The following is a 144,179-nucleotide window of genomic DNA, read 5'->3' as shown; positions in this document are numbered from 1 at the left end:
CTGCAACCTTGAGCTACTTCACTACCTCTCAAATGCCAGTGCACCTTTAGGGTCTTTAACCTACCACTTTTTCAAGATAGTCTACCTAATGTGCTGCAGAATCGGAATTACATCCTCTTATAGGAAACTGATTGGATTACTTTTCACGCGTCAGATAGTCATTACCAGTAGATGATAACGGAGAAATAAAAACAAACCACAAGAAGTAGAAAGGAAGCAGCTTATATTATACCACGCTGTATGCACTGTACATAAAAATGTCTGTTTTTCACTTTCGTTCTTGCCCTGAAAACAGCAGTTGGGTTGCAATGTACAAAAAAGCCCCAAACTCTGAAATTCAGCACTTAGAGTGGTCATTACATTTAACCTGTGAAAATCTAAAATGGTTGTTACCTGCCCCATACTGTTCTCAGAAAATGGCATAATTGTTCTTAGATTGCATCTCACTCACATCAAGCTGTAAGGAACACTTGTCAAACAATGCAGTCAAATTAGTTCTCTGTGATTGAGCTTGTTGAAGATCTATCCAGTACATTACAGATCTAGGAAAAGAAACAGAAGTGCCATGAAAGAGTCTCAATTACTGTGATAAAGTAAAGGAGAGGCAAGAAAACCAGTCAATGGCTTCCAAAAGTGAAGGGTTAACCTCTTCACATCTGTACAGGGACCAACTCTTAAGTTATGATTGGAAAGAGTACCTGCTGTTACATGTGGCATGGAAATAACAATACCTGCAATATAAGACCCTCGTATCAGAAAAGTTCTCCGTAAGACACATCTGCATGTGTGTCGAGTTTTAAAAAAAATATCATTCAAGTTCGAGGAGAGAAGGAACTTGATGATTCAGGTACATGAATATCTTCATCAAAAGTGAGGAAAAAGAGCGAAGGCTAGTGCCCAACGGGTTTTAAAAAGCTAAAAGAGCAGCAGAAGCAAACGACATTTCATCATGTCTAACCTATGTTTTACCTCACAGAATAATTAAGAGGAATATCTTCATATAACATTGTGCCAGACAACGTCTCTGAAAGGGTGAAGAGTGCTGCTCCAGTCGGGTGCTGCCCAACTCACAAAGCACACGACGGAACGGCCTCGCAGAAGTAACGCTGGTCAGGCAGGAAGAGTGTTTTTGACACAGAACCTCCCCGAGGGAAGGCAAATCAGCAGAGGAAATAGCACGTAAGGAAAACAAACCATAATAAAAGGCATAAAAGCTCACAAACATTGGATTGATCAGACAATTACAACCCATCTGGCTTGTTAAACTCAATCTGCTACCAAACACAGGCTGGCAGTTTGGCTTCAGCACAGTTGGACTGTTCCCAAACATTGCTAAATGAAGTCTAAAGTACGTCTGGTGATATTCTATGTTTTTCTTATTGTGGAGAAAACCTCACAAAGACACCAAAGCCAACAGAGAGATGATCACATGGAAAACTAAAACCTGGATTTAAGGAACTGGTCACACTTTAATCAATGTAAAAAAATAAGTGGTGGCTCGTGTGAGCTGAAGACGCCAACGGATTAATGAGTCAAACAGTTCAAATGTCGGAGTTTTAAGTGTGTTTGTTTATTTTTGAACATTTAGCTCTAAACATGAGAACTCATCTTATAATAAACATAACAGCCACATCACAACACAACAAGCACACAACCGAGGGACCTTCTGATGTTCTGCGCTGATCTGTATTCCCCCGTTCGCTGTACAATATACCACAGCGCATGTTCCTCTTGTGATGACTCAAATAGATAACTGGACCAAAACACAGTCTGACTCTATAGGCAAGCACATATCAACAAGCACACAATAGTGCACTCAAAATGACACTTTCGCTAGCCCAACAAAGGGAGATGCTACTGGGTATGACAACTTCTTGTGAACGACAAAACGCTGGCTGACAAGCTTTCAAGGGATGGTTGAGCTCTGGCAGATTACAGAGATCTTTATCTTTTCATAAAACGGAGTGCAGCATTTAAGTGCCAATGACTGAGAATACAATCTGAATTGTAAAGTGTGTCACAGCCATTACATGGAGATGTAGGGCCAGTAATGGTGAGAGTAATTGTGTGATGACAGTTTCACTGCACAGTGACATTCTCCAGGGCATTGTCATCATCCCTGACAGGTAATATGGGTCCACGGGGAATTGGGTATGTCTTACAGTTGGAGTTTCTTCTTCATAAACACCCACCAACCCCCCAACCCCCTCCAACCCATCTTTACTTACAGCTTTGTCAAACCCCAGAACTTGCACTGCCTTTTCAATATAGCTGCGGGTCTGAGTGAGGTAATTAGATGTTAATGTGAAATAATGGAATCATGGCGGGTTGTTACATAGGGAGAAATGCAGACCTTGGCGTGATCTCAGAGTGAAAAGCACAATTGCTTAAAAATCAAAACATGCTGTCAGCGGCTCACCTAAGCAGCAGAAAATGCCCTGACTTTGGAATACATTACAATGGTAATTGCTCTGACAAAATTACCTTGTCTAAGATGAGCTCGACCAGACATCTGAGACATGCATGTCGATTGGCTCAATTTCATGATCATTGGGAGGCTGAAATCAAGGCCTTTATGTGAGAGAAAATCAACAAGGAAATTGACATAAACATCTCATCGGAGACATTATGCTGGATGTTAGAGAGAGCTTCGTTTTTCGCCACGGCATTGTTACGAATCTTATTAAAGTGAAGTTATACTTTAAACCATTCTTCAAGTATATTTAGTGCAAGATGTGCATATGTTGCAAGTGAAAGTGGAAAAAATATCTTTCAATTATTCATAAACACAAATTATCAGGGCCTCTAGTGGTTTATTTGCCTTCGGTAAAATGTGTTTGATATAAAAAAACTATCTTTGTACAAGTGAATTTCAAACATATGAGTAATTGTTCCAGCCCAAAATATTTCACTAGTGAGTTAGTTACCAATTCCAGAGAAACAAAGGTTGAACAACAGCCAAGACTGAGTGAAATAACTTAATAGGCAAAAGTATAACATCAAGCACGGACTCCACCCTTGATTGTTAGTTGTGGTTCTTTCTGTCTGGGCTTCTGCTCACACATATCAGGACAGGAAGAGTTAAAATGTCTCTCATGTCTGTGATCTGATGAGGATCACCTTCATCCATTTGAAAGGTGATTTCCAAGCAAAATTGTTTCTCCGAACACATGCTGCTTGAGCCGAGAGCACATTTTTCCAGCATGTTAACAAACATGTAATTTCCATAAACACGTCCAGTAATTGACAGCTTGATTTGGGCTCTGCCAGGAAGCTGACAGACAGTTCTTGGCTGCTTTAATGCAGGCAGCACAGGCTTAAGGCCTCACCAGGCTGTAATGAGCTTCTCAGGGCTTTGTCTGGATTAAACCACCAAACACAGACTAACTCTCACACAAATCCCATCCAAAAAAAAAAAAAAGTGTTATCTTGTAAGATTATACAATGTACTGTAATTCAGAACTGCAAAGAAATGTGAAACATTTAAATCTAATGTGATAAATAAATGTTGAGTCAGATGTTACACAGGGAGCCTGAAGACATCAGAGTTTTTAAAACTGAATATTAAGAAAACCAGTACTGATGTTGAGGCGTGTTTCGTCTGTTGTTCTCTGCAGGAGACTTCTACCTTAAACAAAAAGAGATAACAGAGCAACTGAGGACAAAAGCAGGTTTACGTCACTGTAAAGGTAAATATTTATTTTAAAACTGTTTATGTCTGTTATTCATAATTCATAATTTAGTATTTTTCAATACGTTTTAAAAACCTGCAGCTTTGTGCACGTAATAATAAATATAATTCACATGGTGCATTTGTGTTTGTTGGAACACAAATCACATTAAAGAACTCATTGTCACACAATTTTATATTTCTGTTAATAAAAACAAATAATACCAAATGAACAATGATGGATGTGGCCTTGTCTGCATGCTTCAGTGGCAGACTCTACATCAAACCCAGCAGTAACTACATGCCAAGACTTTCCTTCTCGAACACCCACAGCACATTCAGGTCTGTTCTCCTTCTGAAAAGCTGTGGTTCAAGAGCAGCAGAGAGATGATGGTGAGCACAAGAGCAAAAATGGAGTCTGATAAATCTGTATTGAACAGTGTGTGAAGGATGTTAATACATATTAATGGTGACAGGAATATTTGCAAGTGAATACACTGGCAAAGAGGATTAAACATAACTCTCCATAGAAGGGGAGGTATCATCACTCCCATTCTGGCGTGGGACTCGGCCGTATCAGATTCATCCCCATGCACATTGCCAGCAAACACTAAGCCCTTATCTCTCCACTGGGCCTCTCCCGAGAGTTTACAATTTCTCGCTTCGTTGGAGCCTGAGCTGAGCTTGTTACTGGCACAAAGGATGAGAGGTGGCCTGGTTGAGAGCACAAAGCCGCCCTCACCTCTGGACAGACACATTTCCCTCAGATAACGGACGACTTGTTGGACAGCGGCACTAGAGTGTCCCTATACATTAGTATGACAGCTACACATCCCCCCAAACGGTGGGACTCATAACAAAGTTAAAGTTTAAAAATAACACAGGCACACTGACATGGGCCCCAGTAAAAGATCCTTATTAATGAGTTGTGTTAGAGGAGGCGTGGTGATGAGGACGCTGTAAATATGGTCTGGTTCCTGAGAGTTCCTGAGATGTCAGAGGTTTAGGGTAAATGCTCTTTTTAACTACACCAAATATATGTTGTGTCATTTTCAGACACTTCAACTTATCACTGGGATCCAAATACAGTGCCTGTCTTCTGAATTGTAGCTATAACATGAAAACCACATGCACTGCTACAAGTATCTGTTAGATGTAAGTTTTAGAGAAAGAAACAACTGGAATGAGGTTGTTATTTCTTCTTGGCAGCTCTGACAATGCAAAAGAAAAATTGTTGTGAACAGTAAATCGATCAACAAACAAGTGTTGAATTAAAATATAAATGTAATTTTTTTTTTTAAATCATGCCATTTGATTCAGTTAAAACTAAAAAAACGGGGGATTCAAATGGGATTTCAGTATCTAGATATATTGTTTTATTATAACACCATTGAGAATCATCCTCTGAGAATAAACCTAGTTACTAATGTACAGGTTACCTAGAGGATATGTTGTCAACATAAAGGTACACCTTTAGTAATGAATAATTCTCACTGGAGTTTTAAAAGTCAAGAGATATTTTGCACACACTCTGTCTCCCACTGATTGTCTGAGAATTAACCTAAAGCTGCACTAACTAATGACATCCCAAGTTCAAATGTCGATACTATAATTTCAATCTTTGGAAGCTTCTTATTTTTTGTTCAAGCTAATTAAACTGTCTCCGACCACAGAAGTTAAATAACTTTTAACACTTAGTGACTGAAGACAGACGTGTTTACCTAGGACAGAACACACAGAGGCCCGTACAAACAGGTTGTGTCACATCACAACAGTTAGTGTGCTGATAAAGCTCCAAAATCTACAGCCTTGCTTTGCTGCGGGGAAGACAATGCCAACATGAAAAATGCAAGTTATTTCACTAAATTTTATAAAAAAAAAAGAAAATACCAATATGGTTTCAGTAGGTTTCAAGTTGACAAGTAATATTGGATTGCTGCTTGTCTTACAGTAGGTCTCCCAGTCACAGCAATTTCAGCAGACATGTTGCTGAGACAGCTCTGGCATTGTTTTCTGGGACAGAGTGAAATTCTATTTTCAGTTTTACTTAGTGCAGTAATTATCTGCATTGTTGGTGAGAATAAAGAAAATAAAGTGCATGAATATGTGCCGGTCAATTGGATTCTGTCAGTTCAAGCAGAATTGGGTACACAAGCGAGCAGCTTGCCAGCTTGTAATAACGATGGTGTTTGCGTGGAACAATTTCCCCTCTAAAACAGCTCATCAACAGCAGAGAGAGTCTGTCACCCAGGGTACGGAGTGACAAGTCTTCTGCATCTCCGTCTGTTATTAACATGTCTCTTACGACAAGCTCAATTATCTGACACTGCCCGTAATTTCCATTCCTTTTTCTGGCACAATGTAAAGTTCCTCTCCTTCATTTTCAAAGCTGGTCGTTTTGGATCTGGCAAATACTGATATAAGACGTGTGTGGGAGGAGGAAGTGAAAACTGAGGAAAAAACATCTGCAAGTCAGAGCAAAGTTGCTACAGGCTTTAATGCGCAGAGGCCTGATATTTATCAGTGAAAAAGCCTGAATGCTAAACATTTTCCCCCCAACAATGCAGTTTGTTGGTTTCTGTTTGAGTATGGATTTTATATATTGAGCGAGGGAGCCAAAATGAAACAGACACATTTTAAAATATCTATAATGTGTAAGAATTAATACTAGAAGTGACATAAGATGACAGGCCTTGTTGAGACGTGCATTGAAAATGCTCTATAAGTATCTGCTGAGGACAATCATGGTACCAAACTATGGTGGGGGATTATCTTGTCAACAAAAACGGAGCTGTTTCAGAAATCAGATATCTTTTCATTTGTTTGTCCGGGTTAATGCTGCTAAACCTCGTCCTCATTAGGTTTAATATTGTCGCTACTGTTAAAGCACAAAAGATCAGTTGTAAATGTTGATTAGGACAGATGTCAGATGGCTTCGTAATCAGTACGTTGTATGCGTGTGGTGTCTGTGACCTTCACAGCGTTGACTCCTGACATGTAGGTAGTGTAGCTCTCCTCGCTTTAATGTACAATAATTTTCTAAAGGATTTTACTGATGAAAAAGAAAGATGGGAAACACAAATTAAGCTAAAGGTTCATTCTAAAAGCACATCTTGATTAACTAACATGTGGAAGCTTGTGTTTTTTTTCATTCATTTTAATGAACCATTCAAACAGTAGTTTTACAGAACTGCCTAATGATTATTTTCAGGCTGCACAATCTTGCAATCATTGTGAATAACTCCAGTAAAATTGAGGATAAATACCATTCAAATGACTAACCTCACACTCCATGTTTTGACACAGAGAAAATATAGCTAGACACCTTTTACGACCCCATATCTTAAAGTTTTTTTCCCCTCTTTTTGGCATGCATGGCTCTCAATCTGAAAAGTTCAAGACAGAATCATAGCTGGTAACTGGAGGCTATTTTGGAAGCGTTATGTTTAAGTGCGGACCCCAAAGGCCCGTTAGATGTAACCTTACTGCTTTGATTCTTAAAGCTAGGCTGCCTCCACTCGTGTATGGAGGGATGCATGATAAAAAAGTGAAAATGTTCCACCCAAAGTGAAATATTGCTGTAAGTGGTAGTGTCTAGGTTGCTGTGGGGGGGGGGGACGACACGTTAGAGGAAGTGGTAATGATGACAGCTCTAACTCAGTGCAGGTGCAGTAAAGCATAGCAGGTTGGTCAATTGCCCAGAACCCATTTACTTCTCCCCCGAGACCAACCTTGTACTATGCTAGGAACCTTCTCTAAAAGACTGACCTATTGTCAACAGAGAAATCTCTCAGGTTTTACATAAAGACACAAGTGCACCTCACAAGGTTACACAGGCAGGTTAAGAGGGTCTTAAATGAGTGAGTGTGCTGTTTGCCAAATATGTAAAAAGAATTAGTAAAAGAAGTAAAAAGAAATGCTGGTTTTCTTCATTAGTGAAACAGTGAATTGAACATCATCCTAAACATATGTTCCGTCTGCTTTTCATGGTTGGCCTTGTTGGACAGGTTTAGTATTGGCCTGTTGAGCTGTAAGCACGAAGCCGGAGAATGTAAAATTCATGATATTGTTTCTCTCTTTGTGAGTGCCTTTACAGGAGCTCGTAGCATTTGCAACTGTGCTGGAGATGGGAATAGGATGACCTTGGGTGCCAGATGCATCTCTGTTCCTGTGTCATCTTCAGACAGCCACTGTTTGACCACTATCTACCAGATGCATTCTATCCGACACTTGTAACAATGGTGTAAATGGGACGAAAATTGAGCTCACCTTAAAGGCGGACTTCAGTCCTCTTGAAGGCTGAAAACCCTGGATGAGCCCAGTGCCCAGTGGCAGCTCAGAGTCCTTGTTTTGCTCCCTGAGACGTGTGTAATCAGAGAGAAAGTCCAGCACAGATTACAGTCTTCAATCAGTCAGCAAGGAAAATGATATGTACATCATTGTCTCTGCCGCACATCCCAGGCACTGTCAGCCTGCATGCATATTACCTGTGTCAAAGCTGCCAGGGACATGACGAGAGAAACTGAGAGCCATCACAGAGCCGCCGCTCAGGGGGGTGTCGAGTCTTTGAGCACAGCAGCCAGATTCAGACTCCACAGGGACTCTACTCTGACCTCTGGGATGTTGTTGACACCATTTAATGTACATTTTCAGTCTCCTTTCATATCAGAAATCGTTTTCAATGGGCTGAATAACACTGAAGGCCAGCTCTTGTCACCAAAAGAAAATACTGATCGCACACTTGCAGTTTTTCTTCGACTTGAGTCTGGGGAAGTTGAAGCTGTTGTCACATTTGACCTTGAGACAAAGAGTTGTTTCATACAGTGGGAAAACCATATGACTGCTGCGAGGAACAGACAAAATGGCCCATCCTAATCTTCTCATAGATAACATTATCATATGCAATTGTCTGCTCAATAAAACGACATGCATACTGTGTACGAGCACAAAGGAAACACGATGTGGAAAATTTACTGGAGGTGTCTCATTGTTGTCAATTCAATTTTCACAGCTGGATCGGGGGAAAAAAAACATACATACAGTAAATGCAAAACAGCAGGAGAGAAAGATTTTGCAATAAAGATAGCAAAAATTGATTTGATCCGAATCCAATCCTCTTGGAATATAACATAGTAAGACCATCATTTTCGAGACAAGTGTTTAATTTGAAGCTGTGAACAGAACTGCTGTATATAAAAGGATGATGGGAGATGATTTGCAGTTACACTAACACAAGTGGGCCATACTTTTCCACCCAGTGTACATCTTTAAATTTAAATATCCACCCTGAAACCATAAATAACGACCGGAAATAAATAATTCCACAGGTTTGCATAACAGCCCCTGTGTCCCACACCAGGTATCTGTTCACCTTGAGAAGTCCAGACCTAAACCAGTGTCAACACAGGCATTTTCTAGCTCGATGATTCTGTTTGTCTACTCTGGTCCTGCTGGGGCTCCGAAGGGAGGTCACCAAATTGTCTCTGGAATAAAAAAAGGCGCTGACCTTCTGCAAAATTGGCCACATTCAGTAGACAGGGAATATCAGGTTATTGAGTTGATCCATGCTGTGTTTCCTTGCCTGGGGAAAATGATCTGAGCTATTGTCTGCCTTCTGCAGTTGATCAAGGGCAAGAATGTGTCAGGAATGCAGGAACACGAGACATGTTTTATGTAGTTTTAAATGTCTAGTGGATTAAGAGAAAACAACCTTAGCGCTGTGAAGTAAACAAAATATTAAGAAGATGGTAAGTGGTTTTCACGTGTGAAGAGACTCGCAGTTTGTACCCAAAAAGAAAATGAAATAGCGGCATTATTCTCTAAATTCTGTGAGATGTTTCACAGAAAAGACATATTGTAAATGAATGCAGCTGCAGAACCCCAACAATTCATTGCACTGTACTTTTCAAGTTGTTGATTCCTTGAGAAAGGCAAATAATAGTCATTTTGCAAAATTGCAGGCCTTTCCTTCAACAACTGGGGAAAACAGTTAAAATTGAGCAGGATAGGAAAGAAGCAGCCCTCTCACTGAAGTATTTTGTATATTTGGGATGGTATAATGAAATAAATCATTTCTGCCAGCAGTTCACATTACCTCCCAATGGTTAAGAACCATAATGCCAATAGTATTTTGAATTCTATCACACATACAGTTGGAAATGCTATTACATGATTACAGTGTTCTTCTCCCTCTGCATAGTTATTGTATTTACGCATTTTGCACATGAATTAGAGGAGAAGTTGAGCACCACATACAATTACAACGCTATTGAAACTGGGCTAGAAGAACCAATGCTGTTTGGCACAATAAAAACGCACAACCACCTTGTAGCGTAAGCACAGTTTGAAACGATAACTATCTATGACAAAAACACAGCACTGGAGCAGCGTAATTGGAAAAAACTTTCCTTTCACCCTCCAAAATAAGGCACAAGTCGAAATGAGTTTCACTGTTCTTCTGCTAAATTTTCTCCAGAAAATGTTCAAATTGCATCAGCTAAGAAATGAGTGTGTGCCGGAAAGACACGTTTGCCACAACAAATCAAAGCCGCAAGAAGCTCTACTTGTCTCACATCAGTTTCTTTTAACGTAATAACTAAATACTGCTGCTACTTCTCCAAATTCATTAGCTGGGCTGCTAGAAAAAAAATGAGAAGAGTGACAACAGTTTGTTGACAAAGCTGGCCTCCAGTCCAGGTGGTCAGCTGAAATGACAGTGTGGTCAGTGTCATGCTCGGCAGCCACACAATCTTTCTCCCTCCTTTAACCTGCCACGGAGGATCGCCCACTGATGGCAGCTTTTATCTGCAATGGCCAGAAGATACTCTTCCTGTTATGAGGCAATGGCACTTTGTCAAGCAAGACAAAGTTATCCTGGCTCTGACACTAGACAATTGCCTTCTGTTTCTCTAAGCATTTCCAATTGTGGGTGTGATTAGCATCTTAAAGGTTTAAGAAAGGTCAAACAGAAACTCCGGCAAACAAAACAACAACAACAACAAAAAAAACAACCCCAAATAAAACAAAAAAAAAAAAAAACAGAATCACTGCTGAACCTTACATGTGTAAAGTATTTTGAGGCACTCGCATTTCTCAAATCTGTCACACAACTTGAAAAGCCAGGAGTCTCGAGGCAGACTGTCCCAGAGGTCTGTGTGTATCATAGATTTCACTCCTGCAGGGGAGCAAAGATTATTACAATATTCAGATTACCGAGCAGGGGAAATTAATTGGACTAATTAACATACAAGTAAATGATGATACCGTTAACACATTTCATTAACTCAAACTGTCATTCTATGTTCCTGGTGCACTTGGTAGTGCATTACAATGAATTGGATTCATTAAATTATGCAAATGAAAGGAACAGCAAAACGGACGAGTCCTTTTCAGCGTTATTCACCACATTTTCTGACTCATTCTCAGTCTAAGAGTCAAAAAGCATGTGCTTTTCGCTCTGATTTACAAGATAAATCTTTTCATAGACTACCATTTTAATTATGTTCACAAGCACTAAAACCACAGTGGCTATATGCATAATACATTTAATTGCTACATAAAAAAAAGAAGGGTACCTAATTGATAAAAAGGCCCATTTAATGAAAAAGGTAAAAAACAATAGCTGCTGCAGCGTGGAAATATAATGTTAATATGCCAAAATATGAAACTATTATTTCTATTTTTGGAAAATTATAGGGACATGTCAGGTGTTAAAATCAATAGGATACACAGGTGTGAGTCTGGGAGGCCTCAACCTATTTAAAGAAAGAAGAAGTGTGTGTGTCAAATACAGGAGATTTTTGAAGCTATTTCAAGGCTGTGTACAAATGGAGAACATTCAATCACTGTCATACTCCTCAGACGTGGCCAAAATACAAAGATCACAACAGGAACTATGCATTTAATAGTCTATAAGGTCACAGGGAAAACCAGACTAATATCTCGGAAACTAAAGGAAATCTCTTGCAGTGGCTAATTTCAATGTTCACGATGAGTCTACAATCAGAACATTTAACAACAGTTTGCACTGAACATCTGCAAGAGGAAAGCTACTATTTTCCAAAAAGCACAGCCCATGTGAATAAAGGCAGTTTTCTGTAAATGTTCTGTGAATGGATGAGACCCCAGTAAATTTGGTGATGGCCAAACACTGTATACATTAGTACCTTATCATATCTGTGAACCATGGGGACTGTATCATGATTTAGCTGCCTCTGGACCAGGACTTGCCATCATTAGTGGCTGTACAACAACTTATTCAGCAAAATATCAAGCTATACATCTGTGAAGTGATGCTCAAAATAAAGTGGATCATGCAACATGACAACAACCCTAAACACGAGTTGTTGATGAAAGAATAATTAAAGCAGAAGAAATGTGATGTTTCTGAATCCAAACAAAAAAGTCCAGGCCTTAATCCTACAGAAATGCTGTGGATGGAAGTGAAACAGGCAGTTCATGCAACATCACCATCCCTGAGTTGAGGCGTTTCTGCAAGGAGAAAACGACGAGTGCTGATAAACAGTTACCTGAAATATACGGGTGTAGTTCTTGCTGCAAGATGGGCTCACATAGCACTCAGGTATTTAAGACTATATGATTATCTACACTACATAAATGAGCATTTTTTTTGTCATTTGATTTATTTGGGTTCCCTTCATATAGTTTTAGATCAAATTTTAAATTATAATTATGTAGAAATAAAAAAAACATTCCAAGGGCTTATAAAGTTTCTTCACTGTATAAATAAATCCAGGTCAAAAAACCTCTCGTCTCTAGTTTGTCTCTGTGGGTTTGTTCATCAAGACATGACACATTACTTTGTTCTTCAACTGCTCAATTAAATTCCTGGCATTTTTTAATATTAACTTGTGGTTAATTAGGGTCCAAACCTCATGTTGGTACCAGTGACTTCTTCCTGCATCTTGGCTGTGGAACATGGGGAAGGTCAAAGGGTCAAACAGACCTCTCCCTTGCTTGCTTGGCTGCAGTGACATCTACTGGACTACAGCCCCAGAGTGTATCCATGTTGGGGGAGAACGAGTGCTGCTGGTTTGGCGACTGCATCTTCAAAGAAGAAATAAAAAGGTTCAAAGTACAAAGAAAAATTCAAACTTGACTTATGTTTAGTCAATTTAGTTCTGCGCTCAGAGAGCAGACAAGGTACAAACACAGCACATTAAAAAAAAGGATGAAGCAAAAATCAAAGAAGTTCAAAAGTAACAGAAAAGTTTATACTGATGTTATATTGACATATTTACAAAGAAGATCTGATTGAGAAAATACTCTCATTATTTAGGACAGTATATATGAAGAGGCTCAAGAATATTCTCCAGCAGAGGATCATCTGTCGACGGATGGAAAATTTATCACATCATTTTTATCATCATGTGTAATGAAAAGGGGCAGTCAAACATGCCACCAGTACATTCACTTTTCAGTGTGTATGTGTATTAAATGTGTAACAGTTATGGAGATGGGGAGTAAAAAAAAAGAAAAAAAAGAAAAACAACCAACCAAACAAAAAAAAACAAAAACAAAAAAAAAAAAAAACACAAAACTTAACATGGTTCAGTTCATAGAAAGAATGAAAACAAAGACAGAAACCTTTACTGACAATGGGTATAAAGCAGTTTCTTGGGAATTATACAAAACTTTTTTTTTTATACAAAAGGATTAACAGTAAGAACAGTGCCATTTAAAGAGTACCGTCTTCAGTCCATACACTGAATTTCCAACTGTGTGATAGGATTGATGGAGCGAGATACAGGAGCAAAGCTGTTTTCCATAACATGAACGGGGGGCTGTCCTTATCGGAACAAAAAGAGACACGAAAAGTTTCAACAAGCACAGGTAACATGGTGACAGCTTAAATCACCTCCGCTTTTGGTCCATCAAGTGACATTTCTTCACGACACCCCCACCACAGCCCTAGAAGCAACAGGGGTGATTTACTCTACTCATAATCACACAGTCACAAATCACCCTGAGTTTGTAGTCAAATTTGGCAATTACCTTCAAAAATGGCTTTTTTTTCTTCATAACATATCTTTCCTCCAAAGCACACACAGACAAACAAAAAAAAATTAAAAAAGAGTTTTACAAAACCATATTTAAACACATATATTGAAGCCATTTGAAATACTTAGGACTTTTTAATATCACAAATGCAATTCCTATGCGAAGGCCAATAGAAATAGCGGTTCAGTCAAGATATTTGATGAGCAAATAATGTGTATCAACAGTTTATGTTCAAGAAGAATTACAATACAAAATTTGATTGTTTTTCATTTTTGACTGCAAAATGTCAAGAGTGGGAGCTTTGTTTTTGTTTTTTTTTTCTTTCCAATAGAGGAAGGAGGACCTGCTAATTTTTAAGCAGACTGAGTGCAAGTAGGCCAGTGGAATAAAATAGCACAATAATAATAATAATAATAAAAAACACAGCATTAATGAATTTGTGTGGACGCAAGCTATATCATTACTTTAGCTGGATAAAATGATCTCTGTTGAGAGATTTAGTATTTGCTTAAAGGAACGTGGAGCAAGCCTTACTTACCGAAGACGTCATCAGAAGAAACCACAATCAACAAAAGGCGAGGAGAAAATTGCTCAACTTACCTTACTTATCATTTCTCGTGAAAAACACATTATTAACAAATAAGTAGATTCAAAACAAAATGGCATCCTACATTTCCAACTACACAATATTGTACAAAATAAGGCATTTCCATGTGTGTTTACTGCAATGTCTTTGTCCACCTTTTATCTTGTTTTAGTCTTCAATGCTAGTTTTTCCTCAGTAAAAACGGAGCAGGGACTCTGCCTGACTAGTTTGGTGTTTATATATATATATGTATATATATAAAAAAGTTTTGTTTTTCTTTGAAACTTGAATAGAAATGCAGGTAGGAGTATACAGTATGAGGGAGGGTGTAGAAGTTCATAAGTGGAGTGTAAATCACTCCATGACTTCACTGGCCGCTACTGTGGTGACGAGTTGGAGAGGGATCTCTGCGTTGGCCAGGATGTCCTGGGCGTTGCTGGAACCCTGCTGGATGTTGGTGAGGATGAGGGTGGTCCCGCCTGCCGTGGTAATGATACTGTCTGAGGACCCTGCCGATTCCATCGAGGCCACAACAGTGCTGCCAGAGTTCATGCCTTTTTTGTTCTGATGAGTTTTAATATGCTTCGCCAGGTGGTCGCTCCGCATGAAGCGCTTAGAACATTCTGGGCAGACAAACTTCTTCTCTCCTGCGAAAGGAAAAAAGAAAAAAAACATAGATAAAAAATGAATAAATTTGAAAAACCACAAACATGCCATCACTCTTGATGAAATATCATAGGTGAGGTGGTCATTTTTAAAAACTGGCGTGCATGTTCACTTGAATGAATGAAGCAGTAACCTAAAATAATAAAAGGCAGAATCAGAAGTCACTTCATTACTTGTTCAATGCTGACCTCACTCATAAATTTGACAAGTAAATTCATAACAAATTGATACGGCATGACTGATTTCAATTATCACCAATTAGAAACCTACAATTATTTAATATTCACACAGTTTATATCTTGCAGCTGACAGCGTAATGAAATGCCACTTTAACCCCCAGCGTCAGAGGTTTCACTGAGCCAATGGGATGGTAGAAATACACAACAACATCACAACAAGTAGTCATCTTTAAGAAGGCATTAATGGTCATCAGATTCTGTATATTATTATTATGTGGAATTGTAGGTACTGGACATCTGATTGGATTTCTCATAGGCTTCTACTTGAAAAAGACAGAACTAATGAGTGTGAGTCTAAGAAAGATGATAGAGGACTTTTTCCGGACTCGACATGGAGAACCATGAGATAAATATTAGAAACTTTATAAACCTACCTGCATTTGTTGTAATGTCTCTGTCTTAGACAACAAGCAAACAACAAATAAACCCTGCAAACTTGACTTAACAGCAGTTAAACCCTATTCTGAATTGGGAAATTACTAGCATGTTTAAGAAGTCTGGATTTTTTCACAATGTTCAGTCCCAGCCTGACATTTAACATGTAAATCCAGAGGTGGACAAACGCTGTTATTTCTTACATGACTCACACTTTGCAGAGCACAAATTAACACATTTTACTGATTTTACTGATGTTTTCCCGATGTGCAAAAACGGAGGGTGCAAAGAAAGGGCACCTGTGTGTGTTCTCCTGTGTCTCTGCAGCTCGTCACTGCGTGTGAACCTCTTTCCACAGAGCATCCAGCTGCAAACAAAAGGTCGCTCCCCTGAATGCCAGCGCAGGTGTGCTCGCAGGTGTGATGTCTTTCCATATACTTTCCCACAGCCCGCTATGTGGCAGATGTGCTGTTTCTTTTTCCCCATGCTGGATCCTCTGACAAACACATGTAAGACATGTTTTACGTGCCATGCAGAGGTAAGACTTAAGAGTTAAGAGTTACTGTATACATACGATGTACAAAGTGTGATGATTAAAACAGAAAAGTACCAGGCACGCTTACTTACCTCCCACCTGACTCTTTACAGTTGGGGCAAGTACACGCCACTCTGCGCAGCCTCTTGCCCTCCTGGCCCAACTGATCCTCCTCATCCACCAGCCTGACACGAAGGTGGGACAGATCGCTTGTGTTCAGGGTGGAGTCGGTACTCAGCTGCCAGTCTCCGGAGTCTGGCTCTTCCTTTATCTGAATGTCTGACATTAACACACAAGCTAACATGAGCCACAAGCTCTGGCAATAATGTGCCAAAAATCCTGAACAATGAGAGGTGTTTTGTAACTGTACATGTGTGTGACTGGCAGCATTTCAGAACATTTCACTCCATATTAAGCACGACAATTCAATCATTTGTTCAGTGACAGAAAATGTATCAGTGACAATTTTGATAGTTAATTAAACAAATATGTGGAGTAGTAAGAAGTCGTAAATAGATGGATGGAGTTTGATTGAATTAAAAGCCCTTATTACAATATTTTGATCAGTTTACTATAATAAGTTAAACACAAGTTGGTTTTAAACATGTTTACAATGTATTTTAATACACTGAATGTTTACAAAGAAAACTGTGAATGTTTGGACAGGTTCTAAACTAAAAATACCAAGTTTCTGCTCTTAACAGTTTCTAAAGGATGAGGAACCTTTATGTATTTTATATGCTTACAAATTCAAAAATTAGTTTCTTGATGACTACAGGCAACTGTTTTGAATTTGTCATTACTTTACAGCCTATAGACACTTTGTCATAGTAGGGAAACAAGAGTAATTAATACACCAGCAATAACGTCAGTAAGCCGGTGTGACATAGAACCAGCATGCCATCATCAGTTTTACTGTTTACACCTGTGCTTTTCCTGCAGCTGTGACATGACAAAATGTCATCTGTGAAAAATACCTATTCATTAATCTACTGAGAAAAAAAGTTAAATTAACCATCAATTACAGTGGCAAGAATAAGTATGTGTACTTTTTCCACTAGCACTATGAGGTTAGTTTAATTTTTTCATGTTATTTTTTTATTTATTTTTATCATTTTTGTTAATACTCTTGACTTAAATGAAGATCAGATCACATTTTTTTAACATTTTGTGCTACTTTACATCCCTACAATGGTGCAGAAGCAGTGGCGCTGTCTAATGATGTCACTGTAGACTGTGTCTGTTTTGAGCACCACACAAAGATTTTAATCCACCTTCATTGTGTTAGTGTAATAAATGCACACTGAGCACAGAATGGCATTTCAGAAGTAATTAGCTCAAGACAGAGCCTTTTGAAAGATATTAAAGTGATAGTATTTCCTAGGCGTTATTGTGGCTGATGAGGTTAAAGGTGGGAGACACTGTGCCATGAATTACACAAGATCACCAAAATCTTATGCACTAATAACAATGAAAAAGACTTAATTTGGCCCACTCTAAAAGGTGCAACCCAGCTAACAGGAGACTCAAGGACATACACCTACACAGCTACAAGAGGAGAATGGTCACCTGTGTGGGTTTACTTCTGCTGTTTCCTGTGTATACTCTCTTTCTGATAATAAAAACAGCTACTGTACCTCCAGGGACATCTGTGTCTCCTTCCTGTTGGGCAACTGAGTTGACGGTCACTGTCTGCAGGTTGGGGATTTGTCCTGTGCTGATGCTGACTGGACTGGAACCCAGTGACAGCGTCTGGACTGGAGTCAGCGTTATCTGCTGAGGTGGTGTGGTGGGCAGTTGGAGGTTCTGCAGGTTCTGCACTCCCTGAACCTGAAAAGTCTGCCATTGTATCTGACCCGATGGGGTGACTGTCTGGGCCTGGATAATGAAGGTTCCCGGGTTGATCAGTTGCACATTTTGCAGGCCTGGTCCACCTGTTGCCACTGACTGCACCACCTGACCATTGGTGGTCTGAACAGGCACCTGCTGCAGCTGGATGATGGGCTGGGCTGAGGACACCTGGATGCTGTGCTCCTGATTTTGTTGAATGAAGCCTTCTTGGAGACCAGAACTTGAGTCAGCTTGCTCTGCAGACATTGATGACAATGAAGCGTCTTGTGTCAGCAGACCTGATTCATTTGCTGGAACATGTAGCTGAGAGGAAGACGATGGCACAAATATTTCAGGATTTGCATTTGAGTCATTTACTGAAATTGTCTGTGAGAGGTGATCATCTGTCTTCACCTGACCCTCTGAGCCATCCACAGGCTGACTTGCCATAATTAGCTGGCCATCAGCAGTGACCCCTGTTGCTATAGTCTGAGCACCAGACAGGCCCAGGGAGTCCAAATCCACACTATTAATAGGAACAAAAGTAATGTTCCCAGGCAAACCCACAGGCACATTAGTGACAACCTGACCCTGGTTGCTAAAGGTGGAGCTGCCAATAGAAACACCCTGGATTTGCTGGATATTACCAGTCTGTGATATGAGGTTTTGGTTGTTATTAAGGATGTTTGATGCCACACTAAGACTCTGGCTACCATCAGGCAAAATCTGAATCTGTCCTGTGGCATCCTGAGTCAGAGTCGTTCTTTCCACACCGGACGTGGAGAAGCTCAGCTGTCCATCTGCTGTCTGAATATGAGGAATTACTTGGTACTGGATGTTAGGCACTGAATTGGTATTTGAGCTGTCGGCTCCCGATGTCACAAAGATTGGCTGAGTCTGTAAATTCTGCAGAGGAAGAACATACTGTCCATTTGACGTTAATATCCCTTGACTTTGGATCTGTATCAGTCCAGAATCATCCTTTGCTGCTGTTGTGGGGGTCAGCACCTCCCATTTATCAGTCCCGGGAAGGTGTGTAGAAGAATCTGATGTCTGAGAAAGAAAATGACATTAAAATTAAAACAATCAGGTACTTCTCAATAAATTTGATTAAACAACGCAAAGCACTTATGTGGATGTGCACTTATAATCTGCTTTTATTCACTTTCTGAAATGTTGAGTTAGTAGAATCAGAAATTAGAAATATGTGGACAAAGCAAAATAAGTGAAATTCCTTTAGAATCGGTAGAAGCCATTAAAGACAAGAATTGTAGTCTTATTTACTGTTCATAAAAAGTGGCAAGGAAAAGTCTATGAACCCTTTAGAATTTCATGGTTTTCTGCATTAATTTATCATAAAACGTGACTTGATCTTCATCTAATAACAAATATAATGTACCACAAAAATTATACTCTTTCATGTCTTTATTGAAAACAACCATAAACTCCTCATAGCGCTAGTGGAAAAAGTATATGAACCCCTGGAATTAATTATTGGTTGATCCTTTCTTGGCAGCAATAATTTCAACCAGGCACTTCCTGTAGCTGTGGATCAGACCTGCACATCGTTGAGGAGATATTTTAGTCCATTCTTCCTACAGAACTGCTTTAGCGCTTTCATATTCGTTGGAGGTCCCATGTGTGTGGCTCTCTTCAAGTCGTTCCATAGCATCTCTATTGAGGTCTGGGCTCTGACTTGGCCTCTCCAAAAGGCGGTTTTTGTTTTTCTGAAGCCAGTCCGTCGTGGACTTGATCCGTGTTTTCATTTATTGTCCTGTAGCATCACCCAACTTCTACAGGGTTTCAGCTGTCATACAGACATTCTCACATTATCCTGAAGATTTTTTGATACACTTTGAAATTCATCTTCCCCTCCAATCACTGCAAGCTGACCAGGCCCTGATGCAGCAAAGTAGGCCCAAATCATGATGTTTCCTCCACCATGCTTTACGATTGGGATGATGTTTTCATAACGATATGCTGTGCGCTTTTTACACCAGATGTAATGCTGTGGGTGTCAATGTGTTGTTTGGCAAACTTCAGGTGTGCAGCAATGTTCTTTTTAGTAAACACCAGCTTTCTTCAAGGGGTCCTGCCATAGACACCCTGCTTCTTCAATATTTTATGTACTGTAGACCCATGAACACAGATGTTAGCCAGTTCCAATGATGCCTCCAAATCTTTGGCTGTCACTCTGGGTTGTTTCTTTACCTCATTGATGAGTGTTCGTTGTGCTCTCTGATATCATTTTGACTGGCCACCCACTTCTTGGTAGAGTAGCCACAGTCCCAAAGTGTCTCCATTTGCTCACATAAGCTCATTCTCTTTGTGCAGAGAAAACTCAAAAGGTTATTGTTTTTTTTGTGAGTCAAAGTAGCTCTAGTCCACACTTCCAAATGAATTTCCTTAACTTACTGTAATTGACTTCAATTAGCACATACTTTTTCCACTTGCACTGTGAGGTTTTTATTTTTTTGTATTATTTTAGGCACATTATATTTGTTAATACTCTTGACTTAGATGAAGATAAGATCACATTTTATGACAAATCAATTTAGAAAACCATGAAATTCCAAAAGGTTCACATAGTTTTTCTTGCCACTGTATATGGCTGTGGTATTGGTGTCTTGGTACATAAACAAAGAAAAAAGGGGCATTTGTAGACTTCAGTCTTTTTGTAAAGTTAGGGTTGAGAGTGTTGTATAACAAATCCTAACAAATTAAAAGTTGCAACTCTGAATTAAAAACTAAGGGCCTAATTGGACAATGTGAGTGAGTTCATGCTACACCTGACAGCTTTTCACTGCATTTTTGACAGATCTCATTCTTAAATCATCCTCATCTGACCAAATTAACCAGGAGAACTTGGCAAACACAACAGAGTTTGTGTTGATTATATCAAGCAGGTGTTGTTTGAACTAAGCCAGATAGAAGCCTTAGCATTTTTGTTACTTTTCTTTGCCATGACACCAAATACAAATATGAATATTGAATATTAATGGAAGTATAATTTTTGTAATTTTGTAATTCTCAGTCATCCTTATAAAGTTATCTGGAAGTTGAGTCATGGCAACTGAACCTCTTTCTCCAGTTGTGATGACTCAACTTCTGGGTTATTTCTGAATAACATCCAAGCTCACACTACAATCTTACTCTTTCAGAATAAAATACAATGAATACTAGTCCTGTTTTATACACAGTTTTCATTATAATATTAACTAAAATATATAAATTCAACTATAACATACTAGCCAGACTATCTCATTTCAAAAAATACATGTATAAGCAATTTTATCATAATAATGGTTTGCACAACAGCTTGGGTACAAAAATGTTAAAGATAACATGATATTTTGAGTGCCAAGTAAAGCTTGCAATCACTGATACACAATCTTAATATTTAGTATGCAAAACCAAATCTAACATCAGAAATTGTCAAATGTCACAATGACCTACATCAACTTATCTATAGTTGTTAAGGAGGTTCACTTTACATCATACAATTATGGTTCATGGCTCTTTTATTGGAGTGCACACAAGATTAAGCTTAAAGATTTAGAAAGATTTGCCAGCTGCATGTAATACATAAGCGTAGTTGTATTACATTTTTATATATCTGCCATATATGGGCCACAGGGGTTAGCCCCAGTAAATCTATCTAGTCTATTATGGACCATCACATGGAAAAGGATGTGGGTGAGGGTGTTTCAGTAGTTCAGCTGTAGCAATGAGGTATTCCTGTTTAGACACCTAAATACAGTGACTTCAATGCAACGATAGCTGTACTGGATCTAGCAGAGGTGCTGGCTTACCTCATCAGCTACAGTACCTCTATCCACCTCTGATGTCAGTGACCTAACCTTTGAGCAGGTGGTTGCTGGTCGAGGGGTCATGGCTGAGTGTCCTACACGCAATGGGTGAGTTCAGAGCTACAGAGCAAAGCCTGACGTTTGGAGGTTAAAATACTTTCATGTCCTGTGTTGAGCCCTTCAGGCAGCGCTCAGGATAACACACAGGTAATGTTCAGATCTGACTGGAGTTTACAGTCTATCACTTCAATCCTAGTAAAGGAGGCGGGATTTGGAAGGGAAATCATGCCTGAGAGGTTCAAATCAGGGTACAATCCCCCTCTCCAAGTTGAAATGCATGAACTTCAGTAAGCACCACTCAGGTACTTAAAACGCAGACTCGACGTACATGAAACTCATAACCCCGAGAGGGAACTCTTACCTGATTGCCGTTACCCTCCTCTTGCTGCAGAAATCCGCTTTGACTGCTGTCCACGTTCAAGGCAGCCATCGCCTCTGATTTCATTGGCTGTTCTGGGGCTGTGTAACGTTAGTAAACGCATATAAGTTAGCTTATAGAGTTAGCAGCCTAGGCAAACGTTAGCTAACAAACCTGATATCACAAACAGGGCTAACATCTGTAACATTACTAGACTAGCTAAAAATAAAAAGGCACAACACTCCACAAAGAAAACATCGATTTAGACATCAGTAGTTCAAGAAGATTGTTGTTTCCTAAACTAGCTAACCCACTGTAGTTAGCTAAGCGTTAGCTGCTAATGCTAACGTAGCCGGCGATGATTAGCAGTATCCCTCTTAGCCTGGGAGCTAATTTAGCCAGAGGATGCCTGAGATAGCTTGTTAGCTTACGTGGGTGAAGAATAAGATATATGTTACATACCAGTCATTGCGTGACTTGTCGTTAAACGGACAGTCCTGATAGTCACAAGCCACCGGACATGATCAGCAGACTATATTGATTGTATACGCTAAGAAATAGGTGATAAGTGTCAGATTTTTTTGTATTTTGATTGACGGGCTGTAGGTAACACAAAGGGTGGGGCCTCCACTGTTGACTGGGACTGTGTGCGTCACGTACAGGAAATCCCGCCGACCTTCGTAAAGGTGATTGGACGCTCTTTTAGCACAACGCGTTACTATTCGTCAGTGCACCTGTCAATCATCCGTTGTTGGCTTCTTTTCCTGTTTATGATACATGTTCAGTTTTACAGTATTAGCTTTGAGGAACGTTGTTTACTTTCACTTACACTGTTGTTAATAGTACTACGAAAAGGTTGCTTTTATTTCTGTGTTGTGCAAATAGAGGCCATGTGCAAATAGTGTACACACAGAGGTGCAGTCACATTCATTATCAAATCTTTATTATTAGCATTTAACTTATTCTAAGTAAAGTTTAGAATCAGTGTAACAACAGCAGTTCCCAGTCACAATGACCATGGGGGTATTCAAGCAAGCAGGTTTAACAAACTCTGCACTTACAACTGAACTCTGAGTTGATTAACCCTGAGACTGAAGTTTAGAATTTCAACAAAAACTGTTCAATAATCTTTGGATTTGTTCACTCAGAGTTCAGCGTGTTCATGAACATAAAAAGCCCTTACTAATGGAGCTCTGTTACAAGGATTTGCCATAGTCAATAAGCAGCAGACCCTCCATTTTAATCCAAAGTTAGAATGAGAAGGAGCCACAGTCTGAGAAAAGAGTTAATAAATCAACACTGTTCTCATTTATTTCATTCAGTGCAGTAAATGCATTAATCATTTAGAAGATTTCCTCAATGGATGATAAAATGCTAGGATTCCTTGTCACAATACATGATTACGTTTAGGTGTTTAGGTTCCTGTGAGCACTGGTAGATAAAATCCAACATAAACCTAAGCTTATTTATAGCTATGTACACTCATGATTCTAGTAACTTGCAGTTGAAAAAAAAAAAAAAGATTAAACGTGAGCTTACACATTTGTTTTATATATTAAAAATCTTGCTCAGCATCATTTAATAACATTTGAATGCCTGGTAAACTTAAACAGAGCAACTGAAATCTTACTAAAGCTAGTTAAAGTTATATGTGGCTCATGTTTAATTCATTTTAAGATAAGTTTAAATTACACCCCTCTCCATCCACAAGGACCATGGGGATGACGCCAGCCTCAGTTGATCCTGTGCTTGCCTGTTCCTGTGCTGCCATGATTAACTGTGTGATCTGATCTTCACCAGTCACAAATAACAAACACAATATTTCTAAGCTGATATAACATAAAACGGTCATGATCTTTAAGGTCTTCGTTGGACACACTTTTAAACATACAGAGTGATGATAGAAATAGTTCAGCAACACTAAGCTTCTGACGTCAAAAAAAGGCCAACTGGAGTGTGCTATTTACAAGCAGCATGCGCTGATGTGGGCAATGTCTTGCTAAAAAGAAATCTCAGAAGACCACAATGAAGAGTTGTTGATTTGCATGCAGCTATTAATTGTTACTCTCTTTGAGTAATTTCAAAGAGTTTACATATTTACCAGCCCACAGTGAGACAAACTGTCTATAAGTGGAGATGATTTGGTACTGTGGCTACTGATATGATTCCCAGCCAAAATCAGTCCAAATGCACAAAGCAAAATGCTCTTTGGGGCGAAGAATCGTAGAATGCGAGCTACAGACTTGAAGGATTAATTGGAGCTGGTTAACATCTCATCTCATGTTAATGAGTCAACCATACGCAAAACATTGAACAGACATGGTATCCATGGAGCAGAACAACACAAAGGAACTTTGTAACTGGTCTCCAAGAAAACATTGTAGCATAACAATACTGGGAAAATGTCTTGTGCACAAATTAAGTGATGGTAGAATTGTTTGGATCACATGGCACTATGCAGGGCATAAAAATAAAATGGCGTACCAACATGGAAACACCATTCCAACAGTGACGTATGGAGGAGGGAGTGTTAAAGTAATAATGTGATATTTATGCAGTCCCGCTGGGACAGTCCCATATTTAAGTTAAACAGTAAACCTGCTACGCTGGTAATAAAGTTAGACCAGAGAGGAATAACAGTAGTACTGTTATAATGCTGGGGTAAATGAGTGTGAGGGACAGTTCAGGCAGCCTACATTTAGTCCAGTTTTTAAAACCTGAGCAGCACCACAGTCAGCCTTACTCAGAAATATTCATATCAAGTGATGTAATGATTCATAGCAGTTTAACTATGAAAGAAATGTTCCAACAATACAACCAATTACAATGATAAATGACTATTATCAAAGTCTTAAATATATAAGGTTTCACGCAGATTGAAGAGAAATCCACAATGTGTATTTGAATGTGAAGACAGAGATTACTGTCTCTGTACCAACAGTGGCTGTCAAAGCTTTAATGTTAGTAAAGATGGGTTTTGTGCAACAAACTACTGTCTCAATTGGATTTTTATCTTCTTCTCCTGACTAAAATTTCCAATAGTTAATGTGCTCCAATGCGAATGAGGTGTATGTACGAGGAAATGAAAGGCGTGCCAGACTGTTTCACACATTCGGCAGGAGGGGAGGAGACTGACAGAAAGTTGGGATTGAAGAAAGCTCGCCAGCAATCAGTTTGGGTTCATGGAGTAAGTTACTGCTGTAACTGACTCAGCGTTGACAGCAAAGTCCAGCCAGTAATGTGTGGTCAGATAATGGCTTTTACCAAGAAATACCACATTCTTACCTACCTATAGAATCATCAGCATGGGTTTAAAATGCTTTTGAGAAAAGTATTTTGCACAAATGTGATCTAGCAACTTGTAAAAATTGTTTGTAGTTGTGTAGTAGGCCTATATCATGTGAAGGTGAAAACAAAACACATGGTACTATAAATTCCAAGCTATTTAATACACCAATCCAACATTTTCTCTCCTCATACTGGTTCTACTAACTCCGTTTTTAAATGTACAAAACAGATTTATTCCATTCATGGCCCTAATACCTGAAAATCACACTCTTCAGTGCATCTGAATTCTGCCGTGATGTCATTCATCCATGCTCTCTCTGTGTTTTTGCAAACTAATAGTGGCATTGTGTTACCCCCAAAAACACACAATCGAGACACAATCTGAGTTTGCATTTGACTGGATTTCTTCCCCTCCATCTGATTGTGCGCATTACAACATTGTGAAAGTGCATTGAAATGAGAGCCTGCATGCTATTGTACCTGCTCTGCGCCCGTGATGCTATCAGGACCCCACTTCTGAGTATTATTTGTGGTGTGTCAGTTCCTCACAGTGCACGACCGCAGTGAGGCTATTTCTCTCAACCTTCAATTCAAACTTGGCCCATTACAGCCAGACTACAAAAGCACTTTCTGTGCACTCAGGAGCTCACGGCAGTGAATGGTGGATATTTCCAATCACTCTGCTGTCAATCCAAGTGTCAGGTAAACACAGGGCAATGGAAACAGCTTTAGAAAAACCTTGCAGCTATGTCTGTCTTACTACATGTGTCCTTGGAAATGTATCAACAATTTCTACAAAGACCTCCGAGTTAAAGGGAAAAGTCAAATATCCTAAAAGCAACACAAATGCAACACTATGGCGAATGCAGTGGCCTGTAAAGGGCGCGATATATAACAGCTGTGGTGTTTGTCTTCAGATCTGTGAATGTTGTCGCCAGCTTGAGCTGCATAACAAAGGAAATGAGATTGTATTGACAGACCTTGTATTCGCTTCATGAGAGGAATCTGTGAAGTCTGTGGAGCAATTACCCAGTGGGAGTTTCAGTAAGTATTCAGTGTAATAGATATAACTCTAAATATGACACTCACTGCATCTTAACAGACCTCTTAACTTTCCGTTTTCTTTTAGTATTATTTTGGGGAAATGCTATTGAAATATGGATGAGAAAGTGTAAGCAAAACCCTAATATTCAATGTGAGAGAATATCTCACAAGACTGGACACCGTTATTGTGGCGCAGTGCACAAATGTCAAGGAGAACAGGAATAACTGAGTGAGTCCACAATAGCTCTGAGTGTTTCACATTAACATACTGACAGTTGTTTTCATGAAGGCCAGTCCAAGAGAGAGTGACCTCATGAAGAGAAACTGCCCTGTTGGAGGCACCTTGTGGGCCACTGTAAATGGGAGCTGGGAGAGAAAATTGAAACTGGTGCATCACAGAGAAATGTGGATGGAATATCAAACATGTGTTGTGGACAAGCCTGAAGGACCTAGGATGGAAGAATGTAGGTTTTGTCCCGGATAATGTGAATTAACTAACCTTGTAAATACATTGGTAGATGCTGCATATGTATATTTTATTTATCATTGTGATATGTATCTGACCAACCTCACACCAGAAGTGCCCAACCACATTACAGATGCATTAAGGCCAATTATGTCATTTATGTAGTGCTTCACATTCAATTAAAGACATGAAACTAGCAAAGAAAAAAAGATAATGCTGTTATACTTATTCTGACAGATGTATTTATATACCCTACATTAACAAAAGCCAGTCAACAAACATGTCTACACAGTATATAGATTAATCTGCGGTTGTGGTCCTGATTGTATAGATAGTATACACATAGTTGCACATAATGTGTGTGTTATACTCTTTCTACCAGGTCATGTATAATAACACTAGAAAAGTCACTTTTGCAGGGTGCAACAACAAATAGTTGTTTTCTTTTTGTTCACGTGGTTTATTAACTGTTTATTGTTTATTATGATGGATGATGAAACATCTGTCATAATCACTACAATAATTAAATCACATCTTTTTGTATTTCTCTGCAAATTAAACTCAAACTTTTCCAAAAAATACTAATTGATCAAAAAAGTCAAGTTTTGGTTTAATAAAAAGCTGAGGCATATGAGACGTTTCTCAAGTTATGATTTAAACACTCCTTTAAGCTCTAAGCTGTTTATGGCATTTTTTCCTTCGACATTACACCGTCAGGATTTTATTGTTCTGAGAGACGGAGCGATAAATCAAAGCATGAAGTCGTGTCATGATAGAACAACACAAAAGAGAGGAAATTGTTGCGAATATGTGAGCATGAAGTGTTATTTTAGTCCAATCCAGATTTAATATTGATTTCATGTCTATTCTGTGTACAGTGTATAGCACAAGTGTCAGACAGAGAAGTCTCACAATGGCAATAATTACAGCATGGCGATACTTTCATTGTCGTCCAAAATAGAGATAATTTCCCCTCTGTAATAATAAGATACAATACATTTATAATAACTATTAAATTTCCCAACATAATCCCTTGTGCATAGTTACTGCTATGAAAAATGTCACAGTTATTTATATGTTTATTTGTTATAACTCATACATTCTTCTTTTCTTCAAAGGTCTTTGCTGTGCATGTGATTTACAACAGCAGGCCGTGGTCTGTTTTGTTGGGTGTGTGTTTTAAAGGGAGCTTTCCACTCTGTGCCCTTCTTGGTGTGATGCCACTGTGGTTTGCCTCGGGGCAGAGTGGCACCGCTTGATTGATGGTGCTGACAGAGCATTTGTACCAACAGAGAAGCCGCCACATTTCTGGACTTCTCCTACTTCGCAGAGATGTTATACAAGTTACAGTGCTTTTAAACATGACCTACGTCACGCTATAAAAATTTATGAATCCGTTTGTAGATATTTGTTTTCATTATTAACAGTTGGTACATGTTTACATGTATGCTTTCATGATTTTAAGGCAAGAAAGGACACCCAGTGAGTTTATAATTCATTCATTGTTGCCATGCATGTGACAGCAAAATTATTGGTGTCAAACCCTGAAACAGCCTGGACGCACTCGCGGAGCAAGAGACTTTGTTATAGTGTTTTGTTCCTATACAACATCTGCATGATTCTAAATAGCTTTATTACTTGTCCTGAAAAGATTTATTGGCACTTTATGAAAAACAAAATACTCCGCAACCACTGGGAACAACTCATCAGTCTACAAGCTACAGCAGATGAATGATCTTCTATGAGGGGTTTAGGTTGGCCAACACCAACACCACACCAAGAAGAATGCAAAAACACTCTTGTCTCAAGCCCCATTGTGCTCTCCAGAGGATTAGTATGGTTTTACTTAGAAAACAGACCGCTGAAAACAGCCTGTTGTTGTATAGAAGACAGTATATGGGTGTAAGTGCTTGTAGCAACAACTTCCTTGGTCTTGAGCGTAATGTTAATGCTAAAGCTAACTAAACACAATAAACTTAACGCCATTTGATACACATCATTCATTCATGTCATCTAACCACAATAAACACTATCCTATATTTTGCCACTGATCTCAAACCATAAAGACTATAATCCACCTTATTTCAGTGACAAACACTGTTCTTTGTAGTGCCAGCACAGGGTCGGCTCCATAAAACATCCTATCCAAAACTTGGATATGCAATACCATCTCTGTGAAATGACCATTTTTATTCAATCTTTTTGTTCCCATCAAAGGGCCATTTTGTTCTCTGCAGTCTTAATGGTTACAAGATATTCAGCAAAGCGCAGCTGATCTACAGCTCTTGGCTGGGACTCCCACGGAGAATACAATCTTACTTGGGTGCGCTGTGGCTGCAGCCATACAATTCCATCAGCATAAATGCTTCACAAACACTTGCACACAAAGTATAGGGGCAGAGAAAAACACTAGTTCAGACAACAGGAATTGTTTTCTGGTTGTGCTTGTGGATTGTGTCAACTTCTATACAGAATATCACAAAATGTGGACTTTTTCTTTTGCAACATTATGATTTGAATGAATATTTCTATTTTGGGTTTGCTCTTGTGTTCAGGGATGGGAGTAAGAAAACTGTAAACCTAACAAAGATGCTATTTATGTCAGTATTTGAGGACCAAAGCAGAGGACAAATACTGTATATTAATCAATCATAAATTAAACAAAAAAGTAAATTAAAGGTTAACTCAATCACTTTACAAATAATTGTTTAAACTGACCAAATCTTTGGCCAAAACACCTGCATCCTGCATGTGCCCTTCTGAAATCAGCATCACTTAACAGATTTAATTGTAATTGTCCCCTCTCTGCTACAGTCAATGTCAGCTGTGTCTTTTAATTCTCTAATCAGTGGTCGGCAGGACCGCTATCACCATCCCCATGCAGCTTCCCACTCAATACAGACATCCCAAAACACACACAGACTGGTTTTGTCAAATGTTTTATTGAGTGTAGACATCTGGGCTACTGTAAAACATGCATTATCTGCAGAAGGGGGAGAGGAGCAGGTGGCATTGTCCCCGCTGTCAGCTGTGTCAGTGCTGGCACCAGTGATGGAGATTAATGAAGTATCTGGAGAGTAATATGCTCCTTCAAATGCTGCTACAATTTGGAGTGGGGGCCGATCCTGATCTTAAATAGCAAAGCTGTCAGAGTTTACTGAACCTCTGCCTTGGCACATGGGTAAGGGTGGGGGGGTTCAATTCTACAGTATGGAAAGCAAAAACAAAAAAAAAGTGGCAGTGTGTATCAGCCAAGAAAAGGTAACAATACAGTCAGTTATGTAAACACTTTTTCACTTTTTCTTTGGTGCATTTGGTACATTAAATTTGAAAAAGATGATGTCTCCATCCTCAACAATGTAATTTCTTCCCTGTTGTCTGTATTTCCCAGCAGCCTGTAAAATAATATAAAAGATGAATTAAAATGAAAGGTTAGCAATAAAACAATACCCTAAATGCATAGGTTAAAGACTTTAGCTATTCATTGGTTGACCAGCAATCAAACAATCAAACACAGACCCCCACACACACACACACATTTTTGTATGCCAGTCAGTGTGAGGACACTAATTGACATAATTCATTCCCAACCCCCTACTGTCACATAGACCATGCCAATCTACTCTGTTTAACTTTACGCTAACCGAAACCTAGTACTAAACCTAACCCTAAAAAACTAGTCTGAACCCCGAAATTGCTCTTTAAACACCCTTCTCATAGTGAGGCCCAGCTAAAATGTCACTTTGTTAAAATGTCCTCAGTCCAACGGTTAAAAATTCAACGTTGGTCCTCACAATGACAGCCATAAACACACACACACGCACACGTGCGCGCACACGCACACACAGACACACACACACGCACACACACACTTCCATGTTTTGTTCAAGGGGTGCCTGAATTCCCACTGAGTGAATAATCCTCTCTTCTGCCCGTTTTAGTTTGATGTGCACAAGCAAAAAATGTTAATAAGTCTTTGATTACAGCACTATGAAACTTCTCAAGGAAACAAAATAAGTTCCAACATTTCTTTTGTATACAGTAAGTGTTTGTTCTCCTTCCCGGCAAACTCAAAATAATTGACTTGAAGTGCTAATACGGACAGGTTTATGCATTCTGGTTCTGCTCAGCACACAATTAATTAGAAGAATCAATGTCCCTTTAAAGGCTCAGGAGACCATTTAATCCAAGCTCAATACCACCAGAAACACTGGATGGAGAGGGAGACAGGGGAAAAAAATCAATGGCTATTTGTGATTCCTGAGTATGTATTAAACCAGATACGACTAACTGGTTCATTTGCACTTGAAAGCAGCCATCTGGAGCAGCAAGCTTGGCTTAAGCAGATATGATTACTAATAATGTGATATCCCCGTACACTGGCCCTATTCAGACAGCCTATTCCCACAACTGGCATTAAATAGCACGAACCTTAATGCCACAGTCGGAAACGCTCCATGTTCTTATGAGGCTCAAAAAGGGATTAGTAAGAGAGCATGCAGTAAGGACCTGACACTCAGATCTCAACCACGGATAACAATAGTGAAACTCCCCAGAGACCGACACATTTCACCCTCTGTTTGCAGCTTATGGAGGGTGTGGACAATACACTGCTGCTGCATTAAATATTAAATACTTATTAAAAAAGACTTGAATAGTAAAGAGATTTAAATGTTTTCATAGTGCTTCCTTTCCTCGCTGGTCCCCGCAGGTCCCCGCAGGTCCCTGTGTGTCACCATAATTACATTAGTCGAGTCTGTAAGTGGGTGCATCGAGTTGATGGGGGTGATAGTGAGATTGTAACAGCATGGCTTACAGCTGCTGCTCACAAATGTCACACACAGTAAGATCAGTCACTTCTGTGTGAATTCATGTAACTGAGAATTAAACTTAGATTATAGCACATACAGAAATTAAATAATAATAAAAAAAAAAGAATTTAATGTGATGTGTTGAATAACTGATTATTAACTTCTAATTAACCACATTACAATTTTCGATGTGACACTAACTTGATGGAAAACACAAAACAAGACATGTAGCGGGAAAAAAAGTCATTTTGAAGCATGTCTTTTTTTTTTTTTACTCACTAAAGCTGACGCCCAGTTATTGTCTTTACAAATTCACCATGAAATCAGTTATTATATTTGAGAGGAGTGTGCACATGAGCAAACCCACAGCCCAGTCACAGAAAAGGTCAAAACAAACACTGGCCATCATTAAATTAAGATATGCGAGTCACATTTCTGTGCTACCCATCCATGTAACAGCCCTTATTTGAAGAATTTCACACTTTATTTAATTTGCCGCTTTATATCACTGTCACCTACCTACAGTGGCTGGGGGATTTGGCAAACAGAGAGCTCTAAGCTAACAGCACACTCTATAGATCTGATAAATGCCTGGTGAGGTGAAGAAGTGTTACCTCTGAGCGACAGTGCTGAGCCACGAACAAGAACTACCATCAGCCAGTTAAGACACATTGTGATAAAGATATGCACAGCTGGAGCAGAATGGCAGTGTTTAGAGCCAGAATCAGTTGGCTTGTCAGGAGTGGTGCTGGAGTGTGTGCAGTAATTTCTTCCCCTGAGTAAAGGTGAAGAGCAGTTTGCAGTAGGAGCTGTGTGCTGACTGTCAGCTCCACTGATCACAGGAGACTTCCTCTCATCTCCTCTGGCTCCCTGACTGCTCACCTTGACAGCGCTCTCACTGCCTTCCTCTTTAAAATCCTGGAATTTCATTACTTCCGCCATAATGAAGCCCTTCTCAAAGTCTGTGTGGATCTTCCCCGCAGCCTGTGGAGCCTTAGTTCCTTTCTGTCACAAGGAAGGAAAAGAGAGGACAAATGAATTGTTTTGGAGAAGATGGATTACAGCATGCGAGCGACATGGTGTTTGATAGGGTGATAACATTGGGAGCATCACTCAGGGGTGTTTTCAGTCGGGGGTATTCTTGCCTCGGTCCTGATTTCTGGATAGCTTTCCACTCGGCTGTGCCCTGCTAGGGCAGCCTGGACACCGATAAGGACCCAGCACTGCTATCAATGCCTTCTGATTCCCATTCCGTGGTGGTATTGATTTCTGTCCAAGCAATCTTGTCTCATTGTGGGTCGCTGCTCAGCTCTCTGGTCATGACAGCAAGAAGACCCAGTGTTGCAGTGAGAGGCCATGATGGTACAGACTTCACTGCACCAGGCTTTGCTGCTGTCAGACTCCAGAGTTTAGTAATTCAAATGAAAACATGTAATAATGTTGGACTTCTGGAGCGTATGAAACTGTTTTTAATGTCTTTAAATGGACTTGGAATAGACATTTAAATGTGTTCCTTAAGTTGTTTACAAAGCACAAAAAAGCAGTTTAACACTTTTATAAATTCTGTCTTCAATGAATCCTCTTTAACACTCTAAGGCACAAGTGGTGACTGATAAACTGCACAATTTATATGCACTGAAATAATGCTGGGCGGAAATGACAAATGACCCAAATAAGTGACGTGGCTGCTGTGCATCATTATGACTCCTGCCTGTCGACCTGCAGACTCTCTCTCTCTCTGCTCTGCAGCTCTGTGCTCAGGAACTGTTGAGCAGTTTTAATTACGTATATAATCAGGTTGGGGTCAACATATTTCATGCCAAAAGAATGATGCGTATTTAATGACTCTAATACATTACCATCTCTTTGCAATCTCATTGACGGAGTGCTTGTGAGTTTAACTACCATTAATCAGCATCAAGGTTTGTCTATCTGAAGAAAAATAGATTAAGGGAGGGATTTTTTTCATATGGTGCATTACAAGAGATCCACATTGTCCTAGTTAAGAGCTGTGCAGAGGAGGCTGATAGATAATGGTCACCTCGAGGCTGCCTAATAAAGCATGTTAAAGGACTTAGGAACACGACATTACTGAGTGTAGTTTTTACAATGCAAGATGTATTGGCTTAATATAGTTACTCACTGATGCTTACCTGACTAAATGCCTCTCACACACAATCAAGGCTGGCTGTAATCAGTCATGTCAGTGGGGACAAGCGTGTTTTTGAGGATGCCTTTGAAGTGTTTCGAGACTTTTTTTGTAAATAGCAAGGACATCAGTCATGCTGAGATGAGTGTGTGCCTAAATCCGGTGATGTCATCTGGCTAAAATGTAATGTGTCCTGTGTAAAACAAAAATAGAGACAATGAGCTCATCTTTCCCCCCTGGCCTAAACACAGTGTGAGATTCACGATCATTATCGTTATTTTTTTTCCAAAGTTTGTGTTTAAATTTGCTCGTATGTGCTCATTATTAATGTGAAAAAAATATTGAGGTAAATAATTTGAAGCCGCAGATTTTTGTTACGTTCAGCAGGGTAACTTTCTATCTGGTCAGTAGCAAACATATCAGCACAGTTATTGTTGTCTTCTGCATCAACATAAAATCAGAATGGGGCATCCTGTTTGCAGACAATCTAAGTATTAGACCATCAGTATTCGTGGGGAAGCTGCAAGTCATGTTCTGTGTTCACATCTGACCAGGTAGCTTGTTTCTTTCTTAAGAGCACACTCAGCTTTCTCTGTTCTCCACACTTTGATCTTCTGAACATATTTTACTATAGATATACTTAGTGGGAATTATAGAGAAAATGAAATACTGACATCGACCTGTGCTTTGTTTTTCAGAGAAATTAATGGACGAGTAGTTTGTGCTCAGAGCTCTTGTTCACCTCATGCCTGCAGCGGGGTTCTTTTATGCAACAATTTATACTTCACTTCAGGTTAATTGAATTAAAAGATCATATTGTTTAACGTGAATTTTTACTAGTTTCTTACTGCATACAAAACAATGACCTGGACTCTTACTTATTTCTAATGCCAATAATTTCGGTTGGTACTAATTTACCCATTTGATCCGTTATTTTGTAGTGATATACATGTAATTATACTTATATTTGACTAACATGTACGTTTTTCTGTGGACAAACGTGAACTACAGTTACAGATACAATCATTATTTTGTATTAAATCTAAATTAAAATACAGACATTTTATCATTTTGTTGGTTTAGCAATAAAAGAATACTGTATATGTGTTTATACAGTATTTGATAACCTTGTGCGTGTTCTCTTCTAGTTCTTTACTTTTGTAACATCTGGAAAACAAAACACCTTTGAGCCCTTCAAGGGATCTGAAACAATATGTTTTCATGTGCATTAACTCCATTCCATGAGGTATTTCTATTGACTTTTCTTATAAATAAACATCATTTGCAACAGTATATTCATATAAATTCATATTCATACAAATATATTTCATATAAACATATTGAACAAAGATAATCTGGAGCATTTCCTGATCATCTGTCACTAATTCCTGAAGAAACTTACATTCGGGCAGCGAAACTATCTGCTTGGTTCTTTGATAAGAATAAGTTCAGCTAATGATTATAGAAGACAACAAACAAAAGGTTTCTGAAAAACTTTCTTTGCTGTATTAAATCACCTACATGGACTTATCATTATGCAACTCCTGACGAGTCAAATGGCTTATTATATCTGTACTTCTACCCGCTCGAGAAAAACAAACAAACAAACAAACAAACAAACAAACAACAACAGCATGCAAAGCCAACATCTGTATTGATGTAAATCCTGTGATCCCATTGCGTAAAGCTCTTGGCGGGCCGGGCTCTGTAAACTGAGACACACAGGGAGGAGGAGCCCCCAGAAAGGCCCACAAACATTCGAATGAAAAGCGACATCAATTTTGGCACAGACACCCTCTGTCACACAGATTAGGCAGGCACAATGCACAGGCGCCTTATCTCCAGCGGCAGGAGGAGGGCAGGCAGATCTGCACAGGATGGAAACATTCTCATGGACGTAATGGGCAAAATCAATTGTTGCCCTCCTCAATCAATGTAGCCCCCACTTTCACTGTTCAGCAGCTCACCAGTAATTGAAGTTATCCTTGGCCTGTAATGACTAGCTAAAGCACAACCATGACAAAGTTGAAAGTGTGTGATATCAGTGAGGTCGCCAGCAGGGTGGAACATGGGACACTGTGTGTGTGTGTATTTGTTGGGTGTGTGTACATGCGTACATGTGCACACACTCGCATGTATGTGCACAGCAGGTGGCTGCCTCTTACCCGAATGGTCCATGCACGGACTTCATCTGGTCCAGCAGTGAAAAAGTACTCCAGCTGCAGGACTGCATATCCTGCCTTGATGATCTTGCTCAGGGCACTGGTGGAGAGAAATGTCTGTTTGAATCGAGGGGTCTGAACTGTTTAAGTATTCTTTATTGCCACTGATGCCTAGACAAAGTTCACTTCAGCGGCAAGGCCCCATTCATTCCAATATAAACTCATTAAGTGAATAAGATGGGTCACTTCGTTTCACATAAGACATTCAACTCTCCAATGGTTTCTTTGATTAATTAGAAAGCTTGTGGACTCATTTAGCATTTTTAAGAATTCAACTCGATGCCTCGTTCTGCACCGAGAGAGAGAGAGAAAAAAAAAATCTGCTGTCACAATTTTTCTCTCCATAGAGGTTTTCACATGAGAACAATAAACCCAAAATGCCCAAGTTATAATTATACCTACAGATGACAGATGACAGTTAAAAACTTAATTTAGAGGAAAACCCTTTGACTGAGTTGTTCAGTAAGAAGAGGGATCCTTTGCTTTATAATGGTAATTACTCTGCCATTTATTATTCTATCAGCACATGCAATTAAAGGAGTGCATGGAGGACACAGCTGATAATAAAGTGTGGGGAGACTGAATGCTAATTAACCTCTGCGTCTTGTGCTCTGTGCAGTATTTCTGCCTCTCCTCTTCACTCTTGTCCTGTAGCTGGCTCTCCAAGCCGCCACTGAAGGGGATGACCAAGGCTCCGGGGTCATGACTGTCCACCCACTCCTTGATTTTCACCAGCCTGGTAAAAACAACAGCCACAAAACTGGTTGGAGTACTTGATTAACATGAAAGTATTTGCTGTCTGTCGGCGCATACATATTCATGAGAGCAGCTGAACATATGAGTGTTTGCAGGAGACTGAACTTCGAAGGTGGCATTTCTTTCAGACAGTTCGACGTTCTTTAAAGTTTCACACTAAACATTTGATGTGACATGTGCTCATACGAAAGAGCACAAACTCACAAAGATTTAAAAAGAAATGTGCACTTTATAACTACTGGAGCAGGAACAATGTAGACCTTTCCCTTAAGGTGAAAGTAGCACAGCAATGTAGAACATACTCCACTTCTAGTAAATGGACACAGGTATAATAAGTAAAACTATTATCTATTACTTATAATAGTTATTATATTATAACTGTTATCACCTGAACATTTATGTAAAGACAAGAAGGAGCAGAACAACGAACCACTAAGTGTTTCCTTACTTATAAATGTCTTTGTTGTTCTTTAAACCACCTGAGTTTTTTTTTTTCTGTTTTGTTTTCCAGTCCAGCAGCAGGACACCTGACATTGCAGGACAAAGATATCCTCACACTTAATGGCAACTTTCAGTGAGAACAATATAAGGGGGTTAGAGCAATTATGAGATTAGCCCCACAAGCTCTCAGGCTGGGATTGGACAGGTCTCAAAGAACAGCATCACACAAATCTATTTTCACACGGGCGGCCTGACAGAGCTTCTAGGCTGGATTGATTCTAAGGGTCTCTGTCATTATCTGTAATCCTAGTTTCCTGTTTAAAGCCCATAAGAATCAAAGACTGGGAGGAACCGGACCACCTCAATACCACATCTGTTCCAATAACAATGTCACCGCTTTATCACCTACAGCACCATATCACTGCTCCTACCTAATGATTATCAATATACAATATATGACAGGGGAACGGGCAGTTTTCATCGCTTTTCCTTTGATTGGATGTTTTTCCCCAACCAGCTAGAATAACACTACAGGGTAAATTTGAAATACCTCATGTGCCAGTTTGTCTGTCTGCTCAGATACACATCTATTAAGAGCCGTAACCTAATATTTCCCTTTCTGCTCAAACCATGTTTGCCGAGTTGATGTTTGGCTGTCACTGCAATAAGGTGGGAGCCAATGTCTCACCAACAAAAGACAGAAAAATAAAACACATTTAGTCAAAGCCAGAAACCTAAAAATGAAGGAGATGGTGGGCACGCCAAGAGGGGAAAAAAATCCAATCTGAGATAATAACAGCTGTAGTTTGTCACTTTTAGCAGCACAGCTGTCTATTTGGTGGCACGTTATTTGCATTCCTCAGGTATTGCGTTCTCTACAGGCGGCTGAATAATGATTCACAAATCACTCTCTCCACACCAGTCAAGGGCTGTGATCCTTTGAATAGACCATTGTACCTGAGACTGTAATTGGTGAAGACTTGACAGAGCTGAGCCAAGCCAGCCAAGTAACAAAGAGGCTCTTGGTAGAAGGCTGAGGGATGATTTTAATAATGTGAAGCTGAGACGGAGAACGTGAGCTGCAAATGAGCATGGGGGTCTCTGGGTCCTCGCACTGAGTGACACAGGACCAGACAAACACCTTGCCACAGGAACATGAAACACCCCCTTCCCTCAACTCCAGAAACAAAGCACTGTCAATTAAGAGCTTTGCACCATCAACATGACTCCCAAAACCAATTCTGTCAACTTCACTGCTGCTACTCTGCAATTTGTATTTATGTCCTTCCCAATTATTTGTATGAAATTTTACATGAATGTGTAAATTGGGGGAAATGTTTATGTAAAACATGCCACATACTTTTTTTTAAAATCCTGTTCCTATCTTTCAGTCATTTGTGAAATCCAACAATCTGAAGTGTTTCCATGTAAATCTGTATTTCAGAGGTATGTTTACAAAGAAGTCAATGCCATGCATAGGATTTCTTTAATGTAAGAAAAGCCTTAATTTATGCTTTTCTGCTCACCAATCACAACCCTCAGTCAGAAAACTGAAATCATTCTTTGTGTGCTTGAAGATTTCAAGAATTTTAAACATAAAATAAAACATTTTGCAATGCTTGTCCTCTGTAATAAGGTTTCACAAGTCTAAGCTAAAGCAAATCTAGTAAGAATTGTGTGTCTATGTGTGTGTGTGTGTGTGTGTGTGTGTGTGTGTGTCCATGTCTTGTCAGTATCCCATTATGTCCCAGCATCGAGTGCCATCTCTCACTGCTTGGTTAATAAAAAGATTCAGCACTTTCTGGTCTTGATATCCCTCTCTGAACAAATGATGCCTGAAATTTTTATTCTTTTTATAATGGAATTCCAATGGCCTTTGCTGCAAATCAAGTGGAAATTTTTGCATATCAAGTGGGAAAAATTAAATGTTAACCACGTTTTAATGTGATTAAGGGTGACAGGGACATTATTTCTGCTAATCATTCACCAGCTTGAAGGCTCAAACAAGGCTAAGGAACAAGACATGTTTGTGCTTTTCCTGCTGCTCTCAGTTCAAAGAAAGATTTTTTTTTTCTTACATACACTTTCATCAAACTTTTACAAATCTAAAACATGCATTATTTCTTTTAGTTTATGTTAATAAAAACAAGTCAGTATAGCAGCAGCACAATGCTAATCTCTGTATATATATATATGGTTATCTTATATATAGGAACAAGCTCTTGTGTTATTTGTTGTAATCTTTGGAGTTGATGGCTGTTGTATTTACAATACATCTAATTTAAAGCCCAATATATTGTGAAATGACAAAATAAAAAACAAAACAATTAGGGCTTCCAAAACAGACTGGCTCTGAATGGAGACGTCCCACAGGGGGCCACCCTCTGCAGCTAGTCTATTTGTCTTTTTTGTGTGGGAATCCTGAGGGGGGTATAATTCCTGTGTTTCCGCATGCCTGGGGCTTCCCTGGACTTTGTCAGAGCTTTGATCTGCTTAAATGGCTCAGGAGGGGAAGACAATGGGAGTTCCTAAAGTACAGGGGCAGCTACCTGAGACAATGACCCGGGCCTGCGTCTGACATACATTCATACAGGTTGGCTTTATTATGAGTGCTTAGGCAGTTAAGCCTGTAAAAGGTGGGCCATCACCTCCAGTTTGAGTGCTCCTTTCAGATACAACTGAATGCCGACAAACCCGAAGAGTAATCCACTGCCTACATCCCCCTGACACACCCACAGGTGGAGGGCCCAGCATCTGAACCCGGGTATGACAGCTGTGTGTGTTACTGAGCATTTTCACATATTCTGGCAGCTGCTGGCTCACATGCTGGGCACAGACTCATCAAATAATAAATCCACGGTCCCCTCGGTTTTGCTTGTCCCAGGTTGCAGGGATGAGGATTCTAGGGGGTTAGGAAGCTGTGGCACATAGCATACACGAACCAGCCCCCCACCCCCGCCCTTCCTTTCTCTGGGAGGGGAAACAGAAATGAGAGGTATGAGCTCATGGTGGCTTTTGAGGCTGGGAAGTCAGGGACCCTGTAGGAAGCTTTTCATCCTCCCAGCGGTGAGCTCCTGAGCGACAAGAGTGCAGACAATCTCTGCTCCCTGTGGCCATGGCCGGATGGAAAGGCAATACACATCATTCTCTTAGAGTGAAGGAGATGTGACAGACGCACACACACACACACACACACACACACACACACACACACACACACACACACACACACACTATCACCAATATTGTCAGCTCCTTTTAGTCTTCAACGCAGTCACGAGCGTGATGAAACACAACAAGGTACAGGCACAATGGGAGCAGCTTTAATTAAGAGCATCATCTCACATCATACCTCAAACAAACCTCGAGGGTGTGCTGGTAACAAGCTTTTTTGAACAACTTTCTTTTCTTTGATAACTGCACCCATTAAATTTTTAAAGACAACACTTGTGACTTTAAATGTTTGCACATGATAGGTAAAACCCTAACAAACCGCCGATACTGGTTTTGCTTTTATTCTGGTTGTTGTGAAGACAATATCAAAGACATGGCCTATGGGGAGAGGGGGCTTAAAAAAGGCAAACATCAGAAATTCAAACAGTAACCCAGAGGACTACATTCTACATCACCCAAAATAATTCTCTATATGGGGTATCCATGCTGTCATTCATGGCAGTTGACTGGGGGAGACAAAATAAGGGGGCTGGGGTAGAGTGGGGGGAGTCATCAAGATGTGACAATTGTGACAAGAGCAGGCAAAGTGTAGCGCTGAAGAACACCACACGGATTTCTCCATCTCTTCTTTTTTTCCAGGATGACAGCTTAATGTCTACCACATGCAATATTTATTCTCATCGTGTGTCAGACTGTCTAGCTGTCCTAGGGAGTACAAAGAATGCCACTTATTAGAATAAAAGCAGAAGGAAGGTAATCAAGGACATATGTAACATCAGCCAATCATGCCCCCTTCCAATCCGGCATCTTTTTTTCACTCTCCCATTCACAACAGTTCAACAATAATCCTGATAATAAGCGTTTGGGAGCTGTATGTGGGAACACTAAATTCATTTATTTGTCTCATTAGAGCAGTCGAGGCTGCAGGCGACTCAATGTGGCATGTGTGTTTGGTCTTACCCTTATCACAAAAATAATAAAAAGCACAGCTCAACAAAGCCAAAGCTATCAAAATGTATCATTAGACAGACTGGAAACTCAGACATTTCTTTTTATGTCTGCAATGCCAAACTACCAGTTTTACAGGGGGAACAATCCCCAGGATGCCCTCAAAAGAGTGCTTCTACAGAGGTGTCTACAGACATTATGAACTGCAGGAGACTCACTCGGCATTAGTGTCCTTGGGCTTTGGCATTATAAATGAGGGACAAGAGACAATCTGTATTGGATTTCAGAGAGCACGCTGATTTCTTGCAGGCTCATTAAAGAAAAAAAAAAAAACAACAAGACAAGAGAAAGTCGCCGTTAGTCTCAAGTTTGAGGTCTGTCTCCTCAGTTACACCAGCAGCGTCTGTGTCTTGACTACCAGGACACAACAAAGACAACAAGGTGACATGTGACATGTCAACAGCGTTCTTTCATTACCTTTACTCGGGCCAGTCAATAACCAGGCTAACTGGACTGACAGGACTTTATTAGCACCATCTGTTTCAGTTTTACTATACAACCTCTCCTGTTGTCTTCTCTCATTGAAAGCTAGCTAAAGGCATCCATTAGGAGTGAGTGGGCAGTATGGTGCTTTTCTCATGTCTCACCATGAGAAAGTATTTCTCAGGATCCCACACTGTACACGGAGAGAGTGGTTAACTGTGCACACAATAAAAAAAAAAAAAGCAAGTTATCGTATCTCCCCCATAGCTTTGCAAAGTGAACTCTGTCTGGATTGCAGTTCCTAAAAACCTGGATGGAGCCAGTGGTTTTGCACTCAGTAAAGTTTCAGTTGTGTTTATGGGAATTATGGTTTGGAGTAGCTGAAGTGGGCTGCAGTGACTGCTTTCACACAGTGGCTTTCAGTGAATCATAATAGTCACTCCCGCCTTCTCAGTTTTTCTTCTGTCTCTAAATCTTGATGCATACTCACAAATGGCTAGCTGTTTGTCAAAATGATTAGAAAAAGAAAGTTCACACTTAACATGACTGTGATTCTTCAAAACCCGATAATAATAAAAAAAAAAAAGAAAAAGATTAAACAAAATAAAAGTCAAAGCAACTAAAGCTGTGCAGAGGAAGGATCATTCCTCCACAGGATTTGTTTGAAGATCTGTTTGGAAAAAAGAGATACAAGCTCTCAAGACAGAGGGATCACAACGAACATGCTGCAACTGCTAGTGGGACTTCCTTCAATTGTCAAAGCTCCTCCTACAGGCGAAACAGAGTACTGGACATTTTCCTGCTTCTCTCATCCTTTCTTTACTGGGGTTGGATTTGTTTTTCTTCTAAACTTAGCATCAAAGATTTAATGTCTCATGTGCTCACTGCATTAGTTATTTTTTTCCATGACAGGACCAAACCCAGCCAAGGGCAAATAACAATAATTATTATTAATAATAAAAAGTTATTATTATAATCATATTTGCCTAAAACAGCTGGGTACTGTAGTTTTTAGCAAGCACACATGCAGGAGTAAACTCTGCATTTGCAGAAGCTGTGGATTGATACATATTTAGTCTGCTGGTGAGGATTTGATGCAGCAGGGCATTATATATGTGGGGCTGAGTCATACAAAACTATTGTGTCACTGAGTCATGCAAAGAGTTTTTTGTCAGTTCTATGGTGCAAATCTGTAAATGTGGTCAATTAATTATTTTTGCTTTGTTTTATCTTTTATAATAAAGATATGGATTTTTTCTATCTTTTAACTAATGATAAATGAGATGAGAGTAAATCATTAGCTGAGATCAAACTGGACTTAAAATACGGAAACATGAAAATTCTTCTTCTCTTTTTAATATTACAATTTTAGGAATTAGGAAATGCTTCTGAGATAACAAACACGGCAAAAATATATCTAAATTATGTCATGTCAGAAAAATATGGGTGGGATAAAATGTGAAAGATTAATTTATGCCTCTGTGGCAGAAAAAAATAAATTTAAAAAACGTTTTTCAGTTGTGGCTTCATAGCATAAAAGAATAAGAACATATAGGTACCTAATGTAAAACATAATAAGTAGCAAATAATAAAAGAAACTATATCATTATATATCTGTTTGAATATAAATAAAATAGGAAATCCTATATAGAGAAGTACACATGCCCACAAATATACATACAAATACACACACAGACACACACAGATTGCAGGCAGACAAACAAATCCAGAAACACACACACACACACACACACACACACACACACACACACACACACACACACACACACACACACACACTTAATAAAAGCTTCAAGCAATGGTACCCTGCAGTTCTTACACTCACCAGGAGAACCCACACCGCAGAGGCACTCACAGACAGGTCACGCTTGCTGGTTTCCTTAAAGGTCAACTCATCTACTTAAGAGGGACCAATTTACTTTAATGCACATTGTCCAAAAGAAGGGAAAAAAAAAAACAAAAAAACAGAAGACATAACTGACAAGAAAAAAACATCACAGCATATCTGGCGTATTCTCAACTATATCTTTTGCCATTACAGTACAAAATGTGACCGCTCTTAGTTCTCTGAGGATTAAATGAATATCTGATATCAAACCTATTAAAAGAAATAAAGGCTGATAAAGATGATGAGGCCACAAGCTTGTAAAATAAACAATATCTTAACTGACAAGTGAAAACATACTAACACTGGGCAGGCTGCAGTCACCACATCATCAACAGTGCTCTAATGACCCTCTCTAACATACAAACTACAGTATGTGGCGCGGAGAAAAAGTCTTCCAGGCAGCTCACTGACGCCGAGGAAAGAGGAGAAAGCCTCTTGATAGACTCTTGTAGATGCCATTCCCTATCACGCAATGCCTCTCAGTCATAAACACATGACAAATGCGGCCTTAATCATTTTTTACGAGCAGGGATGTGCAGGGGGCAGTGCATGGCTAGAGGGGAGCGGTGAGCAGCAGGCGGCCCCCTCTGCACAGAGGAGAGGGCTGTGTGGTAAAGTCTCCTCTGGAACATCACTCGGCCAGCACGCCTTTGATCTCCACACCGCAATTACGCCAGCATCCAAATGAGCATGGAGTCGCCTCTGAAACAGACTTCAAACATGCACATGTACGCATTCTCATACACATACACTGTATAGGATTGGAGCCATGTGCTCCTCTCAACAGTAAATGATGTACTGTCTCCAGCAGAGAACCTGGGGATGAAAGGAGGCCTTGCTACTCGTCTGATCCCTCCATTAATGATGGCTTGCTAAAGCTAATACTGTGTATTCTTGTATAAACAAGGGCAGCTTGGTATGTGGTTCCCATACTCCAAACAGGATGATCTGTTTAACAAAGGACTGTTTTTAGAAAGTCTGATAAAAAAAAAAATGTTATCGCCTGTGCTTGTTAAAAGGAATTCAATTGTGTTGATTGTTTCTACAACGTGCTATTAAGTGCCCATACAATTAACTTTCATATGTAAAAACAAAAATAATGTATTATAATTAATAGCATCAAACTAAAGCCTGAGTGACAGCACACACCCAGATGTATATAAGACTGTACTTAAAAAAAAAAGGAGGAACTAAACCTGGGAGATGGCCTGAATGGCTGTCCTGAGAGACACTGATAAAATTGGCTTATTTGCCTCATTCTAGGATTCACCTTCTTTCCTCCACACATTAAAGCTGAGATTGCAATTTGTCTTGCTGTTTGCTTTGAATAGTCCTTAACCATATCATCATCTCAACTGTGCTGGTGGAAAAACATGGGAGCATGGCGACAGCCAAATGGCAGTCTGGCGTCTCAGCTGCAGACTAGCTGCCATTAGGGCTGAGAGCAGCATTTATTGTACAATTAGGGCCAGCTAGATCTACCTGTAATCATCTCCAAACAGGTGTGAGCTCCTCTCTGGACAAGGGAAGTGACTCATCACTTGTCATACATGTCAAACATCAACACTTTGATGTCGGCATTGTTCATTGTGGCGCCCTCAGGACATCTGAGCACTACTGTTTGCCTGTTTAAAACGCTCTAAGATTTATTGCATTTCACACAGTTAAAAGAAAAAACACACACACACTATTTAAAAAAAATCGTCCTACTGATGACGGCTGTTCCACATAACATGAATCACTTGATTTATGAGTTTTTTTCACCCTCCCCGTCTGACAGTCATACTTCCGTGTCAAGAACATTTTAACAAACAGCCATAGGTAAACAACTTCCTTCAAATACAATATGCCGAAGTAAAGCTAAATAAATAGATGTTGTATGGACTGACATGTAAAGCCTAGAGGGCAATTGGAAAAGTGTGATAACAATCCACAAGTTGGTGTTATTGACAAAACAAAATGGCTGTAGAAGTAGCCCTATCAGATATAATGGATGTCTAACACCAGCCTTCTAGACCTGTCCTTACTCTGGTCAGATGACATTATTATAAAAAAGTGTTTTGACAGAGTAAAGGATCATAGTGTGAAGAGGTTTATATTGAAGATCATCCCCAGTCAGTTCACATTGCACATAGTGCTGCACCTGCAAAGTAAGCAGTACAAATCCCTGTGTGTGGGCATTAGAAAGTAAAATGTTCTGTGTGTACATGGCATTTTCTTCTCTCCTCACAGAAAACCCACAGCTGTCACTGTGATGTGTGAGACTTTCATCACTTTTAAGTGAAAAGTTACTTGAGCAACATCATGTGAAAGGAAAATGTAAGTATTTAGAGCAAAACTATTTTCCATGTTATACATTATAATATCTAAGGAATGCCATCCTTCTGATTTATTGGATATCTCCACATGATATTAATTATTTGTTTGGCTTTGAATGTACATATGTTTGTTTTTGTGGAAAATTGAAAATGTAGACCATATGCTAGCATTAGCTCCATAAAATGCAGAGTGTGGTTGGGGTCTGCAGAGCTGAATGCTGTGTGCGCCTACGTGAGAGGCAGATAAATCCTCTGTCACCAGGAGAACACAGCCAGTAGATCAGTGAGGCTAATTCACACACACACTCCAGCATATGCATACGCAGATCCAATTACACATACATATTTTAGCCATAATGCAGTCAGTCAGAGTTAGTAGAAATCAACGTCATCCTGTACATAAGTAGAAGTAAAGCTCTTCAGTCATGATTAATGAGGACAATAAGCTGGCGCCCGTCTTTCTTCGAAGCACTTACCATTTGTTCTTTTTCCTGATGTAGTCTTTCTCCGAGAGGTTAACGAGGTAAATCATTGGTTTGGATGTCAAAAACAAGTATTTGTTCAACACTTCAATCTGTGACAAAGACAGAGAAGGCAAGCAGTGAGAAACCAAACTTTCCAAAGTAGCCTTTGAGGCCGGCACAGACCGAGATAAGTGAAGCCAAATCAAATTACAGTCTGGTGTATAGGCACTGTGGGGAGCAACTATAAAGAGTTTAAATCAAGATCAGCACGGCCAGATGTCATTAGTTTGTAAAAAAAAAAAAAAAGTTAGGCAAAATGCAACCAGCTAAATATATAATATTAATTTTTGATTTTCACCAAGGACATAGGGCTTGGAAAAAACAAACAAACAAAAAGAGAAGGAAACAGCACTTGTACTTTTAGATCAGATTAAAAGATTAGCAAGATAAATCACATTAATAAATTTGACTGTGACACCAAAGGCTTACCTCCTTGTCGTTCCAATCATGATAGTAGCGGACATGTTTCTTTTCATCCACTACCCAGCTCTTGATTTTGCACATAACGTCCTGTTTGGGGATAAAAGAGAATGAACAAGAAGCCATTAAAGGAGATGAAAAAGAATATAAACCCAGCAGGGTATGGGGTAATTATTTCCTAAATGCATGGCATCCTGATGCCAAAATGAACAATGGCTGTGCTCACATTCAAGCAGGAGTGGCCCGGGTTTGACAGGGATGGCATGCATAAGACCCCCTTCCCTTCTTTAAATCATGACAAAATGCCTTCTGGGGTGTCTCGCTTAGAGTCTCAGTTTTATACATCAATATTCCACCGGGACCGTTTAATGAAAAGGCTAGAGAGAGGATACAAAATTGGAAAGAGCAGGGAACTAATTGGAAGTTGGTTAGTTAGGTGCAAATTATTGGTCCTTCCTCAGGCACTTTGCAGAATGCAGTCATACTGAATAAGCACTCGTGAGGTACAGAACTAATTATTCACTGTTTCTTCTGGAGAAAATATTGAGCATTTCCAGCTATATATGCCACATTCATTACCGAGGTACTTGTGGGTTGAGACCACAGGCAAGACTGGGTCTTGACAGGATCTGGAAGCGGAAAAGGGTGGGAAAATGGGAGGGAGGTAGTTATAAAATTTGTAATAAAGAAATTGAGCCTATTATTGTTGATCCAGCCCCACAGAAATTAGCGGAACACATTCTTTTTGTTCCTGTCAACTTGACCTCCCCCTTCATATAAAAACTCCCCCACCCCCTGCAACACTCCCCCTACCTCCTTTTCCCTCCCCAAACCCTTGCAGCACTTCACAATCATACTCTCTTTTGAAAGAACTGAGGAAAAAATCCTGCCAGAGCCTCAATTACACAATGGCAGAAAAAGCTCCACACACTGACCCCCAGCCAGCTGCATTCACTCTCTGCACATCTCTCTCCACAGGAATTCTAAAGGCCTTTTAGTCAGGCAGCCAGAGTGCAGCCAGCGGGAGAGAGCGCAGGAAGAGCTGCATACACTCCGCCCGCGCCGGCCCAAGTCTTCACAGAGAGATTAATCATCTGTGAAATGGAAACAGCAAACGGCCAGTGACACAGGCTGAACCCGCTCCAGGTTTCCCTCATCAGCTCGCAGCCGCCGTGCAGCGCTCCTCTAACAGGCAGGTGTTAATAAAAGGCAGATAGGTCCCACAGGGGTCAAACACATACGCCTGCCACCATGAAGCGCCGCTGGTGGGCCAGCTTCTTATTATTGTTTTGTAAGGATAGGGATTTTGAGGATTCACACAGACAAAAGCAATGACACATTGTTCTTGTAAACACAGGAAAATGGATTTAAATCCTTATAACAATGCATAGATATGAGCTCTGTCCTACTGCATGTACATACATTTAGCTTAAACTCTCAATGAAACATTGGGGGACTTTTTACTTTTTACCTTGATGGCAGATTTTAGCCATAGTAGACTATTTTACAATCAATTCACAATGTCATTTTCTTAAATATTGTATCTTCAGATGTGAGTTTGTGATGCATCGGTAAGTGAATGGCTAATCAAACCCCCCCCTAACGGACAAATGTGCCTTCCTCTCCCTAACTGACCTCCTTTTTAGTTTACCATGTTAATCGTCCCCTTGTGTTTTTTTCTTGCCTCATCCTCTTTCAGCAGGAAGTACGTTAAAGAAAACAGAAGCAACATGTCCTCAAACACACCATGTTTCATTCGTGTCACAAACCACACAGCACTCCACATTGTTCTTTTTAGAGAAAACACTCATTGTACTCATAATTATACACTAATGTATAATGTAGAGAGAGTAAGGGTAAACATATATATATACCATACTCTGTGTATATTATGTATGTACGTATATATACATAATTTCTATATGCTTAGATAACTATGTACAGTATTTGCTAAACTACTGGTAAAAAGACAGTGCTTGATGAGCACAAGCAAAAGTGCAAATTAAGATTAAATCAGGCTCCTTAATTTAATTGTGCTGCATTTTTCATTAAGCACATTTTAGAAACACAATGACTTGTGTGGTTTTGACATGATTGTTTTTTTAAATACATGTTTTATAATTTACTTGTTGGTTTAGACTTTTCTTGTCTTTCTTTTTCTGTCACAAAAAGAAAAAGACACCATGCATGTTTAAATATAGATTTGGATTTTTAACACAGTAATATAAATGTAAACGCTGCATCATGACATTTATTATTTATTTATCATTTATTAAGTGTTAAAATCCTGATATATAAACAAATTTTAAAATCTACTACAAGCAGTTTTTACTCATGAAATTTTAGGCCACATAAAGACCTGTAGAACCACTGAATGTAACTGTGAAATTAGATTTTATTCCATTATTTAAGAAGTACTCATCATCTAAGTAGCTGCATAGAATTATTCCTTTTATTTCATATCTTTTTGTGAATCTACAAAACAAACAAGCACTACTGTTTTTTGAAGGGTGCCTTTTCAGACTCAGTATTGATGTACATGTTCTGCATATAGATGCTGACACAAACATGTGTATGTCTGTCTGCACACAGCTGAGCGTGTCAACTGCCAGGCTCAGCCTGTGAGACAATCACACAACCCCCCCCCCCATCTAAAAGCTTGGTGCAGGCTTTGATAAGCACTATTCTTTGCCATCTAAAGAGGTCTTCTATAGATTCTCACTTGCCGACATGTGCACAACCTTTGACAAGTAATGTAGATCATTTTTATTCATTGCCTAAAATTGTTAGCGATTATGTGCGTAAGCGGCCACCTGCCTAGCCTGAAAGGCTCCTGTCTGTGGGGCTACAGGGGTGTGGGGAAGTGCTGTTGGCTTTAAAGGGGGGTTTAGTCTGAGGGGAACCAGCCAAGCACGGGCCTCTGCAGCAGGTGAAATAGCCCCTCTCGTTAGCGTAATGAGTGGTCAGAGCCTTGGTGTGCCGGGGCCTGAAATTGGGCAAGTGAAAGGCCAGATCCCCTCGCGTGCTGGCCCATCCTATTCTGCTCCGATGATGGAAGGGCATCATGAGACATTTACAGCCAAATCATTGCTAAAGTTGGCTGCTCAGCCTCATTACCTTAACAGTATGACCGCCTGAATGTGTGTGCATCCACACATTTTGATCTGACATCCAGGATGTTGATTTTTTTTTCCTTTTCTTTACCCTGCATTATACCCTGCACCTTGTTGCACACAACCCGACAATCGTCTGTTAAAGAATATCCTAAACATTTATGGTATTCATAGCTAGGTATAGGCAAACGTGTCACACACTGTATGGCCTTACACAATTTCCTGAGCTGCTGTAGGTGTATAAGCATGAGCAAGAGCTGTTCCATGATTTGAGTATTACTTTAGATTAAAAGAGCTGTGTGGAAACACTTTCATTAGCCCAGTGCTGTGACCCAGGGTCAGCAGCTGAATAAGTAACTCTCTATTAATGATTTCTACAGCAGAAAACCCCTGACCCCTGATCACTTTCAATCCCAGAAAGGGAAAAATGGGGCAGGGGGAGGGGTAAGACCTATTGGAGGGAGATTAAAAAAAACATACATTTTTTCTCCTTGGCCATGTGTGTGGGAGGGTTATTATTTGTGCCTTGCTGTGAGGGGAAGCAAAGGGCCTGCTGGGACATTGACTCACATATTCTGGTTTGAGTTTCTTGTCACCGCCTCTAATGGCCGTCTTCTCCAGCTTGTCAATAATAGGACCGATCATCTCCTCATCTTTCAGCCTCAGCTCCTCATGGATGATCTCCATATCCCTCACAGGGTCCACTGTGCCCTCAACATGGATTATATCCTCATCTTCAAAAGCACCTGCAGTGATAAGACACAAACACACAAAGAGCATCAATACACAATTATTTTTTTTTTCCAGCAACAACAACACTGCACTATGTGAACATTTATAGAACAAGCAACAGACTGAGAGCTGCAGAATCAATGACATTTTTTATGATGACTTTTTGTGATCAAATGTAAAACAGTGATTACATTTAGCCCCCAAAAATTATTAGCTTTTGCAGAGAATATGAAAAAAATAAACATCCACATGAAAAAGCACAGGGGGAGTCACAATCAAATCATAACAAATGTGATAAAAATATTCAGGAATATATTAAATCTTTCTTTTCTGTGCACATATGTCAGAACTGTAAGAAACCAGCTTACAGTGTCAAAGTAAGTTCCACCAAAATTGGCTTTAAGTGCAACACAACAGGCTTGTCTGTCAATCTGCAAGAGCGTCTGGTCATGCAATTCCTATCCCACAGTCTTAAAACAATTAGCTATTAAGTAGAAATATGAGGAACAAATAAAACTGAATGTAATTTAACAAAAAAAAATAAAATAAAAAATCAACAATATTCAATGAATTGGACAGTCGTCCTCTAATCATTTGTTTCTTAGCCGTGGTGTGTGCTGGTGATTAGGTAATGAGGCTCTGGAGCAGACCATTTAGCCAGCAGTGGCACTCAGGGCTCCTTCTGAGAAGGGGAGGGGGGGTCGACACTGGTGTACATCTGTCACATCAGAGACACAGGCTTTAACATTGCCAGTGCCAACTGTTTTAGACTATTCTCCTGAACCTTATTCCAATGTGTTCTTTAATTTACAACCCATACTTTTGGTGTGTGTGTTTTTTTTATATATCACCACTTAAATATAAGTAGAAATATTACAATAAGAAAATAATTCAGTGCAAAGAAGGGCTCTATAAATGACAAATCATTATAAGTAAAACGTTTATAATTTATGCAGAGTGCATCATATGTTGTTTATAGAAAGTCATGATCAGTTGAACATAGTTTGGCATTAAATGGTGGACACACCTTCACAAATCAGTCAACAATAGTGACTTGTGAAGTTTCACACTGTGGCTTAATGGGAATGCCAACTCATTCAACAGGGAAGTGGATGTCAGGTGACTGATGACTTGGATTTAAATATTGCCGTGTTGAGGGACACTGTGTTTGGAATGTGCACGGTAGAGTCACTAAATGTTATCAACAAGTCATATTCATGTGTTGACACCTGAGTGTGAGACGGACTGCTGACAGGTGAGGCCCTGCGAGATAATAACGTCACCAGAGTGATCCACACTACTCATCACGTTAACTGTCACATCATCTCTCAACAAGTTCTAACAGTGATGCGCGCAGAAAATACTGATGACTCACAGCTGTGCGTTGTTGTCGGGATGAACAACAGTATACGTGTGGTTCTGACAAATCTTTGCAGAGCTGCATCCTGTGTGAATGTGTCATATCACTAACCAAGAAAGCTTAAGAGAAGTAAGTTAAGTTATCACCTCCGGTTGGTGTATACAAGTTTAGATGCTAGATGTTAGTGACACGCATGACGTGGCTGTATTGGTGGGAACGTTCATCCAGACATCAACACCCCACACAGAATTAATTACATTAACTATCATGCTTCCTGCATCGTAAGAATTAGAACTGCTAATCACCAGCATGTTAACATAGTCATTGTGAGCTTGGCAGCATGTTGTTAGTATTTAGTCCAAAGCAAAGAGCTACGTGCATGTTTGTAGACTTTTCTTTTCCACTAAGAAGAACCAGTGCCTCTGAGACCAAGTCGGAGTATTTTTTAAATTGTAGACTTTAATATTCCCATAAACTCTCCAGTAAATATCCAGAACATAACATCTATTTCTTTTACGGGGTTAAAAACAGATAAGCACCTGCATAAACCACAGGGCTTTTACACTCTTGTATCACTCATCAGTCACATGCGAAAAGCACAGCCGAACAGCAAAATGATACACAACCATAAATCCTACACCAGTGGGTTTATTACTCATGCAAGTCAACAGAAGCTGTGGACTTTTGTGCAAGCTGTCATCCTGTGCGTTGTCCTCATGGTGAAATGAACTTATTCAATTACTCTTTGCCTAATCAGGCTGTTTTGGTTCCTCTCCTCTTGCAGAGGTACTCCACAGTATAAACAGTTCACTTACACCACACAGAAAGGGGCTAATCAGTGGAATTATTGTTTTGCTGCTCCAATTTACCAGCTCCCTGTTCAGCACTGATTGGAATGGAAATTTGCTATTGTGTCTGTATGAACTCAGAAAATATAATGCAATGTAATCATTTTGTTAGCTGCAAGAATATACATACATTATAAACAATTACAATGTATAGTTTTGATACAGTGTGGTAAATGCTTAGGAGACTCGAGTTCAGTTTGGTACATTATTAATTAGAAGTGAAGAGGTTTAAAATAAAACATTCATGTGGTTAATAAACCGCTCATATTATTGTTATAAATCACTGTTAATGAAAGCAATAGAATTTAATATATGGACAATCATTTAAAAAAACATTTCTTACTTTTTTAAATAAGCAATCAAACCATTGTTATATTAATTAATAATAATAAAAAAAGCTAATAAATAAAAAATTCAAAGTGGCTTAAAAGAGCAGGAGCAGCTGATCACTCACTATTTAGTCATCAGCTGACACTCTGTTCTGACGACCACATATTCCAAAGTAATTTGCTTTAATTAATTTCGCCTAATTTAACATTCACATCTACTGCTATCCCATTCAAGGCTTCGAGCCAGGGAACAAATGCACAAGGTGAAAGAGGGGCGAGAAATCTGAGGGGGCAAGCTCCACAATTAGTTCCTTAACAGGCGGGCCTGGGTAAGGCTCTGTGAAGACTGCTCCCATAAGGCTGCGGCGCCACACAAAGCCACGTGCAAGATAGGAAAAACACACAAAAAAGAATAAGGAGGTTGGAGTAAGGTCTGTCTCACTATTTAAATTTAACAGCTTCATTTCCTGAAGACACTATTAACAGGTGCTTCTTTATTGACAGAACAAAAGGATTAGTCTCCAGAGGGTGAGTGGTGTGTTCAATGGCCTGATTGAGGATCAGGCTAAGCTCTGTAAAATTATGGACTTAAAGTGGGACTGCAAGCTGGCATAAAGAAGAGACAACTCCATACACCTGCATTTAGAAATAAGGAAACCATTTTTACAGAAAAGAGAATAAATACATTTTAATGTTGTCTTACAATAACCCCATGAAGCAAACGTCCCTGTGACACTGTTAAGAACACATGGACTAAGGGATGCAAGTCTTGCTCTCTTCTTTAAGTTTAACAACTAAAATCACCAACTCAGCTCTAGCTACCTTATATCATTACTCTTCTGTCAGGTACATAGACAACGCAGTTATCCGAGTCAAGTCGAGATCAATACTGATTGAGCTGCTTCCTCTGATGTTGCTACCTGGGAAGATATGTGGTCAACATAATTCAGTTAAATTACAGTATTCATTGACTTCTAACTTCCTGTGCATGTTTTCACATGCAAGATGGGTAAGAGCACATCTAAAGAACTTGCATTCCTCAAGCTGCTTTTAAAATGTTCATGCAAACACAGTGCCGCAATTCTCCTGGTATTCAGAGCAGTAAAAGCTATTTTATGAGTCTGTCAGGAATGGCACATTATGGATGTCTTCCCAGCATAAAAACACTGGCAATGCACACAAGGGTATTTATGTTCATTCAAGAAATATCTTCTTGACATTCATTTTAGGATACATGAAATTGACAGCAATTTGTAGTATGCTGCTTCTGTAACAGAGTTTGTGGCATATTCAGCCTTGTTTCTTTGCATATGTCAATTATGGCAAATACATTGGCTGCTAAAAAGTAGTCTGACACCCGAAAATGGTGGGTTTGAGCCCTTGTGAGATACACTCGTGTTTTCTACATGATCCCATATATCAAAATAGATCACAGTGAAATCACAGTGCTTGATAGTATGAATATGAGTACCTAACAAGGTGTCTCCAGTTTCAGTGTAATGCCAGCCACAGTGTCTCATAGGAAACTAAAGGTGCATCTTTCAGCCACGTTTGAAATCACTGACTGAAAAAAACTAAACCACATGTAGGGGAAAGTCATTCACAAAAGCCTGCACTGTGTGCAGTTGATAGGTGAACGTACAGGGCAGGCTTCAGCTTTCATGAACTCTCGCAGAAAACAGAAAACAGTGTTAATTCCTTATCATTAGCTTAACCTCTGTCATTCCATTTATTTTGTTAAACCCCGGAGCATGAAAGTGCCTTGATTGAAAGGAACCATCATATGCACACCACTGTTGTCCCACATCATTCAGAGAACAAACCTTTTTAGATCCTTAACTACTATAGTGCTGCTGATTGCACAGGCACCAGCAATTTCCTAACCAACCGCCACCTGAACAATGATGTGTTCAGCTTTCAGGCCCTCCAGCCTTTCAAAGGTGAATCATTTCACAGTTTGGAACGAGATCTCCATAGCAACTCCTCTTTGAAGGGTTTAGAATCACCATCCAATAATTCTATGATCATCGGGCCTTGCCATTCCCAGTGGTTCTTTTCACAGCGGACAGGCAAGGGGGGCATGAGGAGAAAGCAGGAAGATTCTACAGTCTATTTCAGGCAATTCATCTTGCAGCCCCATTAGAATTCAAAATATTGCGACCTTCAATCACTGAGCATGTTATCTGGAGCTGTGGCGATCTCCAGTCAAGATGGGTAGACATTTTGCTCTAATCATCCACGATGAGTGGAGGCTGACAAAAACTCTTCATTCTCGCTGAAGCAAAATGCTCATTGAAATGCTGTGACAGCACCTCAACACACTCTGAAAATACACAAAAGAGGATTCCTACATATGGAATTGCATTGGTTAAAACAACTAAGGTAAACAAAACAAAAAAAAAAAAAAAAAAAAAAACCACATGCAGCACAGGGCAGCTCATTTTTCTGACCAATTTATGGTGCATGGACATTTTCACTTAAAAATAACAAGGCAAGGTTGGCAGGTGCAAGAACGCAGTTCAGACTGTCATACAGCAGTTAGTGTAGTTCTGTCCAATAGGATGTGGGAAGTGGGTTGAGTTAACTTTGCTAAAATAGAGTGTATTGCACCTAAACTTAAAAAATAAAGAAACAATATCCTGCAGTTCTACCCACTATCTGTAAGTATGTAAGGCAAACAAGTTACAAATTGGAACTTAACATTTTTGTTGGGGTAGTTAAAGGGAAAGCTGTCAACAATAAAGAGTAAGATTCACTGAAATGACCACATTAACACACAATCAAGTCACTATTTTAACAAATTCATCTTGTAATTAAAACTAATTGTAATTGTTCATTCTTTTACCTCAATATTTGTTGCCTATACTATTGTGTCATTGCAGTTCCTTGATAATAATTATAATTGTTTGAAAAAGCACAAAACAGCATTTCATAGGGGCAAGAAAAAGTATGTAAACCTTTTGGAATTTGAATGGTTTCTTGCATTAGTTTGTCATAAAATGTGATCTGACCTTCATCTAAGTCAAGCGCATGAACAAATATATGTGCCTAAAGTAATAACACAAATAATTCTGATCTTTCATGTCTTTATTGAGAACAACCATAAAAATCTCATAGTGCTAGTGGAAAAAGTATGTGAATCATTAGAAATAATGTGTATTAGTAAAGTATGGTGAAGGAAACATCATGATATGGGCCTGCTTTGGTGGATCAGTGCCTGGCCAGCTTGCAGTGTTGAATTCCTAAGTGTGTCAACAAATTCTTCAGTGTAATGTAAGAATGTCTGTACACCAGCTGAAACTCTGTAGAAGTTTGGTGATGCAACAGAACAATGAACAAAAGTCCACAACAGAATGGCTTCAGAAAAACAAAATTTGCTTTTTGGAGTGGCCAGGTCAGAGCCCAGAACTCAACCCCAAAGAGATGCTATGGAACGACTTGAAGAGAGCCACACATAAGATGTCCAAAGAATATGATAGAGCTATATATATATATATATATATATATATATATATATATATATATATATATATATATATATATATATATATATATATATATATATATATCATTAGATGATATCATATCATCTAAATAATAAAAATAATAATAATTTCGTGGTGAATTTGGAGAACTAAGCTGATCCATATGTTGGTTTGTTGTTCTCATGGGATTTGCTGACAAAAAAAACAACAAACCTCAGTTATGTCCTTTAAATTGCTGATATATTAGAAATGCTTGATAATTTTGATTAAGACATCAATGCAACAACTAATCCAGGAACTGAATAGATGACAAATTCAGTCTTTGTCTGCTCTATTAAGATAGTCACACGAATGGAAGCTACCAAGCTGGCTGACGTGTTTTGGATGTTTGTCAAGTTGGAGAATTTGTAAGTTGGTGAGTGATAAGGCAGAATTCCTGGAGAGCAGCCATCACTGGCGTCAGTGAGGAGGCAGGTTGGCCATAAATCATCTCTGTCTCAATAGTCTGAATAGACAATCCAGTATGCTCTTAAAGCCTGCAGCTAAACAATCAGTTTGATTTGTTCACTATAAGCGATTAGTGGAGTGTGGGCTGATGTCCGACTGAGGCAACAGCCAAACACAAATGTCCTGCTACATTCAGCACTGTGCGAGCCAATCTCCGTTCATTCACTCTTTATCATCAGATTTGATTATTTATCAGTTAATGATGATTCATGTGGAAGTCACTGAGGATATTGGAGATCTTTAAATAGTGAAAACATTTCTGAGGTGAGTAAATAGGACCAATGTCTGAAGGTAAACAATAAGAGTCATCACCAAAAACTAAAACAGACAGTTGGTAACACTCCCAACATGTTTGACAGGTTTGTTAACACACTTATTATCACCACAACAACAAAACCTAAGCTGTTAACATGTGTTTAGTTCACATAAATATTTGTAAACAGAAAAGTGAAGTAAAATTCACTTTTTTTTTTAAATTTTCATGCTGATGATTTCATGAGAAGACTGATACATTCACACCAGTGAATATGTAGCTACTGTGAGCAACCGGTTAGATAAACCAGCTTAAGGTCTGGAAGCAGATATAAACAGTTAGTTAGACCCTTCAAAGTTAACAATAGTGTTTTTGTTTCTTAAATTATGGTTTGGTAATTAAAATATCACAAAAATGCTGATATTCATAGATTTTTGATTTGTCCATCCAAAACCCAATGGTTTGCCCAAGTAAACAAGGAAAGACAACTGTTTAGCCCATAATTTTGAGAAGTTACTAAATTATTTGCAAATTCATTTACTGCCAGTTGACTCATTGATTATTAAACTAAATGTTACAGCTGAACAAAGTATACAGCAAGGTGACATCTGTCCTGCTCTGATGCTAAGAGTCCTTGTTTTCCATTCAGACATTCATCTTTAAGCTATGCTGTCATACTGCAAAACAGGTTTGCTAATGATCAATGAGCCTTTTAACTTGACAAACTTACATTAGCAAACACAACAAACACAGAACTAATGTGATGAGCCTCTGTAGATATTCCATAAAAAATGACATTTCAAGTTACAGTGTCTACTCTGTATTTCTGACCAATCAGAGGTTGTAAAATCTGCTTTTCTTCAATAACAAAGTTTCTAAGTGGCCCCAAACTTTTGAATGGTACACTATAGTAATTGATCAACAATTTGTCCCCAACACTACTGCCATTATTTCAATACATGCAAGGACTTTGTTGAATCTACCTCTTGCAGCAGTGGAGTAAAGAGAAGAATCGCAACTTAACTAGAAGCCCAGGTGCTGAAAGTCATGAATATCACAGTGAAAGACGAAGTCTGCACCAAAAATAACAGCTACTTTCCAGTCGGCTGCACAGTCACAGCTAGTCCCTTAACATTAACTGTGCTATGCGACACTATCTTAAGGCTAGATTCTTACTGAGTAAATAAGTCTTTATTAGAAGTGAACTAGAGATTTCCTGCAGCAATGTGGGAACATCTAATTGCTGGAAACCAAACATCTGGGAATAAGGCCAGGTGAGCTGGCAGAGTTTCTAGCAGGGGACAGAAGAGTAGATGAAGTAGAACATGTCTGTGTCTTGTCTCAGACATTGAGGATCCAGCTGCGTTCCAGTCGCTGCAGAAGCACTGGGAGCACTTAGCCTGCAAACCATTTGGTTATGAGACCAGGGAACACCAGGCATTGAAAAGAATCAGCTTTCAGGATGTCATCATGCAGCTTAATAGCGGCGGGAAGGTATTGTTGAAAGTAAATCCACTGTTTACACAGGCTATTCAAAGTCATTAGGGGTTGAAAAATATTCATAATGTGCACGCCACTTGAGGAATTTTGTGACCAGATATTAAAAGAGCCCCACTTAGACTATTCCCTGGAAAATGTTATATTAAAAAAAAAAAAGTAGTAACCTATTTTGCCTGAATGTCTTTGTAAAACCTTTGCAACACTTGTAACTGTTCATTACTTTATAAATTTCACAAGTTCCAAACCAAACACAATATAGAAAATAAAAGATCATTAACTAATTTCATCGACAGAATTGGCAGGAACGTAAGACTGATCAAAAAAGTTCAAACAAAACTTCAAGACTTCATCAGATTCAGGATGGTTGTTTGTGTCTTCAGTTCGCACTAACAATCGCACAACTACATTAAGCTGTTTCATGTTACTATCACTCTGCAGCATCTTTATATATCCTTATACTAATTCTAAGACAAAAAAAAAACAAACAAAAAAAAAACATAACACCCTAGACAAGAAAAGTGTGATTCCCCACAACCATATAATCAAGCTATATAAAAGTAGTGGCTTCAGCATTGCAGTCTGCCTGACACCAGATAGATATAATTACAAAACAAAACCAGCTATGTTTAATGGTTAACTTGTGAAACATACCGCATTGTTTCCAAGGACCTCACGAGAGTGGAAACAATGGCATGCCAGAGCAGACAGATGTAAACACACACAGAAGAAACTTTCGATGGTCCAATTTCCGATGTGTGAATGTTTGTCTTCTTTGTATAAGTAGGAACAAAAGAGTTGGTTTATGGGCGATGATCTGGCATATACATTTAGTCCACATCAAAGGAACTGTGGGTGTTTTCACCATGTTTACAATAATGTATATAAAAATACATTCAAGCTACGAGTAAGTAATGTATAGCTTATTGTGTGCACATTATGCATATTAAAAACAACCCTCTAATGACACTGTAATGTAATATATTAAAAGCTCTTTAAAAATAAGGCTGATTACTTTTTTTTTTTTTTACAATAAACAGATCCCTTTTAAAAAAAACTTAAAGCCACAATGAAATGATTGTCCTAACACATAGTTTTCTGAGTAGTCAAAGCCTGATGTAGCTTATTCCTCTGTTTGCTCACCACAAAACTATTAGAAACACATCAGTGAAGCACACAGTTGCAACGAGTGACACCATCCTGGTGCTGTACGCACTAATTCACCAAATGCGCATTAATCTGCTGTTAAAAATAGTCCTTAACAAAAGAAGTTTGTATCTAGAGTATCTAGTATCCTATCTAGTACCTAACAGTAACCTGAATTATATGTTTTATTTTAGAAAATCATTGAAAACTGAAGTGACAACAGTTCCTCTTACCTGACACTTTACTAAGTCTTACAGTGGGTGGTCTTTCCACTTCCACTTCTCACAAACTATAGAGTTATCACACAGAAAGGTTGTTTGGAAAATACACTGGAACAGAAGTAATACACTTGTCTGTGGTATACAGTCACAACTTAGGAACAAAATAGGAAAATGGCCTTAATCTTTACCCTTTCTATCCAGCTGTTGTATGGCTACCACCACCGGCTCTCTAATCAGAGCTCCTTTCACACAGAGAGTCAATAACGACATACAATCAGTAAACAAATTCAGCTATTCTTAAAAAGGCCTCTGCATTCATTTCAGTTGCTGTAATTTGAATTATTCTAGCGTGTAACACTTTAATTGTGTAAGAAGAAGACCATGTCAGTGACACAAAAGGTCTTGAGGGAAACTTAGGAAGTGTTTTGAAGATTGTCTTACACAGGGACAGTTTACTGTAGTGGTGGCCATAGCAATATTTTGGTTATTAGCAGTTTTTTACAAAGTGACTCAAAAAGACACTGTGTAAAAAACAAAAAGGAATGTGTTTATTAATAACATACTTACCTCCACTGTACCCAAAGTTAATCAAAAGTGGCATTAGGAATCATTTTTCAATAATACGTGTTGCTCCCTCCCAACTGCCTTCCAGCGTTTCCAAACCTCAGGATATGATTTTGATTGTGTGAAGCCTGAAGCAGGCGCAGATCCTTTCACTTCCCATTTTGGTGATTCTCATTCAGGGTGCCTCCCAGTAGGAATGTGAGGTTTGGTCTGACTTCTTTAATCCTGACTGTTGTGTTGATCTTGGCACCCACCACACAAAATGCCCTGCTGGCAAAACTGCAGCACAATTAAGGCCTCTACTTTAAGAAAAGCTGGTGGTGGAGTATTTTAGCATGACCAAAATGTTGTCAATGAAATGGCTTGTAGTATTAGATACTAGTGCAGAGTGAACACTCGGCAGACAGTTTAGTTGGCAAAACAATCCTGCAATAAATCCTCCCTTCATGTAGGTGACAATCTGTGTGAATGTTGTGTCAGTTTTTGCTGAAACAGGTTTAGGTGTTGACTCACCTGTATGATCATTTTGGAAGATGTATGTGGTGGTGGTGAGTTTACGTTTAATGTTACCTGTTGATGATGTAAATTCCCATGAGGGAAAGCGAGACTGAACCTGTGACTCACGTGTCATGTGGAAGATACCATCACAGGCACTGATGTGGGACAGGAAGGCATTTCCCAGGCCTTGGCCGGCATGAGCCCCTTTCACTAGGCCAGCAATGTCGACAACATGAAGGAATGCTGGGATTTTGCTGCAATCCAAGAAGAAAAAGAAAGAAACATTCATTACAAATTACAAATTTAGAGATTGTACCCCTGTGAAACTTTTTAAAATGTTAATAATTTAGCAGTCTTACATGTCAAAGTGGTGCCCAACCAGTGAGTTTAGTTAGGATTTAAGTTCATGATGATGAATTGGATGTATTATACTTAGAAGTATGGTATGAATATATTTGCTTCCATAAAATGTCAGAAATTGCAATGCCATTTAATAAAAGATCACCACAAATTATAGTTTCCAAACCATAGATTTGAGCCAACACACACAAATAACTAAAGTGGTCTCAACAACCAAACCCAAGAAAAGACTAAAACCAACAATGGATTAGTCTGTATCCATGCTTCAGGAGGTGACTACGCCGACTGTGGCACTTATCCCCAAGGTTTCTGGTAAGGACATAAATAATAAAGATGTACTTTCATTCAGTAAAAGAAAAACAAAGTAATTTCTGTAACTGTAGCTTTACAACAATATTTAAAAAGACAAAGCTGAGCATGTGTTGGGAACTAGTTTCAAAGTCAGACTGATACACAATGGATGCACTATAGTATTTTTTATGTCAGTGACGCCTAGTGCAACAGCATGGCTCAAGAAATTGAGTTTTTGGACAATAATGGACCTCTCTGATTCATACTATATGAATACGAGGAAAATAGAAGATATAGTATGTGTTGTAGTAGTAGTAGTAGTATCAATTCAATGCTAGCTTTGGTGTTATTCTGAGATTTTTGTAAAATAAGATATACTGTGGAATATTCTTACTCTAAACAACTGGATATGCAATGGTGTAAAACTGCACTGTATTTTAGCACAGTTAACTTTGATTACTAGTGTATTTTTTTTTATAAATAACAGCTTGGTCTGCGTGGTTCAGTTAGGATATAAGGATATATCACATAACTAGGGCAGAATTGAGTACATGCATGCTAATGACATTCATACTGCTCTTTGAAAAGCAGCACCTTAGTTCAAGTAACTGAAATTCATACACTGGGATGTTCTGGGCTATTCAACATACCAGTTATTGTCAGTCAAAAGAGATATCTAGCTAGTACTTTGTCAGTATAGCACAGCAACTCTGAATTCAACTTGCTTTAACAGCCAATATAAATGTGTATGATAACCAGGCGCTGGAGATTCACATGTGTCAGCTTTTTCTTTATGAGAAAACCTTAGAGCAGCACAGCAATCATATATCATACAAAACCTGCAGCTACACATCAACAACATTGTTATATGTTTCCTCGTACCTATAGCAAGAGACCACAGATGTGAAGTGTGAATAATATGTGAATGATGAGACCCCATACCTGGCAGGTTTGTGGAATTGGCAGAGGAAATCATAGCGTTCATCTGGAATGGGCACTCTGCTTTCATTTGGGTCAATGGTGCAGAAGGGGAAATTTTCAGCTGCAGCCTGACTCTTTGTCAACACGTTGAAAAAGGTTGACTTCCTGGAAATAAAAACAGCAGTAAGGTCAATCCATGTAAAACCGCTGGTGTGTAGAGCCTGATGGTTTGATAGAATGATCCTGAAACACTTATGCACGATTGTCTTTTTATTTACTCAGAGAGAAAATAGAAAAAAGGTTATTCTAATGGATTGAATATTTGACCACTTGAATCAAAAATACTATACCAATTACAAGGTCAGATAATCCCATAATAGATCAATTGTACATGGAATTGGGGAGAAAATGACATTTCTGATAGATCTCAGCTGTTGAACATGATCAACCAAACGCTCCTGTGTGTTGTGATCACAGAGAGATTTATTTTCTACGGCACAAGCAGCTCAAGTGTACTCAAAATCTACAGACAATGGCAAGTGTCTAAGAGTAATAATGGCATGGCAGTTAACTGTAATCCAGGACTTTATCCCCTCACTTGGTGCTTCACATTGAAATGATTGTTTGCCAAGTCCTATAGACATGAAATTGCTTGTGATTGCTAAAGGGCATGCATTAATTCCTTATATATAGCTGGATTGTTTCTCAAACATACTTGAAGGCTTTTCTTAAGTCACCTTGTGGGATAAAGACAAAACAATCATAGCCATTGTAAATTTTATAATTACTTATCAACTAAAAAACAATTGGTGCAATAAGCAAAGTGTATTGGGTTAAGTTTGCAAACAGAAATTAGCGAGTTCTTTTTACACTTCGGTGTGGTGCAAACTGCTTTTTACAACAAGGTAAAGAAGTTATAAAAACATGTTTTAGGTAAAAGAGATAAAAGAGGACTAGGCCCAATTTATCATCCTCAAACCCGAACAAAAACATTTATTATTCGCCATCATCATCATGCTTCTGTCTTTTGATGACAACGGATCAAACCCTACCTACTAATGATGACTGAGTGAAGTGTGGGAAATTGCCCGAAAAGAAATAGTAAGTAGATTTTAAGATTATTGTGTCAATTCCCCAATGTAGGTATTCACTGGGGAATTCAGATAATTAATGTTAAAAGTTACAAAGACGTTTAATTTTTATCTTTAATTATTGCAACATTACACTTGTCATAGATTATATTTGACTGACACTCAAAATACTTTGATCTTCTGACTGTCACTCAGTTCACTTGCACAACAAAGATTATGTTTAGGCTAAAGGATTTTAAACATCTTATATATTCTTGTCAAATACAACTTGTAGCTACCATGAGCATACGGCAAAATATATGTAAACTACATGAAAAGAAGTAAAGTAGCGTTTTGGTTGGTGGATCCACTGTCATCATAGCCTGCTATGTCCGTGCTGTGAATGGACCTTTTGACCTGTTGTCCTAGACAGAGAGTGAAAGAGTCTCAGCCAAAAAAGAAAAATAAATATTTAATGACATTATAACATTTGTAATTCCAGTACTCTTACCTAATAAAGATTTTTAATTACACAAGTATGGTTACAGTGAGTAGTCGATAACAAATAGCTGTGGATCCACATCAGGATATAAAGGGTTAAGAGTGTTTTTTACTTTGGTAAATTAAGCTGTAAATGCCAAATTAAGCCTGTAATGTCTCCCCAGTCACACATTTTTCTACATATATTAATTTCTTCAAAAGAGTCAAGAGGACAGCCTGTAAGACAATGATAATACATGTGAGTACATTTATATTTTAAACATGCAGATGTTGCACTATCCCAAATGGAGTTATGTTTCTAATAAATGACATGACATTTGTTATGGTTGTTAACGGTCTATATGAGAAATGATGACTCTAGCCAGTTTGCTAGCCTGAATAAGGATGTGACATTATTTGTTTTTCTGCTTCAGTGCCTTGTTAATCTTAATCATTTCGGTTTTCACTAAGCTGCCTCATTCACTTCCATGATGACACCGTTAGATTATCTATCCATTCCATACAAATGAACAGAATACCCCAGGAATTATATTTTTCAGTTTCATATGTTTCTTATGTGAGCAGTTTTATTTTTTTTTTTTTTTTGAGAAAAAGCTAAAGAAGTGGCCATCTTAAAGTCACATTTTGGGACTTTAGGACAGAGATTCACTGTTGATGTTGACCTGAGGCAGTTAGGTCATATACTGTGTATAATGTGAAGTATGGACAAGATTAAACTTCTTCACGACTACAAGCAGGAGAATGACATTAAGTAGAGCATGTGATGGTCTAAATGTAGGAATAGGTTGGCTAAACCACACTCTCAAGTTTCCCACATGTGTGAAAAATGTTCAGTTACGCCCAACTAACAGCAGGCTGGCATCTGAATGGTTCATTCATTAAGAAACCATAAGAGGGCTGACAAGTTGTACTTTGACACAAATGTAGTATGGCAGCCCACAACCTCAATGATTTCTACTCTTTATACCAGGAAGAAATTGTGGCTTCACTGAGGTAAGAAATTAAAACACTGGACACTGGAGAGAGCTTTGTACAATAAGCTCTAAAATCTGGGAAAAAAATAGCCATAAGATCTAGCACAAGCATGAACGTCTTTAGGAAACAGAGTCTATGCAGTGTATGTTCTCCATTAGTATCTACTATATACATATGTGTAAAAATAATGTACCATCAGCCTGACTGCAGCTTATTGGAAACAAAATCTGTGGCTTTACGTTCAGCGATTCAGCAATAATACTGCCTCATTCACATTATGACATTATGGCCCTTTTCTATCCCTGCAAAACCTGCAGTTTTCAGATCTTAAAAACAATCCAGGCTGCCTGAAAACAACAGTTTGTTAACAAAGAAATTTTAAGAGCTGCAAAACGATGCGAACCTGTCAGTTGAAGGGAACGTGACCCATCACTGTAGCCCTTCCTGTAGCTCAAAAGGGGCTACATGGAAGTAATGTACGGTCTGCCCTGTGATTACGCTCTGTCAGTGATGCTGCTGCAGGTCTTGGTAGATGCTGACAAGGTGGATTTGTCTGAGCAGATCTGACCGGCAGACAGTGTGTCAGCCTCCTAACACACTATGGCCATGCCAAACATAACTACAGTCTACTAGAGATTCTTGTCAAGTTGTCCACCTTGCCAATAAAAATCTCTTTCAGGAAAACAGGCTAAAGACGGAAACACTCTTTGACTCCCCAGGTTTGTATCTTGGAACAGTGCACAAACTGATGCGCAAACACATTTAAACAATCATCTATTTTTACCAGGTTACCAATAAATGATTCTATCCTGCCACGCATTTTTTCACACTTCACATTCATTCCTTTGTTTGATCACATCGACCCACTAAAAACACATTGAAAACACACTCCTCTTTATAGTAAGTGCCATCCTATTTTTTTAATTTCACCACTAGTTGCTTGCTGTTTACTTCATTTACATAAATTGCTCCAACACGCCCTCATCACTTCCACAATACAAGCATCCTCCTTATAACATAGAAGTGAGAGGCGGCATCTGGGACTGTGAATCAACATCTTCAAACTTAGCACATAATTGAGATTAGCTAGTATAAGTTTGTAGAATAATCTTAGTTACAAATGGTTCCTGCTTAAAATCCTGCTCTGGATTCACAGGTTTAAACTCAATCACCACCTTTATCTACTAAAAAATGTATGTATGAGCTGTTTTATAAGCAGCTTGCACAATTGTATTTGGACAGAATCAAAGTTAGGGCATGTGGAAAACAGAAATAAAAACCACCTCCCCTTGCCTTTGCAAGTATAGGTTACCTTTAGGGTACTCTCCATGTTGTTTGTCAGATATAACAAATTTTTCAGTAGTTCTCAATTTTATTATGCGGAAAATCTAGTTGTGCAAATCCTCTTACACATAATAATTTTCTTTAAAGTACCACTGGCACTGAAGATACCAGTGAGACTGGTAGTTGATTCAAACAACTATGGGCAAATTGCCATGTTGAATTCCTAAAGAGAGTCCTACTTCATGGAGGAGTATCAGTGTCTGACTTCATGTTGAGTTATGTTGCCTTGAACATGCGACAGACTTTAACATTCTCCTAAAAAAAGATGCTTTCTGTCAATATTAGAGTCATCTAACTGGTTGAATCTGCGGCAGGGACTGGCATGTAAGGTGGGAAAGCTCTGAAAATCCTGTGTTGGCACTTTGTGATGTGGGCTACCTCTGGTTGCTCAGATATTCCTCCACAGTTCAAAGACTGAAGCCACAGGTTAGGTGAAGTAGAAACTCTAAATTGCCTGACATATGAGTGTGACAGTGACTGCTGGTGACTCTTCAGTACGTGTTTTCTTTGTGGTTGAATGAAAAGCACTCTATAGTGTAAACTGAACTTTGGCAAGTGCATGCTAGGATGAGCGAAAAGTCAGTATTTAACATGAATAGACAGCAGGGTTTGTTAACTCTTTCCAATCACCACACTTATCTACTGAAGAATTCATGTTTGAGGTGTTTTATAAACAGCTTGCCAGTTTTATTTGGACAGAAACAAAGTTAAGACATGTGGAAGGAAAGGCTCAGCATGAAAAGCTTAGGAGCACTCCTCTGGTTGTTAAGAAGAACTGGAGCTTTTTCTATCTAGACTTTGTAAAACGTTTCTGTCTGTATATCTACAGCCAGGAGGTAAATCATTATGCTTGTTGCACTGTCAAGTGCAGCATGCGCAAAGCTTTGCAGCTCTTTTGGTGAAACGTGTTCAACTTCTAATAATTTAAATCAAGTCTAACATTGTTTTACATGTAAATTCACACGTTCATTTTCATTTCAACTCATGCACTCTGCTGTAGTGAGTTTGCATTTACAAGCATTTTTATTTATAGCATCGTAGGAGTGGTAAGCAGGGCGTAGTACAGTATCTGTGTATATTAAATAAAAATGTTTTCACTTACCCGACATTGGGCAGACCAACAATTCCTATTTTCAAAGAGGTGCCAAACCTTCCAATCAGTGGCGGTGGCTTTAGTGCATCATCTCCTTTTCCCTAATAAAGACAATGTGAAGATGTCTGCCATCAGAACGAGAACTTGCCATTACGTAATCTCCAGTACATGCATGCTCATTTTTGAATGGGGCTACGCTTTACCAAAACGCACCTTCTTTGGAGCCATTTCTCCCACTTAAGTATTTGCTGACTTCCACAAAAGCTCACCAACTCCGAGAAAAATGCATTTATTGGCAGAAAATGGGCTAAGCTAAGTCCTCAAATGTAACCAGTCGACTACACTTCAACTGGCTCGCTCCCTGCACTCAAAATAGAGCAGGCAGCCTCTGAAAATGAAAGTTGACACTGTAAGCTGGCAGGCTGACCTGCACTTCCAAATTTAGCTGCCGATGCTATCGATGCAGGCTGATGAGCTGCTATAAAATCAATCTTACAGACAGCTGTTAGTTAAAAAGTGGGTATTGAAAGTGTAGTTAATCTGTAGGAGAAGCTTGACAACAGCTGCCTGCTTTTTTTATTGTCATGTGAATCATCTGTCTTCATGGCTGCCTAACAGAAGACATCCACGAGTTGAATCTCTACACTGACACGTTCGAACACTTTTGTCATGTCTGACTGCTTTACGGCTTAATCACTTCCTACATCAATGAGCCCTGATTGTTCAGCAGTTTGTTTCACGCTGCACTTTAATATATGTCAATTACATTTTCTTGCTCTGGTCTTTGTTTATGTGCCATGAGAATAAATGATGACTTGGAAACCTTGAAGTGCGAGAAAGAAAACAAACTCATGGGAAATGGCAGATGAGACAGAGTCATTGTCATCCAGATTAAAGCCACAAATAACAAAACAAAAAAGAACTACTGTTTGTATTCACGATGTAACATGACAGTCCGAAAATATAAGAAAATTATCAAAGGTTTAAAAAAAAATCATAATCACGATTGTGCCCACTTTATTATTCAATAACTGTCCTCTGATCCATCATCTGATCAACCGTGATACAAGTGTAGTCGTCAGACAACAATGCACAGCTTCAGCACCACACAAATTAAGTGTAACACTGTTGAACTCATAGTTTCCACCAACTGCCTTTGAGAGAAACAGGTGTAGCCCCATGAGCGCGCAAAATTACAACAATTAGTTAAATGTCCTCAAATAAACTTCCCTCAGCAGAAATACAAATTAAAGCACAGAGGGGCACAGCCAAAAACCATCGGCCAATCCAGCAGCCTGTCTAGTTTAACATGCAGAAAATGAGGCTCTAATAATCTGGATTTGAGGCAAGTGAGGCTGGCTTTGTAGAAAGAATTTAAATGAATAGGTCTGAATTAATCATTTATCTTTTGTTGATGGGTGCACCCCCACTCAGACTCATCACAATAGATGCAGAGCATTTTGTTCGACCAAATAAATCATTCCCATTGTTTAAGGTACATTGATCAATCTAATGGCTTGTAATAGGCTCCTAATTGCCACAGAGAAGTGCTCACAAATGGAGTCCAGAATTACAGATTCAAGTCAAAATTCTCACTTGAATGACAAGGCAAGATCATGTTCCCCCCTTTTGTCTCAAGTAAACATGGCCCTAGGAAAAAAAAAAACATCACTATTGTTTTATTATTTTACGTTAATAAGACAAATATATTTCCTATCAAATAAATTTAAGACAGGTTGGACTACACAATTGTATTTATTGTGATTCCTGTGCAGCTCTCTTTGTTAGGCTGAACGATCACACTCCTCCTTATTAGGATATAACACAAATAATCATGTACACGGGGATATGAACATCACACAAAAACTGTAATAGACTGTTTTTTTTTTCAATATTAATTACAAATAAAAATAGAAAAGCCATGTTTTTCTATTTTAAAATAATGCCAACTCGTTGAAGTCTGATTTCCGATTTTTAAATAAAGAAAATATAAAAACAAATGCTTACATTCTTCGTTAATTTTCATTTACCGCTTGAATTTATTTAATTTCTTCAGCAACAATCCACTATGTTTATGTAGAGCAGACATTTAATACTGTTAACAGCACTCTGCCAAATTGTCATGATTGCAAAAAATGATTCAATTTTCTTGGCAGCGCTCAGTATTTGATGAGACTGATTTTTATTCACCCTTCCAAAGGTGGGTTTTAAAGCAAAAGGAGTATTTGAACAAATTGCGCCTTGTGTTGACTGGCAGCATTCATACACTATAATGGAGCATTATTTCCCCGTTTTGAATACTGTAATGCACATCTTTCGGTCAAGCCTTTCTCTGGAAAATTGCTTTAACTTTTAAAGGGATGATGATTCACATCAGAGCAGGTCAATTTTACATTGTGCCATTATCCCCGAGCGTTTTTAACAAGACATGGGATATGCTGACTTATTAAATGGTGATAATGAGGGGAAAAAAAACTGATGAGAGTCGTATCTTCTTAACTGTTTACAGTTTAATTAAACGTGTTAGACTGACGGTATGTTTTATTTCTCAGGCACAGGCACCGTGCCTCCTGTAAAGACAATATAAAAGAGAAGACAGGCGGCCTGGCGGCAGGCTCAAACTTTTTTTTTCCCTGACTATAAAATAAGAGTCTTTTAAAACAGGTCTACTACACGCGCTGATAAAGCAAGCTGTCATTTTTAATTAACCCCTCACCTTCACTCCCCCAACAAGTAAGTAGGGGGGGTGGCGCGTACAGCACGGACGCGCGCAAACGCACGCACGAGCACAGGCGCGCTTAGATTTTGGCTGAAAAAAAAAATAAAATAAAAACCTTATGTGAGTTCCTCGGTGACATTATGTTTTCTTTATATATTCAGTGATTGGTTGATTCAGACAGGTCGTAAATAATATAACCGCGGTTAGAGAAGCGAACTCTGCGCTGTCAGGGCCTGTTTCTGGAACTTGTCAGCCAAACTTAATCCATTCGTCATCTTCCATTAACAACAACAGCAACAACAAGAAAGGGGACTTTAAATTATAGAGCATATCAGATCAGCTGTTTATCCTGCGCATTAAGTGCAGCATGTGCAGCAACACGCAGCGGTTGCGCGCTGTTGTGATAAAGTCATCAGCGGCAGCCGCGTCTCTCGCATTGTTCAGGATACTCCGCACTTCAATAGCAACAATTTCTGAATGACGTGTCGGGCATGAGCTGAATATTGAAAAATCAGACGGGAAACCTACACAGAAGGAGAGTGCCACCACAATAGACAAACGCTGTAAAAATTGGTGAGAAGCTTACCTCGCGGAGAACTGACGCGTGAACTCAATTCTGCAATGAAAAGAAACATTGAGCCTCCGGGTGAGACATAAAAATAACTGTATGCATTTAAAAAAAAAAATACCAAATCGTGTCTTGTATGACAGTCTGAGCAGAGGCTGCACAACAGATGATTGACGGCGGGGTTTTGGTGTTTCTGTCTGCGGTCGAGCCTCTCATTGGCTGACTTCATCCCCAGCCATGAACGCAGCCATTAGATTGGCTGCGCGTCCTCGCCAGCTGTACTTCAAAGAACACGCTCTCTACAACTAGGTAGTGTTGGGAGCTGCGAGCCAAGAGAGAAACCGTGTGACCTGAGTCGAGCACGGTGAGACTGAGTCAAGTTGGAGCCGTACAGCATTGATATCGCGAACACTCCCATCACAGCACAGACCCTGGATATGGCTACGTCTATACTTGGGGTGAGTCGGAATTTGTGATTTGCAAGCGCTGTGCGTAAAGATGCAGCAACCTACTTTTCATCTGCAAGAAAAAAAAAAAACGCTTTAATGCTTTTATTAACATGTGTAATTCGAGTTTGCAAGTTAGATTTCCTGCCGTGCAAACTGGGCTTTCATTACTAGTTTTAGGAGTTTCTTAGAGCTAGTTAAAGTAAACAGTGCGCTCACAGCTCGGCGGCGTCAAACCAGAGCTGATCAAACTTTGGAGACATGTCCTCCTCGCAGATGAAATCTCCACAGTTCATATTTTAGAGTTTGTAAAGACGTTTGTCCTTATTTCATGTGCTTTGCGTTTCAGCTACTTCAGATCAAATGGTACTTTTAATTGTTAGAATTGTTTTAATGAGTTCATATTTTGGAGTGAATCTGCTTCAGTGCCAGATGAGTCTGCAGCCATGTTTGTTGTTCCTTGTTTAAACTCCAACTTGTTGTGTGTTTTCAGGAAGAGCCACGGTTTGGAACTACACCTCTAGCTATGCTGGCTGCAACTTGCAACAAAATCGGCAACACCAGTCCCCTCACAACTTTACCTGATTCGAGCGCTTTCTCAAAAGGTGGATTTCATCCGTGGAAAAGATCCTCCTCCAGCTGCAACTTGGGATCCAGTCTGCCCGGTTTCACAGTAGCAACAAGCCGCGCATCGACAGGACTAACACCGACCAGTGGCACAGGCAACAGCGCCTTTTGCTTAGCCTCCACCTCCCCGACCTCGTCTGCATTTTCCACAGAGTACAGCGGTCTGTTTTCCAACTCTGCCAGCGTCACATCTCAAGAATCCGGACAGTCAGCGTTCATCTCCAAAGTCCACACATCAGCAGAGACTCTGTACCCGCGAGTGGGGATGGCGCACCCGTACGAGTCGTGGTACAAGTCCGGCTTTCACTCAACCATCTCTGGTGATGTCGCCAACGGAGCGTCCTCGTGGTGGGATGTCCACACTAATCCAGGATCGTGGCTCGATGTCCAGAATCCCGCAAGTACCCTCCAGACCTCACTACACTCCGGGACGCCCCAGGCTATCCACTCCCAACTGAGTGGCTACAACCCGGACTTCTCCTCGCTGACCCACTCGGCGTTTAGCTCCACTGGAATCAGCCCCTCTGCGTCTCATCTACTGTCCACCAGTCAGCACCTGTTAACGCAGGACGGGTTCAAAACAGTCATCCCCACCTACACAGACGCTTCTGCGGCCAACGCCATGATTTCTGGGGGCAGTTCAGGAATAAGTAGCACCTCCAGGTCGTCCAGGCGGTACTCCGGCAGAGCAACATGTGACTGTCCGAACTGCCAGGAGGCTGAGCGGCTGGGACCCGCCGGGGCCAGCCTGCGGAGAAAGGGACTCCACAGCTGCCACATTCCCGGCTGCGGTAAAGTGTACGGAAAGACTTCTCACCTCAAAGCGCATTTGAGATGGCACACCGGCGAGCGGCCTTTTGTCTGCAACTGGCTTTTCTGTGGCAAAAGGTTCACTCGGTCCGATGAGCTGCAGAGACACCTTCGCACCCACACCGGCGAGAAAAGGTTCGCATGCCCGGTGTGTAACAAGCGCTTTATGCGCAGTGACCATTTGAGCAAGCACATCAAAACACACACGGCCGGGGGGGGAGGCAAAAAGGGCAGCGACAGTGACACCGACACCAGCAACCTGGAGACCCCGAGGTCCGAGTCCCCAGAACTTATTTTGGAGGGGGTGAATCCCAGAATCACTGTTAAGGATCCGTCTCCTCACGACGAGCCCTAATGTGGCTGCACCCCCCCCACCCCCCCCCCCTCCAAATGAAACCAGAATCCAAACTGCACAGCGTTGAAAACGGGTCTTATTCGACAGACACTGAGGGAGAAAACATGTCAAGAAGCGATGGCAAAGTCTAAAAATCTCTTCTCCACGGGCGTGACAAGTGTTTCATTCGTAAAAATAAATAAATAAATCCATCTAATAAAACCACTGAGTGATCTGCTGCAGGCCTTTGGAAATTTTTAGGGACAACTTCAAAATGAACCGGATGTTTGCTGAGGATGCGCGAAGCGTGTTGAACTTTGCTCGGACAGTGTGAGTCCCATCTTGTATATTGACGACTAAACTATGTGTTATTTTCATGTAAATGTTAGGCTATGATTGTTTTATTCGTGTTGGTATCCTGGAAATCAGGGAGTTTCCTTTCGACGCACTTTGTGGATATGTATGTACACAGCTTTTTTCCCCCAACTTTGGTTGATCATTTTATTTCTTTGCTAAAAAAAATATCTATATATAAATGTTTACCTGTATAAAGTCACACGTATAAGACTTTCATTTTATCGTAATTAAAACATCTTAAAAAAGGCTGTGATTGTGTGATGTAGATTTTATATGGTTTGTTAATTATTTGTTAGGCTTTTAATTTGAAAAAAAAAGAAAATTATTTTAAACCCTGAGTGATACATTATTACTCTTAATATCACATATAATATGTTGAATTCCCTTATTTTCCCTATGGAATAAATCAATGTTAAATGCCCCGAAAAGACATTTCATGCCTAAATGAAAATCTTGTTAAATGGTATTAATTATGACTTGGAGCACATTGCAGCCCCATGTGTCTTGTATTTGCGATTAGGGATTCGTGTCTTATCAAATATCTAATTAATCTCCGAGACATCTTTTGTTCAGTTTCACTTTATCGGGGGGTTTCCAATGGGGTTTGATGACAAAGGTCCCTGAATATTTATTCTAATTGTCCAAATTAACTGCTTTCATTTGCATACCAATCCATGGAGCGAGAATAAGGATATCGCTTTTTTCTCTCCTCCTCTTTGCCAGAAATCACTTAGATGTTATGGGAACAGTTTTTTTAAACTTTAGAAAAAGACGGGGCAAAGAGTCACATGCAAATGTTGAATTTAAAATGCTCTTTGCTCGGTGCAGTCAAATGGTGCCTGCATGTTATTTGAATATCAGTGGCCCCGTATTGAAAGGGTTCAAGGATGCTCTCTGACTTCTTTGTGCTTACCCAGTGCAGCGTCCGATTCTCAGAGAAAAGCCGGGGAATAATTACAGCGTGAGTCCAGGACTGGGAATACGTCAGGGAAAAGCATCTTATCCAGACACCCTCTCTCTTTTTTTTTTTTTTTTTGAAGAGGATGTTAAATTGACCAGAAGGCAATAGAGGGAAATTATTTTCATTTCCTTTTGTGCAACAGCGGTTTCAAGGAAACGGCCAGACAGTGAAAACTATCAAATTAGATTGCCCATTTGAATTTCATCAAAATATAAAAAGACAAACTGCAGCTACAGCAGCAACACTTGAGTTAAAATGTTAAAATGTAAACAATTGAGATCCTTTTTGTTTTTTGGTTTAGATAAAATGGCATATTTTGTATTTAGTTTTGAAGACTGGGCTTGTTAAAATAAATAGGCCTTTTATTTTATGGGCCTAAAAATGTGAATAACAGGAGGAAATTGCGCTGGATTTAAAAGGCTTAAATATAATATTAAAACAACAAAATCTATTTCATTTTGCCATTTTAAAATATTAAACAGCCTACGGGTGTCCATTTAATAAAATATTATAAAGCATTATTTAACCTCTATGCTTGCTGGTGTTAAGCTTTGCCTTTAGTGTCTAATAAATTTTATTTGAATTTACACAGCAGATTTTTGGACACCAGATAATACTCATTTTTTGTTTTACGCTCGTCTCCAAAAACCCAGCAAGATGCATTGACAGCTTCAGGGATAATGCACATTAGGTCGTGTCATTCAGGGAAACTGGTCTGAAAATTACTATACACATGACAAATATTACGCGCTAACGTGTAGATAATAATTTGCAGGTGCCCAGAGCTTGCAGATAATTCAGTGCTCGCTCGGAATAACAGTAATTAATCAACAGACACATCCACTTCGTTTTCCAACAAATCTATGATGCTGACATCCATTTCACTCATCGCAAATATAAACTGAGAGGAATGAAAATTTAATCAGGAAAAAAGTTTTTTTTTCTCCCAGGAATCAACAGCTGTCTAAATATTACAGCTTACAATGTCATATCTCCAAAAAGACAAAAATGACAGGGATAAAAACTGCAGCAACAGAAATAATCCTATAAAGGCCAACTGACCATGAAAACGAGTCCAACATTTTCCCATCAACGGATCATAGCTGCAAATCGTTTCCAATGGTGATCAATTATTTAGAGCCTTTCTTACAAGAAAACACCAGACTGCACTGAGCTGCATCTGGACATTCTCTGTCGACTGCTTCCCTCTACTGGTGGAAAAGGAGAGCCACATACAATACTCGCGCTTTGGTTTTTACATATCGAGTCTGTGAGACTACTAAGGATGCTTCATTAACAGTAATTGCAAAAACATTCTAAGCATATTTAGGGTTTGTTTGATTTCCTATGAGGGAGAAGACGGTCTAAAACAAGGTCAGTGCTTTCTTTCAGCTCTGTCTTTACTTCTCTCCCTTCTCTCCCTACTCCTACTTCTTCCTCTGCCCTCCCTTTCTTTCCTCCTTTCCCTGCTTCTTTTCCTCCCATCTGCTGTCCTGCCTTTCCTTCCATCTGGGCTACTTCTGTTCCTCTCACCATCTCTACTCTGATGTCTGTCTTTACCTCTGGCCTGCCTGTCTCTCTCGTGGCTCCTACTTCTGTCCAAGCCTGACTTGGAGCTGCTAGGTCTCTCCCTGTCCCTGCTGGTGTGTCTCTTTCTTTCTTGACCTCCCTCTGTTTTGATCTTGTTCTCATGGCTGCGATCTCGACTCCTGCTCCTTCCCCTCTCTGTCCTTGTTTGTCTATAATCTCGGGACTCCTCTTCAGGCTGCTTCTGTCCAGCATGGGGGCTCGGTGACCTGCCCCTGTGAGAAGAGGCCTTTTTCTGACTCTTGACTGGCTGTTCACTCTCAGAGCTGTTATCCCGACAGGAATCCTTTTTCTCCTTCTTCTTTCTCTTTTGGCTCTTGAACTTGCCATGGCTGTCTGAATCTGAGCCACTATCGCTGCTGCTGCTGTTGGAGGAGTCACTGGAACTGTCGCTACTTTCCTGCTTTTTCTTATGCTTTCTTTTGCTTTTCTTCTTCTGTTTTTTGCTCTTCTTTTTCTTGGCCTTCTTCTTTTCCAGGCGATCCAGTTTTCTGCAAAACAAGAATAAAATAATTCAACTAACACTTCTAACAAGGCAGCAGATAACAATATAATATCAGCATAAAGAAGTCTAACAAATATAAATTTAAGGAATGAGCTTCAGCACAGTTAAGATTTCTGTAAAAAAAATGCATCAGAATGAAAAAAACAAAACATTGTCACACTTGATAAATAAAAAAATAGATGGAATTTCCTTTTTTCCACCTGTAAATTGACTGTAATTGCATTTTGGTTCAATAATAAAAATGCAGTTCGACTATTTTAAGCTTTAATATATCTCGCATAAGTGTTTACCTGAGGAGCTTCTGTTTTTGCTTGGTTGTTAATGATTTCAGAAATTCTACCTCGGGATCTTCGTCTTCTTCACTGGCAACATATTCCTGTCACAACATGCAGTACATTAAAACCTGTATTAAAAATCTAACAACATACAGAAAAGCACAAATCTCAAATTCAAATCTATTAGTTGAACATGTTTCAACAATGAAATTAAAATTATAAAATCTGTTCATTTATGTTGAATGACTATTCACATGACAGTACTTCTATATGTTAGAAATAGATGTAATTAGTTTTGTCTTTTTGAAGAGACAAATGTGTTTGCATATCATCCTGTGTGAGCAAAGATGGGAATGTGAGACAGACAATTACCTGCGATGGATCACAAACAGTAGCATTCCTATCAAGGACACATTTTTTCAGGGCAAACCCACTGTTTCGCATCTCCGCCATTAACTCCGAGGGGTGCATCGACGGACCTGTTAGCACAAATCACAGCCTCAGAATCCCATTGATGTCAAACCCATGCCAACCACTATCTCCGCAGTGGGAATTTCAGAGGCGGCTTTGTTAACAGAATGGGACATCAAATCAACTCACTCCACTTCCGGCTGAGCAAATCATACAATATCATTCTCTGCCAAAGCAGCAGTTAGGGGAATCAGAATACACAATAATTACATTTTTTCTCCCAGCACAGGAGGGGGACCATTACAGCTCTCCACCATCAACACTATGCACTGACTGGACTCTCCCAGGGTAAACATTATTGCTTTACAACTCAACTCGCTGATTGCAGAACTCAGAATCAGAGCAAGACTAGGAGCTGCAGCCAAAGCCTAAGAGGAAAGATACAGTATGTGTACCTGCTGCAAAGTCTGTGACAGACACAGACTGGTCACAAACATCCCTGGTGACCAGAGCAAATAACATGGATATCCTCAATACATGTCCTTTTATACACACATTGTTTTACATTACATTACTACCACCAGCACGTTTAACAGAAATTTAAATATAATTTGGGAAACAAATTTGAGCAGGTAAGGTGTTAAATAAATAAATGCATTAGACTTGTAATGACCACTATGTAATACGAATATGTTATATAATATTAGCACATGCTTACCTGTTAATTTTAAGTTAGGATGATTAATTTGTTAATAAATTAACATAAAAATGACCTGATAAACAGGCCAACTGCAGGGAAGATGTTTGAGTTACATCTGTCTTGCACAGTTATGTACTCTACCTGCTTCCTCCTCTGAGGCCACAGAGCTGGCATTGATACCCGACAATCCGTAGAGAGGACACTCTCTGTCTGTGTTGACATGGCCCCATTTGTGACATTTGATGCATCTCACGTTGCGCACCTGGGAACAAAAACAGACGTTACTTTACATTGTCACAATACTGCAGGTGCACACATAATCATTTAAACAAAATATCATGGAAATATACATCTCATTAATGTCTGACTTTAAATTCAGAGGCAGCTTTGAATTTAAGCTCTGATTTTATTTTTGAAAACTTGTATAAATTTGTGCAAGCATTGCTGCACACAGTTATACAAGTTTTCTTTTCTTATCAAATTGTTAACAGAAATGTGAAAAGAATGAAGAAATCAGAGAAAACATTAAAGTGTTTAATAGTTTATTTATTTACTCAACTTGTGAGCCTCTCAGATTTAAAAAACTTAAAAAGTTTTTCTGCTACAAATAAACATAAATGATCACGCACCTGGATTCCAAATGGCTGATCTCTAATGTTCATGTCATCCTTCGCATACCTACATTAAATAATTAAAGATAATTTAATAATTATGCAAATTGTTGGACAATAAGCCAAAAATACTTTTTCCATAAAGGTACTATACTATAAAGGTATTTCTTACTTTTCTCGAGGAGCCACTTTTTGCCACTCAAATTTGTACTCATCTTGTCCATCCTAAAAAAAAAGCATTGTGAATTTTAATATGTAAAAGTTTATAAATGACAATGAAAATTAATGCAAAACAATACTAATGCTCAGTGTTGAAGTGAGTGTGAAGTACCTCTTTCTTTTCCTCTTCTGGACCGAAAAAAAGAAAGAAAAGAAAACAAGAATTAAAATGATAATGAACTGTTTTGGATTCAAGTGTTTGCAATTGGAAATAATACTTATTTGGCACTAGAGCCGCTTAGCTGAGATGAATATTTACCTTTAGATGCTCCAGGTGGTGCTTCATACATGAAATTGAGGCCATTTTTGACGCGATCATCTCCCATCAACAACCTACAATTTAGAAAACAATACATTCTTTAAATCTTATTTATCATTATTTACAATATATGAATCTGTAGTAAATCTTTAGGAAATGTCTCACTGGACCTCTTAACAGGTAGTAGCCTTATTGATAAAGTTAACATTAAATAAAAACCTGTCCACTTATTGAGTAAAACATTCAGTAAGGATTCATCAACTTAAAAATACATTTATTTATAATAAATCTGATATTAAGACAGCAGTTTTTACGAGGTGCAACGTATAATCCTGTTTATGCATCTAACCTGTTGTTGTAAGTGTCCTGCTCCTTCAGGTAAGCCTGCATAAGATCTTCTTGCTTTTTCTTCTCGAAAGACAGTTTTTGCTCTGCAATCCATACCTGTATCATAAAAAGCATAAGAGGGTAGGAGGATAAGATATTTTAGGTCAGCTGAATTGTATGACGCAGAAAAACGTTTAGAAACAGGTCTATACATAATTTAGTCAACTTTATTTGTTATATACGAGAGGAAACTGGATTGAAAACACTGTTAGTTGCAGCCCTAAAACAGATTTATGTGTACAGCATTCAGACATTTATGTTACTAATATGTACCAGAAAAAACATGAATCACATTTAAAATGCTGCAGCAATGGTTTGTGTAACACAAAAGTATTAAGACAAACTAATTTCATGAGAGGTACCTTGATTTATACCACTCGATTGTGGGATATGACTTCTCAATCATATTTTTTAAAGAATAGACAAACCTCTGTTGCATTACACAAACCCACTGCTACCTGGGCAGCAGCTCTTTTCAAATCTGGACATTTCAGTGAAACTAGCTGTAACTAATACAAAATGTGAACATTATTTCTGATTCTCTCACCAAAGAACACGATGACAAATAGAAACAGACGAGAACACGGTCACTTTAAACCTGTTAAGCTACGACTAACTTTAACGTTAGCTCTAGCTATTTTCAACCGAATCGTTAGCTACATAACTAGCTTAGACAACATGTCTACATTTAAAACTCAAACAGATTAAAGACCATAAGCTGTCAACACTTTCCATCAAGCAGCGTTAGTTATCTTAATTATTACAGCAGATCATTTTAGCTCCAAGGCTACGTAGAAGGCTCAAGCTAGCAGTTAGCAAAAGCAAGTTAGCGTTAGCTGACTCTTCGGCTAATCTGCTCTCCTGTAGCCTCAATAAGTACGTAGTATTAACTATAGCTCACCTTTTTGATGTTTGACTTCGACGCAGGGTGAAAATCCTTCTTACACATAAAATTTGCGAACGACTTCCCCATGGCTGATAACCTACAACGTTATTTAAACTGAAACGCAAGAAACGTAAGATGTTAGCTTCCTCCGCATGTAAACAAATCAGTCTGCATGAAGTCAGCACTATATTGGTTAAAGGGAAGTCGGTACTTCAGCAGTTTAGTTTTAGACTGAATTTATAATATGAACTAAACATTATCATTATTTATGCCAAAACATATCACAAAATTATTCGTGATTATCATATTGCTACACTATTTTGAGAATATGAACCAAAAACACTGAAACATAAAAGTGTCTTCTGTTATACAAACAGACCTGATGAAAATGTCATTACATGAAATCGTAATTGTTTCTATTTGATGGTAGCAATAATGTCAAAATGTAGAATACAAACCTGACAGATTTGGGATGCGTATCGTAGTTAGCTAAGAAGAGGAATTTTAGAAACAAATAATATATGAACCACGGACTTTTTTGTGACCCACAATCCGGTCAACCACAAATGTGAAGCTGACTTCACCGCCGTCACGTGACTGCGCTGTTTCCGAGTCAGTGTCGTGAACTGTGATCGAGAGAAACAGAAACTGATCCTGAACCTGAACCTGACAGTGATCGGTGGGACTGGCAGACATAGGTAAGGTTAGTCTATAGTCATACATTTAAGTGACACTCTGCATCAGCCTTGGCTGGTTATTCGGCATTAAACACTCACACACATGTGGCTCTTAATGTAAACTGATTACTGATGTGAATCCAAAGTGTTGGCACAGTTGCTGCTTGTGCCAAGGTTTCTATTCTCCCTAAATGTGATCATTACAGATAAGTTTCGTAACCTGGCTAGTAGTGATCTGTTGCTTCTCTTTATTCTCAGGCCAGTTTGTGACTAAAACATGTTCCCATTCTCCTGTGACACCTTTGTGGCTCTCCCCCCTTCTACTGAGGGACAACGCATCATTTTTGGGAAAAACTCTGATAGACCTTGTGATGAAGTCCAGGAGGTGGTGTATTTTCCTGCCAGAGACTATGAAGCAGGGGAGAAGGTTGAGGTAGGTGAGGCAGACAGCTTGTCATTTCTCTCCGAGCTTCAGATTCCCACATTGTGACTTATCATTGGTAAACATGCCATTAAATAACCATTAACATTTCCCCCTGTGTCTTGTGAACAGTGCACATACATCGAGGTTGATCAAGTTGCCCACACTTACGCAGTAGTGTTGAGCAGACCAGCTTGGCTGTGGGGGGCAGAGATGGGCGCAAACGAGCATCAAGTGTGTATTGGAAACGAGGCAGTGTGGGGCAGAGAGAGTGCTGATGGTGATGAGGCTCTTCTAGGCATGGATCTAGTCCGGTAAATCTCTAAAACGTGTTGCATTGTATTTCCAAGCCAAGTCAAGTTACTTGACAACGTATGCTCATTTTCAGATGAACGTCTATTCACCATTTCTAACCACAAATGATTTCATAGAATCTTTTGTTCAGTTCACTTCTGTGTGTTGAGAATTAAATCGTGATCTTTGGATATATTGGATATATGACTCGATTTCACAGGCTTGGGCTTGAGAGAGCTGACACAGCTGAGAAAGCTGTGGATGTTATTACTGAGCTACTGGAGAAATATGGTCAGGGTGGATCGTGCATGGAGGATGACAGTGGCTTCACCTACCACAACAGTTTCCTCATGTCAGACAGGAAGGAGGCATGGCTGCTGGAAACATCAGGGAAGTACTGGGCAGCAGAGAGAGTGGAAGGTATGAAAATAGAATACGGGTACAGGAAACCTACTTAATATGCTGTGCAATCAAGTGGCATCTAAAGCCAATGTCATCACATGGCACTTAAAGTCCAAATGATCACATATCAGTTTGTTACAAATAAATTGTATCCATTGATGTCAGCCATAAGGTTGCAAATAAAAAATCATATAGTTTAATGTTTCAGTTTGTCCACTAGAGAGCAGGCAAGGTTGTTTTTCAACTCTACATGTCCCACTCTGTGCGTATGTTGCTTAATTACCTAATAACCACATATCAACAATGCCTAAAAACTCAAGTATCTGTCAAGACATAACTGCAAACCAGAGCAACCTATAGTCAAAGCCCTTTTATGTTAATTGTACTTTTATTTATTTATGCTTATCTGCTAAGGGCTTACTTACATTTTGTATTTGTGTTAGTGAAATCATAGCTGCAGTCAGTTTAAAATAGACCTGCAAGAATTCAAAGCAGTAACAGAACAGATGCACAATCACGTGGGCAGTGATGATCAGACTTCTATAACGCCGCACTGCTTACGTTTTTACCGAGTAATAGTACTACAGGTGTCAATTTTAATGGCTAATCATCATATTTTATCCTGCTCCAGGTGGATATCGCAACATCTCAAACCAGTACGGCATAACAACTAAGATAGACAAGGAACACCCAGGAATGAGGGCATATGCACAGAGCAAGGGTTGGTGGGATGGAAAGTCTCAGTTCAACTTTGCCACAGTCTACTCCTATCAAACTACAGCCAGAATAGAAGCATCTGGGAGCCGATACTGTGAAGGGAAGAAATTGTTGGAAAAGAGCAACGGTTTGTTAATGCACACTTCACTGTAAACAACTTGGATTGTGTCAGTAAGACTTCTGTCTTTATTTATGCATATGTCTATGTCATTTACCGAAGGTCACATCACTGCAGAGACAATGATGGATATCCTGAGAGATAAAGACAGTGGAATTAACATGGAGGGAATGTTCATGAGTACAGGAAGTATGGTGTCTGTGATACCCACAAATCCTGCTCTGCCAGCGGTTCATTATTTTACAGCAACTCCAGACCCTGAACGGTAAAGAACTTAAATGGTTAAAAATGGTTAAATCATCAATTACATTCACTGTCACCATGTGGACTTAGCTAAGTGATTCGTTTGTACAACAGGTCTGTTTTCAAACCCTTCATCTTTGTGAAACACATTAACCCACTGAAGGAGACGACTTCTCCTACCTATGGCGCAAATGACCCTGTAAAGAAGAAACCCCGCTTCCTGAGCAAACCGGACCGCAAACACCAGCTGTTTGTAAAGCATGAGCTAGTGGCTGCCATCATTGACTCCTACAAGGTTTAAAACTTTACGGCAAAATTTGTCTTTTGGATTGACGTGGCCACTATCTGCAGAAATTGTACTTTAAACTTTGTACTTGTCCTTTCTTTTGTTATTAGGACAGAGGACAGAAGATCACAGGATGTATGAGGGAGCTAGAAAAGAAGACGATGACAAAGATGGAGGAGTTTCTTTCACACGGTGTTGAGGAACCTGATTATTTGGCCAATCTTTTCTCAAGCTCTGTTCAGGAGGAGATGGCTACATACAACAAAAGCTGAGAGGGCTGCAACTTGTTGGACCTACAAGACAGGTGTCCAGAGTGACACAATATATTTCTGCAGTTCACCTTTTAGTCAGGTACAAACACTTTAACAATAATAACTCTGTGCATCAGAAGACATGATTTGTCAACATTACACTTCAGTAATAAGATATTATATAGTAATAATAATAATAATAATAACAACATTTGTGTATTATAAAATCACTTGATCATAACTAGAGAACATTATGTGATACATCATGAGAGTTTAGTTGTAAAATGTCTATAAATCAACATAATAAATATGATGCCTTTTGTTAAAAAAAGAACAATTGCAGAGTGTACCGCTACCCTAACAGATACTACCCAACACACACAACCCCTGTTTCTCTCCCTGTGTTTCCAAACTGCCTCTCTACTGTTACACTATTAAGAAAAAGGCTAAAATGTTCTTAAGTAAATAAATAAATTAAAAAAGACCAATAGTTTTTACATCACATTGTGTAATTTATTCAGTGTGAATGACTTAATAAACACAAATATTTGTACATTCAGTTTTGTTATATTATTATATACATGTCTGAATTAAATCACACCAGCTTATGCCTTCTTAACTACATTTTGTTTGCCCAGATTAAGAAAAACGTAATCATTTTTTGCATTCATTGGAAGTTCTGACTGTTTTTCAGGTGTTCTTGTTATATATATATATATATATATATATATATAAATAAAAAATGGTATGTTAAATTTTTCAAAGGTAAGTTTTGTTTCATTTTAGGAAATGTCCTTTACAAAACTGGCCATTTTCTGTTACATTGGTACAATACTGAAGGAAAACACTGTAATCACCGTTCTAAATGTTAAGTCAGTCAGTTAAGTTGTAGGCAACTAAAGCAACAGTTTAAATTGTCAGTTATCTGCTATAACTGGTGACATTAATATACAGACATAGAAAAATTGGTACACTAATTTTTTGTGAAGTTTTATTCATTCATTTTTTTCCTTTCTTTAACGGAAATGCACCAACAATTTTGTCTGTAAGCTAAATGAACACTTAAACACGCTTTCTTTTTTCCCTTTGGCAAGTGGCTTTGGTAGAAGAGTAAAAATACAACCTGAGGTATCCCAGTAAAACAAATAATGCATTCAATGGCTTTTACACTTCAGTCATTCAGGGGTTTGTAAGTTATCACTCACAATGACTAGTAAGGCTGGTTGCTGCTAGTTTAAGCCCATTAGATGTGTAAAACATTTCCCAAAAAGCAGAAAAGCCCCTAAAGATCATACATACCTGTAAGTTATGGTGTTATATTAATATTTAATATTTTAACAGCTTGCAGATTATAGAAGGCAGCAACATCATACAAGAGTCAGTCAAGGCAAGGGACACAAAGAGATGTAAAAATATTACCAGTGCACCTTTTTTACTTTCAAGAGAAATAACTGGACCTTAATCTGTCTGTTTCATACATCCATTAAAATGTCTAGACAGAGCCCTGGTTAGAAACCAATGTACTTTGAGCAGTAGTTGCTCAAACATTCAGTTAACTGCAAAATAAATGGGTTTCGTAATATATCTGAAGTACTACTACAATTGTCATACATGTATGACATACATGTATGACAATACATTGTATTGTATTCTTGTCTTGAATGACTGTTGAAGAAATGTCACAAAAAACCTCCACAAAAAACATAATCCAGTGAGGGAAATGTTAAATGTACAGGCACATTGTTACTTCCCTTTAATACCCACTTCACACCATGCATAGTGCCCTGGCTTATCAGTTTAAAAGTTTCAATTCTGCTTTTGAACATAAAGTCAGGTGTCTGTGCTACACAGTGCCAGGGCTACAATGTACAGTGTGGACAAAGCATAACAGTGCAAACAGAGTTTTCGGTCTGAGTGCTGGTACTCTTTAAAGATCAATATTGTTATGTCATTTTTATTATCCTAAATGCCTATTACCTTTGGGATGAAAGAAATGCCAAAGTTGACCTTTTTGTCTCACGTCTTAAAGCAGTAATGAAGGTATCCATCTTGAAAGTCGTATTCCTGATTGATGTGCTGGAGCACACCGCCTTGCTGTAAGCGCATCCCATAGAGTACTGCCTCACCACTGTCCTGAGCCAAGCCTACCTGCTGAAGCCACTCCACAAGTTCACAGCCAAGAAAGCAGCCCACCATAGTCGACTTTCCACACCTGAAAGTCAAAGGAAGCATTTACTCAAAGGTTCAATGATTTCTCATTGAATAGCCACAAGAAGCAGAGAGACAGAAGTAGCCCATAAGCACCAAAACTACTGCATAACAATTATTTTTGAAGTAATGACCACAGCAGTTTCTACAGACAAACCAACAAGAAGTTTATTTAAGTCATTATCTCATCAACCTTCAACCAGCGCAGCAGTGAGTAATCATGCTCTCACCGTCTCTTTTTAACAATGTCATGGAAACACTGGTCCTTGTGGTATTTGTTGAACTGGGTGCAGGTCATCCTGATATCCTCAGGTAAATCACTCGGCAGCAGCTCTTCCTGCTTCTTTCCATAACACAACCTACGTAACCTAGACACCATTCACAAAAACATAATATAAATTAATGTATTCAATATACAGAACTATATAATGTGTAGTACAGATATTATATTGAATGTATACATTTCCTAAAATGTGCTTCAGAGTTTGGGAAGGTTTAAATGTTTACCTTTTCTTGAACGGGAGTATAATCAAATGCTTATCCAGTCCAAACAGAGCAAAAGAGAGAAACCCCTGGTAACAGAAGAAACTTGTGACAACACTGATACTGTGTGGAAAATAAATGTCCACTATCATGGTACTATGGTATTTGGAAAACTAACCTGTCCATAGTTTGCTACAGCACAGAAGAACTGTAGCTCCAAGTAGAGACTACCAGGAACGGGGTTAAAGAGTAACCACAGGCAGCTGGATAAGTTCTGTCAAACCAAAAAAGAAAAAGACCTGAATGTTTGGAATGTAAACCGAGCAAATTCTGCATAGCATCAGTCTGTAAAACCTGCTAGGTGAAATTTTATAGAATAGATAATTTAGAATCCATGAAAAAAAAAGGTATGTGGTGCATTAAAACTGTGTCAAATTACTGTTTCTTGTTAACATTTTTCATTTGCCATAATATTTATATAACCTTATTTAATATAGTTCATATCTCCTATTATCAGGTTTGTATGTCTGATACCGACAGGACTTGGCAATGACACGATTCAGCCATTTGTACCTGATTTGGTTTGTGATGCACTAAATATAATAATGCAGGCACAAAGGCAGATTCATGTCACTGTGGAAGTGAAAGGTGGTGGTTTACTCACAGCAAGCAAGCTGACAGTCAGAAGCAGACATAGGAGCACATGACGAGCCACTTGTCTATCTGCAGTCTGTTGGAGCTCCTCCTCTTGCACAAGCAGGCAATCTGTTGACCCGCACCTTCTCTCACACTCACCTGCAGGGGGAAGCAGAACCGAGAGTGAACATGCTAAATCTTACATGATCGTGGTTATTCGACCTCACAGTTACCATTTCAGTGAAGTACCTGTGAGTGTGGTTGGTGTGTTGTTTGGATTTGTGCTGATGATCATGTCAGGCATGGGCTGGGGTGGTGCACAGTCACATATGAGGCACGCTGATAACAAAGCATCAAAACTGAAAGTCATTCTCAGACCATGTTACAATCTTACTTCACACTGGAAGCAAAGTGTAATACGGTACATGCAGTGTCACGTTTTACTGTATAAGATACAAATAAGGGTTTGATTATCTATGAATGTTTTTACCACAGCCAACTTTCCCCGAACATTTGTTGTTTTTTTATACTACAGTATATTCTATTTCCCAGTGGCTACACTTCTAACGCCTCACTTTTAAGGTGTTGCAATCAGATGCTAGAATCACGATTTACTGTAGTAACTTTGTGTCTTACATAACGCATTCATATAATGAATAGCTCACATTGTTTCTCGCCACCTGGTTGTAGAAAAACAATTCTAACCGTTCCTTTCTTGGCATTCCTTTCCTGATATCACTATGCATAATTTCACACCCAACAAAGAGGATCAGTTACAAGTTAAGCAACATATTTTCGAAACTGTCATTTGTTGGAGGTGAGGTGTATAGTAAATTCCTAAATTAAGGATGTGAACATATCAGGAATTCAATTTATCATGTTGACTGGATTAAATGACATCAAGTCCCCCCTCCCTTTCTTTTTTCCAAAATGTTGAGTTCATACAGTTTTTAGGTTACGTAGAAACCATAAGACAAAGTACCTCTGTTGAGATCTGCTGATGGGATGACTGGTTCAACCAGAGTCTGAATTTCTGGTTCAGCTTCAATCACTTGATCCTCTACAATACCAAATGATGAGTTTTCTTCTTGGATTTGATCTTCTTGGGCCCAGCTTCCTCTACTGAGAAATACAAGAGAGCCCCCTCCCAGCAGTATGTTGATGGAAACCACAAAGGTGGTGCAGATAATCTAACAGCAAACACATGCACAGTAAGCAGACATTTATATATTTTTGTACGAGTTCAAAAATGGTTCTTGTGTGGAGGAAACAGATTCATTTATTATTATTATTATTATTATTATTATTACCTGTGCTTTGCCGTAGAAAAAGGATGAGTCAATCGTGTCAGGCATTTTTTCCCCAGAAATAAGCAACACAGCAGTTACTAAAGCTGGAACCCTGTTCACATTAATACACATTTTAAAACAAAATAACCCACAACAGCAAAATGTAAAAATAAAACCAGCTCAGCTACACCAGCATGAATAAGGTCAGTGACATGAAATATAGCTTAAATTCGCTGGTATGTCTATTTGATAATTTGCACCCAAGTGAGATGTCCCACTCACAATAAAATTGCCCTTATTATTCTTGATCCAGGTTTTAGGTGGTACCTAAGCTAAACCGTCCAGCCTACATTAAAGCAGGCGATCCGGTTATGGCTCCACCTTTTAGTTACCCAACAAGCTTTGTATAATTTAATGCAAAATCTTTTCAAATGTGACTCACCCCCAGCCTGCTATGATGAACATGCCCGGTGAAACTTTCAGATCCTCAAACCTTTTCATGAGCACAAGTGAGAGCGCTATTAAACCTATAATGACGAAAAAATTGTGCATTACAAAATTAGCAATTAAACCTCAGAGTTTAGAATTCACCAATACAGATTACAACAGTTTGATGTGGGTGGTTTGTTTAGTGCATACACAGCCTACCTGGCCACACATAAGTACTGTAGAGTGAGGTACATAACATTGTGAACGTCAGGACCTGCCCGATGAAGTTGTCTTCTTTCACCACAAAGTTCCACAGGATCATCCCAACACATGTCAGAAACTTGAGACCATACCATAACAAAAAGAGGCACTTACATATGTGAAGTTATGCAATCAAATTTCTATTGTCAAACTAAAACTTAAAACTGGTTCTGAAAGCATGTTTTCATGTGCTTACTTGTGCCAGAAAGAGGTTGACTGTGAACATATGTGGTAGCCTTTTGAATTTCTTACTTAAAAACATGACAGTAATTGTCCACACCTGTCAGACAAAACACAAACATTTCAAATTAAGTGTTTACCAACACAAAACAGATGCAAATTATATTTACCACAGTTAGGTGGTTATTCTATTTAAAAGCAATAGAAAGCTGAAATTAGTCCACAGAATGGAATATTTAAGGAACTGGATCATTTAACAGAATTCTAAGTATGATAACTGCAAAAGCATAATTGTTTCATAACATGTTTTATTACTGCAAAGATCATCATTTATAAACAACTGGGTTCAAGTTTCAGGTTCCTCTAAAGATGCACTAAAAGTAAGAACACAGGAGGAAGTTCTGTAGGTCAGTCAAGTATTTGCTCACACATCATCTAAATTACAGAACTATATTATGTAAACTGACCACAGGGATACAGACATTAAACAATGTGTCATATGTTTGTTTTTCCCCTCTGTAGAAATAACAAACAGTAAATTGTAGCTTGTCAGAGAAAGTACCGAAACCAACTTAAACCATGAAACTATAATAAAGCAAACCCTATGACCTTAGTTTCCACATACTGAGATAAAACAAAGAAAAAAAGAGAAGAATCAGCTGATAAAAAGTCACTGATGAAAGAATCAGCACAAACAAGCCTGCATACCGTATGCAACACTGAAGTGACAAGTTGTGACTCACCAGAGCAACACAGCTCACAATGCTTATGTTAAAGCTGATGTTTTGCAGTGAATTCATTAAACGCTGAGGATCCATCCAACGGATTGTGAGTAACCAGGCAGAAACATACATTATTGGAGCTGAGAGAAATGTGCTGATCACCATCCCAGAGGTAACCTGTTAAAAAGCAGAGTGCATTAAAAAATAAAAGCATGTAGGGTGAATTGTGAAGAAAAGAAAATATAAGTCTGGCAAGTAAATGTAGATAACCCACAACTTGTAGTTCTGCATTATAATAGACAGCATAGATAGCCACGCTTGGTGCAGTGGGGAACACTCCATAAAGAAAAGCATAATTGGAAAGACTTGAGTGGTTCAGTGCGCTGGTGTTGCTGTTGTCCAACAGATCCACCATGTCCTTACAAATCAGCGGCATTAGCAACCTGAAAGTCAAAACAAAAGACTGATGTTATGTAACATTACATGAGGGGCTAGTTGACAGCCTGCTCTGAAAAACAGTGCAACTAAAATATTTAGAAACAGTAGCTATGTTCATGTCATGCACTCTTGAGACCTCACATTGTGTCATCCTTTGGGTAAAAGGCTTGTGGTCTGCAAAAGGTCTGAGTCATCCAAACCATCAGAACAAAACAACACGTTGGGAGCACTTTACAAAGCTCTTAACTACTGACTCTTGCTACACTCCTACATCATGTCTCGTTATAAAAATCGGAGATCATCTGACATCACAGAATCATTTCTAGTATGAAATCAGCATCAGGTGCAGTAAAGGTGTTTTCCACTCACAGCTTTGCAGTGATGAGTAATATCAGCGTAACAACCGTGGACCTGGTTAATTTCCTCAACTGGCCCACCATGGTCAGTCCCAAGTAGAACAGAGCTGCTCCTCCAAAGGAGTTGGCCAAGCCATCCACAAATTCAGCCATGAAGGCAGGAACTCTCTGATGCATGAAATAGTGGGCAATAATGCCAACGATAACCATAAATACAATAGGGTTCTTCAGGACCTGTAAAACTACAAGTCCCACTATCTTGAGTTTACTCTGCTGGTGATTTCCCTGATCTTTCCACTTCTGGATTTCACACAGTGCAAAGCCGATGGGGTTTAAAATCATCAGGGACACTGGTGCAACCAGGTAGATGTACTGGAGGTATTCTGGGTATGTGCTCTGGTACAGGGCTTCAACTGTGAGGAAATATGGAGACAAATGGTTCAGTTTGTTGGAATGTTGAGCAACAGCAGCCAAGAACAAAAACATCTGAATGTGTACAAAATAATGAATCGCATCAACACAGCATGATTACAGTTGCATAGTTAATGAAAAGGCAACAGTAGGCTTGAATTTATTATACGTACCTATAGGGTATCCCAAAGCAAAGTCATTGCTTTGGGTAGCAAATATTGAGAAGAGGCCAGCCTTACTGTAGCGACTCTCAGGGCTGGAAACTATGAGTGTGAGGACGCAGACAATGAAAAAGACAGACACTTTGGCAATGAGGATGCTCCAGAGAAATGGCCAGATGACATTGCTGAAGTCCAGCATCACCATGTTCTTGAACAGCAGCGCTGGGAGGGCAAACTTAGACACAAAGTTCCCCAGTCCTTTCGCCTGAGTGGAGGTAATGATATTTGCCCTCCCCGCAATGTATCCGCACAGAATTATCCCGAAGCACTCCAGGAGAGCCGGGAAGAGCTTGTCGATGGACATGGTGGCGGAGCGAGCGGAGGAGTCCGGGTCTCCCTCAAGCTCCTCATATGAGAAGTTGAAGCTGATGTCTGTGCCCAGTGCCTCCATGGTGCTGGTCCTCCCTCCGGTGTCAGCTGTCATACCTAATTAGTTTTCATGTGGAGGTCATGGCGGTCACTTTTGGGCTCCGCCGCACACAGCAAGTGAAAAAAAATACTAAAAGGAGGAAGATGCAGCAAAAGGGGGAAGTTAAAGTGAGCAGATGAAAGGGCTGCTTCAGAGCTGTCCTCATGTTGATAGCACAAGTTCGTAAGCAGCGCTGGGTTAGATGTTACAAACATCAGCAAACGATCGAAACGACTTTGTTAACACGTAGCCAATAAGCATTGACATTTCAATGTATGTGTCAAAGTACAAACTGCTCTCACCTCTGTGGCAGCGCCGTGTCCTCCATGTAGCTAACACTACATGTGCCAGTCCTATCTTGACAGCAGCTGCTAAGAGTTAGCCGGCTAGCTAGCTAACGTTCAGCTGGAGAAAGTAGACCCAGGCGACAGAAAGGAGCTACGCGGAGCAACTTACTGTAACCTAAAGAGCATGAGTTCACCGAGTAGACAGGCTACTGGTTCAAAACTTCACATAGCTCGGGTCGATCATGGTTAAGTTCCTATATTATATTTCTATGTTACTTCGGTTTCCACCCAGCAACTTTCACAACCTCCGCTTTATCAACTCCACCAATCACGTCTCACTACAGAAGGAGGGGGCGGGGCTAGAAAAAACAACGTGACTCTAACCAACGCGAAGAAAAACAACAAAGTAGTTTGTTAATCAGAAACTTTTTAAAACTTATTTGCAAAAACATGAACATGTGTTCTTATTGAAAAAATCTATTTCTGAACCTCCTCCTGACTTTTTTAGTTTTTATCACACACCAGATACCTGCTAATCTGAGTTGTATTCAGTTACCATTAGAGCAGAGGCTATCAATAATTTTTGTGGACTGGGTCACTATGGGCCACACCACATTACTCTAAAAACTTCAGTGGAAAATGGCAGACACTACTGAGTGCAAGAGCTCAAACTCAGTACTCCAATTAAAAGTGCAAGTACTTGCCTAAAAACACTCTAATTAAGATAAAGGAGACTAACACTTCTTATATTCTTAAACTACAGTCTTTAATGTGAAGTACAAAGTGCATGCTTTACAATTTGCTTTACAAAAGTAGAATAGCGTGTACTCAAAGTTACTTATTTCCCCAAAAATGTGGAGTCGAGGCACATCAAAATCTGCACAATATTGCTTCTAAAATGTATTAACAGGACCAGTGCTTTGACATCAAGTGATCTTAAGGCCCTGAGAACAGCAATTGTAGGCTAAACTGCAGACACATTTTTAAAAGTGAAGATATATGTTACCTAGATACTTCGTGTCTAACAAAAACAGCAATTTGGAAATGAAAAGCAACCTAGAACTGTCAAAGATATACAGTGGAGTAAAAAGTAGGCTACACTATTTGGTTCTGAAGTGGTATCTGGAGGAATAAATAATAAAATAATAATAATAAAATAAAATAAAAAAAGCTAGATGTAGCCAGAATATAAGTGCAGTACATCAAAGATTGTACTCAGGCTGTAAAACTTCCACATCTAATGAATAATGATACGTGCACAACCTTGTTTAGATAAGATTAGCTGATGGCAGGTCAATGTCCCACACATTTGTCAGAGCAAAGGCCTTTTGTTAAAATCATGCTTCTGTAATTTCATCAAAAGTCGAGGATTCAAAATAGCCCAGCACAATATATGCTAGAGCTAAAAATGCAAATATAGTCACATCTATTTGACTGTAAAATAGAGGGTTGATTGAACAATCTACAGTGTAAATAATACAGAGGGAAAGGATGGTAAACACGAACACAGGGACAGGCTGTAGAGCTTCAGAAAGCTTTTGTTGCTATAGTGGCCCAGAGTCGGTCATAGCACATATATTCCCTTTACAAAAGCACATCTTCAATATGATATGCTGAAGTATTCTGTATAATATAAATGTAGTATACTACATGTGTATGCTATATAAACAAAAAAATTACAATACATTGAAACACAAAGCACACATAGCTTCAGAAACAACAGTGATACATGTTATGTTGAGCAACAAACTGGTCTTCTACAAGTCTAACAAGTACAACAAAAAGCCCAGGCATTTAGAGCATGCTCAGCTCAATGAGGCGGCCTGCAAAAACACCCAATGTACCAATCAGACACACAGCCATGAAAACACACAGCAGAATATGATCCAACACCATGGCCACAAACTTCCACTCTTCAGCAGCCTGAAAGAGAAGAGGGACAATATGTCACCCACACGGAAGCGAAACTCAATGAAGAACTATATTTAGAGACACGTCCTGTGTGAGAACATTTACATTATTGGACTCCTCATCTGATTTCATGGTTTCAGCAATGTACTTGACTCCTTCGATGGCACTGCGCACATCAGGATTCTTGGTGATGGGTGACTGGTAGGGAACAGCTGAAGTCTGGTTGCCAGAGATGTCTGAGATGTCAAAATCAGCACCATAGATGGTTTTATTCTGCTTTTCTTTGCCAGGACGCTTCATTGTCGAAAAGAACATGATGCTGGGTATGGTTTCAATAAAAACCTGCCATAAAAAACACAAAGGATAAGTGCTTTAAACAGCATCAGAGCCAGATTACATAAAAACCAAAACCAAAACAAAGCTATTCTCTCTGCTACAACTAGATGGCAATATAACACAGAGCAAATAAACACATCTCCGAAGTTTGCCAAGCTCACAAATGGATTGATTCTTATCTACTCAGTCAAATCCATAATAAAAATGTAGAGAGTCCCTGTTTCTTTCTCCGTTGCTCCTGTCCTCACCTTGCGGACCCAGTCAGGCATTGTATGAGTGCTTGGGGAGCGGTGGTGAGTGTTGATGACGATGACGGTGATGATGATGGAGGCAATGACAAAAACCATGGTGAAGAGCATGTATTTCCCAATGAGTGGTACAGCGCTGGAGGTAGAGGGAATCAGCTCCACAATGACCAACAGGAACACAGTTAGAGACAACAGGACAGAGATGCTGAGAGTCATCTTCTCACCTGGAAGACACAACAAATCATCTACACTTAGGCCACGACTTCTGCTCCGTACATATACAAGACCTGATGTTTCTAATTGAACACAGAGAAGGTAATACACCTTAAGTAAATTGCTGTATTATAGACAAGTTAACTTTAAAGGAAAGCCATATTAAATGTACGGTTGGTTTGTGATACCTTCAACATGCAATCTTATTACATTGCCACAAGGGAGAGCTATTTCTATATGTCTAGTTCCTCTGTAAGCTCCTTTCCCATCCATCCAATCAGGAGTCCACCTCTACCAAACCACACAACAGCACAATAACTGCACTGTTCACTCACACAAGCAAATCATATTTAAACAGTGGAAGACAGCCGCCCCCCCTCCAAATAAAACCAACAATGGGACAAGTAAACAGACTCTGACACCATTTCACACACCAAAAATGCAAGACATGTTGTTTTTGTTGCTCAGTAAGAGCTGTTATTCCAGAGAGAGCGTCTTTTGGCACCATCCTCTTCTCCACACTATCCTGTCAGCAGTCATATCAGAAGCTGGGATCAAGTGATGTATTATACATTAAAGCGGAGGCCTGCTTTCAGACATGACAGCACAGAGGGACCCTGGGTAATGAGGCAGACCCACACTGGGAACACAGCCAGATGTGCACACAAGCGGTGCAGTTTCAGGAGCAGCTAATGTAGGGACACTGACAGGCAGCATTAAGAATTTGTGCAACATGATGTCGGTTAATATCCCGAAAACATGGATAACAAGAAAAATGAACTGATTGACTGACTATGGAAACTGGTATTCAGGTAAAAATAAGGTTTTTGAAGTAGTTTTCTTTTTGAATCTATACACACAACATTTTAGCTTTCTGCTGAAACCTTATTTATGAGGCACATATGGGACAAATCTGACTCGACTTGTAAATTTAGGTTATCAATAGTGTTGGGTTCAAAAGTCAAGTCTGTTTCAAATACACTGCCTTTTTGTACTACTGTAGATGCCATTTTAGAGCATGTAATGGTGACTAGCAAGTTTAAAGTAGTACTTTTTAGGCTCTTTGGGTTTAGCAGTATTGAGATCATTTGAACATTTATCATTTATCGTTGTTGTTTATATTATATTTTGCTGTCTTTCCCTGACTTAGAAGAAAAGATTAACAACACCCAACATACAAGAAAGAGGAAAGTTTCACTGCAGTAGGATTTGTATACATATATGTATAGCAACTAAGCTACAGTATATCCACTAATGTAAATACTAAAGTATGTCATTATTATTATTTTATTATTGCAAATCTGACGTAACCAAACTTAATTTAAAGCTTCAATGTCAATGTAAAATATTTTGTTAGATTTAAATGTGTTAAAGACACAGTCTCAGTTTTTTATCCCCATGAAAAATTACAACAATGAATCAAAATCATTATACCAGAGTCTGTAGGAAGATAGAAGACAAGGCCAGTCAGGAAGGAGAAGAGCATGCAGGGGATGATGACGTTCACGATGAAGTACAGCGGAAGCCGCAGCAACAGGAAGTGGTAGGTAATATCCAGGTAAGGGGTGTCTGGGCAGCAGGCATAGAACACCTGGTGCTTCCAGCTACGGAAATCCTTCATCACCCACTCTCCACTTTCCATAAAGTTACTCAGATCTGGGCGGTCACTGTCCTGTTGGAGAAAAGCAAATTCTGTCTTTTTTCTACTACCTGTTTCACTTCTAACATTTTTATTTTTTAATTACTGTCCACTTGTTTAATGTTTAAACTTATACCATTTCATTAGCTTATCACCTGTAAAGCATGTTGAATTGCACTAATATGTATGTAAAATGGCCAACTGATTAACATTGTCTGGTCTACACATTTCTGCTTTATGTATTGGTTTAAACAAATAAGGGGTTGTATGTTTAATAGTGAGCTTTGAGCGTTGTTGTTTAAGTCATTTTTTCTACAGAACCAGCTGTTCCCTCCTGTTTCCAGGCTTTGTGCTAAACTAAGTCAACCAGCTGCTGTATTTGCCTTCACATTTAACTGACAGACAAAATAGTAACAATATTTTTATCTAACTTAAACTCTCAGCAAGAATGAGTGCAATAATAATAAAAAAAAGTAGAATTGTTCCTTTAAAGAAAAGTTCTTAGAGGAATTACAGGGTTGATTTTGACCAAGTTTCCATCGTAAGTCCAGGTACCCAGCTTCATACTGCAGTTCTGGAGGTCAAAGGGGAAATGCAGCACAATAATTTCACAGTAGCTCTTGAAGATGGCAGGTGGGTTCCATGTGATCATTCCTGTGTGCTCCAGCAGCACCTTGGTCTCATGAACAATGGCAAAGTCGCCATCTGCACTGAGGAACAAACAGAGGCAGCTTCAGCATCATAGATAATAAGTTAAATGTTAACACGGGGGGGCATTAGTGCCTGAGGATGAGTCGCTGTTGCTGTCGCACATCCCAGCCAACCAGCACTCAGCTAGGGAGAAGCTGTTGTGGCAGCGGAGCTGGTTGTCAGGGAAAAACAGCAGTGTGTTAGCATATGGTGTGAAGGGGGGAGGGGGGGCTGCAATGCATGGGCCAGATTTAGCATGCTGAAATCGGAGCTTTCACACACTGCAAACTCAAGTATGGGAAAGTATAGTTCAAAACGTTCCTGACAGGTGTGTTGATTGTTTCTAGAGGTCTGGTTGCCTGAGGTCATTTGCTGTAAAGCTTAGAGTAATGAAAAGAGAATTTGAAAAAAGAGAACAATATGACATGGATTAAATTGAGCTCGATAACATACTTGTTGTAGAGGACCAGATCAGGCCGCCAAATGTCAGTGGAGGGAACTCTGATCTTTTTGATGCCACCATAATCCTCTGGGTTCCACTGCAAGTTCACATCTTTCCATTGCTGAAAAAACAGACAGGAACACCCAGAACAATGGAAAATCCTTTAATAATCACAACCATTATTGATGTTTTATTTTGGGGAACAAAAGCAAATATAAAGAAAAAAGAAAAGCATCCAAACTCAAATATTGGAAAGTACAAATAAACATCTTAGTATATTTCTACACCAGACCACACTCTCCATTGTTATCTCTCAGTTTCTTTATTCATTTTTAACCACAGTGATCTTTAATTTGCATTGATACTAAGTTAATATATTAGATGAAAAGCTTGTGTTTTCCTTCCTATCCTTCTTTTAAACAAACGTAAAAGATAACAACAAACAAGAAAGACTGATAAATAGGTCAATCTCTGTCTTTGCTCTATGTGTAGTGTGTAACCACGGACGTGCAGCACAGCTCCTGTAAAAGCACACATCACATTCTGATGTTTGTCTTTTTTTTCTCTTATTTGTCAAAAATAATCAATTGTTAAAAAATAAAAAATTGTTGTATATTTTCACTAAATGTCATTGTAGTGCGATTTCCCACATTTGAATTAATACATCTATCAGTGTTTTTCTTTAATGTCACAGAAAAAAGAAATTAACCGATAAGTCAAACCTGTTTCAGTCGGACGTTGCTGCTGACGATCTGGTTGACCTCATCCTGTGGATCCAGATGTGTTTAGACAGTTGATGACAGTGAATCTTAACACACATGTGGTGATAGTGTGCAACATAAGACCTCACCACACTGATGAGCTGGATGAGCTGAAGGCCCACAGTAACATCCACAGAGTCTTTGAAGTCACTGACCGGACGGACAACCTTGTTGTAACCAGTGAAGAGAGTTTTAACAAGGCGTGTCTCATCGTAGGAGGCCAAGACAGCACCTGAAATGAACACGTCAGACAGATAGATACAGGCTTAAAGTTGTTTACTTTTATTAGTTGTGTACATCGGAGGTTTTGATTGTTACAATTAGTTCATGTAGTTTGACTCACTATATCTATGTGTTAACCTAAAGTAGAATACTGACTTGATACCTACAGTTTAGAATAAAGAACATTTAATAATTGAAAAGTAACAAGTGTCAGGATAGGTGTAAAATATTTATGAATGTACAGTATGTGCCTGAATATAGGTCTATATATTTTTTAGGGTGAGCTGAGGCTGACCTACTTTTACACACTGTGCATTAAGTCTGTGTATAGTCTGTTTCAAAGCTTTGCTGATTTAAAGACATTTGAAAGTATTGTAATGGGAGGATTTGTGGTTATAGTGCGAGGACAGGCGAGGTTGATTAGGTGAGTGATGGAACCTGTGAGTAAGCAGAGAGACCAGGAGGCCGCTTAATGGCGATTGAAGTGATTCATTGTCGGGGTGGGTAGGCTGCCGGTGGTGAAGATAGCGAGTGTGTTGCAGGGCGAGGTTCCTCTGTGGGCTAGGGCTGTATCAGCAAGGGACTGGATATTAGGGGTGTTTGGCTGCTTCCCAGTTTTGTGAAAAGGTTCTTTCTGCTGCAGGTGGAGGCCTTAAAATGTTAGACTGTTGTCCCATCTGTAACACACTCTGGCGAGCCGCACTAGTGCCTTAACCCCCGGAGGAACTAAGTGTTTTAAAGATTTTTTTTTTATTATTTATTATGACTGTTTACAACTTGTTTTGTTCTTTAAAGAAGGCATAATGTCTTACTGGGGTGGGAAAGCTGAGATGAGGCTAAACTCCCGTGAATGCCAACATGTGAGTGTTTGCAATAGAGTTTGAGGTGCAGTATTTTTAGTGTGCAGTGTAGTTTGGAGTGTGTATTTGGCACTTTGATTTTGGCGTGGGGGTGTAGTCTTGGAAAACCAGTAGCCTTAAACACTGTCTCGGGTATCTCTGGTAGAGTTGTGTTATTTATATGAATTTATAATAAATAATTTGTTATTTTAAATATAGCTGTTGTTCAGTCATCTCCTTCCTTCTCCTGTGTTGCTTCAAAGACCTTGTGTACTTCCAATCACAGGGTTATTACAGTACACATTTTAAACTGTAAACATAATGTTTTCAATATATAAGTGTATATTTGTCTGTATAGTTAATTCTGAGAACAAATTGCATTCTAGCACATGTTCACCTATCGGCCATGTACTATACAGTATATATGTATTTGCTTAAATTGCTTTGGATTTGGGCTCTAAATTTAAACATGTGATGGTATCTCTGTAAAGGTCGTTAATAGAGATATTCTTATGCTATTTCCGCTACGTATCTATAACATGCCAGAGGAGGATCCTCTTTCATTTTTAAGCTGACCTTGAAATAAAGGTCATTTTACAGCAACATGTTGTAAGAATGGTTGAACGATCCTCGAGACGTTAAACTGGGACAACAAAGGAACTGCATAGACATGATTATAAAGGAGACTTCATGTGCTGACAGACAAATTTTGCACGGTACAAATTTTTTCCATTTTGTTGTTTGAATTGTATTTCAGAAGAACACACTTACCTGAGACCAGCTTCTTTAAACACACGGTGAACAGCGAAAAGGAGATTGAACGCCTTCTCTCCAACCCAACAAAACTAACTCAAGCCACGTGCACAAAAGAAAACAGTTTTAAATAGACTCTTACCTGATAAAATGACTAGCTGAAAAATTAAAAGGGCAGCATCCATTCTTGCCACTAAACCCAGGCATCCAAAAGTGACAAACAAACTTCAACACTTCGCCCGTTGATCACTTGAGAATTGAAAAGGTTTGACCCACCTAAAACATTCTTTCAGCACTGGACATTGACCCACTGTACAACCTCGTAGCTCTCCACTGGCAGCCCCGTTGTTATTGTCTGACAGCGGATGTGAGTGAGTGACTGCCAATGCTTGTCATTTGAGAGGGGCACATTCTTTGTCATCTGTAATCTCTGGAGTAATTCACCACTGAAATATCCCATCATGAACTTGGCCAAACACAACCTCAAGGTGCAAAGACACAACACATGCTCACAAGTATTTCTCATATCAGTGATAAACTATTATTGCTATTATACCATAAATCAGGATATGGAAGTCCATATAATAATTTTCGAACTCCTGAGAAGTGTTTCCACATTGAATAATGATTTCACATTCATGTACAGTTTAAATTGGGGGTTTAATGCTTTGAGTTTTTACCAGATTTAAGAAATAAATAGACTAAATAGAAAATAGACTTTTTTTTTTAAATTTCTTTTTGGGAAATGACATCTAATATTTGATTAATCTGAAACTTTAATTTTTTATAGATTTGTTTTGTTTGTTTATTTGCATTACTGTTTTATTCATTTATTTATTTTAAAAGGACTGATAAAAACTATACATTCTCAAGAAACAATAATTTTCTGCATTTTTCACAGCAGGCCACTTGCTTTTTAAACAGAATTTATAAGCAGTATAAAACATTGATTACAGGGATTAGCTATAGATAGATAGATATAAAGAAATTAGTTTTCAGTAACTGTAACAGAATAATTTTTCTTATGTAGACATTAGATATTGTGTGTGTATGTAACAATTTAATCATAGTTATTTCTTAGCACTATAGCTTTCTGTATGTATGATAACTATTCATTGCATTAATTTAAAGTGTGCCCTTGTGATGCCTCTCAAATCCAGTTTCCCATGTAAAAGTAAATAACAACATAATTTCAGATAACTCAGATCTTAGTTTGTGTTTTCTGGAGGCCAGGTGTTACACCCCTGCCTCCCTTCTTTGCTCTGCTCTGCCCGTGATGGGTCAGGCAACTCAATTTCCTCACATCCCCAATGCGTTCAATCAGCCAGTCACTCAACCACAAGCCTCATTTATCTCACTTAGGGGCAAATGACCATTTTGGCAATGTCTGAATTAAGAGAGATTTGTCTCAGCTCTCCTCTCTCTGTCTATTTTCTCTCCAATCATGCAGGCCACATGAATTTGCACCCGAAGTACCTCTTTGCTGTTCTCCATGTCCATCATGTAACATGGGACAAGCCATCATTGTATCTGCTCAGTCAACCTCCTCCCAGGCAGACACTGTTGTTGCTCTGCCCATTGTTAATTACAACAGTTTTAGGTCTCACACTGCAATTTCAGTCTCTAGAGGACTATGAACTGTGTGGTTGTGTCTCTGCTCGGTAAGTGATTAAATGTTCACTGAATCTGAATGAAAGTGCCTATGTAATATCTGCAGGGGGTGGATGAAAACTGGACAACATACTGGATGTTCACGCCTGGATAAGGATTAAAATGACCAGGGTTTTCACAGAAGACATTATAATGTGTTTCTTTTCTTATTTTCCATACTTAATTTTGTTGCTTTATTGCATGCTATTCTAATAATAGATTAAATATTTCTTCTGATTTACTAAGATCCAAATGCAAAAACACAGTAAGTGTTATTATAAATACATACATAAAATCAGACAGGTAAATTTTTATATTTCTGCTGTTGTTTTTTTTCTTCCACATCAGCCATTTGTAGAGAGAAATGCATTACCATTGAGTCAACAGAGAAAGGTCAGTTGTCTCATGGATCACAGCTTTTAAATTTAGTCTCATTACTGTGAATAAGCCACATCCAGCACACAGTACGTTTTTGGTGAAAATACTCCAACGTGATGTTATCACAGCATCTGAATGAGAGATAGAAAGCGTGATAGTTTTATTGGTGTGGTTTACCTCCTTTCACAGTCAGTGCCTAAAGCAGATGAAGATACGATGTATTTAAAATAGCTTATAATGGCGGGGGAGGCTAAACGGTTGGATGAGAATCCAATTTTGCCACACAATCACCAGAGACAAGTCTGAATTCAGCTTACATTAACTCGGTGTGTTGTGGTCACGACAGCCAAGTGATTAAATGTCAAGCAGTGATTGCTTCTCAGATGCTTTGTGGGGAGAACTGATGCACAAAAAACCTGAAGGCAGGGAAAAGCTAAACATGAAACTACACCCAAACAAAAGTCAGTATTTATAAATCGTGTCAAAAGTAAATGTATGATTTAAATGTGAAATAAAAGCACTAATCTAAACACTGTAAGCTTGCTCCATGACCGTTAACAGTGTGAAACCACAATCATGTAGTAAGCCTCTGATGGCTGTGCATGGCTGGTTTTTGGAAATTGCTTGGAAAGATATAACCTGTGGGTAATTAAATCTATGCATAAATATCTTTTGACATTGTTTGCACATACATCCAGTAATTAACAGAGTGGTGTTGCCTTAGGTATCGTGAGTTTGTTTTTAATCTCATAATGAGCCAGTGTGACTGATGTGTCGTTAGAGGGGCTTATGTCCAGTCACATGACGTGTGGCTTTTAGGCAGGATCTGTCACTTTGACTTTGCAGAATGAAGAACATCCTCATCTGCAAGGGTCATCTTGTAGCCTAAACACCTATGTTGCTCATGCCAAAAGATCAACAGCAGATTTAATTACAGTATCTTGTATATTTATAGTCTTTATTTAAAATGTATTTAATATTATGTTGCCTTATTGAAAAACAAATACCATGTGAGGAAAATGCAGCATAAAGCTGCACTTTACCTCTCAGATGGTAATAATGCTAATGTGCTGCTAAAGATCTCCTTTCTCCCTTTTAGAGATTGAGAACATTGACAACTCTGTTGATGTTTTTTCTGACATGTGTCATGCAAGTCAAAGACAAACCAGTACCACTGTGATCAATAGAGTTGTTTGAAGTTGAATGAAATTCAATACTGTAGGTGTGTTGGTTTTGATCTTCTGTTGACAGCAGACTAATCCCTCAGCTCTACAAAAGCTTTTGGAGTCTTATAACTTACGTCTTTTTTATTGTTTAACTTCCATCTTTACAGTTTTGGTTTGTTCTCAGGTTCTTCCCACACACAGCCAGCATTGCTGGTGTACAGTAGAACATGTTGGAGGATCCAGCTGCAGAAGACCCAGACTGCAATGTTACTGCTGCCCACAAGTGGCCATAACATGTAGGCAGGTTGCGAACAACTTGATGCAGACCTTTATTATAACAATTTAGATGACTCATTAATCACACATTTTTGTCAGAGTAATTATTTTAATAAATTAAAGTGATCATGCACAGGTTGTACAAAAGCATCACAGTAAAAAATTAAATTCACCCAAAACATAAATGTTAACTTCAGGCAAGTGCACCAGTGGGAACACATTAGCAGGAAAGACTAAAAAAAAAACCAAAATAATAATACAGCATCATACAAATTGCCCCAGAAAAATCAGTAGCTTATTTTTACATTGGTTTCACAGATATAACTGCACAAATGGCAGCTGGGAATGAGGACTATAACTACTACAGGACGGACAAAAGCGAAATCACTGCGCTACACGATCTTCAACTCATGCTGGGTTACTACTATAAAGCAACAAAGACCTCGCATGCATGCTGGTCTGTCAGCTTCTGAAAATCCCCCGACAAAAATGGGGAGGCATAAAGTGTAAGGTTCATCGTCCACACCCAGCACAGGGGAAGACAGATATTAGATCAGCACTAGTCCATACAAAGGGCATTTATAAAACAGTATCAGTGATTTAATACAAACTGGTATTTAAGTCCTTGCACAAAACTGATTAGAGAGCTGTCCTATAAAAGTCCTGATCTGTGCTTAGAAGAGCCTGTCTTCATTTTTAATGAGCATCTCCACCACCTGTCTCTGGTACCGGATGTCATTGAGTGCTGTTATGGCATCATTGTTTGGCACACGCATGAGAGTGGGCCCAAAAATGATGGCGAGGTTCTCTGCATTCATCAGGTTGGATTCCTCATTCTGTGTCACCCTGAAAACATGCAGAGAAGTTAGAAGCATACATACAGAAAGCATTTTGATTTTGAAAACATGAACACTCAAGAAATCACATCTCAAAGCAATGTACCACTGTTGTCTCCTAATGATCTCACCTTTTCAAATGTGCCATGATGTACTTGAGAGTTTCACAATGTGATGGTGGCAACAAAGCAAGAGCCTCACAGAAAGCTTCAAGTTTCTTCTCTGGGTCTGAGAGCTCTAGAAATAGGAAGAAAGGTGTTTCTGGGGATTGTTTAGAATACACTTAATAACTAAACTCAAAAACTAGTAATTCCTGAGTGGAAGTCTGTTTTAGATTTTAGAGTTCATGCAAATGTGCTCTGGACTGTATTGTTGTTTTTTTTCTCTGACTGCACATCAGTGCTGAGATTTGAAAATAAATGGCTGGTGAGAAAAGTAACAATGAAAATTTCCTTTAATAACAACCATAACGACTAAAGCATTTACAGTAATTCAGCACCAGCCAGTACTGTGGCTAAGCAAAGTTAGATGAGAGAACACCTTGCAACATAAAGCAGTCCAATACAACAGCATGATAAAATATTTCATATCCAATAAATCTAACATGAGTTTAATAAAAAACTGTATCTAATACTTGGAGCTCAGCAGAGCATTTTCTGCTAAATAAAAGATAGATAAAGACAAAATACTAAGTTGGGTCTGACCATGTGAAGCAAAGGGCAAAGAGCTTAACAGCAACTGTGTGAAATCTTGAACCACGTTTAACCACTTATTTTCTGACTAATTTGTTTAGGTGTGACATACTTGCAGCCTCGATGAACCTGGGGTAAGCATCATATGAGATGATGGGAACCGGCAAATCCCTGAGGTACAGTTTCAGTGCACCTGTGATGATATTGATGTCTTCATAGGCGTTGACTGAGATGTCTGTCTTCTCGCCATCTGTGAGGATGCACGATGGTATAAAGGAGAGAAGGAGAAAACTGTCACATTGTAAGAATGGAAAAAAAAAATTTACTCTTGCTCACTATTTTCGCTAAGTAGTTTCTATCATTGGCCTTGCCTGCTTTGTTCTGACTTTCTCTCAGTTATGCATGCTTTCCAGAGCAGGCCATGGCCTACTTGTGCTGGCAGACTGAACATCACAGTGCTGTGAGTTGGAATGACACTCTGTCATGGATGATCTCCCACATGCGGATCTGGCTAAGAGTTCAGCCCACTGCTGCAGGGTTTTTCTTACAGTTAAAATTCACACTGCACAGGCTCATTCTCACTAAGTCCAGTGCTGAATCCCAACGCAACCGAAGAGGGTTTTTTTTTTTTTTTTTCTTTACAGTCGTGTCTAAGGCAGTGAGAGTACATCTTTGGTTTATATCCCTTGAGGTCCCCTGTGCCTGTCCACACATAAAACCCTGTGTGAGAGGGACATGTGAGCGTAGGATCTGCACTCCCAGATGGACACTAATCCTTCACAAATGTGCCACTTTGTCATTAATCTGAAATGTCCCGTGTGTCCTACAGAAGTGTGCAAACACGCAATGTCAACCGTCATGTTGTGAGTTGACAGTAATCTATGAAAAGGACAAAAACAAAGACGGACCTTTGTCGAACGCCATCTTGACTTCTTCAACCAAATCGCTGAATCCAGATACTCTGTAGAGGCCTTCAGACTTTAGTCCTTGAGGAACAAATGTGAAATAAATAACCTTTAAGACATCGGCATGGCTGTCACGAGTAATGTAGAAAAATTCACCTGCATGTATCACGGTGGGTAGTTAAGAAAGTGTTATTAAACACTTCTAAATATGCATAAGAAATTAAGGATAAAATGTTCACAATGTCACATAATGGAACAACATGGGCAGATGCAATTAGTTTTCTGCATCACTGGGCAAAATAATAAAGACATAAATCAAACTTAGATGTACATTAGAGGGCAGACAATGAGGGAGCAGTGAGTCTCCTGCATAGTTGAATGATTTAACTGAAATGTAATCAACTAAGGCAGCAGGAAACTGTGTAATGTTTTCCTCATTACACGTTTACAATTACCAACACGCTCATCTCTCTTCTGAGTCATTCCCTCACCAAGAAAACATCAACTCATTTAGTAATGTAATCAGACTTTTAGCACCTCAAAGTAAGTATTACCAATTCTGGATAAGCTACTTTAAAAATACATTTTACAAAGAGCATCATACATTTGGTCATTTAGAGGACACACACACTGAACCAACCTCTGGACTCGATCTCTCTTATGCACATGTCCACCACCATCGGTCGCGCTGTATTGTAAGCTTTCACCAGAGTCGTGAGGTCACAGCTGTAAACCTTGCGGATGTGTCTCAGGTCGGGCTTGCAGTCGTTGGGCACCAGAGATGAGCACTGTTTGTGGACGTTCAAACCACAATCTAAAAGAAAAACAGAGAGTAGTTGGTTAGATGGTTAAAGTATGTGACCTAAATGTCAAAATGGAAGGGTTGTGTAGTGTGCCAACAGAAAGATTTGTGCTACTTCATTCATTAAATCTCCAAACTGAGCACTATCACGTAAATCCACATTCATCATCAGGTTCATCTTGATGGGTTTGGCTGGTTTCATAGTAAACATTGTCCCCTAAATGTCACAAGACCACTGGGGGGCACAGTTTTTTTCTATCACACATGGCATTGGAGTCACCTTGACCGCTTTCTAGATCCAAAGTCACCTCTAGAGGGATGGATTTGTTTTTTTTTATAAATCAAAAACAGTGAAATAAAACAATGAGCCAGGAGACAGAAAGTCTACTGAGGGAATCATTATGTGGTGTTGTTTGTGTGTGTTCAATTATTATAATAAATCAAACCTGACTTTTCTCTTTGATATTTTCATTATGTATTTAAATAGCATATCAGTCTGAACTGTGTTTTGTCTTCAGTCACAGTGGATGGGGCTTGAGGCGCAGCTGTTTCAGGTCAGGATTCACCTTGTTGGCAACAGAGGAGCCTGTGGAGAACAGATGCACGGAGAGAGTGCAGTTCTGCTTTGTAACAGAGATGCATGGAGGGAATTAGAGGAGCACTAAAAACGCTGTGGCCTGAAGGAGGGACAGTCAGTGCTGCTGAGCGCTCTATTCTTTTCCAAATCCAAGCTCACACACAATGGCAGAGGAAGCAGCAATTGAGTCGCTGCAGGCAACAGTAGACCCAGTTTCCCAGACTAAAATGGGGCAGCTCTTCAAGCTCTTAGATCTTTTGAGCCCCCTCCAAGTTCTGAAAGGCTTATTTGATAAATGCCATGTGCATTTTTAGTGCAAAAACATAAAACAAAAAAAAAAAAAAAAAGATATCCAACAAAAGATTTTTAAAATCTCCTTCTGCAAAACCACAGACAATATTTTGATTCATATGGGTCCCTGGAGAAATTCCCACAGCATTTATATGCGCTGATGCAGAAATGTAATTACCTTAAGAGATGATTCTCTTAAGGATATGAGACAGGCGCTATAATAGAGGAGGTCCTGTCATCAGACCCAACTCTGCTGAGCTCCTGATGTCCATGTGAGCACACTGATGGCTCTGGGTCCCAGGTGGGGTGGGTGAGGGTGAGGCAGGGCCCAAGGGACGTCAGGAGCCGGGAGAAAAGATATGTTGCTTTACTGCACCGTCAGTTCTGTCTGTGCTGCTGTGGAGAGGGCTGCAGCTCAGTTTTGGCTAAAGGGCACTGAGAAGCGGCTGCTAGTTTGTAATTAGCACATTATCACTACGTGTTACCGGCAGAGTTACCAGTTGAAACCAGTTCCTTTGTGGCGGAGAGTAAAAACAAAAAGCACCACTCGTATTTGTTAGATGGTTCAGTTTTTCTCCCAAAGTTAAACAAGGGTTGAGCCGTGTGACCTAGCTCTTTGGTTGAAGCTGCTGAATTTTAATGTGTATGGAAACAGAGCTCTTCCCCACGCTCCGAGCCCTGCTCCTCATTACAGAGACATGCCAGCTTTGTTTTCCTTCATGGGCATGACAGGATGAGGCTGTGTGGGGGGGCATATTCTGATGAGGAAACGTGGCACAACAAGCACAAGCAGAGGCTTGCTTCCTGGCACTCGGCCAAAAACAGTTCACACATACAAAAAGAAAAAGGGGGTTGGAGCACATTTTTTGGTATGCAAATTCGAGCATCATGTGAGACTTCGCTGCCCTAGATTCTCGTGGCTGCGTTTGAGTCCGAAGGAATGGAAATCTAAGAGTCGATATAGCGGAGCTCCAAACATGTGTGCTTTTATTTTGACCGTTGTCAGCTTTCAAAATAATTAATAATGTATGTCAGAGCTCCCACAGATTTGTGTGACACACTTTGTTTCATCAATAAAATATCAAAGACACACATCAAACTGTATTATAGCATCAGGGATGGAAGAGGAATTCTAACTTAAACCACAGTGAAACAGAAATCTGATCAGAGTATTTTACAAGCTAAGGGACAAATGTATTAATATAAATATTCTCTTATATAGCATATTCATTAAAGGAATATTTATAAAAATGCAAACTCTCACAATAGATCCTAGTAACATAATGCATGTAGTGTTTCATTAAAATCATGTGGGTTTGTTATTGTTCTAGTGACAACAGGATGTGAGGAACTTTCCAGCCATCAGTTGAAAAAAAAAAATCTTGTTTGCAAGAAGAATGAAGAGCTACTTTTAGATTTTTTTAATAATATATTAGTGCATCTCTGAATGTGCATTCTTCGCTTCTTTGCACTGAATTGCCCATTCACAAACCCAGTGAAGAAGAAAGTAGGTCAGAAATAAGGTTTTAACATCGCGTAATGTATCGGTTACATCACGGCTTTAAAGCCCTTATTTTACTTTATTACACAACCCATAATCTACAAACTACTGTTGGGATTTCAGATTAAAATTTAGTAATCCAGATCCAGATGCACTAAAAACCGAGTAACCCATATACAGAAGGGCTCTCTTTGTACACCATGAATGTAAGAGTGTTGTAGATTGCTCAGTCAGTTTATTAAAGAGTGTGTTGAAGTAGCAGTGAAATAACATTTACCTGAACACTTGACTCCCTGAGCCATCAGTCCCCACATAAAACTGGCACAATGTTCACACCAGTGAGGGCCCCGAAACGTATGGACCTACAACAGAGAGAGGGACAGTGAGAGAGTATTAGTAATGAAGAGCAATGACAAAATTGAGAGAGAACAGTGGGGGGGTTGCAGCCCTTCACTCCATAGATGCCCTTTCCTCTTCTTTAACTGGGTAGAAGACCCATAGGTGCTGCCACCTTAAATGAGCCAGAGGAGGAGGTTTATCTGTGTGTGGAGGAGGACTGTTGTTCAAAAACACCCTCACACTGACAACACTAAGGTGGGTGCAGCAGTGACTCCAAGCAGGGGAGGCTTTGTCATCATTGCAAAGTAGGTTTTGACACTTCACCAGAGTTAAGGTGCAAGTTGTCAGAGACATTTGCTATGGAAATGCCATGCTAGTGCAGGAAAAGGAAGCCCCTACGCTCCAGGTAACAACAGCTCAACCAATCAGAGGTGGCCTCTGGGAACAGGAGCAAGCCACAACTCCACCGGTTTCTCTGCATTGAATCAATAGCAGCTGCAGGAGGCAAACCATTTGGCATAGAATGGTTGCTTTCTGGCAATTGTGATTGTGCACAAGCGGTGATCAGGTTACAAAATGTAAACAGACGGTCACCTGAATAGTGAATTTTTCAATTATTGAATTCACATCATCATGTCATCGCTGACACATAGCAGACTTATTAAAGAAAAACAAATACATGCAGATGGGAAATGCCTTGACCTGGAGTAATAAATGGCCGGAATGGTAACTTAGATGTCATATTATAACGCTGTCACTCATAGTAAATAAAGAAAATAATAATAAATGTCTCTTATCATAAAATGATTTTAGTTCTAAAATTAAAGGATCAATTTCTGAGCCATTACATTGTCATACTGTACTTAGCAGCATCGGTACTTGAAAAATATCCTCTGTATTATAAATTCACGCAATTTAGCAAAAACACTTGCTTAAAATCCTGAAATGCCTCATTCAGCAATAAAAAGGGAACAAAGCAGCGGAAAAGGAACCAGTGAGCATCAGCAGTTTGAAAGCCTTGAAGGTAATTTTTCATCCCCTGCTCTCCATCCCATTAACCAGCCAAACTAGGGGAGTGAGCTTGAGCCAAATAGGGAAACACTCCTCCACTGTTTCGCCTCTCCATCGGCCTAATCTCTCCATCTGGTACTCAAACTAACAGCAGTGGTCCACAGACAACCCAACTGATTTTCTTTTGATAAAGGCTCTCTGGACAGACCATAACACCTCTGTTTTTTGTCCCCTCTCTCCCACTCAGCAACACCACCCACCCCCCACATCTTCCAAAAGGGAAGCATTTGAAGCAATGCTCTGTCCAAACATGATGAAATCAGCATTTACAACAACTGGCAAAAAGCTCTTCAACTTAATTCAGTCTCACCTTGAAATTGTGGACTTTCTCCGATTTGGGTGTCCGCTCACTCTCCTTCAGTGTGGCTCTGCGGACCAGTGAGGTAAGCTGTGAATAGGCTAATAGTTTAAGTGGCTGCCAGAAAGTGGCTGGAGGTTTCTGTGGCCCCATCCTCATCCCCAGAGCCGCCGCCAGAATGTCCTCCTGATTGGCCTCTCGCTTGGCCTTTTGCACCAGGGACTTCTCTTCCTTGTGACCCTTGCAGGACTCTCTAGATGGCATTCTGGTGCTGCAGTCTCCCAGTCAAGATGAATGAAAAACCCAGTAGAAAAGTCCAACAAATAAAGTGAACTCGTTGATGCTTAGACCAAGCCTATGTTACACAATGTTTCTGGCATTGTCCCAGTTAAAAAGAGGCATCACAATAAATTCATCATTTGAAAGAGTACAAAAAAACTATGGTCCTTATTAGGTCCTGTCACTGCAGTGACAGTAGATCAAGTGGAGTCTCTGTGATAGGAGTGCCAGGTTTTGTATGAAAGAGGTGCAGCCCTGGGTGCTCATATGGTTCTCTGGGAATGTGTATGCAGATGAGCTGAGTGGTTACGCTAATCCTCTCCTCCCTGTGCAGAGCTGATATTCTCCCTGGAACACAGACAGCACACTGTTGTGTACGGATGCTGTCAGGGCAGAGCAGAGTGAGGGGGAGGAGTATGAGACCAGACCCTGTAGTAGTCACAGCAGATTAAATGGATCCCACCAGCCAATCACAGCATCGATACACCAGTTTTATAGTAGCCCCTACCCCGCCCCCACACAACTCCATCAGATATCCAAGCAGGGGAGCCGGGGTTGGATGAAATGAGAGTGGGATGATAATGAGCAATGAATGAGTCATGCATCGAGAGTGGGCTGCAGCCTAAAGAACCTGCGACAGCAGTGGGCCGTTAGAGAGAGGAGCTATTTTCAAAATCATGTTGCCACAGAAACTGATTATGACTGAACCACAACAAGCAAGAGCACAAAAGTATGCATGCAAAATATGACGTCATTGATATCAACACTCACTTTACACAGTGATGCTCTGGGTTTCATTCAAAAAAAAAAAATTTGATATATATTTTTTAACTTTCAGCAAACCTTCTTAGGTTTTATAAATTTAAAAAGAAGAAGAAGAATAAAATCACTTGCCAGATGTATTTTGTGTTGGATTTCTTCTTCTGTGTTTTTATTCCAGACTACGTGAAACACTTTAAATTGTCATTATGTATGGAAAATGCTTGAAATTCAATTAAACTGACATCATAATAACCACCTAATAAAAACTGTAAACATGTAAACAACCTGATAAATTACACATTATTATTATTATTGTTATACATTTCCCATCTCTCATACATTCTAATCATTTTTAGTAAAAATCAATGTAGTGTTATTCCATCTTTTTTACATAATAATAAAATGTACCATAAAGGTTTTAACAATATATGTCTGTGTGATGTGAAGCTTTCTTTGCAGTCTTTGTTTGAACGTTCATTTCCTTGAGGTTTACACTGATGCAAGTGTTGTGAGCACGCAAATGAAGTATCAAATATAGCATCACAATGGCAATGTGGGAGAAAAGGACCTGGAACTGCTTCTGTAATTCACACTGCAAGTCAAATGTGATTATGCTCCCACGTGTCAGAGCCTAATTCAGTCTCACTGAAATGTCTTCACCTTTATGGAGGACAGCCACAGAGGAAGTGACTGTACAGACTCTCCGTAAGAAATCAATAAGGACTTTTACAGCTCTTGTTGCCCCCACCTCGGCAGCGAGGTATCAAAATGAGAGCATGAACAGTGGCGGGGAGCAGCAAGCTTTGAGCTTTGAAGATCAGTGTGCTTATGTAGAATGGCGTCCCAAACTGTGGCGTCTGACAGGACCTGGATCATAACATGAAAGATGTGAAACGGAGGCTTTCCAGTTCAGCTTCCCTATCTCTTGCTCACTGGAAGTCTCTGCTCAGGAGGGTACCTGAGAGTGGTATAGATAAAAGACCATAAGAGCCTTTTATTTGCACCAGTCCACCCTCTCAGACCCTGAGCACTTTAGAGGGATTTTCAGGATAATTGTGTTGCCTGCTGTTAAGTGCAGAACAAGCGTCTGACTCTCAGGATGTGGTTTACTGTGAATGCAGCTCTAATTGACACTGATTGATTTGTCTGTTTGTCAAACAAGTCCAGAGATGGGACTCTTGAGGATGGATCTCTCATGTCTCTGTGATGTCCAACTGTGTCCAGCCTGTTCATCTGAGTTCATCTGAAAATATGGACACAGCCATGTACTGGATTCATGCTGCAATTCACATTTGCTAAATTTGATCCTGGCCTGACCCATAAACTTGAGCGTTCTCAAACTTTCTTGTCCTGTTTAAACTTTCTGCCTTCTTCCCTTTCCACTTCCATCTAAGCCATTAAGCGGTTGAGGATATGTTGGCTATTTCCGTGGACAAGGAAAGTTGTTACATAAGAAAACGTCCTTCTAATGCACTGCTGACCCAGCACAGACAAAGACCCATTAAGAGCTGGTGTTTGCAAAGTCTCAGGGCTATTATTTCTATATGAGCCTCTCACATGCCAGTCTTTGTTTCAGGTAAGTAAGTAACACTTGGTGAAATCCAGATGTGGAACTCACTGCTATAACCAAAAAAAAAAAAAAAAAAAATCGTTTTGAGTGATATACACGACGACGAGGCTTTGTATTCATGTAAAAGGCTTCTGATCCTCACCAAACTTATCCTTTAGCAAAACTGCAAATTATAAATTATGTAACATAATGTTACATAACCACAAACTACAGAATAATAGTTGAGAGCCATGACATTATAATAAAGTCCAAGAATATAAAGCTCTGATGACAGAATGGTGATGTCTGCACACTGAAAGCTTTCAACAGAGCTACATGCCATTAAAAAAATGAATCTTGCATTTTAGGTTGTCACACGGGTGACATTTACATTTAGCAGCCATTTAAAATGCAGTAAGTAACACCTATAAATGTATTCATTACACAGTTATTCAGTAGGGGATTAAGAGAGAACAGCACAATGTGAATGTTAGAGAGGTAGCAGAGCTACATATGGGTGAACCACCACTGCCAGGAAACACCACGTATACAAAAAATGCAGCACAAAATATTCCTTTGTTGCTGGGATTGCAAGGAACCTGGAACAAATTACACCATATTTGACTGGGACAAATAGATTACCTAGATGTGGCTGGAACAGTCTGTGCTTTGACAGTGATGTATGGTAGGCTGCTATCACAGTTCGCTATTCACACAGCAAGGTCAGAGCATACACACTTTACAATGCCCACTGTGAGGTTATAGTCACAGCTGCATTTGTGGATGCATCCTAGTCTGTGATTTTACTCTTAAGAAAGAAGAAATCTACTGAAATGAATTCAAAGTGATTAATATTGTGTTACTAATCCTGAAGGATGCGTGGGGACTTTAACAGTAACAGTAATAGTGTGAGGATGTCTCATACACAGTGCTGAAAATAACAGTGAGTCAGAGATTCAATGACGTGGAAGAAAGTCAGCGATCACACTGACTTTCAGCTCCAGCTAACACGCACAGAACAACATAACTTTTAACAAAACATACTTATGAAATAGTGCCACTGATAAAAAGAAACTAAATAAACACAAATCTCTACAACAGACTTAAATTTACGCATCAGTTTTTAATATCTTTATAATGAACTGTTGGAGGTCTAAGGCAGTCAAGCGCAAATACATCCTTCAGGAGAAGCGGTCGGGTTACCATCTATATGGAATGACAAATGGTTGTGGAGAATAATTAAAAAGCTTGAGTGGTGCTTTATCTCGGTGTGTTTCTGCAGGGAGCAGCTTTCACCAACAACGGTGTGAATGCCATGTTTAGAGCATGATGAATGACTCATTGTGCACCATCTATTTTGGCAACAGAGTGATGATTACTGGATAGGAGGATTTAGTTAATGCCTAAACTATTTAACCAGTGTGTAGGTGTTTTAACTGAAATTCAACAAAATACTACACTTGTAGAAAATAAAGAGACTGATAGGTTCATTTCCATTTAACAAAGTATTTCATACATATTCTTAAAGCAATAGTTGAGGTTTTGAAGCACTTTGAAATTCGGCCACTTTTACATTTTGGCATCTATACAGGCTGTACAAATAAGATCTAACGTGAAGAATGTGCTCTATTTCCAGGCAAGCTGTTCCCCCCTGCTTCAGCTTGTTATGCTAGGGTAGGTTAATTATATCATAATTATGAGCATAAGCTTAATGTTTCATATATGCATGAGAAGCTTGCTTTATCACACAGCACTGTTCTCATGTAGATAACACAGCTACAGTATATATTGTTTAATCGTTACATAACATTTTCACTGTTAGGGGCCCTGCAGCTTCCCCAAAGGTCAGATGTCAGATTTCATGATCAGTACTAGTTTTCTCAGTAGCAGTCTTTGGGTCAGTGGTTCTTCGTGTTTTCATAACATAGGAATCATAAGACTTTTACAAGGAACATTTACACTACAATACATTTACATTACACAGCTGTAGCAGCTGGGATCAAACTCATCACATCCTCTGGTATTGTCCTAGTGCTTTTTACTGTTGCTTACAAATTCCACCGAATTTGCTGTGACGTTTCCTAAAGAGAATAATGTAAAACGGCACAAATTATAAATACATTTGAGACAGAGTTCAGCTGGTACACATCCAGTAAATTAATTCCAGTGATGAAAAGTAGGACAGCGTTCTACTGAAATGGTTTATTCATACGCAGACATCCCCCTTTCTCAACATTCAAACTAGTAACTAGTGTAGAAACCAAGCACAGGGAGCGCAACATAATCATCATCAAGTCCCAAATCACATTATAGAGGAACAAAATAAATGAGCTTACAGAACAACCTAATACAGAAATGCACAGCATCAAAGTAAAAGTACAGTTACTGCAGGACACCACTAATTAAATAAACCATTAAGAAGTAGAATCATACAATTATAAAACCTTCAAGTGACCTCGTGTTCTCTTTTTTTTTTTTTGCTGTATTTTCTTTCTACATTTTGCACGTATGTGGTGAAATTGATGTAGACACAGTGCAGAAGGCCCAGTAGGTGTAACTACTCCTACTACTGTGACTAACAACAAAAACACGATCCCTCAATACTGCGACATCATGCGTGATACCCATTATGTGTTTGTAAGAAGAGTTACATAAAGATAAAGATGTTTCAGCACCACAAGCTGTTTTGCTCTGTTCATCAGTATTTGGGGACAGGTGGTGCAGAGTCACATTTTGGCAGCGGGGCTGATCAGTAATCTGCTCACTGCCTGCTGTGGCTCAAGAGGACACAAACCTGAGTGTTGACCATATTGTATCTTAATATGTTTTATCATGTGCCAGGTTTCCGTAAGAGCATTTTTTTCCGAGCTAGAGGAGGTCTTTTCCACGTCGTAGGTTGTCTGACATGCTAAAGTGAATCGTCTGGACCCAGGAGGAAGGGAATGTTAACAGATATTTTAATGATGCTGTTGTACATATAATGCCATTAATGCACTTTTAAAGCACACTACCCTGAACAGATATATAATGGTGTGATGTTCAAGTATAGAACTATTCAAAACTATGGCAAAGCAGCCTGCAGCCCTAATCATCTCTGAAAATAGTCTGAGCTCAGCTCATGAAAATGCCTGACAGTTTTAGAAACAGCAGTACGAACACTTGTGCACTGAACGACAGGGCAGGTTAGAGAAGCAGACAGACAGCTGAGGAAAAAACGCTCTATTCCCATCATGCAAATACGTCATTCCCCCCTAAAATCTTGTTCTAATGACTCCTCTGTCTACCTGAACAATGTTACCATTTGATACTATTGTTGAATGTGGTCAACTTGAAATATTCTCAAACCACTCATTCATTATCATTGTCTTTATTATGATTAAGTTTTGCATTCAGTCTTAATTTTAGACAAACCAGCAGCAACATTGTGTTACATTCACACATCAGATCAAACTTTCAGTAGCTTCTCTGCTGTTTTAAACTGTAAATTGGCGCCTGTATGTGTGACTCTTATTATAATTTGTCAGTTTCTGGTTTTCACACATTGAACGGGAGCGCAGACTGGAAAAAAAGGTGAAAATCATTTAATTAAAGGATTTTTTTTTTTATAGCAAAGCCCTTTTTCACTATCATAAAGAAAGTCCTCCTGAGCTTGGCTGTGAACTGAATGTTGTAATTGTGAACCAAGGAGGTCATACTGGTCCTTTGCCTTGATTTTGAGTTCAGCTTGGAATACAAATCAGATCAGACCACTTTAGTTAACTTCAACTTGGATTCTGGATTTTTGTGTTTTTGCCCAGTTTTCCAATGGTGGTAAAAACACTTTCTGGTTAAAGTGTGATCTGCTGCCATGTCAGGCACATATAGTTGCAACGAAATAACACCAAATAAACAGTTTTTGATAACCTGACTATAATCTTGGTTCATTTTCTTTCTTTCTTCCTTTTTTCCCCTCTGACTTTTTATAGCTGATTTATTCCCCATTCAATAACCAATAGAGACAACTGCAAAACATGAATATAGGTTTTTCTAAAAATAATGGTGAATAACTCAAAGCTAACTTCTAACTTCTTGTAGTTTTGTTGTTGTGTCATGGCAGCTTGCAGGACCAAAAAGACTGACAATGATTGCTGCATAAATAACTAGCAAGCAGATACAGTATGAATGTATATCTGTTCAAATTAAGGCATTCGGCTCGAGGCAGTTTCCAAATCAGCAGGCCATGAATATGAAATCACTGAAAATTACACAGAGCAGAGCGACTGGTGGACATCTGGTCAACCGATGTCTGAGGATGGTATCCTCCCCATGCTGCCTGCTCCTTAGCATATCAAAGACAGACATGTATCCCTCACACAGAAAGAGAAAGGCAATGAGAGGCTGGAAACAGAAACAGTTAATCTGTTTTGTCTAGACATTTTAGTCAATACTTTACATAATGTCCAGAGTAAGACGTTACACAAGCGGTGTCCTAACGAATGTAATCTGCCAGGATTTTCAAACAGAGTTGCTCTTTGTGTTCAACCACTGAGGTTGAACTCCCCCACCGCTGCTATTATCCAGCCCTGTTTATTTGTGCCCTTCATTCTGTGAATACAGAACACTCACTGAAGACGAAAAAAGTTTTCTGCAGAGGTACTTCATCTGCACAGATCGCCCTGAACCATTCCCCATTGTCTGAATTAATTTCAAAGTGATGTAAAATTGTCAGCGTCTACGTAATCTCTCCCTGCACCGTTAAGCAAGGACAATCTCGCTGGCTGTCGACATGCACTTGCCTCTGGCTGGTTGTTTTCAGAGGGTTGCATTTTCCTCCAGGGGCCTGTCTCCGTGAGAGTCAGAGCTCATTTACCGTCGTCTGTATCCAGCAGAAACTTGCACTCAAGCTCACGATGCATCATTGGTAAAAGTTGAAAAGTAAATAAAATAAAGTGTAGTAAATAAGTAAAGTGTGACCTCTGAACTCTGTACAATGTCTCTTTTAGCTGCATTTCAGTTCCCCTGCTGCCACTGTGATGTAATTTCCAATAATAATTTTAAACTATGTTACGAGACAACTTGTCTTGAACCGACTGCAACTTTAACTTTTTCCAGTTTAGGTGAAGAAAATCACAACAAAAGGTCCATAAGGCAGCTGCTCTAGAGCTCTCTATAAAATTACATAATCTTCATAAGAAGATGGGGCTAGTTTCAGCTGACTGTGGGTAAATGTTGTATATTTACTATGGCTGAGTCATGTTGCTGACTTAACGACTTAATTCTCTTGTTCTCCTGTCGTGGTAACTTAACATTTCAGCACAATACTAAAAAGCAGCTAAACAGTAACATAATGCATTATCTCATAATTAGCAGAAGTTGTGTTATAGATTTTCTAATCCATGTTGGCTTCAAAGGTGAGGTGGAAACTTTACACTTGACCTTGGACACCACATGATGAAAATCCTATTAGTTGATTCCAAGATCCTGAACAATTACTTAATGATAATATTGTCTCACACTGGGTGAACAGTACCTCTGTATCTGGGATATTTTCCAAAGATACGTGATCCATTTGAAAATGTCTTGTGTTAGCTGAGTGATGTCTTGAAGGAATTTTGAATCTCAACCACATTACTAGAACCACATTCTTTCCATTTGCATTTATATGTAAATGTGTCCTTGTCTTGGTGGAAAGCTGCTGACTTGAAATCAGTGATGTGGAAACCATTTTTCATTTTGGTTATCGGTTCTCCTCCTTCTGATTGTTCAGAGAAGTCTCTCCTCCTCATGATGACCACAATGGACTGATTGGATGAATGAACCACTGATCATAATTATTCTTTACCAACCAGCGAATCAGAGAGCTTCTTTATAAATGGATCGAACCAATATCACAGAAATGCAGCAGATAAAAAAATAGTGTTATGCCTATCAAATAAAGATACAGAACTAGTTGTGTCTTTGAAACATTTCCCTGTGACATGCAATGCACAGTTCCCCAAACAGACTGGCAGGCTGAGATGGAATGACTGTGGACAAAGACGCCTTAATTCCCCATTATTGCTGGGAATATTGGGGAGCTAAGGCATTAGGTTTGTTTGCAATGAGACATAAATGTAATAAAAGAGAGAAAATATTGCCATGTCTGGATCAATATCAATATCTGTCATGGTTCACAGGTACAACAGCTGTATGTTTGCACAAGGACAGTAAAGCAAGTGTCAAGATAAGAGGAATTCAGAAACACTACAATGGTATAATTTTGGATGAAACTATTTGTTTCTTTGTGTTTTAATCTGCTCATTATATTATAGGTTCATCCAAATTACCAAAAGAATAGCAAAGAGGAAAAACACGTGTTGTATCTTCCCCAGAAGAAGGAGTTTAGTGTTCAAATGTTTTGTGTATGTTGGTGAGAGCATTTTATTTCTTCACATATCACAAATACAGATGTATTAAAGTGAACTTTTTCTATCTGAGCACATTAGCAGGAAATAAAGATAACATCAGCGTAAGGTTAGAATAAGAGATGTTTTAGAAATCAATCAGTGGCGATATCTGCCTTCAAAGCAATTTACAAAATCCTGAAAGCCTGCCTTAAAGCACAAACAGTAATTAGCCATCACTTCATTTAATGGGGGAATGTTAAAACAGTGATTAGCTTGTCTTTGTTGCCTTGATTAATTCATTCGCCAGAGTGAAAACAAGCAGCTGCAAGTCTGCTAATCAGTGGCAACAATCATCACAACACGGCAATCTTCATCCGTCTGGTGCGGAGGAAAGATATTATAGTGCAAAAAGCTATCGATCAAGATTTTAGGACAAGAATATTTCCAAAAACCTGACATGTCTGGCATTTTAAATAATTAATTATAGCATAAGCTGTCAATTTTATTATAAGTCAGTAAGGACAATGAGGAGATGGGAGATTTCCCACACATGGGATCAAACTGGATCAAATATTCAAAGTTCACATCAAATCAACACTAAACCGTTATGTGAACAAGAAGAAGTAAGAAAGAAGTGACAATAAGGAAAAAGATGACTCATTCTGCATCTAATAAACCGATCCGTGTTGCTGTAGGTTGTTTTCTCTGTGTCACATCCACACACGCCTACTGCTTCAACCGTTTAGTTGAAGAAAAGTTGAGGGATTTCTTTGTTACGATTTATTAAAGAGGTGCCATCTTTTGATGGCGTTTAAAACAAAAGACCCACACATGTCACAGGTTTGGGAACAATCTGAGGCTCCTGGTACAGCTGTCAGTTATTTTGAGACTGCCTTCATCGGAAAAGACATTTTCAGTCATGACAAACGGGACTTTTTGTAGGTAAGTCTGCATGGAAAATGTTATTTGTAAAAAGAAATTGTGCATGATGAGTTTATGTCTGCAAATAACAGGGTTATTTTTTTACTTCTTACACCGGATGATCCCAGTGTACTACTACCCACTATACTATACTGTATTTTAAAAATCTTGGGACAATTTTCAACATTATTTGGACACATTCGATGTCCTGCTCGAATCAAAATATGCTATATAATTGAATTTTTAATAGTTTCTAAACAACTATGTGTTGTAACGACTAAACTGGATAATACTTGCACAGTCAATACTTGTTATTAGAATCACTTAATTTTTGATTTTGGTATAAATGTAGAATATAAACAAACTTCTTCTTTAAAATGTCTGATGTGTAAATAGCCGAAGCCTGTCGTGAGACAACCAAACAGTCCCGCTCACAGCTCCATGTTTGGATTCACAGCTTTGTCAGTAGCTGCACAGCAGAGCTGAGCAGCTTGTGTAGTCTCTGTAGGCCCTGTCACACAGACCCAGTCCTCATTTCACGTTGATAATACGGTTTCTGAGCATGAGAAGCACAAGACAGACGACAATACAGCCAACAGAAACTGTGACCTCACAGTCCCTGGTGTCATCTGATAAACCACAGTAATCAAGCTCCCCTTCATGTGTGATGAGAAGTGCCCTCATTAGCTCGGCGCTGATCTTAAACACTTGATAGTAAAATCCTGGGTTAGCAGCTTCTTCTGTAATCCCATTAACTTCATCAAGCTCAGCCTCGACTTAGCCGTTGGAGAAAATGTGTGTGAGACCAAGAAGCGGCTCACTGAGACAGAACTAATTCTGTCAAATTGTGTGCATCTTGAACATAATTTCAAAGTCCACATAAGGATTTCTGAAATCCACATCAGGGTGAGGCTGTTTTTAAACCCATTTAGTAGATTTATGGAAATCCCATTAAAGGGTGACTGACTTGAGTTAGTGCTGTAGAAATTGGAAGATACAGCTGTTGTGAAAAAAATTAACTTGGCTCATTTTTCTTGACTCATGATGAATATAAAAGTTGAGTGGCACTGTGAAGGGAGAATATACTGTGTAGTCTGCTAAACAGACTCATTATTGTCATTGGTTGGAAATAAAAATAATTATTCACTTAATACAAGCATCTAAATTCAGTGGAAAATAAATGAATGCCTTGATGTATTTAGTTCAGAGTGACAGCAGAAAGTTGGTGTATTACAAACAGTGGACGTGAACATTTTCACCTATATTCTGCAAGGTCACTTCAGTGGAGCTGCAGCTGTCAAGCATGACGGCATGTCAAACCTGAGATAACGGCTTCATGCATTTAGATGTAAAAGGCCAAGCGTCATTTAAAAGTCAGTCAATTGCTGCAATAAATCATTATTATTTTTGAAACATGCAAAGCAGAGAGAGCGGTTTCTTCAGTTTACAGGAACGTGTGATCTTGTGTTTAACCTTGAATACGGCATGTGATGGTGTTGCTTTAAATAATTAAATGTAATAAACAGACAATAGAGCTGCAGGAGGCACAGATGTTATAAAGCCGCTTATTTTACTCCTCACATCAAATTAGAAACTATAATCACCCCCCCCCCACTCCGTGTGAAGCCCAAACGATTAGCAGAACGCAGGATTTATTGAAGACTTCCTGATGTTGCATTATCGTTTTGTTAAATGTGTCAGTAGAGCAAACACGGAGGACAAAAGCTTTAATGAAATAAGGCCTCAGATAGATTGAAAAGTTGAACAAACACAGGGAAATTGAACTGTCAGCAGCAGAAGTAGAACGAGACAAGTGTCTACAGCCGTGTTTGTGGCTCTGCAGTTACACTAGCATGTTGATGTGCAACAGGAATAATGTTGACCATGTTTATCATCTTAGTTTCATTGTTACCTTCCTAATATTTATAACACTAATCAGAAATTACAGCTGGCTGATGGTAGTAGAAGCATAAATTAGATGAACAGGTGATAGTGGTGTTTCAAAGATCAGAGTGATTCTAATTCAATCTCTGAGCCCCCTGAATGTGTCACTAAACAGACAACAATGCATGAAACATGGAAATTTCATGGAAATGTAGTTGAAATTTGTTTGTGTGCAGCTCTGTTGTCGTCAGTGCACCTGACTTTGTCTGCTCTCAGTAATGCGTGTAACATGATTGATAGGGTCATGTGGTATGTAGGGTATTTATTATTTATCCCGACTCACAGGCTGCTTCCATGTGATGTTTTGTTGCCTATTATCGTGTGTGGATTCGGTGCCTGATCAGCGATTCTCAGACGCGCACCTTTTGACAGCGCATTCAGTTCAGAGTTGCTGTAGTGATTTTTCCACACAATGACAAAGGATTTGTAAAAGATACTGAAACAAGAAGCATGTACAGTTATGAGTAATTTCTGAGATTTAAAGACTATTAATTGATTAATCAATCAATGCTTAGCATGATGGTTAATCACAAGCTATTTTATTTTCCAAATAACAAACATTGGTTCTTCATTGTGAGGAAATCCTCCTTTTTCTACATTTCTTTTTTAGTTTGATGAGAATGACACATCCTCTCTGGCTGTAGGAAACTGAGACGATAAACTGAGTAAAAATACTGGTAAATTAATCAATCTTGAAAATAATGTACACAACAGTTGTGTTTTTTGTTTGTTTTTTGACTGATTTGTACAAAATCACATAAAAATTTTAAAAATAAAAACAACATCATGACTACTGACCATGAGAATGTGCTCGGAACCAGCTCGGTAAAGCTCGGTGTACAATACGGCCCACCATGAAATGATCGACAGCGTAATGAAGAAGCTAATGAGGGGGATCAAGATCGCCGCAGAACCAATAAATCAACACAACTGTGCCTACAACCATACAGGAACAATCAGTAACACTGCTCAGTGCAGGGAGCAGAGGGGGGAGGCTGCTGGGGTGAGGGAATGAAAGGGGGAAGGGTGGCAGAGATGGAGTCTACATTATAATGCAAGTCAATGTCAAAAGCACATTAATGATGTTTTATGGTTTTTGAAAGAGCACAAATGAATTTTTTATTTCATTTTATTTCAGAATGTGAAATGAGGACTTTAAACATGATCATGAAAATTCAGTAAATATCTGAATATTTGATATGTATCTATATTTCAACACTTTTTGTTGATACCTCCCTGGATAAAATCAATCCTCCAGTTCCCACTGAAGTATCTGACAATCGATTAGGCTTCATGCTGATCAGCAGTTACTGAAGGAGCTCAGCGTGTGCATCAGCACTTCAGGTAAGCGACACCTTGAAAGGTGCCTGGAAGGCACATTTTGAAATCATTTATGAATAGAAGACAATTTCACTGTCGTGACTCGTGAATCAATGGTTACGAGCTATGACTTAGAAAAAAAACCCATCAGGACTGTTTTTACCCTGAAATTTCTAACATGAACAAAGACAGTGGACCCAAAAATGTGTCAGTTGATCTTTCAGTGCTCTCTGAGCTAAAAACTCATATTTACCTTCTGAAACATAAAGGTCAGATCAAAACATAAAGCACAAAGATTGAAAAAAGCTTAACCTTCTCCCAAACTACTTAAAAAAACAGTACTGTATTTTTTTCAAGCAAATATTTTATCAATTTTTCAGCTGTTCATGTCACATACCTATGACCAGAGGTTGCAGGTAGTTTAGTATTAGAGAGCTAAAAGTAATGATACACTTTATTGATCCTCATGGGATACTTGTTATGAGTCAGCTGCACATATGTAATGATGCTCCTACAGGGTTTTGGTGTCTTGTCCAAGGACAACTCGACATGTCTTGTCCAACTCAACAACTCAGAGGAGCTTAGAATCAAACCACTGATGGTTCAGATATTTCTCGAGACACGTTTATTGTTACATTGCTGAATGATTTTATGTGATGAGCTATTTTCTGCAATCTCACCAAAACGAGACACAGTTGCTTTAAATAAATCCCCACAGTAATTTACTTAAGGAATGAAGAAGTGGAGGGGGACAAAATTAGTAATTCTCTGTTGTAGATTTGCTGTTATATTCACTACAGTATGATCCAGCACACAGTGAACTCCTGCTAGACCAGACTGCTGCCTGCTTTTAACAGGAGGAGCAGCCTTGTATCATCAACATAGAGAGTGAGGACCATAAAATATTAATAACAAAATAAACAAATTCACATGGGGAGCAGCATTAAGTAACAGACTAAGATGCTCTGATACAATAGTAGACCTACCACCATGAATAGATCTTCATGCTAATGTAGGAGACGTCCTGGAGACTTCAGAGGAGGAGAGCTGGTGCCCGGGGGAAGGATTGGCAAAGTCGTGCTCACTCAATGCATGTGCACATGCCCACTGGGGAATTGCCACCACTCGTGCAATCGGTGATAACTGAGAAGATGCACTCCTATAATGCTATTAAGTAGATGCCCATCCATAGTGCCAGAGCCAGATGCCATGCACAGCCGCCCTCCAATCAAACACTACTCAGTGTGATAGTATATAGAGGCTGCCGACTGAAAATAATGAGTGGTTATCAGTATTTGTAGAAAGAACATATTATATCTGTTCAAGAGCTCAATTAAATGCCCAGAACATGAAAGAGATATTTATTCCCTGAATTTGAATAACAATGGAGGCCATCTTTGCTGTGTGCTGCAGGCAGCCTGCATTGTGTCCCATGTTTGGTTTGGGACACGACCAGTGTATTTACATAATCTGAATTAAATGTAAATCAAGCTGTTTCATCTCCGTCTCCCTGGATTTGAGGGGTTAAAGCGTGTGCTCAAAAACAGCACCGCTCAGCAGGGGGAATCACCCTCCATTGTTGAGAAATCTGGAAAAAAAGGCCCGGAGCCTCTTCTTTTTAGCTAACTTCTGGTTTTTCAAATTTAACCCCGATGCCCCCTGAAGGAAAGGGGGTAGCCAGTTTGTATTTACAATCCGGCTCACGTAAATGAGCCCGTTTGGCCTTAATCCTTGCTTAATTAAGAGCCAGTCTGCTGAGGAGGACTGTTAAGAGCCAAAGCGTAATACCTGTCGAATTATGGGAACAGCTGGAGCAGGCTGCCTGTCAGCAGATCAGCTCCACATTATTATCCTGCTCATTTATCGAGAGGCTAAAACAGGTTGGTCTTTATTCTTTCCAAGTTAGGCTCTGCCATATGCAGTGGCTCCACATGTGGAGCTCATCATTCTGTGAAATACGGAGTCGGCCACTGGGAACGCAGCAAATTCATAGATAATGCTTTTCATTTCATATAAAGAGTGTGTGGAGCATGTTCTACGGTCTGTCTGAAAGCTTCTACTCCTGCAGCAGCAGCAGCCAGAAAATGGTGTGCGTTCATTAATGAAAACCTCATCAAATTAACATTAAAATCATTATAGAATGAATAATGAATAACGCAGAGCTGTTTGCCAGGGGGAACTTAATTAATCAAACTATCAAAATGAATAGTGGAGGTGAGAAAGAATGAAAAATGCCCCCTCCCTCCTTAGATTTCACTTCAAAGATGCAGATCCGTACTGTAACATCATTCTGTTCCAGCTCTATAAATATAAAGATCAAGCTAAAAGTCTTGTTATTCACAAATGCTGTGACCTACATATTAACACTCACAATGGTCTCGTCTCTGATCAGCAGCTAATCAAGGCTGCCCTAGTTAGACACTGTTAGGGAGTGTCTGTCTGTTGGCAGGGAAAACTCAGCCTCAGTAAAAAAACATCCAACTGAATTGCTGTTGAGTCTACATAACGATATTATGTGCAGCAGATATTGAAATGTTTAAATTAGAAGTTGAATAAGCGAGAAAGTGGAAATTATTTTTTGAGTGTATCTTTATTATTTTTCCATTTTTTTTGTATCTTTACTTTCATGATTTCTTTTAATTCCGCTATCAATTGAATTGTGTATCCATGAACAGTTGAGGCCTTCAATGTGAGCGTTATCTTTGGATGTGACGCCACCTGATGGAAATTCATAGCCGGTGCCAGAGTAGATCAGAAACATGTTCATCTGTAGGTTGTGGTTTACACTCTATGCTGATAGCTTAATATACATGTAGATTTACATATGTATATACATTTTTCTGAAGTCTATGTTTAGTTAATTATATATATTGTCTCAAGCATTAAACTTGTTTTTCTCTATTAATGTCCCAAAATATCCACTTCATACAAACTGCAAACACTAAAACCACCACACTAATGTAATGGTGGATTTTCTGCTGCTCAACATTTTTTTATTGACTCAATCAGGTTATTTTTCACACTACAAAATCATTTTTATTTTAGTTGTTTTTTATAATGCATTGAAAGTTGAAAGTCACAAAAAGGCAGCAACAGAGGACTCAAAACAATATGATGAGACGTGATAAAAAAAGATATCATTCTAATGAAATAAAATAGAAGATAACATCAGTTCAGACAAAAAAAGGAAAAACTGAAGATTTGTTTTCTAGAAGCAGAGCAGGACATGTTAAATTTAATAAATGCACCAGCAAAGAAAATAAACCTATTTAAAAGAAACAGGTACAGGTACAGTAGCAGCTGGTCAGTAGTTGATTGTAACTGTTTGAGATGGATCCTCAAATTCTATTTAATTAATTTAGTAAAATATAGTAGTATTTTTACATTCTGGTACTTAAACATAAGATGTCTCAATCCTTTGTCTATTGCCACTACCATTTTCGCAGTAGAAACAGAACAAGAGGATCCCTCAAATCCACCATGGGCAAAGTTGAGTGTAGAATTGTTGAAGTGATTATAATATTGATTTTTTAAAATAATATTTGTATCAAAATGTGTGATAATGTGTTTTGAATACACAACAGAACACAACAGTTTTTGCTGAAGCTGGATTCATTGATATTTATCAGAAATCAGGTCATCCTGTTATTTTCCACAAGGTGGCAGAAGACACCACAGGAAATTTGTTGACTTTTCATCTTTAGATTTTATTGCTGCTAGAACACTGAAGCATCAGCACCTCGGTTCCTGGCAGCAGTTTAGTTACAAGTGTTTTATGTGATCCTGTTCTAAGAGTCAGTAAAGCATTTTACAAAGACGTGACTTTCTTGCAGAAAAAGAAAGTAATAAAATAAAATCTAAAACCTAAAACATTTCCTTTCATGGGTGTTCTCATGAGATGACGTCAGACGAGAGGATTAAATTGAAGCAAAGCTGGATTTTAAAGAGATATTAAAAGGTTTATTACAACAACTTATCAATTCAAATTTTATACAGAACTTTCACAAGTTACAGTTACACTTTCAACACAGTATCACGCCCCTTTTTTTAGCCGTTAAGCCAAGGTAAAAACAAATAACCAAAGCTTTCAGAAACTTAGAGCCACAACTCAAGTTGAAACAACTTGTTTAATGATATTTATCTGACTGAAACATTATCGAATAAACAGTTAAATTCTCGCAGAGAATTATTATCTCATGCAGATAGCACATACAGTAAAATGTTAAAAAAAAAAAAAAAAAATTAAGAAAACAATGTGTTAACTTCTTGTAAAACTACACAGTAGTAAGTCAGTACAGACTAAGAGAAAAGGCAAATTGACTTCATGGTGTGATTCGTTTCCTATGATTATTTCAAGGATGAAAGGCTCACAACTCTTATGAAGCAGTGTAGTGTTACTCTGATATACATGACGTGATTCCAGGTCACATCTGAATGCTTTAATTTTACATAACAACGTTACAGTCAGGGAGAAGTCTATCCTAATGACTGAAAGGTTTTAACTGCTAGAAGAGTTAATGTGATCAAGAGGGCTCAGCTACTGAATCCAGACTATCCTATAAAAAGAAAATAGGTAACACCTAGAAAGATCACGTACAATGTATCATTAATGTTATTTACAATGTTTTCTAAAAACATCTAAAATTGCAATCATGAAAAGAGCATAATGTCCTTAAGTGTTCTGCATGAGACACTAAAGCCATAAACAGTCACTTAGAAAGCAAAGACAGTATACAAAGCAAGATATTTCCTTTACTGCGCCATTATGTTTCATGAGACCCTTAATCTGAAAGATAAGCAATCAACTCGAGCTAATCTGCATTAAAAAGTTATGGAAGATATTTATACAAAAACATTAATGGCACTGAATGAAGTCAACATCACCATGATTGAGAAATGGTAAAGGTACTGCAACCCTCCAATCACTGCTTCAGCAACATTCAGACTACAGGTGGAATGTCAATGATCACACGTTTCTAATTAGCTCAGCTCCTTAAGACTATTTTACAAGCGGAGGTGAGCTCAAACATTCAAACTGCAACAATGCGACTAAAGCTGATCTCACAGAGAAATTGTCAATTTTGAAATCAGATTTCAGCCATTTACATTTGTGTAGTGCGACAGTATTCAAATGTACTTCTAAAAAGCTGCCGGTACATAACGTTTGTCAAACTCTAAAAAGGTAAACCCGTCATCTCTCACAATGTGCAAAATGGTAAAAGCAAATTATTTAAAATAAAATTGACTTTATGTAATTATATCATAAAGGTAGTGCTTATAAAAGTCATGAAAACAAAAAAGCCAACTAAGTACGAATGAGCCACAACACACTTTGGTAAAGTCTCTAACGATTCACTGATCAACCATTCAGGTTGATTTACTTTCAAATAAAAAAATATACAATTAATAAATAAGTCACACAAATACAAAAACATTTCAGAACCAAGTGTTTTACATCTTACACCTAAAGTGCCTGTTCTTTTGTCTTCATTAATTCCAGAGAAAACATTGCATTTTCAAAAGCATCGCCTACAGAGGATATAACGGATCAAACATAAAAACAAACCAACCAAGAATAAATTAAAAACAGTGCGGTCCAAACCGAAGCTGAGAGAGAATCCCTTTCCTCTGTTTGTCAGAGAAATCGAAGAGGCAACAGCGCCCCAGTGTTGACGCTCGGGCACATTTTAAGACAATCAACTCCCTGAAGGCTGAGACTTGGTGGCGCCCCTCCGCGGCTGGCTCTCCTCTGTGCTCTGGTTTGAGGTGGCGGCGGTGCTGGACGGGGTGGAGACGGCCGGGGTCGTGGAGGAGGAGCTGACCCCGTTGGAGGTGCTGACAGAGCTGTGCTGGATGGCCTCATTCTGCGGGCTGCTGGGGATGGACATCTCCTCACAGCTGTCGTCTTTGTCAGAGACTGCAAACAGAAGAGAGAAGAAAACAATGTTGGGTTCGCCTTACCGTGCCGTTTTCTCTCGTACAGCATTTACCTGATATCATCCAGAAGTGTTTTTCCACACCAGCCTAATCAGATGTAAAAGAGCTTTTTGCATGTGGTGTATGCAAAGCATTTCATTAATCCCCATAATGCTACTTCTGCACTCCTTCCTTTAATTAAAGCTCCAATGTCAATTTAAACCCACATCATAAGGGTACATTACATTCTGGGGCATGTGGCACTGTTTCCCATCCCTAACTGCATTCTCATTTGTTTTTTGTTACCTTGCCAACTACTGCAGCGACAGATGATTACAGCACCTGATTTTAATGATGCTCACACTGGAGAGTAGGGAAGACTTGGAGTCGAAATGCCACCAGCTGTTAGGCAGTTGCATTGAATTAATTGGATCCTGATGGAAAAAAAAGACTCCACTCTCATGCTCTGTTTCATAAAGGAATAAGGAGCACAATGATAATTAATATTGCTAATGATATGAAGTCACTTGTTATGGCACTTTGTAATTAATGACTGGGTTTCATATTTGAGAATGTAAAATACAGATTCCACAGTAAAGAAGAAGCAATTAAAGTGCAATACAAATGTCCTCGCATAAGAGGCTTCATCTGCCTCCTTCACTGGACTTGGACCATGTGATTTAGTGCAAGTGAATGTCAAAGAGCTGTAAATTCCCATGCTGTTCTACTATGCAGAAGGTCAACCTCAGGATAAATCAGCTTGGTGGTTTTGTTCCATGTTCAAGTAAGCATTATTACTCCTAATGACATTAAAGGGTGGCTCGCTGATGTATCATAATACTCCGAAATCCTGGTTTCCTGGGCAGCCGGAGCTTCTTTCTGCTCTCTTGGTTTCTGAAGTGGGGTTCGGCTGTAAGCAGATGGACAGCTCGGTGTGCCAACTGAAAGCGTGTCCTGGCTTGTTTGTGGGGCAGTCTGGGTAATTTCCTCCCACCTGCCATGGCCGAGTCTGGGCAGGACGATGAAGGGTATTACCGGGTCTGGAGGGCAGTGTAGCCTTATGGGATGTGTAACTCTTAGAAAATGGAAGCTTGATGAGGCCTTTACATGAGTGAGGGCCATGGCGCAGTCAGAATTAAATCATTTGCTTCACTAATTAGCAAGACAGATTATTTCTGAGTCTCAACCAGGGGTACTTTCAGATATCAAAGTACTGCATGCAACTTGAAATAAACAGTTAGACGCCGTGAATAAAAAGTTAAAATACTGCAGGTAACACATAACTGAAGCATCTTGGTTCTGCCAGTTTGGTGGTGGCAAAGTTACAAATATAACAATAAATGACCAAAAGGACCTAAATGTTCCCTGTGTTTGGTGATGCATGCAATATAAATTTTCATATTGTCATTAATGTTAAATAACATCCGGTAAAAATCAAGTTTGGAATACATTTGATGGGTGGTTTTGAGGAAGGTGCAGTTAAGCTCATCTGATAGGCCTACTGGGTACTTCGAACAAAGGTGGTTGGGAACCACTGGATTATTTCTGCCCCTCTACCAAACCTTTACTTTCACACTCACATTAGTTGGCTTTTCTTATGGGCTTGTCTAAAATCTGCCACAACAGACACCATGAAGCAAACCTATTGCACTGGGACATTTGGATGAGGTTATTTTTTTCCAGACTGGAGAAAAAGCGCTCCAAGTGTCATTCTTCACAGAGGTCTAGAAACACAGGGTAGACATCCTCAGCAAGCACATGAGAAAGATGACCCAATTCATCTGCAGATCCTGCTAAAAACAATCGAGGCGATTCCAAATGAGACCTGGCTCTGACAGCCCACTCTAGCCTGGAAACCATCAGTCCCATAATGCACATGACGTGTGTCAGTGGGATGGTTAGCAATAAGGGATGCATAATGAACAGCCCAGCTTTGTGGACACCACACGACGAGGATGTTCTGCAGTCTTGTCAAGCTTGCTGCTTTAATGGACTCATTTCAGAGGCAATCATTGTCAATACAAGTCAGCGGAGGCATTTAGAGCACAGTGGAGAAGTGGCTCAAAGCACACTTGTTCTCGTTGCGTACTGTGAGTAAAGGTGAGTTATGAGCAGACAATCACTTCGCCAGAACCACAGTCTCTGGAAACGAAGAAATATAGGTGATATAATTCTAAATGAGACAATGTGACGAGTCTGTACAGTTCAGGCTGACAACAGGAAATTTAAATAAAGAGGCTGCGAATGTCATATATCCAAACATACATGATGATCATTAATGATCAATTAGTTCACAGTTTGTAGGTGTTAAAAAGAGTCCTGATGTCTTTTCAACTTCTTAACAATCCAACCTCTTGTTCTTGAAAGTCCTTTCTGCACACATTTAGCTTCATCTAACAAATGTTTATTTGGGTGTCAAATGGGGAGAAAACTATCGCTTGCTTGCAGAGACCACCTGTGGCCCCCGAAAGGACGTGACACTGCCACCAGCGAGAATTTGTCTCAAGCAGCACTGCCCATAAATATCGAAACTTTTACGAAGTTTTTCAAAAGCAGAAAAATCAGAAAGGGGCTTGATAAGTCAATAGCTCTTTCGGTTTGCCCATAAGTAAGACATGTCCTTCTACTGGCTAGCTGGAGCTCATTTTGGAAGCCTCGAGCTGAGAATAATGGAGCATTACTCACTGTGATAGCCAGATTTCTTCTGCATGGCGGTTACAGGGCAATCTTTATGAGCCAGAAGAAGCTGCTTCAGCTGAGCCACTTCGTTTCTCAGCAGGGTGACTTCACTCTTTGGGAGAGAGGAGACACACAACAGCGCTCAATAAAACTCTGGAGCAAACACTACATCAGATTATAACATGAAGCCACACAGACAACATGTGCATATAGTTCAAATGTGCCAAAATTATTCTCCACATGGACTGAAGGCAGATTTCTACTGCTTTTTATACTTTTATGTTATGTTTTTGTGATGTAAATACAAGGTTTCAGCCATTTGTTGTTGTCTGAGCAGTACTTTATGTTGAAGGCTAATGATGATACTTATATTCAAGAGTCACAAAATTCAAACTATATCATGTTTGTAATCATGGTTCACAAATAAGTACAATAAGTTAAAGAACGTTTTTTTTTTTTTAAAGAACTGTGACCAACATTGTGGCAATGATGTGTACTGGGTTATTTTACACTTGAATGTGTCAGTGCTCTCTAGTGGACAAGCTATGTAATGTGACTGTGTTTATGTTTTGTCTAAAACATACTGTATATATAGCATTTCTGTTTGTTTGTTACTTTTTAATCCTTACTGATAAATATGTAAATGCGTTGGCCATCGATCTAGTATGAACCCAAAATAGGCAGCTAGATAAAAATGTGAGTCTGACCATGATATCAAAGCAGGCAGATAATACACAAATCCAAAAACCTGCACATACACTGAGTATTTACAAATGCTCAGTACAGTATAGACATCAAACCACTTCCACCGTGAGAGTTTAATGCCAATAATTAAAGGGATCAAAAGGTTAAATAAAAGCACACGACTACTATATTACTGCAGATAAATGTTCTACCTGGAAAAAGGACAAACACGGGGAAAGGTAACAACTTAATAAATGAATTCAGCATAAAGTATGATGCACTTCTTCATTTAGGAATTTTCCTTCACAATAATTATGAGCCTTCACTGGCTACCGACTGCCACATTTGTCAGAGGTGAACTGTTCGGATTGTCAGTGCAACTTCGTAGATGCAGCTGAGATTTACACTCTCGTGTCGTTACAGCTCCCAGGGGAGCTGAGAATTTCTGCATGTCGTAAAAGAGAGCCACATTACGCTGAAGGTGACTTTAACTGGATTTAGAGCGGCCAGGGGCCCACGAACACCCAATGGCAGATTTAAGCTCCTTCTCTTCTCCTTTTAAGGACTATGGGCAGTTTAATCTATTAGTCTAAAAGCAGCCAATTTATTTGATTCCATCTGTTTAGTCTTGCTGGTGTTGGCAGGGCTGAGCTATTGTAAGACAGATTTAAACACAGCTGGAAGGAGCGTATATGTATCACATGTGGCTAACACCACATTTGCTGCATTTCCACCAAGACTGCTGCCATTTGAAGCCAATATAAACGCAGGACACCCTTTCTAATCTCCCCTCAATCCGTTTGAGAGAGGAACGTAAAGACAGACTAAAGTCAGAAATGTCAGTATTGATTATTGCTGTTTCATTAGCTGGATATAAAAAAGAAATTAATTACATCACAGAACTGAAGATCCACCATTTAGTTCAAAATCATTTCCTCATTGGTTTATATAAAAACCATCACAGTTACACTGCCATCAATGCTAAAGCTACAGTAACATCAAACAGCATCATTCTGGGAATTTTAATCTGGACTTTTTGGATCTAAACTTGTTTCTAACTTTGAGAATTATTCGAAATTGGGCAAATGGGCCTTGGGTGATGCTGCGAGCCCTGTGAGCTGCCTGGTCTGACACCTCATTAAAAAGCCAGTTAAGGATGATGTTAAAATAATTGTGCATCATTAGAGGCAGTTTCAATGATCAGCTGGGCCATGTCAGCATGGGGGTTTTTACAAAAACTGCACTGCTGATTAACGCCTTTATATAGTGCCCTTTTATTCTTTGCCACATGTTGTTCCATTCTTTATACTTAAGAGTGATGCTCCTTCTGTTTATAACCTGTACTCTTTCACTTAGCCTTCCTCTTTCATCTACCTATATTTAAATTAATCCTCACCCTGTGCACCCATGACAAGTGATGATAACTTGTTTTTGAACCAGATATTAACAGCATGAACCAGTTTCTTTTCCACTGCTGTCTATCCCCTCCTCCACACTCCACATCTTACTCTGCTTTCATAGAAAAATAAGACAGTGAGCAAATAAACACCACATCTCATTTAATTGTCTGGAACACCGATGTGCCGCACCCCCGACTCACACTTATCAACAGAGACAGCAGATACATGAACTGTTTCGAACTTGTCAGCATCAGATCCTAATTGCTTCCAGCAAAATGAAGGTTCAAAAAGACACCTTTCCCTCGGAGATTTTTGAGGCCATTCAGTAAACTGCTGAGACAGAAGCAAAGACACGCTTGTGTGCGGCTGACATCTGGAGGATACATCTTTATTGACAGGGACATATCGATGTAAAGGGCTCACACACTGCTGCTGTCACACAGCAGCTCTTCTTAATCGGCTTTAATGACTTCATCACCACAGAAGGGAAAAGTCTGTACACATGCTTATGTGAACAGCATGCGATGATAAACAGACGCAAGCATGCTTACATGCACAAAGTGACATGTTGTCAGTAGCAGTAGGAGCTACAGGCAGCGGCTAAGAGTAAGAGGTAAAGAGCACCTGTAGTTGTCCATTCATGGAGTTGAGGTCCTCGGCCTTCTTCTCAAGAGACTGGACCCACACTTTCCTCTTCTGCCTACAGCGAGAAGCAGCAGCCCTGTTACGCTCCAGGAACTTGCGCCTCTTCTCATCAGGGTCTTCATTTGTGGTTCTGCGCCGCCGACCTCCTGTGCTTGGAGGGTTTTGCGCAGGGGGCACTGGGGAAGCCTGTTCAACAATAAAAATAATACAAGAAAATAACTACAACTATTGCAAACTATATTTAAGTTACGATCACCAATCTCAGTTTAGTTTCCTTTACATGTTGAGTATCTGCTAACGTGATGGATATGTATTAAAAAAAAAAAATGTAGGGCAATAAAATACAGTTTTAGAAAATCATCACTGCTTTATTATGATAATGTGCTTACAAATAGCTGTAATGCAGGTGGAAAAATTATAACTGTATAATTACAATTAATCTGAGATAAGAATTTATTTAATACCTAATTTAACATATTATGTAACATATAATCAAAAGGAGAGAGAAACTGGGTAAACTGTGTGTGTGAATACTTACAGGTGTCTCTGTGGTGGAGGTGGCGGGCTGTTGAAGGGAATGTGGAGAAGGTTCCTCAGTCGTAGGCAAGTGAGGAGCCGGAGCAGGAGCTAGAACTGCAGTCGGGGCTGGAGGTGGGGTCGGGGCAGGAGAAGCAGGAGCAACAGTGTGGGTAACAGCATTGCTCTGGACTTCACCTCCAACTCCATTGGTTACCTGAGGAAGCTGCTGGCTTAGTGTGGCTTTCAGTTTCTGTGAAGATAATTCAGCACAGCGAAAACAGTCATAAATTGTTCATGCAATTAAATGTTTCATATAAGAGAAAACAAATTAAAAAGCCGTACTTAGAAGCATATTTGTAATTCAATTAACCACAAGGCCTAAAATAAATCAGGTGCTTAGTCTCCTTTGACATATTTAAGAATTTAAAATTATGCTGAAAATGCAATACATTTCAAAACACACATTTACTGCTTATAAAAACATGTTCATTAAAAACTTCAGGAAAAAAGTTCCAGAAGACGGCTAACAACACCAGACCTAGCATAAGTATTTAGCAGTTAGTGAACAGACTGTAACATCTTGCTTCAATGAAGCTACTGTTTTTAGAACAGTCAGCAGAGAACAGCAAGAGACAATATTATTAAAAATGGTTACTAGATTGTGGGAAATAGCCTTCCTTTGCAGGAGTGTCGGTATTATCATATCATCTTTAAATTTTAATTATAAAATAAAAAATGAAATCACACAAGTCAAGAAAAACAGAAACAATAATGAAATCCAAGACAACAGGGGAACTGTCCGATGGAAGCATCTAACACACTCCCCAACACTGCCATTTATTTTGCATGTTTAGGATTCGAGCTTATCTGAATACGGGAGGTGAGGGACGTCCACATCACATAATAGAAGCCAGAAATGAGTTTTTCAAACACAAACCAGGGGTGCACGTCAGACACAGCCCATTCACAGAAACCATTTCTCTACACACTGGTGTCCATAAGTCACAGGCCAATTTCGCTAGCATCAAACACTGAGCAAACAAGGTGAAAGTGAATGAGCCTTTCGAAGCAATAACAAAGTGAGAGGGAATACATTTACATGAGAAAACAGAGGACCACATTATTCTAACAACTACCTTTGCCAGACCAATCTATCTACCAAATTAGTTTATCGTGTAATACCCTTCCAGAAGCTCTTCTGGCAGAAACAAGATATTATTCTCTTGGAATGGCCCACAGAAAGAGGGAAAAGCCAGTCAGATCCATATTTCATCTCTGCCATGGAAACCTCATCAGTGTAATAACCCTCCATCTCATGGGTGTTATTCAACCATCTGCTACTATATTACTTATCTTTATTTTGCAACTAATTAACAGCATAATCTTCTAAATTCAGCAAGTTAATTATCATTATTGTGGTCTTTGCAGCATCATCAGTCCTTGTAAAGTGCCGTCTCTGTGCCCCCTGAGAGCCAGGTGGGGGCGGGGAGTGGGCAGGTTGAGCGGGGGTCTGTTTACTTGACGCAGGCTCATTAGGTGTTTGCTGATGAGCTGAGTGCGGTGGGAGGCACCGGGAGTAAGAGGGGGGACGCAGGTCAGGCAGGATTCTGCTGAACAAAAGGTTCCATGCAGGGTGAGGCCGACTTAATGTGCCTCACTGAGCGTGTGCCAGGATGCCCCCAGCTGGCTTTCGCTGGTAGCCCCCCTCTAGTTGGCCCTGGTGACGGCGTGCTGAGCACAACGCTGTCTCCGCGTTTGTCATCTCCGTACCCCATGATCTCCGACAACCCCCCCACCCTCCCACTCACTTCCCTTCTACTCCTCACCAGTCAGGATCAATCCTTCCCTCCCAACACACACACAAATGCACATACACACATGCACACACACACACACACGCACACACACACACCTCCTCTTCATAGTTTATCTGTTAATTTCCACAGGCGGGGCATGCTGTGAACACTTACAGGTTCTGTGATCCGTGCTTCATCACATTGCCACTGATCTCCTGCACAGCACTTCATATCCCTGCCCTTCAACTATCACTTTTTACACCGGAGGACGGAGTTACAAAACTGCTAGAATCGTCATTCAATTGGAGTATTTCTGTTTTGTTAGTAGCTACATAATGACTTACAATATCAATATCAATTCATATACTACTATTTCTCAGTTAAAGTCAGTCTCTCCTAATCAATCTTTTTCTTCACCAAAGGGAAATGGTGCAAATTTGTGTCCAAGGTAATCTTTATATTTCTATAAGTATAAAGTATAATTAAATGTATTATTGCAAAATCTACAAAATGAATTTTGGATACTGCTCATCAGAATTTCTCTAGTGCCCTCATCAGGTCGAAGACAGCAACTGCTTCTTTCTTGTCTCATTACTTTGTTAGGCAGGTAGGAGATAGCATGAAGATAATATTTGATTCAAAAAAGGGACAATAAATACCAGCTTTGCTTCTGATTGGGCGGGTTGGGGCTGGGGCTGTGGCTGGGGCTGTGGCTGGGGCTGTGGCGAGGGAGGTCCTGGGATCCCGGGGACGTTAGGCACTACGGTGACAGGTCTGACAAGCTGAAAGCAGAGACACAGATCAGCACAGAGAAAATTAGTCTTTGACAGTGAAAAGGCAGGCGGCGCTCCCCCACAACACAAACACACGCGGCCACGGCAGGCTCTCAGAGTTTCCTCATATCTCAGCCTCATTAGGTTGGATGGCCTGTTATTTTGTGGAGGCAGCACCACATGGAGATGCAGTGTGCACACTAATGAACCTCTGCCTGCCTGCGTGAGAGCATATGGACAGGGAAGCTGAAGAGAGGATGGAGAGACATGAGTCGGAAGGCCAGAGCCAGGCCTCCTCTTACAGTCGCTGACAATGAGACAGAGGGAGGCGGGGAGAGCTGGGGAGGCAGAGAAATAAGAGGGGGGAGGAGATGATCGAGTGAAAGGGAGGCCCACTGGTGGCTCATGTTCTCCATCTACTTTTGCCCTCCTTTACTTGTCAACGGCTTTCCCATTCCCCACAGACAGGGAAGATAGAGGTTTTTTTCCCTGCTGTGCTGCTATCAGGAGATAATCATCTGCTGCTCAGTGTTCCACACAGACAATCAGGACCACAGTGAACAACAAGACAAGCTTCCACATGGGGGAGTTTAAAAAAAAAAAAAAACCAAGAAGGCCTTCATTTAGAAAAAAATTCCTATGTGAGACATTGTCATGGGTTGCCGTTATAATTGGTTTGGAAAACATTTTAGTAGTATAATCTATCTGCTCTGCCAGAAATCAAGAGTGTTGATTCTAATTGTACAAGGACAAATAGCAGTGCAGCATCCTGGACCAGCGCCTGCTGTGCTTCAGCCAATTCCTGTGCCTTTGCCACAGTGACACGCAGTTCTACTCTAAAGTCCATTATTTCACTCAACCTCTACAGCTCTGAATAACTTGCCAAATCAGAGGTGCCAAAGTTGTAAATAGTCCCTCTGTCCAAGTAGAGGAAAGCAGATAGCATTAGTGTCTCGTTACAGAGTAAGTGAATGTCACCTGACAAGGGCAAACATCTGTCCACGCACAGTCTCAAATTTAAAATGTAACAAATAATCAATGAAGCAGTTTTATTCACATGAAAATGATTAATTTTATGTTAAATCTCCCAGTGCACAAGGGCAACATTTCACAAGTATACTTGTGCCCAGCAAAGCGTGTTATTCGACACAGTCCAGTGATTTTGTTGATCTGCACACTGGACTGTAATAGTAATCTAAAATTATGAAGGGGCTTGAGAAAACAAATGGTTCAGATCATTAGTTCATTCTAGTCCTTGGAAAACTGCAGTCGACTGACCACCTCAAGGTGAATTTAGATTTTGTTCCATTTAGTAGTTGCTCTGGATCTTTGTGATATGACTGAAAAAAAAATCAAGAAAATTAACCTTTAGGTGAGATTATTTAATCAACTACTGTTTTGCTGGGACATCCTCAACTATGGAGCGAACATTAACAAGAAGTCTTCAATGTGACGACATCATGACACCATGACACCTTGGTTATGTTACGTTGTCAACTCATAAAGATTATACAGTATGACTGAAAGCTCCAGAACAGCTATGAAAAGGACATTGAAGTTATACCGTTTTGTCAGTAAATGCTTTGCACAAATTTGTTTACTGAGCTCAGGTTTCTACATGTACAGTAATACTTCTATGACAAATGTAATAATTAAAATATCATAACAAAAGACAAATGTTGATTTTAATATAACAGACTATTAAAATGCTGCTTTATACACAGTAAAACACAACATTACAATGACATAACTAAACAAAAACTCACAGGGATTGTAGTTGGAATATGTACACTTGAGCTTGTAATAGACGCAGGTATAGCAACTGGCATGGTCTGGCCGTTAGGCAGCTGTAAGAGCACGGGAAAAGTGCCAGACACTGGGCTGAAAGAGAGAAAAGAAATCCCATTGAGAAAACCAACAGGGTAGGTTGTGAACAACACACAAAAGATAATCTGTCACAAACTGGAGAAAGAGAGTGTCTACTATTCTACTAACAATATGTCATATTCAAGCAGTGACTGATGGGGAAAAAAAATAGAACCAAGACACAAAAAAGTCAACTTAGAGTAAACACAAATGATGTGTCACAGAATCAAGAAGTATTATTAAAAGATCATCTGTCACATGAGAACAAAAAGTGACGTCAGTTCTGCCCATATACAGGCTTCACGCCATTCTTAAAACACCTGTGGTTTTCACCAAATCGTCTGCGTCAAACAGTGAATACTTACACATATAGAGATCCACTGAATTAATTAGTGGTACTGACTGTTTTCTAACACAAATAGTGATCTCACTACCAGACAACCTGAGGGAAAATGTAGGCGCTATGAAAAAATAATCAAACCATTATTACAGCTCAATAAAACACAGAACGCCTCTAAACACAGTGTGACAGCAATGATTAGGTGAAAACCTCATTCATTCATTTCATTTGTTGGTTTATATTTGAGCAATGCTGATAGTTTTTGAAGACACAACCAAAGCCAAAAACAAAAATTCCTGCAGGGTGCAAATAAATCAAAAACAAACAAGCACATGCCTCATGAAATATGAGCTCACCAAGACAAAACTGCAAAAAAATTAAAATAAAAAAAGATTTTAAAACTTAAAGGATGACTATGCAAACTACAGCTTTGAAAAATTTTCATTTGAGGTTACTTACACTATAGGCCTATTAGTGGATGGGACTTGGGTTATAACAGAGCTAGATGTTGGCGATGGGAGAGCTTGCTGTATTACAACATTAGCTTCTGAGGATGCTAGAAGTACATTGGGAACTTGGAGGGATGCAGGATGGACTATAGTGGATGTTGGCAGTGAGGCTGGCTGCAAAGATAAGTCCTGCAAACATCATACAACATCTTAGCTGCAGTGTTTAGTGAACACCAGATTACTTAATTACTTCTGATCATATAAAGCCAACACTTCACTTTTTCCTCGACATTAGTAATTAAGAATAAATACTGGGGGAAAAAAGCTTTAGGTTTTTGTTTAAATCCACCAAATATATCACAATTTTGTTTACAAATAATCAATTTGTGCAGTACTGTGCATATTTTAAATATTACCACAATATTAGCAGAATAAGACAAAATATAACTCAGTCAGATTCCTATAATTCTAAATACATATTATATAAATAATAATACCAGTGGACCCACTAATTTGAGTGTAAATTGCTAATCACAGAAACAGACCATCATTATGACAGCTTTGTAAACTATCAGTGATTAGTACAAATACCAGAGGCAGTGTATTCAAAGAGTTCACCTTTTCATCATTTGTAGTAGATTCGGGGTGAGGCAGAGGGCTATCTCGATGTGCCTCCATAGGCTGTGGGTTCCTCAATTTTGTTGCGTATGATAGGTGTCGCAAGAGGCGATAAATCCAATGGTAACTACAGAGTGAGAGGCACAGACGCGCAAGTCAGCAAAGGACAGAACACAAATAGAAATACTAACAGGTTTACAATGAGGAGTCTGATGACCGACAAGTCACCAACCTTTTTAATGTCATCTTCAGTTGCTTTTTTGAAGTCGTGGTCGAACGGACTAGCAAGTTCATTGAAGAGTCCGACCTCCTCGCAGTTCTTCAAAAAGCGAGTAGGTGTAGGGGTTTGGTCTGCAAAGTAGGAGAATCTTTGGTGTCCTGCTGAAAAGCATCAGTTGCATTTAATGAGTTAACTTTCAAAGCACTTACCAGCAATGATGACACTGTCGTTTCTTGCTGGGCCAAACTTTAGGGTCATCTCATGTTTGTGTTTGTGGACAGCCAAGTGGTCTTCATTTGTAAATCTCTACATAAGAAGAAAATACATTTTAGAAACAATACTATAATAAACACTTCTCCACAACAGTTAAAGCCAACCATGACAAATAAATTATTTTTAGTTGCAGTCATTGTATTTACACTGAGAAGAAGAGAGAGAGAGTTCATGTCTTAGTATTATTTCTGGGGTTTGGCAACAGCAATCACCGCTTCTACCTTATAATTAAAGTTGGATGACCAACTAATCACAGGAAGCAGCTAGCCAAGGGGTCTCCTTATTCATTTGTTCACTTGCAAATTAGCTGATTGATTAGTGATTTGCAGTTCTAAAGTATAGAAACATCAACAGTGTTATTATTTTTGGTTTTAATTTGTGGCCCTTAGTACTCACTATTCTTGTACTGACTACCTGTGTTAAAATCTACTTTTAACAAATGCATAATTTTAGTTCATATTGTTTCTGTTTGTTATGATCTATCATAAGACAACACACACACACATAACATACTTTTCTAAATATTGAAAAGAGGTCAAACATTGACTTAGTACAACAAACAATATGTTATGGATAAAAGCACAACACATCATAAAAACACTGAAATTTAAAATATCATACTGTGTTATTCTTTTTAATGACAGTGGTGTTTTATTCATTTAAAAATTACCACAAATTCAGTGGTTTCAAATATATTTAGTGTGCTGCGTGGTTTCTGTGTGTTCATAATGTGATAAAGTTACCATCTATAATAAACTATGTGCACCACACCTGATGGGAACTTGAAAACAAGGAGATCCCAGCAGCTGATTTTTGGCCCCAATAACAATTGTGGCACAAAGTGACTTTTGTGTTCACTCACCTGTCCACACCCAGGAGCAGTACACTGGAAAGGTTTATCATCACTCATATTAAGCAATTCCTGTTATGTCACCCTGCAATAAATCAGGAAAACACACGGACTGGAGTTAGAAATCCGACCTAAATATGCTTGTTTATGTGTGTGTACAAAGGGTTAACTGTGTATACATGAGCCTATATTTCAGTCGACATGTAGTGGCTTTAGTTCAGATTAGCCAACAAATGTGTAGAGCTGATACCGACTAATGTGTGACTTTCGGGGGGGGTTGGAGTAAATCAGCACTGCTAAGTTAAAAGTCTTGAGAAAGCAGCTGGATATGTGGACAAAGCTCATCGATGAAGGGCGGCTGCGGTGGTTGTTTACACCTCGGTGTCACCATAAAGAGACGCTGAATTCTCCGTTCGTTTCATCGGGACCAAACACTCGTCAAGGCAGCCCACTGTGAGCTTTGCTCTGCTGACACCTCCACCGCTGCCTGTGCGGTAAATATAACTAAATATAACTGTTCGCCATTAAAGTAATGTACGATTTTTTACAGAGGGACTGATCATCT

The 144,179-nt window shown here is 39.3% G+C and overlaps 9 protein-coding genes across 12 annotated transcripts in view; 2 read left to right on the top strand and 7 right to left on the bottom strand.

Annotated features, from left to right (window-relative positions):
- Positions 1–13,014: 13,014 nt before the first annotated feature.
- Positions 13,015–22,778, bottom strand: sp3a (sp3a transcription factor). 2 transcript variants are annotated; one of them, XM_026377076.1, is made up of 7 exons: positions 22,611–22,778; positions 22,152–22,249; positions 18,336–18,974; positions 17,729–18,245; positions 16,184–16,370; positions 15,856–16,052; positions 13,015–14,923 (listed from the first exon to the last, which is right to left on the bottom strand). In XM_026377076.1, the coding sequence occupies exons 1-7, from the start codon at positions 22,615–22,617 to the stop codon at positions 14,631–14,633; spliced, it is 1,938 nt and encodes a 645-aa protein (XP_026232861.1). In that variant the 5' UTR covers positions 22,618–22,778; the 3' UTR covers positions 13,015–14,630. The 2 variants fall into 2 exon arrangements, with proteins under 2 accessions (XP_026232861.1, XP_026232860.1); XM_026377075.1 differs by having other exon boundaries at positions 17,729–18,974.
- Positions 22,779–29,909: 7,131 nt separating this feature from the next.
- Positions 29,910–68,546, bottom strand: LOC113172783 (obg-like ATPase 1). 2 transcript variants are annotated; one of them, XM_026375807.1, is made up of 11 exons: positions 68,423–68,546; positions 68,219–68,310; positions 63,248–63,391; positions 61,781–61,908; positions 50,785–50,960; positions 47,111–47,191; positions 46,634–46,731; positions 36,724–36,864; positions 36,072–36,168; positions 32,640–32,762; positions 29,910–30,341 (listed from the first exon to the last, which is right to left on the bottom strand). In XM_026375807.1, the coding sequence occupies exons 1-11, from the start codon at positions 68,435–68,437 to the stop codon at positions 30,240–30,242; spliced, it is 1,197 nt and encodes a 398-aa protein (XP_026231592.1). In that variant the 5' UTR covers positions 68,438–68,546; the 3' UTR covers positions 29,910–30,239. The 2 variants fall into 2 exon arrangements, with proteins under 2 accessions (XP_026231592.1, XP_026231593.1); XM_026375808.1 differs by lacking the exons at positions 29,910–30,341; positions 32,640–32,762 and adding an exon at positions 33,975–34,099.
- Positions 68,547–71,735: 3,189 nt separating this feature from the next.
- Positions 71,736–73,734, top strand: sp9 (sp9 transcription factor). The gene is made up of 2 exons (XM_026375806.1): positions 71,736–71,954; positions 72,436–73,734. The coding sequence occupies exons 1-2, from the start codon at positions 71,934–71,936 to the stop codon at positions 73,732–73,734; spliced, it is 1,320 nt and encodes a 439-aa protein (XP_026231591.1). The 5' UTR covers positions 71,736–71,933.
- Positions 73,735–75,928: 2,194 nt separating this feature from the next.
- Positions 75,929–81,056, bottom strand: cir1 (corepressor interacting with RBPJ, CIR1). Its single transcript, XM_026375972.1, is given in 11 exon segments — positions 75,929–76,530; positions 76,533–77,109; positions 77,414–77,499; positions 77,771–77,877; positions 78,651–78,771; positions 79,139–79,187; positions 79,293–79,345; positions 79,452–79,468; positions 79,599–79,672; positions 79,948–80,042; positions 80,887–81,056. Coding segments are annotated over 11 exon segments (1,323 nt in total). The 5' UTR covers positions 80,959–81,056; the 3' UTR covers positions 75,929–76,458.
- Positions 81,057–81,464: 408 nt separating this feature from the next.
- On the top strand, positions 81,465–85,438 carry scrn3 (secernin 3). Of its 2 annotated transcripts, none has more exons than XM_026375973.1 (8): positions 81,465–81,569; positions 81,807–81,981; positions 82,102–82,283; positions 82,484–82,683; positions 83,297–83,509; positions 83,603–83,765; positions 83,858–84,038; positions 84,140–85,438. In XM_026375973.1, the coding sequence occupies exons 2-8, from the start codon at positions 81,826–81,828 to the stop codon at positions 84,299–84,301; spliced, it is 1,257 nt and encodes a 418-aa protein (XP_026231758.1). In that variant the 5' UTR covers positions 81,465–81,569; positions 81,807–81,825; the 3' UTR covers positions 84,302–85,438. The 2 variants fall into 2 exon arrangements, with proteins under 2 accessions (XP_026231758.1, XP_026231759.1); XM_026375974.1 differs by having other exon boundaries at positions 81,502–81,574.
- On the bottom strand, positions 85,372–92,915 carry gpr155a (G protein-coupled receptor 155a). Its single transcript, XM_026375971.1, has 16 exons — positions 92,626–92,915; positions 91,867–92,413; positions 91,296–91,695; positions 90,763–90,931; positions 90,510–90,665; positions 89,783–89,866; positions 89,545–89,665; positions 89,339–89,423; positions 88,918–89,008; positions 88,590–88,797; positions 87,857–87,946; positions 87,636–87,766; positions 87,150–87,245; positions 86,996–87,060; positions 86,719–86,856; positions 85,372–86,492 (listed from the first exon to the last, which is right to left on the bottom strand). Exons 2-16 carry the CDS (start codon positions 92,336–92,338, stop codon positions 86,297–86,299), a joined length of 2,502 nt encoding a protein of 833 aa, XP_026231756.1. The 5' UTR covers positions 92,339–92,413; positions 92,626–92,915; the 3' UTR covers positions 85,372–86,296.
- A 1,489-nt stretch (positions 92,916–94,404) lies between these two features.
- On the bottom strand, positions 94,405–100,849 carry LOC113172819 (acetylcholine receptor subunit alpha-like). Its single transcript, XM_026375846.1, has 9 exons — positions 100,807–100,849; positions 98,940–99,082; positions 98,812–98,856; positions 98,101–98,210; positions 97,472–97,667; positions 96,753–96,990; positions 95,106–95,329; positions 94,627–94,863; positions 94,405–94,533 (listed from the first exon to the last, which is right to left on the bottom strand). Exons 1-9 carry the CDS (start codon positions 100,847–100,849, stop codon positions 94,405–94,407), a joined length of 1,365 nt encoding a protein of 454 aa, XP_026231631.1.
- Positions 100,850–104,245: 3,396 nt separating this feature from the next.
- chn1 (chimerin 1) lies at positions 104,246–112,173 on the bottom strand. Its single transcript, XM_026376784.1, has 7 exons — positions 111,459–112,173; positions 110,016–110,100; positions 107,208–107,381; positions 106,571–106,648; positions 105,775–105,912; positions 105,102–105,207; positions 104,246–104,980 (listed from the first exon to the last, which is right to left on the bottom strand). Exons 1-7 carry the CDS (start codon positions 111,708–111,710, stop codon positions 104,809–104,811), a joined length of 1,005 nt encoding a protein of 334 aa, XP_026232569.1. The 5' UTR covers positions 111,711–112,173; the 3' UTR covers positions 104,246–104,808.
- A 16,336-nt stretch (positions 112,174–128,509) lies between these two features.
- The window catches only part of atf2 (activating transcription factor 2), a 15,943-nt gene continuing 273 nt past the window's right edge, over positions 128,510–144,179 (bottom strand). The window contains 12 exon segments of the mRNA XM_026376437.1: positions 128,510–130,503; positions 133,188–133,293; positions 135,890–136,096; positions 136,449–136,679; positions 138,885–139,007; positions 140,765–140,879; positions 141,664–141,842; positions 142,272–142,329; positions 142,331–142,398; positions 142,504–142,622; positions 142,701–142,797; positions 143,627–143,699. Coding sequence (XP_026232222.1) covers positions 130,283–130,503; positions 133,188–133,293; positions 135,890–136,096; positions 136,449–136,679; positions 138,885–139,007; positions 140,765–140,879; positions 141,664–141,842; positions 142,272–142,329; positions 142,331–142,398; positions 142,504–142,622; positions 142,701–142,797; positions 143,627–143,674 — 1,572 coding nt within the window. The 5' untranslated portion in view covers positions 143,675–143,699 and the 3' untranslated portion in view covers positions 128,510–130,282.

This window comes from Anabas testudineus, chromosome 21, assembly GCF_900324465.2.
Source record: "Anabas testudineus chromosome 21, fAnaTes1.2, whole genome shotgun sequence".
In the NCBI taxonomy this organism is placed as follows: Eukaryota; Metazoa; Chordata; class Actinopteri; order Anabantiformes; family Anabantidae; genus Anabas; species Anabas testudineus.
Note: the sequence above shows the minus strand (reverse complement) of the source record. Positions and strands in the feature narration are given on the sequence as shown.

Coding starts and splice junctions, on each gene's coding strand:
- sp3a (XM_026377075.1), bottom strand. Junction 16,371..17,728: donor AGACACAGATGTCCCTGGAG/GTACAGTAGCTG, acceptor TGTTAATGTCAG/ACATTCAGATAAAGGAAGAG. Junction 14,924..15,855: donor ACACAGGAGAACACACACAG/GTGCCCTTTCTT, acceptor TTCCTTTCGCAG/GAGAGAAGAAGTTTGTCTGC.
- LOC113172783 (XM_026375807.1), bottom strand. Junction 36,865..46,633: donor ATCAGGAAAAAGAACAAATG/GTAAGTGCTTCG, acceptor TGTTTTTACCAG/GCTGGTGAAAATCAAGGAGT. Junction 30,342..32,639: donor GCAGTGAGAGCGCTGTCAAG/GTGAGCAGTCAG, acceptor ATTATTTTACAG/GCTGCTGGGAAATACAGACA.
- sp9 (XM_026375806.1), top strand. CDS start 71,934: ATGGCTACGTCTATACTTGGG. Junction 71,955..72,435: donor TGGCTACGTCTATACTTGGG/GTGAGTCGGAAT, acceptor GTGTGTTTTCAG/GAAGAGCCACGGTTTGGAAC.
- scrn3 (XM_026375973.1), top strand. CDS start 81,826: ATGTTCCCATTCTCCTGTGACACCTTTGTGGCTCTCCCCCCTTCTACT. Junction 82,684..83,296: donor GGCAGCAGAGAGAGTGGAAG/GTATGAAAATAG, acceptor ATCCTGCTCCAG/GTGGATATCGCAACATCTCA. Junction 83,510..83,602: donor ATTGTTGGAAAAGAGCAACG/GTTTGTTAATGC, acceptor CATTTACCGAAG/GTCACATCACTGCAGAGACA.
- gpr155a (XM_026375971.1), bottom strand. CDS start 92,338: ATGACAGCTGACACCGGAGGGAGGACCAGCACCATGGAGGCACTGGGC. Junction 89,666..89,782: donor TCAACCTCTTTCTGGCACAA/GTAAGCACATGA, acceptor TATGGTCTCAAG/TTTCTGACATGTGTTGGGAT. Junction 87,947..88,589: donor ATCAGCAGATCTCAACAGAG/GTACTTTGTCTT, acceptor CTTTGTTATCAG/CGTGCCTCATATGTGACTGT.
- LOC113172819 (XM_026375846.1), bottom strand. CDS start 100,849: ATGGATGCTGCCCTTTTAATTTTTCAGCTAGTCATTTTATCAG. Junction 98,211..98,811: donor GCAACGTCCGACTGAAACAG/GTTTGACTTATC, acceptor CTGTTTTTTCAG/CAATGGAAAGATGTGAACTT. Junction 96,991..97,471: donor ACTTGGTCAAAATCAACCCT/GTAATTCCTCTA, acceptor TTTCTCCAACAG/GACAGTGACCGCCCAGATCT.
- chn1 (XM_026376784.1), bottom strand. CDS start 111,710: ATGCCATCTAGAGAGTCCTGCAAGGGTCACAAGGAAGAGAAGTCCCTG. Junction 106,649..107,207: donor AAGAGAGATCGAGTCCAGAG/GTTGGTTCAGTG, acceptor TTGTTCCTCAAG/GACTAAAGTCTGAAGGCCTC. Junction 105,913..106,570: donor CAAGATGGCGTTCGACAAAG/GTCCGTCTTTGT, acceptor GCATCCTCACAG/ATGGCGAGAAGACAGACATC.